The sequence below is a fragment of the Sciurus vulgaris genome, assembly GCF_902686455.1.
Source record: "Sciurus vulgaris genome assembly, chromosome: 1".
Lineage (NCBI taxonomy): Eukaryota > Metazoa > Chordata > Mammalia > Rodentia > Sciuridae > Sciurus > Sciurus vulgaris.
Genome location: NC_136461.1, coordinates 52,792,769 through 52,936,947, shown reverse-complemented (window position 1 = coordinate 52,936,947; position 144,179 = coordinate 52,792,769). Strand labels below are relative to the sequence as shown.

The following is a 144,179-nucleotide window of genomic DNA, read 5'->3' as shown; positions in this document are numbered from 1 at the left end:
TTCACCATAAAATAAGGAGGCATTTGGGAATGGGTTTGTGGCTCAGTGGTAATGTGTGAGGCATGGTAATGTGTGGGTTTGATCCTCAGCACCACATAAAAATAAATAAATAAAATAAAGGCATTGAGTCCATCTATAGCTAAAAAATATTTTTTAAAAATAAGGAGGCATCAGTTATGAGAAATATTTATTTTGCACCAGAGCAAGTGAAGGGACACCACAGAAGACCTGCCTCTTTCACACCACATGCTAAGAGGTAAAGACTAGAGCTCCCAGCAATCTCTAGGTCAAAGAGCTCTCATCTTTGGAGAAGACTACTTCTCCTAAGAATCTTCTTGTGAAGATTCAATAAGTTAATTTGTGTAAAGCACTTAGTGTATAATACATTACTCTCATACTTTGCAGGTTAAAATAAGCAAAAAGAACTATTTCACACAGTTTCTGTGGATCGGGCATTTGGGAGAAACAAATTGGTGCTTCTGACCTGGATCTTTCATGAAGTTATAGTCGAGGAAGTTGGCCAGGGCTGCAGTCATCCGAAGACTTTTCTGGGACATATGGATCCGCTTCAAGATGGTGCACTCACATGACTATTGAGCGGAGCTTCTTTAGAGCTGCTAGAGAGGAACCATGGAACTCACTTCCTCCAGAATAAGTGATCCAGGAGAGCAAGAAATGGGTTGCAGTATCTTTTATGACCTACCCTTAAAAGCCTGTTATTCCTGAAATATTCCAATTACAAAGTCAGGCCTATTCAGTGCATGAGCATATGCAGGAAAGGAATACCAGAAATTGGGGAATCTGTTTGTCATGAGTCTCTTAGGAAGAAAGTGATTCATGCCATTAAGAATCAATGACTGAGGTGTTTATCTCATTAGTACCACAAATCACAAATGTGAAGAAAATTCACCATGTAGATTTGTACAGGTTGTTTGCCATACCAGGAAGCCTAGCAGAGAGATATGATCCCTGCACCATGATGCAGGGCTGTGTCTACTCAAAGGAAGGACTGTTGTGTGTGTGTGTGTGTGTGTGTGTGTGTGTGTGTTTCCTGAGCTTCACACAAATTCACTTGAAAGCTTCAGACGTACCTTTGAAATAAAAAAAAAGTGAAGCTTAAACACCCACAATATCTTAAATAAAAATATACAAAAGAGGGTTATGAGAAACCACTGGAGAGGTATGAATGTGGAGTTCACTCTAGTATTTGTTACAAATCAGCAACTAACTGAACTTGTTCTGCAAAATTTGACCTCTTCCAGACTTAACAGCTCATCACAATGTATAAATTACCCATTCCTGCGCCCTTTTAATTCTTAGTTTGCGCTATTGGAATTTTCCAATGCTTTGAGGAGATTATTGTTCCTAGACTCCCCAGTGTTTCTGTGATAATCTATTCTAGGTGCAAAGAGAGAATAAACTCAGAGGAAAATTTATACTGTTTTGCAATCAGATATCCAAGTGGTAAAAAACTTGAAATGTGAATTCAGGGCCACCAATAGCTATGCTGTTACATCAAAAATCTGGGATTTGTCCTGGCACATAAATACCTTGGAAAAATACAGGTTAAGAAGAACTTCCCCTACTTTGTAGAACTGGGACTTCAGCATATTAGATTTTTAAGAGTAATGACTTTATTTAAATTTTGTATCATTATCTATTCCTAGGTAGGAAAAAACTCCCAAACAGAGTAATTTAAAACAAAATAATTACATCTCATAAGTTTGTGATTGACTAGAATGTTCTATGGGTTCTTCCTGGGCTCACTCATGCAGCTACAGTCACCTGACAATTCAGCTGGGAAGAGTTAGTCTCACTCAAATATCTGGGGCCTCATCTATGATGGCTGGAGTGCTGGTACTCTCTCTTCATGTGCGCATCCATCTGCACATGTGCACAGCATGGCTGTTTCAGGGTTCCAAGAGGTGAGCATGGAAGTCTCACCTGTTTCTCCTGTCGAGTTCTGTGTGTCAATAAACACAGCCAGTCCTGCTCACTTCTTGAGCAGATGATCTACAAAGAATTTCTGACCAATTTTAGCCCATCATGATCTCTTTTTGAAAATTTCAAGCAATGTAGAGTGTTACAGTTCAGATGTGAGGTGTCCCACAAAAACTCACCTGTGAGACAATGCAAGAAGGTTCATAGGAGAAATAATTGGGTTGTGAGAACCTTAACCCAATCAGTGAATTAATCTCCCTGATGGGATTAAGTGGTTGATAACTGGAAGATGTGGAGCATAGGAGGCATGGCTAAGGAGTATATATTTTGTATCTGGAGAGTGGAGTCTCTCTCTCTGCTTCCTGGTCATCATGTGAGCTGCTTCCCTCTGCCACACTCTTCTGCCATGATGTTCTGCCTCACCTTGATCCCTGAGGAATGGAGTCTGCCTTTTATGGACTAAGACCTCTAAAACCGTGAGCCCTTAAATAAACCTTTCCTCCTCTACAATTGTTCTGGTTGGGTCCTTTAGTCATAGCAGCAAAAAAGCTTACTAAAACAGAGAATTAAAAAAAGAAAGCTGGAGTTCCAAGATGGCGGAATAGAGGGAGGCTGCGTTCCTTGTCTCTCCGTAACTCCAGTTCCAAGCAGAGGATATCTGTTTCTTGATTGCTCACTATCAGGCACCTATCATTCGCCATTTGCCTGCCTCTCACCTGTCCATTGCCTGCTTTATACCTATCCATCACCCAACTCACGAGGTTCACCTCCCAATCGCCCGATGGTCCGATATCAGCAAACTGATTGCCGACCGCCAGTGGAGCACCAGCTGCCTGCTGCTGCCTGCAAGTTCACTGTTACAGTACCTGCAAGTTTGATTACAAGTGGCTGCCGCCATTTTGAGACAATAGGCAGGCCCTGTAGGACCCCTGGCCAGACTGACTGAGCCCCGTCTCCAGGATCCCTCAGCCCGACCCAACACTCCCTGCCTCTGGGGCCTTCACATCAACTGACTGCTCCCTGCCGCCAGGACCCTCAGACCAACTGACTGCGCCCTATCACCAGGACCCAAGACCGACTGATTGCACCCAGCCTCCAGGATCCCACAACCACACCAAACACACCCGACCTCCAGGACCCCTGCTTGACCAACCGCACCCTGCCTCCAGAACCTCCTGCTGACCACGGCCACACCCTGAGCTGCAGCTCCCCATTTGCCAACACATTTTGAAGCCAGAGTGGCCATCTTGGATAATCCTGGAAACTGGAGCTCCGATCCTTAGGTGGGGCAAATCCCATCCTGAGACGCCTGCTGGAGACTTGAAGCTCAATGTCAGGTACCTCTCATGCATCAGGCTACTGAACTCCGGGAGGTTTCATTACTATAGGACAGTTATACTGTAGATTTTCTTTTTTCTCCTTATTGAAAAAATTTGTTTTAATTTCTTTACTTTTCTTGCTCTCTTTTCCTTTTGTTTACCTGTTCCCTCAGAGTCTCTTTCTCCCTTTTTTGCATGCTAACATCCAAATTCTTTTGATTACATTCTCACCCTTTCTATTATCTAGAACTTCTGTATATTCTTTTCTTATCACACTAACAGCCACATTCTACATCCCTCTGCATCCTCTTTGTCCTCCATTAGAAACTGCAGACCTTATTGCAAATATGTTTGTTTTACTGAAGATAATATTTGAACACATTCTGTTTATTATGACAATTTTGTTATTGCCCTCATAGGGGATATTTGGTCTAGGATTGCATAGTGTCTGAATTGGGCACTGCTAATATGGATCTCCCCATAAAGAAAGGGTTTTGGAAACCTATAGGGCCACTATAAGCCTATAGGGGGAAATCGGCAATACCCCAGATCTGCACTGCTAGTGGGGAAGATACATGAACAACATGAAAAAACAAGGGAAGAAAATGATCCAAACGAATCTAGATTCTATATTAATAGAATCCAATGACAGTATGTTAGAAGAAATGTCAGAAAAGGACTTAAGATTATACATGATTAAGATTATTTGTGAAGCAAAGGATGAGATAAGAGAGCAAATGCAGGCAATGAATGATAATACCAATAAGCTGAAAGAGCAATTGCAGGAAGCAAAAGATCATTTCAACAAAGAGATAGAGATTCTCAAAAAAAAAAAAAAAAAACAAAAAAACAAAAAACCAGAAATCCTTGAAATGAAGGAAACAATAAACTAAATAAAAAACTCATTGGAAAGCATCACCAAAAGACTAGACCAGGAGGATTCAAGATGGCGGACTAGAGGGTGGCTGCGTTTCGTGTTGCTCCAGGACTCAGGACTCAAGAAGAGGAGAAATAGAGAGAACTGGGACCAACTCAAAGCAGCCGGGTGAGTGTCTCCCATTGGGCAGGCGTCCCGGACGGGACAGTAGCCCCAAAAGCAGGGAACTTTGTGAAGTAGAGCTGCCGGCGAGACGCCCCTCCCCCCGCTGGAGCAGTGAACGTGGACAACTGGGAGCATCGTAAAGGAGGCCGCTCGGCACAGCGCTTGGACTCGGTGCAACCCACCTGGGCTCTGGGAGGCTGCCCAAAGGAGAAGGTGCTTGGTGAGTTGTTTGGACTGAAAGCGACCACCCCTGAAACAGGGGGCTGCCCAGAGGAGAAGGAGAAATACGGGCTCGGCACGTCGCTTGGATTTAGAGCAGCTGTGCCAGGGCTCTGGGCGGCTATCCGGAGGAGCAGTGTGGACTCAGGACTCAAGAAGAGGAGATATTGAGAGACTTGGGACCAACTCAAAGCAGCCGGGTGAGTGTCTCCCATTGCGCAGACGTCCCAGATGGGGCAGTAGTCCCCGAACGCAGGGAACTTTGTGAAGTAGAGCTACCGGCAAGACGCACCTCCCCCCGCTGGAGCAGTGAACGCGGACAACTGGGAGCATCGTAAAGGAGGCCGCTCAGCACAGCGCTTGGACTCGGCGCAACCCACCGGGCTCTGGGAGGCTGCCCAAAGGAGAAGGTGCTTGGTGAGCTGTTTGGACTGAAAGCGACCACCCCTGAACACAGGGGGCTGCCCAGAGGAGAAGGAGAAATACGGGCTCGGCACGTCACTTGGAATTGGGGCAGCTGTGCCAGGGCTCTGGGCAGCTATCCGGTGGAACAGCATGGTGAGTGGTTTGGTCCCAGAGCATCCGCTCCTGAACACAGGGGAGTTGTCTGGAGAAGGAGGAGGAACGCGGTGGGGTGCTTGGGCTCGAAGTGACTGCACCAGGGCTTCGGGTGGCAGTCAGGACGAGAAGGTGCACAGTGAGTTCCTGGGACTCGTGACGCACCAGATCTCTGGGTGACTGCCTGGTGGAGAAGGAGGTGCGTGGTGGGTCACTTGGACTTAGAGGGACCGCACGGAACACCAGATGGCTGCCGGAGGAAAAGGCGTGTGGCGGGTCACTGGGACTCGGAGCGATTGTAAGGGGCTCCAGGTGCCTGCTCAAGGAGGGGCCGCCTACCCAGGCGAAAAGTGCAGAGCAGGGTCCCAGGGCCTAGGTGGCTTCTTGGTGGAAGAGCCCCACAGACAAACTGAGGGACGGAGCGAAGGCTCCAGGACTGCAGGCAGCTTCTCTGAGGAGAGGCAGCCTAAGGAGATTCATCTGCGAAGGGCGAGGCTTCCAGGCCCAGGAGGTAGGTCCAGGTCCCTGGGAACATTGCAGAAGAAGGCTGCCCAGCCCAGGCGGTAGTTGTGAATTGAACGGAACCTCTGGGAGGGAAACCGACCAGCGAGACCTCCCCACTGGGTGAGTCCTCCCTGTCGGGTGAGGTTCTCCCAAAAGGACTGTAAAATCAGAGACACAGACCCAAACTGTCCTTGCATCAGCCCACATCCTACTTCCCCTTTGGATGACCATTCATCAGCAAGTGAAGGTACCTCTGCCCACTAGCAGGGAATATACCCCACCGGAAGGCCACCTCCCCTAGGGAGTCAGCTTCCTTGTGGAGCACCGCATTATCAACTTCCTCCAAGACTTCAGGCTACTGAAGGCTAAGAGGGGATATACTAGAAAGCTTCAGGGATATTATAAGACAATAGAGGAAATCTGCAATATCACAGCGGTCAACTGATACCTGAACAATAAATATGAGAAAACAAGGAAAGAAAATGCTGCAAACAAATCTAGATGTTACATCAATGAAACCCAACGACAGCATGGCAGAAGAAATGACAGAAAGGGAGTTCAGAATGTACATAATTAATGATCAGGGAAGCAAATGACGAGATGCAAGAGCAAATGCAGGCACTGAATGATCACACCAATCGACAGTTAAAAGAGCAAATACAGGAAGCAAAAAATCATTTCAATAAAGAGTTAGAGATATTGAAAAAAAAAAACAAACAGAAATCCTTGACATGAAGGAAACAATAAACCAAATTAAGAACTCCATAGAAAGCATAACCAATAGAATAGAACACCTGGAAGACAGAACATCAGACATTGAAGATAAAATATTTAACCTTGAAAACAAAGTTGAACAAACAGAGAAGATGGTAAGAAATCATGAACAAAATCTCCAAGAACTATGGGATATCATGAAGAGGCCAAATTAAAGAATTATTGGGATTGAGGAAGGCTTAGAGAAACAGACCAAAGGAATGAACAATCTATTCAATGAAATAATATCAGAAAATTTCCCAAATCTGAAGAATGAAATGGAAGATCAAGTACAAGAGGCTTATAGGACTCCAAATATACAAAATTACAACAGACCCACACCAAGGCACATTATAATGAAAATACTGAACATACAAAATAAAGACAGAATTTTAAAGGCCGCAAGAGAGAGGAATCAAATTACATTCAGGGGGAAACCAATACGGCTATCAGCAGATTTTTCAATCCAGACCCTAAAAGCTAGAAGGGCCTGGAACAACATTTTTCAAGCCCTGAAAGAAAATGGATGCCAACCAAGAATCTTATACCCAGCAAAACTTACCTTCAAATTTGATGATGAAATAAAATCCTTCCATGATAAACAAAAGCTAAAAGAATTTACAAAAAGAAAGCCAGCATTACAGAACACTCTCAGCAAAATATTCCACGAGGAAGAGATGAAAAACAAAGAAACAAATCAGCAATGGGAGGAAATTTTCTGATATTATTTCATTGATAAATTGTTCATTCCTTTGGCTTGTTTCTCTAGGCCTTCCTCAATCCCAATAATTCTTAAATTTGGCCTTTTCATGATATCCCATAGTTCTTGTAGATTCTGTTCATGATTTCTTACCATCTTCTCTGTTTGTTCAACTTTGTTTTCAAGGTTAAATATTTTGTCTTCAATGTCTGAGGTTCTGTCTTCCAGGTGTTCTATCCTATTGGATATGCTTTCTATGGAGTTCTTAATTTGGTTTATTGTTTCCTTCATGTCAAGGATTTCTGTTTGGGTTTTTTTCAATATCTCTAACTCTTTATTGAAATGATCTTTTGCTTCCTGTATTTGCTCTTTTAACTGTCGATTGGTGCGATCAATCAATGCTTGCATTTGCTCTTTCATCTCATCATTCAGTGCGTGCATTTGCTCTTTCATCTTATCGTTTGCTTCTCTGATCATTTTAATTATGTACATTCTGAACTCCTTTTCTGTCATTTCTTCTGCCATGCTGTCATTGGGTTTTATTGATGTAACATCTAGATTTGTTTGCAGCATTTTCTTTCCTTGTTTTCTCATATTGTTCAGGTATCAGAGGACCGCTGAGATATTGCAGATTTCCTCTATTGACTTACAATGTCCCTGGAGATTTCTATATATATCCCCCCTTAGCCTTCAGTAGCCTGAAGTCTTGGAGGAAGTTGATAATGCGGTGCTCCACAAGGAAGCTGCCTCTCTAGGGGTGGTGGCCTTCAGGTGGGGTATATTCCCTGCTAGTGGGCAGAGGTGCCTCCACTTGTTAACCAATGGTCATCCAAAGGGGAACTAGTTTGCGGGCTGAGGCAAGGCCTGTTTGGGCCTGTGTCTCTGGTTTTACCGTCCTTGTGGGGAAACCTCACCTGGCATGGAAGACTCACCCGGTGGGGAGGTCTCGCTGGTCAGTTCCCCTCCTAGAGGTTCCCCTCAATTTACAGCTACCGCCTGGGCTGGGTTGCCTTCCTCTGTAAAGTTTCCAGGGGCCCGGCCCTACCTCCTGGGCCTGGGAGCCTCACCCTTCGCAGATGAGTCTCCTTAGGCTGCCTCTCCTCAGAGAATCTGCCCACAGTCCTGGAGCCTTCGCTCCGCCCCTAAGCGTGTCTCTGTGTGGCTCTTCCACTAAGAAGACTCCTTTGTCCTGGGACCCTGCTCTGCACCTAATCGCCTGGCTATGCAGCCCCTCCTCTGAGCAGCCACCTGGGGCCCCGTACAATCACTCTGAGTCCCAGAGACCCGCCGCACGCCTCTTCCTCCAGACAGCCACCTGCTGTTCCGGTGCGGTCACTAGGAGTCCAAGCAACTCACTGTGTGCCTCCTCCTCCTGCCAACCACCCGTAGCCCTGGGCAATCACTCCGAGTCCAAGTGACCCGCCCCATTCCTCCTCCTCCTCCAGGTAACCCCCCGGTGTTCAGGAGTGGTCACTCTGAGTGGCTCTGAATCCACGTGACCCGCTGCACGCGTCCTCTGGGCAGCCGCCCGGAGCTCTGGTGCGGCCACTCGAGATCAAGCGACCTACCGCGCTCCTCCTCCAGGCAGCCCCCCTGTGTTCAGGAGTGGTCGCTTTAAGTCCAAACAACTCACCAATCGCCTCCTCCTCTGAGCAGCCGCCTGGAGCTCTAATGCAGTCACTGCGAGTCCAAATGACCCGCTGCGCTCCTCCTCCTCCTCCTCCTCCTCCTCAGGGCAGGCCCTGGTGTTCAGAAGTGGTCTGAGTCCAAACAGCTCGCTGCGCCGCTCCTCCTCTGGCAACCACCTGTAGCTCTGGTATAGTCACTCCGAATCCAAGCGGCTGCGCTCCTCCTCCTCCTCCTCCTTCTCCTCCTCCTCCTCCTCCTCAGGGCAGGCCCCGGTGTTCTGAGTCCACACAGCTTTCCTCGCCACTCCTCCCCTGGGCAGCCACCGGAGCCCCAGTGGTTGTTCTGAGTCCCAGCGCTGTGCTGAGCATCCTCCTCTACGACGCTCCCAGTTGTCCGAGTTCACTGCTCCAGCGGGGGGAGCGGTGTCTCGCTGGCAGCTCTACTTCACAAAGTTCCCTGCCTTCCAGGACTACCGTCCCATCCGGGACACCTCCCCAACGGGAGAGAGTCACCCGGCTGCTTTGAGTTGGTCCCAAGTCTCTCAATATCTCCTCTTTTGAATCCTGAGTCCTGGAGCAACATGAAATGCAGCCACCCTCTAGGCCACCATCTTGAAAACCCCTCGCCAACATAATTTTTAATGGAGAAAAACTGAAACCATTCCCTTTAAAAATGGGAACAAGACAGGGATGTCTTGTTCTATTCAACATTGTCCTCGAAACTCTAGCCAGAGCAACTAGGCAGACCAAAGAAAATAAAAGGATATGAATAGGAAAAGAGGAACTTAAGCTGTCACTATTTGCAGATGACATGATTCTATATTTAGAGGATCCAAAAACCTCCTCCAGAAAACTTCTAGACTTCATCAATGAATTCAGCAAAATAGCAGGCTATAAAATCAACACGCATAAATCTAAAGCATTTTTATACGCAAGTGATGAAATAGCTGAAAGAAAAATGAGGAAAACAACTCCATTTGCAATAGCCTCAAAAAAAAAAAAAAATACTTGGGAATCAATCTAACCAAAGAGGTAGAAGATCTCTACAATGAAAACTATAAAACATTGAAGAAAGAAATTGAGGAAGACCTTAGAAGATGGAAAGATCTCCCATGTTCTTAGATAGGCAGAATTAATATTGTCAAAATGGCCATACTACCACAAGTCCTATACAGATTCAATGCAATTCCAATTAAATCCCAATGACGTACCTTACAGAAATAGAGCAAGCAATCATGAAATTCATCTGGAAGAATAAGAAACCCAGAATAGCTAAAGCAATCCTTAGCAGGAAGAATGAAACAGGGGGTATCGCAATACCAGAACTTCAACTATACTACAAAGCAATAGTAACAAAAACGGCATGGTATTGGCACCAAAATAGACAGGTAGATCAATGGTACAGAGTAGAGGACATGGACACAAACCCAAATAAATACAATGTTCTCATAGTAGACAAAGGTGCCAAAAATATGCAATAGAGAAAAGATAGCCTCTTTAACAATGGTGGTAGGAAAACTGGAAATTCATATGCAAGAAAATGAAACTAAATCCCTATCTCTCACCTTGCACAAAAATCAACTCACAATGGATCAAGGACCTTGAAATCAGACCAGAGACCCTGCATCTTATAGAAGAAAATGTAGGTCCAAATCTTCACCTTGTTGGCTTAGGATCAGACTTCCTTAACAGGACTCTCATAGCACAAGAAATAAAAGCAAGAATCAACAACTGGGATAGATTCAAACTAAATAGATTTCTCTCAGCAAAGGAAACTATCAGCAATGTGAAGAGAGAGCCTACAGAGTGGGAGAATATCTTTGCCACTCATACTTTAGATAGAGCGCTAATTTCCAGAATCTATAAAGAACTCAAAAAACTCTACACCAAGAATACAAATAACCCAATCGACAAATGGGCTAAGGAAATGAACAGACGCTTCACAGAAGAAAATCTACAAGCAATCAACAAATATATGAGAAAATGTTCACCATGTTTAGTAATAAGAGAAATGCAAATCAAAAGTATACTAAGATTCCATAATGGGGGGTGGGAGGGGGGCAAGAATGGAGGAAGGAAGGACTGTATAGAGGGAAAAGAGGAGTGGGAGGAGTGGGGGAAGGAAAAAATAACAGAATGAATCAAACATCATTACCCTATGTAAATGTATGATTACACAAATGGTATGCCTTTACTCCATGTACGAACAGAAAACAACATGTACCCCATTTGTTTACAATAAAAATAAATTTAAAAAAAGAAAGCTATAAATCACTTAAAATTTTATCATCCAGAAATAAGTAATGTTAATATTTGATGAACATCATTACTTAAAATATGTCTATATGCATATATGTAAGAGGATGAAAGGTTGAATAGCTGAATGGTTGGGTAGCCAAAGTAATAACCTCTAAGGGGTGAGAATCAGTCATATTTTTGCCTTTATGTTACGTTTTTACCCAAGATGAATTGACTACTTGCTATGAAAGATGAAGAAATGAGCTCTTCTCACCTCTTCTTCCCATCTATAGACTTATTTTGTTTTGGTCAGAGTTTACAAATATGCCTTTTTGTTTTGTAGTCATAATCCTTTTGATTATTTGAGCCATAATTCTTCATTTAAATGATCATAGGTTCCTTTTATTGTGGCCTCTTCATATTGGTGGACTGTTTGGAAGTGTGTTGTGGCCTGCACGTTCTAAAACATGGAAGTACTTGCTTTTATCCTCCCGTCATCCTTTAGCTGGGTATGACAATTTTTTTTCTTCAGAACATTAGAGACGTTGTTCCATTTTCCTCTCTCATTCGGCGTTACTAACAGTAAATCAGGATGGTATTGGCCTGATTTTTTTTTTCTCATTTGTATACTTGATTATTTAGATGGGGAAGAAGGACTCTGGATTCCCAGAGAATTCCAGAACGTTTATGATTTTTGTCAATAAATCGTTTTATATACTTTGTTCTGTATGAGTTTTTCTTGAGATATAAAGGAATGAGCTTTTTAGTCCTTTATTTCAGATGACATTGCTTGCATTATATCCCAGCATATTTTTAATATTTTGATTGGTTCTATTATTATCATCTCAATTAGTATCAAGTTGGGTTTTCATAGCTTCCCTACGTATCATTTTCTTCTAACTACATTAATCCCTTTGCCTTTTTCTTTTGCATCCATGGTGATAATTCTGAAGTGTTTTATATCACATAGATTTTCTTTTTGCTGTTTCTATCGTTGGGTCTACCAATAGTGTGATTTACATTCTCTTCATTCATCTTTTCTTATAGTACATCAAACTGTCACTGAGCTCTTCCTCATCCATCTCAGGGTCTTTCACAGGATAACACAGCTGGGGACACTTACTTGTTTGTGTTATGCTTCCTCAGGAATGCTGTGTATGTTTTCTCTTTTGTGCACTGTGGTCTTTTCTTCCTCTTTCATTCTTTTTTCTATGGTGACATTGTATGTTTACAAACCTACCTTGCCCATGCCCGTTTCTCTCCATCTGTCCTCTGTCACCCTTTCCTTCTTTAGGGTCTGTTTGCTTTCATTCCTCTCACCTGTCATTTGAGGACTGGATTTTACATTTCCTCCACTTTGCTGAGTCTAAGGACTAAGGACTATGAGGATATTTCATTTTAATGGAGACTGTGGGCTCTAAATTCCTCCTTTTCCTCATTCTGGGATCCCATTAATTAATCTATACTAATTATTAATCTATTAGTTAATCTCCTTCACCCTGCTAGATACATATCCCATTCCAGTGTCCTTTAGAAGAGTTCCTCAAAGATAGAACAACCCCCAAAAGATAAAATTCTGGCAGCCAAATCCAACCCACTAATGTCCCAGTATCATGTTAAGGTATTTAACAGTATAATACAAATCCCCTTTTGGGGAGGAAAAATATGAAATCAGAAATACATTCTCTCTTCAAGAATCAAATCAGTTTTAATTAAAGGAAAGTTCTGTAACAAATCAGAAATCAGTGGCATAAGAACACTTTGTTTTTTTAGGTAATATGCTATAAATTGCCATTTTCGTGTTAATGAGAAAAACTAAAGAATATAGAATGTTTAAGTTGCTAAATAAGACAACTTACATACTGACTAATCAGATTGACTTTTTAAGAAAATTGCAAATAACAAAGACTTCTCATTTGACTTTCTTTACATTTAATATAAAGGAGTAAGGACTTTTTGTTGACAAGGTTTTTTTCTTTCCCAAGACCTTGCATATGCTAGGCAAGTGCTCTACCACTGAACTACACTTCCAAACCACAGTTTTTCAGTAGATCTTCTCATTATTCATCTGACATATAACCCCTTAGCCTCAATGTGTGAACGGACTTCAAAATGTCTTATATAATTGCTTCAAGTCATAAAATATGGTTGGTGAAAAAGGTAATGATGATTCACAAAATACACACATTATTAACCATTTCAGATTAAATAAATTGCAATGACTGCTTTGTGGTTCTCTCTTCTTTCTCTTTTTCCCATGGCTTTCTTGGTCCTTGTTTTCAAACATTAAAAATAATCTTAGAATACTTTCTCTTGTTGAAACATTAATTTGCTCAGCCGATTCTCTTGTAGTAGTGCTTTATAACAAGCTTGTTAAAGTGTTTTTGACAGTTTCTAAAACTAACCCCAACACGAAGCCAGGATGGATCAAAACGGAGAGAATGTTTGAAGAGAGAAGAATGTCACATAAAAGAGAACTTTGATTCTTCTACAATTAAATGGTGCTATGGGTTGAATTAAACACATGCTGTCCTGCAGCCAGCAAACTGTAGGCTGAAATTGAGCTGATCTTTTTGGCTTCAAAATCAGTCAGAACCCATCCCCTGTAAAAAGAAATGCATAAATGATGTTGGTAAAATTTTTTAAAAAATTGTAATTTCTGTCATCAAATGGGTTTGCCTATGCTTGAGAAAACTGACCATGTGAGATCTTTTCTCTCAGAAAACATGTATGTGTAGTCCAGTAGAAATAAGTCTTAATTAGATTAAATTGTGGCTGAATAGGTACAGTCAGTGCGTGAATTCTTCACCCTCACCTTTTCTCATAATGAAGGTCTGATGTCAGTCGCTCTTGGCTTGTACTCCTGCAGCAGTTTTGAGTAGAGTGACCTTGGACAAGTGCTTTGAGCCTTGAGTCCTCCATCGTTAAATGGGTGGTAGCAAGAAATTAAAGTGCTGATGACATGTAACAGTAATGCCAGGGAAGCGGATATGGCTCAGTGGTACAGAGCCTGCCCACTATGTGAAAGGCCCTTGTCCGATCCCCCCACATAAATAAATACTAGAAATAGTTTATAAACTCGATTACTAATACTTTTGAGTTTTTTCTAGCATATTTTTGAAGACGTAGGCTGACAATTAGAGGTTGACAAGTCTCAGGGATCTAACACACTTAGCTAAGACTTGGACCCATAAATGATTTACATCATGATGGAAGATTGCCAGATGTGACCAAATGGTAACAGAAGAGGGTAAGTACAAAGGACAAGTTTCAAGGTCTTAAGCACTGTGGTGGGAAAAGCCCTAATATTTGACATTAACTGAATGAACCTTGACTTACTTTTTGCTGAGTCTCTTTTTGGAGACTTTATGCAAATGAAATTCTCTTTGGGTTTTGGCTTCATAAGCTTCATTGAATGGTCACAGTGTGCTGAGCACAATGATAAGGATTTTCCATACATTAAAAAAAAAAAAAAAAAAAAAAAAGTCCTCACAACTGCCCTAATTGATAAGTACTATTACTTTCTTATTTTTGCACCTACGGAAACCGAAAGGTTAAATACCTACCTAAAATCACACAGCTAGAAAATACTTCCCCTATTATTTTCACAGAGGAAATAACCCTTCTGAATCTATGTTACTAATCTGAAAAACACAAACATGATTTCTTTCCCTTTTCATGTTTCCGAATGCAGTGAAAAGCAATTAGCTCATGCATTTTAATAACAAGAATATTTGTTGACTAAATTTATGGCTCTAGGTCCAAAAAGTTCAAATCAGAGCCCCTTTCCTGGTTTCTGTCCCTTCTAAACTTGAAACTACACTATTGTCAGGAATGTGATCTCAGCATTGCCCTCAGGTAAGCAAGGTTATCTGCTAATTATGTTCATCTGGATTCTCCTAGGCTAAAGTATTCCTATAGGAAAAAATTATTTTCTTTTTTTGATTTTTCATTAGTTTCTTAGCACAAAAATTACTGAATGATACTGTGGTGATTTTCCTAGTTATATCTTGTTATTTGACCACCATTACTAGAATATTTCTTCCTAGATAGCATTTAATAATCCTGACAGGAGCCCCCTGAGTAGGTATTATTGATAATATCTCTAATTTCAACTGAGACCCAGGGAGACTGAATAAGGAGAATTACATCACCCTTCCCTAAGAAATTTACATTCCTAGAAAATATTGAAGAGTTGCTTCTGCTCTGTTTCCTCCTCTTTCTACCATTGTCCCTTACCACTGTTGGTCAATTTAAATGGTAAAGGAAGCACAGATATACCGACATTCCAACATTCTTTAAAGCTTTTCTATGAATGTGGAGGGGGCCATACGTAGGTGGAGCGAACTCTCCCATACCCTTGCTTACGCAAAACAACAACAAACAGGACATTTGTTTGAGGAGCAGGGAAGCACAGTAAGAATTTGATGAGAAAAAAAAAAAAAAAAGAAAGAAAGAAAGAAAAACAGTTCAAACTATGTGGCTCTCTCTAGGCCAAACAGACAGTGGGATAAAATACTTTCCTTTCCAGTTGGTTATTCTGGACCTTTTTATGTGTGTGTGAGCTGGGGAATTGAATATTCTAGAGTTTTTAATAGACAGCAAAAGTCTCATGAAAGCCTAAGATGAGTGTATTATACTTCTTTTTAGTCTCTATCAGACTTCCTTCAGGCCCTAGGCACGACTAGGATAAAAGTGATTTTGAATGGAGTTCCCATGAACAAATGAATCGTAGAAGCTGGAAAGTTAATGAAAGACAGCCAACTTCTGCAAAAACCACACAACAACACTCAAAGCCACCATGGTAAAAAATTGCATACATCTGAGAAGAAGGTATAAACTAGAATGCTAGGGGTTTGTGAGAGGGAACAGGGTCAGAGATTAAAAGAACTCCAAGGATGGAGGCAGAACCCTAAAAGGAACCGAAGAAAAAAAATAAAAGCAAACTCTAAACAGCTCTCCTTACAAATGACTTTCATATGCATGGTAAGAAGTGAACTGAAAGAAAACAAATACCAAGAGATATAATAGACACATTATGTAACAAGGATACCAAGGAGGGGCTAAAACCAGAAAACAGACTTAGAATAATTGGATATGGAAAGTTTATACAAGGATAGACACAACAGGCTAGGGGGAATCATGCCAGCATGGGTCAAGGCAGATATTGTGTCTGAAGGGAGAAAGAATGTCACATAATAAATAAGTTGGCTGTGGGACAAAATACATTTGGATGGAAATAAAAGATAAAAGGAACAGAGGACTAATCGTAGGAAATTATTATAGACCATCTCTGGGTTCAGATAAAAATGTAGCTCAGAATGTTTATGCAGATAAGGATGCCCAAGAAAAACAGCCTGGTCTGAGCCAGCTTCTCTAGCATTATATTACAGCAGAGGTGATGGACCGGTTGCCTTCCCGCAGGAGACAATGAAATCTGTAGGGCCCAGTTTGGGTATGATTTATGGGGGCCAAAAATCTAGAAAATGGCTGACAGAGAAGGTCCAGGGACAATTCTGAACAGGCTGTCACCAGACCCCACATCCATCCCTTCCTTCTTAATGTTCAGTGGTGTCCCTGAAGACTGGTGATCTCACTCTTCCTGTCACACCCACCGCCTGGTGACCTGTGGTAATTTGATACTGTTTGTATTGACACCACCCTTTCCAAGGCCTCCCCATGGGCTTCTTCCTGTTGCAGCCGCTCTTGCTCCTACTGCTGCTTCTCCAAGTCCAGCCCTTAAATTCATGCAGCTGGGTGCCCTCATAAAAGCAGAATTGGCCTATCCCAGCGCCTCTGGCCATTTGCCTGGTCAGAGAGCTTGACCTGGGGGTTGTCGCCAGGCCAGCATTGGAAAACGGAAAGGAAAAAGCAGAGCCAACAGCTGACACTGACCTGCTTACCTACCCCTGGGTCCTGGAAAGGCAGTAACGATGACAACGGCAGAGAGCACCTTGTGCTGTTTTTGTGTGAGGGGATAACCTGGTTGACTTCCTAAGAGCGTGGCCAGAATTTTGAAGATTTTAATAGCAGGGCTGGCTGATTTTCATGTCTCCATTTAACCTTCTCTTCCGGCCTCCCAAGCCTTTCCCCTCACAGCGCATAGCATCGCTGTATTCCAGATGAACGAGCCTGCATCCAGCCCTGGACGTGAACTCCCCAAGTACAGAACTGAGGTGCTCACCTCCCTCTTGCATCCTGCTGTCTGGGGATTATTGATGCCCAGTTATCATTTAGAATGAATAGAATGACTAAGGAGTGAATCAAAGGAATTGGCTCTTGTGTAGAAGATTTCTGGCAGTTATTCAGGCAGGACAGGAGGTAGTTTGCCAAAAAGCTGGCTGGGTGGGAGCCGATAAGAAGGTCTGGCCCCTTGATGGTCCTGCAGTTCATACCTCCATCTGCTATATTCCCTCCCCCGCACATGTGAAGACCAGCCCCGGGGAAGCCTTTCTGATCCAGAAGTTAAAGCATCATCTATGAAGATTGGAAAAGGAAATGATCCCAACAGAGATGCCCCTTGTGTATGTTTCTCATCATTTCCATAAGAGTATCAAGTTACTCATGAATCAACTCCTTTGGGTCCCCTGTAACACCTAATGGTTTTGAATAGAATCCTCCAGAATACTTACATCTTAAAAATGAGTGAATGCATTGCGATGATCTCAGCTTCATTAGCAACATGTTTTAACACAGTAGTTTCCAAATTGCTATAACAGAATCACCTAGGGAGTTAAAAAAAAAAAAAAAAAAAAAAAAAAGAAAAGAAAGAAAGAAAGAAAGAAAGAAAGAAAGAAAGAAAGAAAGAAAGAAAGAAAGAAAGAAAGAAAGAAAGAAAGAAAGAAGGGGAGGTAGATTTGGTTTCTTCCCCAGCCTTACAGAGTCAAATTCTATGTGGTATCAAGGAATTTGCATCTTTCATCCTCAGGTATTTTCAAAGTATATCCCGATTTATGAACTGCCACTTTGAGTGAATTCCTTAAACAAGTGAAGGTTCTTACTTGGTTTAAATATATCCCCAGTGAACTTCTGTACTATTTTTAGAGATGCTAAAGTCACAGATGATAGGTGGAGCTCATTTTGGTCTGAAGCAGTGTGTAATAATCCTGCCCACTGGAACCTTTGTCCCTAAAAGGAGTAATGAGTCTAATTAGCAACTACATTATTTTTTAAAAAAGCGATAATTTTGTCTCTTATGTGGTCAGTGACTGAATAAAATTCATTAGTGTTTAGACATGCCTCCATTCATCCTGTCTGATGGTGATGATCTAAGCTGGTCTTCCAGCCATGCTTTGGCGGGGAGGAGGCAGGGGCTAGTGTGCCAAGCAGATCCCACTTGACAGTGAGTGACAATTCTTTATGTTCTCTGCTTGGGTAATCATTGGATCTGACTGGACTGTGGCTCAGGAAAGAGTTAAGCAGAGGAGACACAGGAGTGTCTTCACAATTCCAGGACATTCAGCAACAAGGATACGATGACCCCTTTCACAGTTGGTTCCAGTAGAAACTGATTGCCTGCAGTTAGAAGACCTACACTATATTTTGTGAGTAAATAAGGTGGTGCAGAGAGGTAGATGTTAAGAAAAATTCAAAGGTCTCCACTTTCAAGAAGCTTTCTGTCTCTTCAGAAAGGTAAGTTAAATAGTTACAACTTAAGGGAAAACATGATTGGTGCTGTAGCAGAGGTAAAAATCAAGTGTTCTAAAAGGTGAAATTAGTTTAGAATTATACAAAAAAAGACTAATGACATAGAAGAAAACCACCAAATATTAAAACATTTTGAAATTATAGCAAATTATTATGTGTGATGCAGATGCAAAAGTCAGATGGATGGAGAAGGCCAGAATCCAGAAAAAGACCCTATAGTATATAATCATTAAACAATGAGGAGATGAATTAGTGGTGAAGGGACAGTTTATTCAATAAAGAGTTCTTAAAACATTTCAAAGCAGATTTGGATCAAAATGAATTAGATCCTTCTCTAGTTGGTCACTAGGGTCAAATTATTTGTTTGTTTTTCATGTGGTAGTGGGGATTAGACCCAGGGCTTCAGATAAGCTAAGAACAGGCTTTATCACTGAGCTACATCCCCAGCCCCTCAGATCAAATTATTAAAGTGGTAATAGACAAATGATAGCAGGGTTATAGTGAGATGAGTATTTTTTTTTTTTGGTGGTGCTGGGGATTGAACCCAGGGCCTTGTGCATACAAGGCAGGCATTCTACCCACTGAGCTATATTCCCAGCCCATGTGTATTCTTTTATGCAGCTCTTGGAAGTACAAAGATGAACCTTTCTGGAAATTTTTCTTTCTTTCTTTCTTTTTTTTTTTCTTTGTAGCAGAAATTGGACCCAGGGGTGCTTAACCATTGAGCTACATCTTCAGCCCTTTTATATTTTATTTTGAGTCAGGTTCTTGCTAAATTGCTTAGGTCTTATTAGGTTGCTGAAGCTGGCTTTGAACTCAGCCTCCAGAGCATCTGGGATTACAGGTGTGCACCACTTTGCCTGGCTAGAAAGTATTTGGTAATATGAATTAACATAATTTTTTGGGTCAGCAGATCTGTTTACACACACACATGAGTCGATGTATAAGATATACAAGATATACACATGTATGTGTGTACATACACAGAGAGACACACATATTCCTAAGAATGTGAATTTCTGTTAAAATTTATTTATAAAAGTCGCTACAGTGTGATTTATAATGGTGATAGAAAAATAGCAGTAAACTAGGAGAATTATTAAGTAAGTCATGTTGGTTTACTGTTATGAAATAGAACTTGTTAAATCTTATCTGTTGGAAGTGTTTCCATGATAACGAGAAATTGCCTCTGATAAGTCAGATTGAAAAAAGTTGGGTGCTATCGCCTCCATATTTGAAATATATAGAAAAGGACAGGAAATACATATTTCAAAATGTTAACCTCCTTATTTGGGGACTATGGGTGTGCTGCTCTCCTTTAGAATATTTCTTTTCCAAATGTTCACCCATCAGTACATTTTTTAGTAGATCCCTGACATTTATAGAGGACATATCTGAAACAGCTGCTAATTCTCAAAATGCGAATACTTTCACTTCTTTGACTTCGCTGCTTGCTTTTTATTGCCATCGCCAGCACTATCAGTTGACTTTCTTCTCGCACAGAACATTTGTCATCTCACTGGAGTTACTCCATACCTGATAATGAGAAGAGAACAAAATGGCCACAGTGTGCTCTGGATTCTGGGTGGTCTGCTAGCAGCAATAGCAGCAAGGAGCTGAGGCCCCCTTCTAAAAGTCCCTTCCAAGACACCCAGTTAATAACAATGACAATAAAGGATTTTTTGGTATGGACAATTGACATTCTTTGAGACTTATATAAAGAGTAAATAAATGAATCCTTCAAAATTGTTGCTATTTTTCTTGATCAAAGTTGTAATGTTGCCCAGGTAAGCCCTGCAAACCAGACTCTAGCCCATAGACCTCTCCAACAGAAAAATTTGGGAGCCACCACACTGTTAGGCTTACTAATAAGTTATTTTGGTTCTATATCATCTGCAAAGAGCTTATCCTCAAAATTCACATTGATGCAAAAGTACCAACCACCAGGTCATAGAATTCAGGTCTTTTTCTTGAATAACTAAATGAAGGAATGATAAACTACCAAATGCCAGTCTGTGCTACAGTTGGGATGTAGGCTAGGTGACATGGGGTAATCCCAGGAACTCAGGAGGCTGAGGTAGGAGGATTCCAAGTTTGAGGCCAGCCTCAGCAACTTAACAAGACCTTGTCTAAACAAACAAACAAATAAATAATAAATAAGGGCTGGAGATGTTGTTCATTGGTAGAATATCTCTGGGTTCAGTCCCCAGTACTGTAAAACAAACAAGTAAACAAACAGATCTCTCAAAAAATCTAAATAAGAAAATATATAAATAAAATTGTAGGGGAGAGAACTGGAAAAACAAGAGAAAGAAGAGATAAATTTGATGTGGGCTGGAGCAAGTATGATTTTTTTTTTTAAGTCCTCACAGGTAAAAAAAAAAAATGTAGTTTTCTTTATTTGTCCATGACCAAAAGTAACAATATCTTGTGCTCCCAGTCCCTATCCCCCAGATTCTTCAATCTTATGCTAAAACTCTCAATATTACCAAAATAAAATCCATTTCTTATTAATATGTGAAAAATTACCACTGTGGGTAATTCTTGTGGAAGGGTTGCAAGTTCAAGGCCAGGCTGGTCAACTTAGAGAGACCCTGTTTTGAAAACAAAAATAAAAATAAAAGGACTGGAGATGTAATAAAGATGCAACTCAGAGATGGAGCACTTGCCTAGCATGTGTGAGACCCCAGGTTCAGTTCCAAAAGAAAGAATGAAAGAGAGAGAGAGAGAGAGAGAGAGAGATTGAGAGAGAGGGGGCAGTGGATGGAGGGGGAGAGAAAGAAAGGAAGAAATTGAAAATAGAAATACTGTATGATCCACCAATCTCACTTTGGGGTATTATTCCAAAAGACTTAGTCAGGCTCTTGAAGAGATGTTCATGTTAATTGCTGCACTATTCACAGTAGCCAAGAGGTGGAGACAAGTTAAATGTCCATTGATGGCTAAATGGATAAAGAAAATGTAGTATAGCCAGGTTTGGTGACATATGCCTATAATTACTGTGACTTGGGAGGCTGAGGCAGGAGGATTGGAAGTTCAAAACCAGCCTCAGCAATTTAGCGAGACCCTAAGCCACTTAGTGAGACCCTGTCTCAAACAAAAAATAAAAGGGCCTGGGGGAGTAGCTCAATGGTTAACTGCCTCTGGGTTCGATGCCTGGTGCCAAAAAAGAAAAAAAAGAAAAAAAAAAAAAAAAAAAAAAAACGTGGGATAAGTTTCTGGGGGTGCCCTCAGTCCCTTCACTGAACTCTAGGTAAAGGAAAGTCACCCCTTCTCCTCTGCGGAGAGGACCAGTGGGAAGATAATGTGCTGCATGCTGACTATTCTCTCCAGCAAAGCCCTCACTGGCTGGCCTTTTGTACAGTAGCTCTTCCATGCTCCAAGGGTCCCCGGATGTGCCCTGTGTAAAAGGTCAGGCATTTTGCTCTGGGGAAGTGGAGTCATGTGGGGCACTTGGAATCTATCTGGTTGTTGCCAACGTGAGACAGCAAAGTCCCATTTTAACATCCTGTTGCATAATTAATCTCTTTCCTTTTCTCATTTCTCCTAGTTTTTCTCAGTTGTCTTTTGTCACTTTCAACCTTGAATTCCTGTTACTAATGTGTATGTCTGTTTTTCAGTACTGGATGATAAATTTCTGGAGAATAGGGTTCAAATCTGATTTAACTTTGCATCCCCCATGGAACTTGCTGGAGTGTTGGTACAGAGTTAGGGTTTACTATTCATCAAGCAATGAACAGATGAGTACTTGGAGCTGCTCATAGAAGGTTGGTCACTTCAGGCAGGGCTCAACTTGATGTTTTGTTAAATACCCTAAGCTTCCTGGTCCTTAGTCTGTGTCTAGAACTCATTTGTTTGTCACGCAACAACTATTTTGAGAATTTATTATGTGTCAAATACTGAGTAAGCAGTCAGAAAAAAAATAGACTCTTTTGGAGTTTAGAATAGAAACGTCATAGTATGAATATGACATTGAGAGGTGAGTAAGCTTTGGCAAGTTCAAGAGGAAGAAGAGCCAATTCATGAATGGTAATGGCTGACCACTACTACTGACTTGGAGATGAGACTGTATGAGTGTGGGGCGGGGGGTACATGGGATAGCACAGATCAGCCTAGCTGTAACCAAGCAGCGTGGAGCAAGCACATGGTCCAAACACTGAGAGGCTCGGGCAGATGCTATGGTGTGAATAGGGTTTGTTCCCTCTGAAACTCACGTCAAAATTTAATCCCTATTATCAGATATTAAGAGGTAGAATCCTTAAAAGGTGACCAGAGCTTTGCTCTCATGAATAGATTAATCTATACGTGCAGTTAATGGGTTAACAGGTTATCTAGAGTGAAGGTCTGCTAAAAAAGCCAGTTTGGCTAGGTCTCTCCCACATGCCCTGTTTTCTCGCTGTGTGCTATCCCATGCTACCTCCAGATTCTGCCAACAAGAAGGCCATCGCCAGATGCAAGCCCTTGACGTTGGTCCAGAACCAGCAGCCAAAATGAACTTCTTTTCTTTGTAACCTATCCAGTCTGTGGTATTGTGTTGTTAGGAACAGAAAATGAACTAAGACAGTGAATATGAACAGCTGTCTCTGAGGGTGTTCATGGAACTTGGTTTACTTTAGCATATTCCTTAAAAATATGATTTACAACAAGTTCTTAGTCTTTTGGAAACATCTAGGTTAATGAAATAATCATTAAAGTATACTTTTATTGCTTGTTTGTGATACCTCTCAACTGATAAATAACCTTGCCATTTTTATAAGGTATTTAGGTGCTTTTGTCTCACATGTCACTAACTGAGGGTCTTATTATCTGCCCTCCTCTCCCCACAGCGCCCCCCACACACAGGCACACAGACCCTTACCCTGGAAATTGAAGCCATTCGGCTGTACTGAAGGTGGGTACATACTTATCTTTCATTAAACTGATTGACAAGGATTTTGAAAAGTGACCTTGGGGAAAGAATATGGCTTATCCCAACTGAACCCTTAACAAAATCATGCCACGTTTGCCTCTGGGAACAAAAGACCTCTGCAAAAGAGGCTGAGTTGGACATATTTTCTCAGTATCCAAACATCGTGCACAAACATCTCAGTAGCAAAATTCAAAGCCACATGAAGAACCAAGTGTGTGTGGTCTGGAATATTAACAATACATGTTAATTTGGAGGCATTTCTGCCTGTCAGGCTTTAACAGAAAAATAACTAAAAACAAAACAAGATCAAATGTAATGAAAAACTGATCATAATCTCTGGTTTACAAGCAAAGAGCTACCATGACTCTTAGTAATGTGTGAATAAGCAAGGTCTATGGAGTATTGGGTAGCAGATACAAGATATTAAAAATACTGAACTAACAGCATCAATATAGGTGCAGAATGATTCTAGGATGCCCACTGAGTAATGTGGTATAACCTGCAAACCATTGGGAATGCAAAAGAACCTAAACACTAACATTAGGTCTTAGCACACACAGTGCTCTCCTGCTGTAGCTGGGTTGAGCTTTCATGTGGCGAGAGAATTCCTTCCAATATTTTGTGGTCCTGGCAAGCTTCAGCAGACCATGTTACTTCATAACTGTAGGCCAAGCCACAGGTGAAGGTCAAAGACAGGACTAGGGCAAACATCTGCAAGGGAAGCTGGAAACTATGTGTGGGGAGGCAGAAGTAAGCAGGTAGGTGAGGAATGGGAGTATACTAGTTGGAACAGCAAGCAAAGTTCTAACACCTAGTGCAGGAGCCAAGTTAGAGCCAGAGAGAGAATGTATTCTTGGAAATAACAACAGCTGCCAACATGCCGAAGCAGAGAACCCAATGCAGAGAGTAAACTGGGAAGGTTGAAAGCCAAGAGGGTGAGTGAAGCCAGCAGGACTGGAGAGTAGCGACTGGTTGGATTGAAGCTATCCTGGGAAGTGCAATGGGGAGACAGGCAGGGAGGCCTGTACCTGCTCAGAATGGCCAGACAAAACACTTTGTGCCAGGGGACATCTCTTTAGATGATAACCACAAAGTAACAGATAAAAAAATCAACACCAAATAGCTCCCAAAAATATACCTCTCATGGTTTACTACTTTTTTCTTACCTTTGGAGGAAGAAAGTTGAGCAATAAGGAAACCTTTACCATTTGAACAGGACATGAAGCACATCTTATGAGACGCTCAGTAACAAAAGACTCTACGGTCAAATACATGCAAAAAATACTACCATATATCATCTTCTCTGTATTTTGCATTGTGCCTTAGGTTATCATCAAAGGTTCTGAAAAGTCCTGGAGTGGAGAGACCTGCTTTACTTGGTTTACCTTGGTTAACACAGTGTTTCTCAAAATTGCTTGACTGAAGAATAATTTTCTCACACAGTATCTGTTAATTTCCTAAGGTGTCCTTGTTCTGAGTAGCACACATTGAGCAAATTTTTCCAGAATTTTTGTTACATTGATCCTGTGGACTCAATCATAAAGACAAAATTCATGTTGATCCAACAACAGGGAGATCTCAGGAAATCCTTCTTTTCATGGTAGAAGTGAATTTACATCAAGTGTGGCACAACACTTTCAGAGAAAGTCCTTGTTATTTATTATTTAAAATATCTATTCTAAAAAGGATTTGAAAGTGTGTGTGTGTGTGTGTGTGTGTGTGTGTGTGTGTGTTGTGATTTGTCATCAGAATCTGAAGAGAGATGGTTAGGATGATCATTCAGTTTCTTGAATTATGTCTTTGAAGCAGTAAAGACATTGATAGGATAAATCAGGCAGGAAGTACTTTGAAGTACTCTGAAGACAGCAATGTGAAGGCTGCATGCAAAAAGTGCATAGAATTTCTGACTGCAAATCCAGGAAATTCAGCATCCAAAAATGGAGATCATGTTTGGCCTTTCCTTTGTTGTTAATAACTGCAACACAGACCCGTGGACTGTTGGGACAAGTATGCATCAGCAGCTCTTAAAGACTTTGATGTTAGAAATCAGTCCCTGCCTTCAATGTGCTTGTATCTTTTGGAGCTGGAAAGGATACTTGGGATCCTACATCTTTAATAAACAAAATGAGTCAATATGGGATCCTGGGCAAGGCTTTAGGTAACTTGGTGTATGTTATACTCTTCTACAGATTTTTTTGGTAACATTTTCTGCTTGAATCAGATAACTCAGGTTGTTATCTGAGACCATGTGCCCCTCTACCTCCTGTTTCCACAGAGAGACACTCTGGTGGATAGATGACAAGGACCAAAATGGCATTTACTTTACCTATTCTTTTTTGAGATCAGGGTCACAGTCTTTGTGAGAGGACTAAGGAACGGAGAATGGATGCCTTTTCCAGAGAGGGCCCAGGGTGACCCTGAGGGCAAGCCAGTTAATGAGCTGCCCCAGGCTTGGCTGAGGATTAAGCCTTCTCACTGTGACAGAACAGAACCAAAGTAACATTTGGTTACTTCCAGCACCTTTCTGGAGCCTATTCTTCCAATTATATTTAGATAGAAGTGGGTTTTCTGTAATGCTGTGGAAAGTTGCAAAAGAGACACTCTTTTAGCATAAAGAGGGGCAGATACAGTAGCAAGAGGTCAACCTCAGTTTAAGAAAGCTTAAAAACACTTTTAAAAAAAGCTCTTTCAATTAAACACCAGATTCTTATGAGAAATTCTTTCCTTCCATTTCTTCCAGATTGTCCCAGGTTCTGTCCTTCATCTTTCTATATTCATCATCGGTATCTATAAGAGGAGATGACTTAGAGGTTGGACATCAGAAGTGGCAAGGTTTTGGGAGAAAGGAGCAAGAATTAAAAGTGTTGAGGGCCAGGCATGGTGATATATGCTTTTAATCCCAACTACGAGGGAGGCTGAGGCAGGAGGATCTCAAGTTCAAGGACAGTCTGTGCAATTTATCAAGATCCTATCTCAAAATAAGATTGGGAAAAGAAAAAAAGCCTGGGGATATAGCTCAGAACCTGCCTAGCATGTGTGAGATTCTGGGTTCGATCCCCAATATTACAAGAAAGGAAGGAAGGAAGGAAGGAAGGAAGGAAGGAAGGAAGGAAGGAAGGAAGGAAGGAAGGAAGGAAGGAAGAAAGGTGGGCGGAGGGAGGGAGGGAGGAAGGAAGGAAGAAGAAGGGGGAGGAAGGAAGGAAAGAAAGAAATACACTGAGGAATTATAGAAGGTCCTAGGAAGGGAGGCAGAAGGAAAGTGTGCAGGGAGAAGGCTCACTGCCTACTAAAAACATCTGGAATGATCAAGCAACAGAGACATGGGACATAAAGTCTTCTTAGAGTGGAAACTGCTTGAGAAAATGTTGCAAGGTAAATTGGGAACTATGGTAGTGAAAGGATCAAGGCAAAGAACCCTAAGCACCACGAAGAATTTAGTGCTGTAGGGAGGTTCCGTGGACTAAGGCATCTTCTCTCTTGTGTTTTCATGGAACACCTGTTGCTGTGAGAGGGCCTACTGTGTGTGCAACCCCACACTAAGCACTATTTCCCATGATCGTTGGACATTGGACATGGCCTCTGCTCTCTTGGAGCAGATTCAAGTACATAAAAGATAGAATGTAAGACAGCGAAGAAGAGAGTGATTGTGGAAAGGGAGGTGGAGGTAGATGAACGTGAAGAACGGGATGGGCATGAGTATCAAGCATGAGTTTAGTGCGGAACTGACCAGCTTCCATTTTGCAAAGCTGAGCACTAGTGTTGGCATCTTGATGGACCATTTTTTGTGTACCAACAAATTTCACACACATACACACACACACTAAAGTCATGACTCTTTGTGGGGTCATGGAACAATGATTTTTTAAAGTATTATTATTATTTTGGTGCTAGGAATTGAACCCCTTCATACATGTTATGCACTTTATCACTGAGGTATGTCCCCAGCCCCTGGGTCATGGAACTTCTTGCTTCGGTGACTATAATGCAGTAGACATTCGTTATACATTTTGGTCTCCCAGTGTCTGAACTTCCTTCCTTTGCTTGGAGTTTCTCACATTAGGAGGTATAGTGTATATCCACTATAGACTGTAAAATAGACATTTTCTTTCCCAGGCTCTGTTGCTAGGATATTGGTCACATGATCTAGGTTCTGCTGAACAGCTTTTAAATGGAAAGCTTGTGATGTGAAGGACAAGGGTCTGCCCAGAATCCATGCAAGTGGCAGCTGTGGCAGTGAATATGGTGGCCATGATGGTGGTGGAGAGTCACACATCAGTGGTAGCTTTCTAGAGGCAGCAGGAACAGTGGTTTCAACATCCAATGATACTGGCAGCGCCAGTAGTGACATTGGGCATCCAAAGGTAGCCACGGTTTTGCATTGTCATTTTGGGCATTGTACCTAGCATTGTAGCCTCCACACCTGGATCTTTGGTCCTTCTAAAGACACTGCAAGCTACCTAGTAAGCTCTTCACCTTATGTGAGTCTTAGTTTTTTTGCTTACAACTAGCAATCCTGACTGATAGACAAAGCACAAAAAAAGATTGAGTATAATTCCACCCGACACTATTCTTGTGCACCACGCCAACAATGACTCAGAGTAAATTTTTTATTCATTCAATAAATACTTATCAGATACAGAATCTAAAAATGTCTAGTGTACCATAAAAGAATAGAAGGATAGTTACCAAGGAGCCAAGGGATGCAGGGAAAGGGAAGACACTCGTCAAAGTATACAAACTTTTGGTTACAAGATGAATGAGTAGGGAGTTTCAAGATGGCGGCCTAGAGGGTGGCTGCATTTCATGTTGCTCCAGGACTCAGGATTCAAAAGAGGAGATATTGAGACGCTTGGGACCAACTCAAAGCAGCCGGGTGACTCTCACCCCTTGGGAAGGCGTCCCGGACGGGACGGTGGTCCCGGAACGCAGGAAACTTTGTGAAGTAGAGCTGCCGGCAAGACGCCCCTCCCCCCGCTGGAGCAGTGAACTCGGACAACTGGGAGCGCCGTAAAGGAGGCCGTCGGCACAGCGCTGGGACTCGGAGCAACCATGGGGCTCCGGCAGCTGTCCAGGGGAAGAGTGGCGAGGAGAGCTGTGGGACTCAGGACACTGGGGCCTGCCCTGAGGAGGAGGAGGAGGAACGTGGCCGCTTGGATTCGGAGTGACTGCACCAGAGCTACAGGCGGTTGCCAGAGGAGAAGCCGCGGGCGAGCTGTTTGGACTCAGAACGACTGCTTCTGAACCGGGGCCTGCCCTGAGGACGAGGAGGAGGAAGAGGAGCGCGGCCGCTTGGATTCGGGGTGACTACACCAGAGCTACAGGCAGTTGCCAGAGAAGGGGCTGCATGGCGAGCTGTTTGGACTCAGACCACTTCTGAACCCCGGGGCCTGCCCAGAGGAGTAGGAGGAGGAGGAGGAGGAGAGAGGAGGAAGAGGAGCGCGGCGGGTCGTTTGGACTCGCAGTGACTGCATTAGCGCTCCAGGTGGCTGCTCGAGGAGAAGGCGAGTGGTGAGTTGTTTGGACTTAAAGTGACAGCTCCTGAACACAGGGGGCTGCCTGGAGGAGAAGCGTGGTGGGACGCTTGGTCTTGAGTGGCCACACCAGAGCTCTGGGCGGTTGCCCAGAGGACCCGTGCTGCAGGTCACGTGGATTCAGAGCCACTCAGAGCGACCGCTCCTGAACACTCGGGGGGTTATCTGGAGAAGGAGGAGGAACGGGGAGGGTCACTTTGACTCGGAGTGATTGATTGCCAAGGGCTACAGGTGGTTGGGGTGAGGAGGAGGCACACAGTGAGTTTCTTGGACTCCTAGTGACCGCACCGGAATACTGGGTGGCTGTCTGGAGGAAGAGGTGTGTGCCAGGTCTCTGGGACTCAGAGCGATTGTACGGGGCCCCAGGTGGCTGCTCAGAGGAGGGGCGCATAGCCAGGCGATTAGGTGCAGAGCAGGGTCCCAGGATCTAGGAGCTTCTTGGTGGAAGAGCTGCACAGAGACAGGCTTAGGGCGGAGCGAAGGTTCGAGGCCTGCGGGCAGATTCTCTGAGGAGGGGCAGCCTAAGGAGATTCATATGCGAAGGGTGAGGCTCCCAGGCCCAGGAGGTAGGGCCGGGCCCCTGGGAACTTTGCAGAGGAAGGCAGCCCAGCCCAGGCGGTAGCTGTAAATTGAGGGGAACCTCTAGGAGGGAACTGACCAGCGAGACCTCCCCACCGGGTGAGTCTTCCCTGCTGGGTGAGGTTTCCCCACAAGGACGGTAAAACCAGAGACTCAGGCCCAAACAGGCCTTGCCTCAGCCCGCAGCCTAGGTCCCCTTTGGATGACCATTGGTCAACAAGTGGAGGCACCTCTGCCCACTAGCAGGGATTATACCCCACCTGAAGGCCACCACTCCTAGAGAGGCAGCTTCCTTGTGGAGCACCGCATTATCAACTTCCTCCAAGACTTCAGCTACTGAAGGCTAAGGGGGGATATATATAGAAATCTCCAGGGACATTGTAAGTCAATAGAGGAAATCTGCAATATCTCAGCGGTCCTCTGATACCTGAACAATATGAGAAAACAAGGAAAGAAAATGCTGCAAACAAATCTAGATGTTACATCAATAAAACCCAATGACAGCATGGCAGAAGAAATGACAGAAAAGGAGTTCAGAATGTACATAATTAAAATGATCAGAGAAGCAAACGATAAGATGAAAGAGCAAATGCACGCACTGAATGATGAGATGAAAGAGCAAATGCAAGCATGATTGATCGCACCAATCGACAGTTAAAAGAGCAAATACAGGAAGCAAAAGATCATTTCAATAAAGAGTTAGAGATATGAAAAAAAACCAAACAGAAATCCTTGACATGAAGGAAACAATAAACCAAATTAAGAACTCCATAGAAAGCATATCCAATAGGATAGAACACCTGGAAGACAGAACCTCAGACATTGAAGACAAAATATTTAACCTTGAAAACAAAGTTGAACAAACAGAGAAGATGGTAAGAAATCATGAACAGAATCTACAAGAACTATGGGATACATGAAAAGGCCAAATTTAAGAATTATTGGGATTGAGGAAGGCCTAGAGAAACAAGCCAAAGGAATGAACAACCTATTCAATGAAATAATATCAGAAAATTTCCCAAATCTGAAGAATGAAATGGAAAATCAAGTTCAAGAGGCTTATAGGACTCCAAATGCACAAAATTACAACAGACCCACACCAAGGCACATTATAATGAAAATACCTAACATACAATATAAAGACAGAATTTTAAAGGCTGTGAGAGAAAAGAACCAAATTACATTCAGGAGGAAACCAATACGGATATCAGCAGATTTTCCAATTCAGACCCAAAAGCTAGAAGGTCCTGGAACAACATTTTTCAAGCCCTGAAAGAAAATGGATGCCAACCAAGAATCTTATACCCAGCAAAACTTACCTTCAAATTTGATGATGAAATAAAATCCTTCCATGATAAACAAAGCTAAAAGAATTTACAAAAAGAAAGCCAGCATTACAGAACATCACAAAATATTCCATGAGGAAGACATGAAAAACAAAGAAGCAAATCAGCAAAGGGAGGAATTATCCTAAAGGAACTGTCAAATAAAGGAGGAAACAAGTTGTGTCAAACAAATAAATAAACAAAATTTTAAAAATGAACCAAATGACCGGGAAACCAAATCATTTCTCTATAATAACCCTGAATATAATGGCCTGAATTCATCAATCAAAAGACATAGACTGGCAGACTGGATAAAAAGAAAGATCCAACAATATGTTGCCTGCAAGAGACTCATAGAAAAAGATACCCATAGATTAAAGGTGAAAGGATGGGGAAAAACATACCATGCACATGGACTCAGCAAAAAAGCTGGAGTATCCATCCTCATTTCCGATAATGTGGACTTCAAGCCAAAGTTAGTCAGAAGGGATAAAGAAGGTCATTTCATACTGCTTAAGGGAAGCATAAAGCAGTATGAAATAACAATCATAAACATCTATGCCCCAAACAGTGGCTCATCCATGTATGTCAAACAAATCCTTCTCAATTTCAGAAACCAAATAGACCATAACACAATAATACTAGGTGATTTTAACACGCCTCTCTCACCACTGGACAGATCTTCCAGACAAAAATTGAACAAAGAAACCATCGATCTCAATAACACAATCAATAATTTAGACTTAACGGACATTTATAGAATATACCATCCAACCAAGAGCGAATACACTTTCTTCTCAGCAGCACATGGATCCTTCTCTAAAATAGACCATATATTATGCCACAAAGCTAATGTTAGCAAATACAAGAAGATAGAGACATTAGCATGTATTCTATCAGATCATAATGGATTGAAGTTAGAAATAAATGAAAGAGTAAAACACAGAAACTATTCCAACATCTGGAGATTAAACAATATGCTATTATATGATGAATGGGTAACAGAAAATATTAGGAAGGAATTAAAAAATTCTTAGAGGTAAATGAGAACAAAGAAACATCATATCAAAATCTCTGGGACACTATGAAAGCAGTACTTAGAGGGAAATTTATTTCATGGAGCGCATTTAATAAAAGAAGTAAAACTCAACAAATAAACGACCTAACACTACAGCTCAAAGCCCTAAAAAAGAAGAACAGAACAGCACCAAAAGTAGTAGAAACAGGAAATAGTTAAACTCAGAGCTGAAATCAATGAAATTGAAACAAAAGAAACAATACAAAAAATTGACAAAATAAATAGTTGGTTCTTCGAAAAAATAAACAAAATTGATAAACCTTTAGCCACACTAACAAAGAGAAGACGAGAGAAAACCCAAATCACTAAAATTCGGAATGAACAAGGAAATATCACAACAGACAGGATTGAAATACAAAACATAATTAGAAGCTATTTTGAAAATCTATACTCCAACAAAATAGAAAATTTTGAAGGCATCAACAGGTTTCTAGAGACATATGAATTGCCTAAACTGAACGAGGAGGACATACACAATTTAAATAGACCAATTTCAAGTTCTGAAATAGAAGAAGTCATCAAAAGCCTACCAACAAAGAAAAGTCCGGGACCAGATGGGTTCTAGCCGAGTTCTACAAAACCTTTAAAGAAGAGCTCATTCCAATACTTCTCAAAGTATTCCATAAAATAGAAGAGGAGGGAACCCTCCCAAACTCATTCTATGAAGCCAATATCACCCTGATACCTAAACCAGACAGAGACTCATCAAGGAAGAAATTTCAGATCAATATCCTTAATGAACATCGATGCAAAAATTCTCAACAAAATTTTAGCAAATTGCATACAAAGAATCACATGATTATTTCAATAGATGCAGAAAAAGTATTTGATAAAATACAGCACCCCTTCATGCTCAAAACACTAGAAAAAATAGGGATAGTGGGAACATTCCTTAACATTGTAAAGGCCATTTATGCTAAGCCCATGGCTATATCATTCTAAATGGTGAAAAACTGAAAGCATTCCCCCTAAAACTGGAACAAGGCAGGGATGCCCTCTTTCACCACTTGTATTCAACATTGTTCTTGAGACTCTGGCCAGAGCAATTAGACAAACCAAAGAAATTAAAGGGATACGAATTGGAAAAGAAGAACTCAAACTATCCCTGTTCGCTGATGACATGATTATATTTAGAGGAACCTGGAAATTCCACCAGAAAACTCTTAGAACTCATAAGTGAATTCAGTAAAGTAGCAGGTTACAAGATCAATGCCATAAATCCAACGCATTTTTATACATAAGTGATGAATCTTCAGAAAGAGAAATTAGGAAAACTCCCATTCACAATAGCCTCGAAAAAATAAAATACTTGGGAATCAATCTCACAAAAGAGGTGAAAGACCTCTACAATGAGAACTATACAACACTAAAGAAAGAAATTAAAGAACACCTTAGAAGATGGAAAGATCTTCCATGTTCTTGGATGGAGGAAGAATTAATAGTGTCAAAATGGCCATACTACCTAAAGTGCTATACAAATTCAATGCAATTCCAATGAAAATCCCAATGACGTACCTTACAGAAATAGAGCAAGCAATTATGAAATTCATCTGGAAGAATAAGAAACCCAGAATAGCTAAAGCAATCCTTAGCAGGAAGAGTGAAACAGGGGGTATTGCAATACCAGATCTTCAACTCTACTACAAAGCAATAGTAACAAAAATGGCATGGTATTGGTACCAAAATAGAAAGGTAGATCAATGGTACAGAATAGAGACACGGACACAAACCCAAATAAATACAATTTCTCATACTAGACAAAGGTGCCAAAAATATGCAATGGAGAAAAGATAGCCTCTTCAACAAATGGTGCTGGGAGAATGGAAATCCATATGCAACAGAATGAAACTAAACCCATATCTCTCACCATGCACGAAACTAAACTCAAAATGGATTAAGGACCTCGGAATCAGACCAGAGACCCTGCAGATTATAGAAGAAAAAGTAGGTCCAATCTTCACCTTGTTGGTCTAGGATCAGACTTCCTTAACAGGACTCCCATAGCACAAGAAATAAAAGCTAGAATCAACCATGGGATAGATTCAAACTAAAAGCTTTCTCTCAGCAAAGGAAACTATCAGCAATGCGAAGAAAGAGCCTACAGAGTGGGAGAATATCTTTGCCAATCATACTTCAGTTAAAGCACTAATCTCCAGAATCTATAAAGAACTCAGAAAACTTTACTCCAAGAATTCAAATAATCCAGTCGACAAATGGGCTAAGGAAATGAATAGACACTTCACAGAAGAACATCTACAAGCAATCAACAAACATAGGGAAAAATGTTCAACATCTCTAGCAATAAGAGAAATGCAATCAAAACCACCCTAAGATTCCATCTCACCCCAATTAGAATGGCAATTATCAAGAATACGAGCAACAACAGGTGTTGGCGAGGATGTGGGGAGAAAGGTACACTCATACATTGCTGGTGGGGCTGCAAATTAGTGCAGCCATTCTGGAAAGCAGTGTGGAGATTCCTTAGAAAACTTGGAATGGACCCTCCATTTGACCCAGCTTCCCACTCCTTGGCCTATACCCAAAGGACTTAAAATCAGCGTACTACAGAGATACAGCCACATCAATGTTCATAGCTGCTCAATTCACAATAGCCAGACTGTGGAACCAACCTAGATGCCCTTCAATTGATGAGTGGATAAAGAAACTGTGGTATATATATACAATGGAATATTACTCAGCCATAAAGAATGATAAAATTATGGCATTTGCAGGCAAATGGATGAAATTGGAGAATATCATGCTAAGTGAGATAAGCCAATCTCAAAAGCCAAAGGACGAATGATATCACTAACAAGTGGAGGATGACACATAATGGGGGGGAGGAAGGGTTATGTTAGGGTTAGAGTTAGGGTTAGGGAGGGGGGCAAGTATGGAGGAAGGAAGTACTGTATAGAGGGTAAGAGGGGGGAAGGGGTGGGGGGAAGGGAAAAAATAACAGAATGAATCAAACAACATTACTCTATGTAATTTATGATTACACAAATGGTATGCCTTTACGCCATGTACAAACAGAAGAAACAACATGTATCCCATTTGTTTACAATAAAAAAAATAGAGAAACAAACAAAAAAAACAAGATGAATGAGTATAGCATGCTCATTATAGAGTACTATACACTTGAAATTTACTAGGGTGCATCTCAAGTGTTCTTACTACATACATTACAAATGGTACCTATGGGGAGACGTATGTTAATTAGCGTGATCATGGTGGTCTATTCACAATGTGTATATATCAGAACATCATGTTCTGTTCTTTATATGACTTTGATTTGTCCATGATACCTCAATTAAAATGGGAGAAAAAAAACAAAGACAAATATCAAATACATATAGGCATCTTTTGTGTCAGACATTGCAGCAGACACTTGATAGAGCAGTCACCAACCCAGTCAATCCTTGCCTCTGTGGAGCTTATGGCCTAGTAGAAGACACAGATATGAAATAATACTGGAAGTACAATGGCAGAGTTCTATAAAATATTAGGTACAGTCAATGCTATGGGAAGTTTAACACATAGGGAAACTTAACCTAGTTTTAGATGCCAGAAAAAGCATACAGTGAGACATGAATGATTTGGAGCAGTTAAGAAAGGAAAGGGAAACGGAATGAAGAAAGGCATTTCAGATGAGGGAACAACATCTTTGAAGACACTGAAGTGAGAGCTGCAGTGGAAATTTTGAGAATCTGAAAGAAATCTTTGACTGAAAATAAAATGAAGAGAAGGAATAACTGAGAGAAGATGGAAAGGTGGTGAAGGCAGATTGTGAAGGGCCTTGTTGTCTATGGACATGATGTAGATTTCTGAGACCCTCCATCCACTGGGTCAATCTCTGCAACTTATATTTATTTGCCTCATAGAAAGAGAACAGAAAAGAACCCAAAGAAAATTAGAAGTCACCTAATTTCTAAATAGGTATTTTGTATTATGGACTAAATTGTGCCCTAACTTCTAAATTCATATATCAAATCATAACCCCCAGCACATCAAAATGTGATTGTATTTGGAGATAGAGCCTTGAAAGAGATAATAAAGGTAATGAAGTTACATGGTTGCATCTTCATCAAAATGACAGATATGTTTATAAGAACAGGTAGGACACATCCAGAACAGACTGAGGGGAGACCACGTGAGGACCTGAAGAGGAGGTGGCCATCTGCAAGGCCTCGGAATAAACCAACACTACAGGCATCTTGGTCTTGGACTTTAGTCCTCCAGAATTTTGAGGAAAAAAAAAAAAAAAAGTTATCACTGCTTAAACTACCAATGTGGCATTTTGTTATGGCAGCATAGTAACTAATATATTTGAACCTCAACAGAAACAATGGTCCTGAAAATCAAGAGTAAGACCTGAATTCTTGAAAGGGAAAAGACTTTCTCCATGCTCAAAGCCAATTTGAAAACCCGAGGCAAATTCTATAAAGTTAGTACCTAATTTATATGATAAAGAAGTTGGAAAAAAAATGCATATGAGCTCAAAAGAGATCAGCAATTATCTTTAAGATAAAATCACACACAGGGGGATTAGAGCATGCCAGAGAGCTAGAACGTCAGAAACTATCTCTAAAAAGGGGGTCCTGAGCTTCTGCTCTGTCCAGTGGAGACCCCAGGGATATTGGAGAGATAGCTCAGCAAACAAGGAATCTAATTTCATCTTCAACCAGAGTTTGTCTGATTCTTCTGGCAGGAGCAGTCTGCACAAACTGCAGGCCTCTGCAGCCCAGAAGTATGGCAGCTCTAATGCAGGCTCTGCCTCCAGGGTTTGCAGCAGACCCCAGCAGCCCACCTCAACTTCTTCTTTCTGAATTCTTGCCTTGTGAAATCCACAGGTGAGGATATGTGAGTGTAAGAGTAGGATTTATTGAAGAAGAGAAACAGAACAGAATTCTGGCAGTGCCAGGGAATCCAATAGCAGGTTTTTCCTCTGAGCATGCTAGTCTAGGGATTTACACAGCGCTTGGGTCAACGCCACTGGTCCAAACTTATGCTATCAGGGTTTGGGAAAGTACCAAGGCTATTGGCTCAAAATTATGCTAATTAGAGCTTGGAAACTAGCTATTGGTTAACCCTTGAGTCTGAACTTTCATTCAGGTCTGCCTCACTTCCATTCTCATCTGCAATCACAGCTTCCAACAGGTTGTCAGTAGATTGTGCATGATGAACATTCCAGAGCCATAGTGCTCTGATGGAACAGGCTTCTGCAGCAGGTGTCCCACCTTGCCCAGGCCTGACCACGGTGGTGACAGGTCACCTTGCCCTGGCTCACCGGCCCATTCACCCCATGCTGGATATAATTCTGCTGACCTCACAGTGCCTCTAACCAAAAGCATGTTAGAGGTAGGCCAGGGCAAGAACTAAGGAGATGACAGCCATGGATGGGAGTTTGTGAGGGTCTCAATAGGATTAGGTAGATATAATCTCAATTAATCTTCCAACTCAACCTATGGGAGAGAGGTTGTTATTATCATCTGTTTTACGAGGAGGAAACTATGTCTTAGATATTTACTAAAGATAAAAAATGAGAAGAACAAAGATTTTGCAGTATTTATCTATTAGGTGTAATACATTGCTTCATTATTTCGCAGGTTAACATAAGCAAAAAGAACTATTTCTATGCATCAGGCATTTGGGAAGAAATAAGACCCAGATCTTTCATGAAGTTGTAATCAAGAATTAGCCAGGGCTGCAGTCATCTGAAGGCTTATGGATCTGCTTCAGGATGGTGCACTCACATGGCTATTGAGGGAGCTTCCTTAGGGCTGCTAGAGAGGCACTGTAGCTGTGAAAGAGGCAAATCTGTATTAAGTATGGTACTAAACATCAGAAGAGCAATGGCCAAGTAAGTAACCTGTAGATGTGTCTAAGGACAGTTTTATAAATCTTGAATATACAACATGAAGCAGTGAGACAGAGGTGCAGATTGGTTTAGAGAGGCCACTAGGCTTAATGGAGCCCATGTTTGGGATAAGGAGTATTGGACGGTCAGTGGAAGGCCAGGGTGGATCAAAGCTGATCTTAATGGCCACTGGTGGAAATAAAGGCCAAAGACCCCCAAAAATGGTGGGCAGACACCAGCAGAAGGCAGAAGTTTACTGTGGGTCAGATGCCTTACCATGTCAGAACAAATGGCTTCCCTGATTGGTACAAAGGTGAGGAATAGAGAGAGTGAAGAGTACAACACTGAGTTTGATTATGGAAAAAGCAACAGTTTGATTCATAATCATAAGCCACATTTAGTTATGGATAATAAAGGAGGTTTGTGCCCCCATGACATATCATTTGTGCTGACAAGTCCAGATCTTTCCCATAAAATAAGGAGGCATTTGGGAATGGGTTTGTGGCTCAGTGGTAATGTGTGAGGCATGGTAATGTGTGGGTTTGATCCTCAGCACCACATAAAAATAAATAAATAAATAAAGGCATTGAGTCCATCTATAGCTAAAAATATTTTTAAAATAAGGAGGCATCAGTTATGAGAAATATTTATTTTGCACCAGAGCAAGTGAAGGGACACCACAGAAGACCTGCCTCTTTCATACCACATGCTAAGAGGTAAAGACTAGAGCTCCCAGCAATCTCTAGGTCAAAGAGCTCTCATCTTTGGAGAAGACTACTTCTCTAAGAATCTTCTTGTGAAGATTCAATAAGTTAATTTGTGTAAAGCACTTAGTGTATATAATACTACTCATACTTTGCAGGTTAAAATAAGCAAAAGAACTATTTCACACAGTTTCTGTGGATCGGGCATTGGGAGAAACAAATTGGTGCTTCTGACCTGGATCTTTCATGAAGTTATAGTCGAGGAAGTTGGCCAGGGCTGCAGTCATCCGAAGACTTTTCTGGACATATGGATCCGCTTCAAGATGGTGCACTCACATGACTATTGAGCGGAGCTTCTTTAGAGCTGCTAGAGAGGAACCATGGAACTCACTTCCTCCAGAATAAGTGATCCAGGGAGCAAGAAATGGGTTGCAGTATCTTTTATGACCTACCCTTAAAAGACTGTTATTCCTGAAATATTCCAATTACAAAGTCAGGCCTATTCAGTGCATGAGCATATGCAGGAAAGGAATACCAGAAATTGGGGAATCTGTTTGTCATGAGTCTCTTAGGAAGAAAGTGATTCATGCCATTAAGAATCAATGACTGAGGTGTTTATCTCATTAGTACAAATCACAAATGTGAAGAAAATTCACCATGTAGTTGTACAGGTTGTTTGCCATACCAGGAAGCCTAGCACAGAGATATGATCCCTGCACCATGATGCAGGGCTGTGTCTACTCAAAGGAAGGACTGTTGTGTGTGTGGTGTGTGTGTGTGTGTGTGTTTCCTGAGCTTCACACAAATTCACTTGAAAGCTTCAGACGTACCTTTGAAATAAAAAAAAAGTGAAGCTTAAACACCCACAATATCTTAAATAAAAATATACAAAAGAGGGTTATGAGAAACCACTGGAGAGGTATGAATGTGGAGTTCACTCTAGTATTTGTTACAAATCAGCAACTAACTGAACTTGTTCTGCAAAATTTGACCTCTTCCAGACTTAACAGCTCATCACAATGTATAAATTACCCATTCCTGCGCCCTTTTAATTCTTAGTTTGCGCTATTGGAATTTTCCAATGCTTGAGGAGATTATTGTTCCTAGACTCCCCAGTGTTTCTGTGATAATCTATTCTAGGTGCAAAGAGAGAATAAACTCAGAGGAAAATTTATACTGTTTTGCAATCAGATATCCAAGTGGTAAAAAACTTGAAATGTGAATTCAGGGCCACCAATAGCTATGCTGTTACATCAAAAATCTGGGATTTGTCCTGGCACATAAATACCTTGGAAAAAACAGTTAAGAAGAACTTCCCCTACTTTGTAGAACTGGGACTTCAGCATATTAGATTTTTAAGAGTAATGACTTTATTTAAATTTGTATCATTATCTATTCCTAGGTAGGAAAAAACTCCCAAACAGAGTAATTTAAAACAAAATAATTACATCTCATAAGTTTGTGATTGACTAGAATGTTCTATGGGTTTCCTGGGCTCACTCATGCAGCTACAGTCACCTGACAATTCAGCTGGGAAGAGTTAGTCCACTCAAATATCTGGGGCCTCATCTATGATGGCTGGAGTGCTGGTACCTCTCTTCATGTGCGCATCCATCTGCACATGTGCACAGCATGGCTGTTTCAGGGTTCCAAGAGGTGAGCATGGAAGTCTCACCTGTTTCTCCTGTCGAGTTCTGTGTGTCAATAAAACAGCCAGTCCTGCTCACTTCTTGAGCAGATGATCTACAAAGAATTTCTGACCAATTTTAGCCCATCATGATCTCTTTTGAAAATTTCAAGCAATGTAGAGTGTTACAGTTCAGATGTGAGGTGCCCACAAAACTCACCTGTGAGACAATGCAAGAAGGTTCATAGGAGAAATAATTGGGTTGTGAGAACCTTAACCCAATCAGTGAATTAATCTCCCTGATGGGATTAAGTGGTTGATAACTGGAAGATGTGGAGCATAGGAGGCATGGCTAAGGAGTATATATTTTGTATCTGGAGAGTGGAGTCTCTCTCTCTGCTTCCTGGTCATCATGTGAGCTGCTTCCCTCTGCCACACTCTTCTGCCATGAGTTCTGCCTCACCTTGATCCCTGAGGAATGGAGTCTGCCTTTTATGGACTAAGACCTCTAAACCGTGAGCCCTTAAATAAACCTTTCCTCCTCTACAATTGTTCTGGTTGGGTCCTTTAGTCATAGCAGCAAAAAAGCTTACTAAAACAGAGATTAAAAAAGAAAGCTGGAGTTCCAAGATGGCGGAATAGAGGAGGCTGCGTTCTTTGTCTCCGTAACTCCAGTTCCAAGCAGAGGATATCTGTTTCTTGATTGCTCACTATCAGGCACCTATCATTCGCCATTTGCCTGCCTCTCACCTGTCCATTGCCTGCTTTATACCTATCCATCACCCAACTCACGAGGTTCACCTCCCAATCGCCTGATGGTCTGATATCAGCAAACTGATTGCCGACCGCCAGTGGAGCACCAGCTGCCTGCTGCTGCCTGCAAGTTCACTGTTACAGTACCTGCAAGTTTGATTACAAGTGGCTGCCGCCATTTTGAGACAATAGGCAGGCCCTGTAGGACCCCTGGCCAGACTGACTGAGCCCCGTCTCCAGATCCCTCAGCCCGACCCAACACTCCCTGCCTCTGGGGCCTTCACATCAACTGACTGCTCCCTGCCGCCAGGACCCTCAGACCAACTGACTGCGCCCTATCACCAGGACCCAAGACCGACTGATTGCACCCAGCCTCCAGGATCCCACAACACACCAAACACACCCGACCTCCAGGACCCCTGCTTGACCAACCGCACCCTGCCTCCAGAACCTCCTGCTGACCACGGCCACACCCTGAGCTGCAGCTCCCCATTTGCCAACACATTTTGAAGCCAGAGTGGCCATCTTGGATAATCCTGGAAACTGGAGCTCCGATCCTTAGGTGGGGCAAATCCCATCCTGAGACGCCTGCTGGAGACTTGAAGCTCAATGTCAGGTACCTCTCATGCATCAGGCTACTGAACTCCGGGAGGTTTCATTACTATAGGACAGTTATACTGTAGATTTTCTTTTTTCTCCTTATTGAAAAATTTGTTTTAATTTCTTTACTTTTCTTGCTCTCTTTTCCTTTTGTTTACCTGTTCCCTCAGAGTCTCTTTCTCCCTTTTTTGCATGCTAACATCCAAATTCTTTTGATTACATTCTCACCCTTTCTATTATCTAGAACTTCTGTATATTCTTTTCTTATCACACTAACAGCCACTTCTACATCCCTCTGCATCCTCTTTGTCCTCCATTAGAAACTGCAGACCTTATTGCAAATATGTTTGTTTTACTGAAGATAATATTTGAACACATTCTGTTATTATGACAATTTTGTTATTGCCCTCATAGGGATATTTGGTCTAGGATTGCATAGTGTCTGAATTGGGCACTGCTAATATGATCTCCCCATAAAGAAAGGGTTTGGAAACCTATAGGGCCACTAGAAGCCTATAGGGGGAAATCGGCAATACCCAGATCTGCACTGCTAGTGGGAAGATACATGAACAACATGAAAAAACAAGGAAGAAAATGATCACAAACGAATCTAGATTCTATATTAATAGTAATCAATGACAGTAGTGTTAGAAGAAATGTCAGAAAGGACTTAAGATTATACATGATTAAGTTATTTGTGAAGCAAAGGAGAGATAAGAGAGCAAATGCAGGCAATGATGATAATACCAATAAGCTGAAAGAGCAATTGCAGGAAGCAAAAGATCATTTCAACAAAGAGATAGAGATTCTCAAAAAAAAAAAAAAAAAAAAAAAAAAAAAAAAACCAGAAATCCTTGAAATGAAGGAAACAATAAACTAAATAAAAAACTCATTGGAAAGCATCACCAAAAGACTAGACCAGGAGGATTCAAGATGGCGGACTAGAGGGTGGCTGCGTTTCGTGTTGCTCCAGGACTCAGGACTCAAGAAGAGGAGATAGAGAGACTGGGACCAACTCAAAGCAGCCAGGTGAGTGTCTCCCATTGGGCAGGTGTCCCGGACGGGACAGTAGCCCCGAAAGCAGGGAACTTTGTGAAGTAGAGCTGCCGGCGAGACACCCCTCCCCCCGTTGGAGCAGTGAACGCGGACAACTGGGAGCATCGTAAAGGAGGCCGCTCGGCACAGCGCTTGGACTCGGTGCAACCCACCTGGGCTCTGGGAGGCTGCCCAAAGGAGAAGGTGCTTGGTGAGTTGTTTGGACTGAAAGCGACCACCCCTGAAACAGGGGGCTGCCCAGAGGAGAAGGAGAAATACGGGCTCGGCACGTCGCTTGGATTTGAGAGCAGCTGTGCCAGGGCTCTGGGCGGCTATCCGGAGCAGCGTGGACTCAGGACTCAAGAAGAGGAGATATTGAGAGACTTGGGACCAACTCAAAGCAGCCGGGTGAGTGTCTCCCATTGCGCAGACGTCCCAGATGGGGCAGTAGTCCCCGAACGCAGGGAACTTTGTGAAGTAGAGCTACCGGCAAGACGCACCTCCCCCGCTGGAGCAGTGAACGCGGACAACTGGGAGCATCGTAAAGGAGGCCGCTCAGCACAGCGCTTGGACTCGGCGCAACTCACCGGGCTCTGGGAGGCTGCCCAAAGGAGAAGGTGCTTGGTGAGCTGTTTGGACTGAAAGTGAACCCCTGAACACAGGGGGCTGCCCAGAGGAGAAGGAGAAATACGGGCTCGGCACGTCACTTGGAATTGGGGCAGCTGCGCCGGGGCTCTGGGCAGCTATCCGGTGGAACAGCGTGGTGAGTGGTTTGGTCCCAGAGCATCCACTCCTGAACACAGGGGAGTTGTCTGGAGAAGGAGGAGGAACGCGGTGGGGTGCTTGGGCTCGAAGTGACTGCACCAGGGCTTCGGGTGGCAGTCAGGACGAGAAGGTGCACAGTGAGTTCCTGGGACTCGTGACGCACCAGATCTCTGGGTGACTGCCTGGTGGAGAAGGAGGTGCGTGGTGGGTCACTTGGACTTAGAGGACCGCACGGAACACCAGATGGGCGGAAAAGGCGTGTGGCGGGTCACTGGGACTCGGAGCGATTGTAAGGGGCTCCAGGTGCCTGCTCAAGGAGGGGCCGCCTACCCAGGCGAAAAGTGCAGAGCAGGGTCCCAGGGCCTAGGTGGCTTCTTGGTGGAAGAGCCCCACAGACAAACTGAGGGACGGAGCGAAGGCTCCAGGACTGCAGGCAGCTTCTCTGAGGAGAGGCAGCCTAAGGAGATTCATCTGCGAAGGGCGAGGCTTCCAGGCCCAGGAGGTAGGTCCAGGTCCCTGGGAACATTGCAGAAGAAGGCTGCCCAGCCCAGGCGGTAGTTGTGAATTGAACGGAACCTCTGGGAGGGAAACCGACCAGCGAGACCTCCCCACTGGGTGAGTCCTCCCTGTCGGGTGAGGTTCTCCCAAAAGGACTGTAAAATCAGAGACACAGACCCAAACTGTCCTTGCATCAGCCCACATCCTACTTCCCCTTTGGATGACCATTCATCAGCAAGTGAAGGTACCTCTGCCCACTAGCAGGGAATATACCCACCGAAGCCACCTCCCCTAGGGAGTCAGGCTTCCTTGTGGAGCACCGCATTATCAACTTCCTCCAGACTTCAGGCTACTGAAGGCTAAGAGGGATATACTAAAAGCTTCAGGGATATTATAAGACATAGAGGAAATCTGCATATCACAGCGGTCAACTGATACCTGAACATAAATATGAGAAAACAAGGAAGAAAAATGCTGCAAAGCAAATCTAGATGTTACATCAATGAAACCCAACGACAGCATGGCAGAAGAAATGACAGAAAGGGAGTTCAGAATGTCATAATTATGATCATGGAAGCAAATGACGAGATGCAAGAGCAAATGCAGGCACTGAATGATCCAACACCATCGACAGTTAAAAGAGCAAATACAGGAAGCAAAAAATCATTTCATAAGAGTTAGAGATATTGAAAAAAAAAAAAAACAAACAGAAATCCTTGACATGAAGGAAACATAACCAAATTAAGAACTCCATAGAAGCATAACCAATAGAATAGAACACCTGGAAGACAGAACATCAGACATTGAGATAAATATTTAACCTTGAAAACAAAGTTGAACAAACAGAGAAGATGTAAGAAATCATGAACAGAATCTCCAAGAACTATGGGATATCATGAAGAGGCCAAATTAAAGAATTATTGGGATTGAGGAAGGCTTAGAGAAACAGACCAAAGGAATGAACAATCTATTCAATGAAATAATATCAGAAAATTTCCCAAATCTGAAGAATGAAATGGAAGATCAAGTACAAGAGGCTTATAGGACTCCAAATATACAAAAATTACAACAGACCCACACCAAGGCACATTATAATGAAAAGACTGAACATACAAAATAAAGACAGAATTTTAAGGCCGCAAGAGATAGGAATCAAATTACATTCAGGGGGAAACCAATACGGCTATCAGCAGATTTTTCAATCCAGACCCTAAAAGCTAGAAGGGCCTGGAACAACATTTTTCAAGCCCTGAAAGAAAATGGATGCCAACCAAGAATCTTATACCCAGCAAAACTTACCTTCAAATTTGATGATGAAATAAAATCCTTCCATGATAAACAAAAGCTAAAAGAATTTACAAAAAGAAAGCCAGCATTACAGAACACTCTCAGCAAAATATTCCATCGAGGAAGAGATGAAAAACAAGAAACAATCAGCAATGGGAGGAAATTTTTCTGATATTATTTCATTGATAAATTGTTCATTCCTTGGCTTGTTTCTCTAGGCCTTCCTCAATCCCAATAATTCTTAAATTTGGCCTTTTCATGATATCCCATAGTTCTTGTAGATTCTGTTCATGATTTCTTACCATCTCTCTGTTTGTCAACTTTGTTTCAAGGTTAAATATTTTGTCTTCAATGTCTGAGGTTCTGTCTTCCAGGTGTTCTATCCTATTGGATAATGCTTTCTATGGAGTTCTTAATTTGGTTTATTGTTTCCTTCATGTCAAGGATTTCTGTTGGGTTTTTTTTCAATATCTCTAACTCTTTATTGAAATGATCTTTTGCTTCCTGTATTTGCTCTTTTAACTGTCGATTGGTGCGATCAATCAAATGCTTGCATTTGCTCTTTCATCTATCATCAGGTGCGTGCATTTGCTCTTTCATCTTATCGTTTGCTTCTCTGATCATTTTAATTATGTACATTCTGAACTCCTTTTCTGTCATTTCTTCTGCCATGCTGTCATTGGGTTTTATTGATGTAACATCTAGATTTGTTTGCAGCATTTTCTTTCCTTGTTTTCTCATATTGTTCAGGTATCAGAGGACCGCTGAGATATTGCAGATTTCCTCTATTGACTTACAATGTCCCTGGAGATTTCTATATATATCCCCCCTTAGCCTTCAGTAGCCTGAAGTCTTGGAGGAAGTTGATAATGCGGTGCTCCACAAGGAAGCTGCCTCTCTAGGGGTGGTGGCCTTCAGGTGGGGTATATTCCCTGCTAGTGGGCAGAGGTGCCTCCACTTGTTAACCAATGGTCAATCCAAAGGGGAACTAGTTTGCGGGCTGAGGCAAGGCTGTTTGGGCCTGTGTCTCTGGTTTTACCGTCCTTGTGGGGAAACCTCACCTGGCTGGAAGACTCACCCTGGTGGGGAGGTCTCGCTGGTCAGTTCCCCTCCTAGAGGTTCCCCTCAATTTACAGCTACCTGCCTGGGCTGGGTTGCCTTCCTCTGTAAGTTTCCAGGGCCCCGGCCCTACCTCCTGGGCCTGGGAGCCTCACCCTTCGCAGATGAGTCTCCTTAGGCTGCCTCTCCTCAGAGAACTGCCACAGTCCTGGAGCCTTCGCTCCGCACCCTGAAGCGTGTCTCTGTGTGGCTCTTCAACTAAGAAGACTCCTTTGTCCTGGGACCCTGCTCTGCACCTAATCGCCTGGCTATGCAGCCCCTCCTCTGAGCAGCCACCTGGGCCCCGTACAATCACTCTGGAGTCCCAGAGACCCGCCGCACGCCTCTTCCTCCAGACAGCCACTGCTGTTCGGTGCGGTCACTAGGAGTCCAAGCAACTCACTGTGTGCCTCCTCCTCCTGCCAACCACCCGTAGCCCTGGGCAATCACTCCGAGTCCAAGTGACCCGCCCCATTCCTCCTCCTCCTCCAGGTAACCCCCCGGTGTTCAGGAGTGGTCACTCTGAGTGGCTCTGAATCCACGTGACCCGCTGCACGCGTCCTCTGGGCAGCCGCCCGGAGCTCTGGTGCGGCCACTCGAGATCAAGCGACCTACCGCGCTCCTCCTCCAGGCAGCCCCCCCTGTGTTCAGGAGTGGTCGCTTTAAGTCCAAACAACTCACCAATCGCCTCCTCCTCTGAGCAGCCGCCTGGAGCTCTAATGCAGTCACTGCGAGTCCAAATGACCCGCTGCGCTCCTCCTCCTCCTCCTCCTCCTCCTCCTCAGGGCAGGCCCTGGTGTTCAGAAGTGGTCTGAGTCCAAACAGCTCGCTGCGCCGCTCCTCCTCTGGCAACCACCTGTAGCTCTGGTATAGTCACTCCGAATCCAAGCGGCTGCGCTCCTCCTCCTCCTCCTCCTTCTCCTCCTCCTCCTCCTCCTCAGGGCAGGCCCCGGTGTTCTGAGTCCACACAGCTTTCCTCGCCACTCCTCCCCTGGGCAGCCACCGGAGCCCCAGTGGTTGTTCTGAGTCCCAGTGCTGTGCTGAGCGGCCTCCTCTCCGATGCTCCCAGTTGTCCGAGTTCACTGTTCCAGTTGGGGGAGGGGTGTCTCGCTGGCAGCTCTACTTCACAAAGTTCCCTGTGTTCCAGGACTACCGTCCCATCCGGGACACCTCCCCAACGGGAGAGACTCACCCAGCTGCTTTGAGTTGGCCCCAAGTCTCTCAATATCTCCTCTTTTGAATCCTGAGTCCTGGAGCAACATGAAATGCAGCCACCCTCTAGGCCACCATCTTGAAAAACCCCTCGCCAACATAATTTTTAATGGAGAAAAAACTGAAACCATTCCCTTTAAAAATGGGAACAAGACAGGGATGTCTTGTTCTATTCAACATTGTCCTCGAAACTCTAGCCAGAGCAACTAGGCAGACCAAAGAAAATAAAAGGATATGAATAGGAAAAGAGGAACTTAAGCTGTCACTATTTGCAGATGACATGATTCTATATTTAGAGGATCCAAAAACCTCCTCCAGAAAACTTCTAGACTTCATCAATGAATTCAGCAAAAATAGCAGGCTATAAAATCAACACGCATAAATCTAAAGCATTTTTATACGCAAGTGATGAATAGCTGAAAGAAAAATGAGGAAAACAACTCCATTTGCAATAGCCTCAAAAAAAAAAAAAAATACTTGGGAATCAATCTAACCAAAGAGGTAGAAGATCTCTACAATGAAAACTATAAAACATTGAAGAAAGAAATTGAGGAAGACCTTAGAAGATGGAAAGATCTCCCATGTTCTTAGATAGGCAGAATTAATATTGTCAAAATGGCCATACTACCACAAGTCCTATACAGATTCAATGCAATTCCAATTAAATCCCAATGACGTACCTTACAGAAATAGAGCAAGCAATCATGAAATTCATCTGGAAGAATAAGAAACCCAGAATAGCTAAAGCAATCCTTAGCAGGAAGAATGAAACAGGGGGTATCGCAATACCAGAACTTCAACTATACTACAAAGCAATAGTAACAAAAACGGCATGGTATTGGCACCAAAATAGACAGGTAGATCAATGGTACAGAGTAGAGGACACGGACACAAACCCAAATAAATACAATGTTCTCATAGTAGACAAAGGTGCCAAAAATATGCAATAGAGAAAAGATAGCCTCTTTAACAATGGTGGTAGGAAAACTGGAAATTCATATGCAAGAAAATGAAACTAAATCCCTATCTCTCACCCTTGCACAAAAATCAACTCACAATGGATCAAGGACCTTGAAATCAGACCAGAGACCCTGCATCTTATAGAAGAAAATGTAGGTCCAAATCTTCACCTTGTTGGCTTAGGATCAGACTTCCTTAACAGGACTCTCATAGCACAAGAAATAAAAGCAAGAATCAACAACTGGGATAGATTCAAACAAAATAGTTTTCTCTCAGCAAAGGAAACTATCAGTAATGTGAAGAGAGAGCCTACAGAGTGGGAGAATATCTTTGCCACTCATACTTCAGATAGAGCACTAATTTCCAGAATATATAAAGAACTCAAAAAACTCTACACCAAGAATACAAATAACCCAATCGACAAATGGGCTAAGGAAATGAACAGACGCTTCACAGAAGAAAATCTACAAGCAATCAACAAATATATGAGAAAATGTTCACCATGTTTAGTAATAAGAGAAATGCAAATCAAAAGTATACTAAGATTCCATAATGGGGGGTGGGAGGGGGGCAAGAATGGAGGAAGGAAGGACTGTATAGAGGGAAAAGAGGAGTGGGAGGAGTGGGGGAAGGAAAAAATAACAGAATGAATCAAACATCATTACCCTATGTAAATGTATGATTACACAAATGGTATGCCTTTACTCCATGTACGAACAGAAACAACATGTACCCCATTTGTTTACAATAAAAATAAATTTAAAAAAAGAAAGCTATAAATCACTTAAAATTTTATCATCCAGAAATAAGTAATGTTAATATTTGATGAACATCATTACTTAAAATATGTCTATATGCATATATGTAAGAGGATGAAAGGTTGAATAGCTGAATGGTTGGGTAGCCAAAGTAATAACCTCTAAGGGGTGAGAATCAGTCATATTTTTGCCTTTATGTTACGTTTTACCCAAGATGAATTGACTACTTGCTATGAAAGATGAAGAAATGAGCTCTTCTCACCTCTTCTTCCCATCTATAGACTTATTTTGTTTTGGTCAGAGTTTACAAATATGCCTTTTTGTTTTGTAGTCATAATCCTTTTGATTATTTGAGCCATAATTCTTCATTTAAATGATCATAGGTTCCTTTTATTGTGGCCTCTTCATATTGGTGGACTGTTTGGAAGTGTGTTGTGGCCTGCACGTTCTAAAACATGGAAGTACTTGCTTTTATCCTCCCGTCATCCTTTAGCTGGGTATGACAATTTTTTTTTCTTCAGAACATTAGAGACGTTGTTCCATTTTCCTCTCTCATTCGGCGTTACTAACAGTAAATCAGGATGTATTGGCCTGATTTTTTTTTTTCTCATTTGTATACTTGATTATTTAGATGGGGAAGAAGGACTCTGGATTCCCAGAGAATTCCAGAACGTTTATGATTTTTGTCAATAAATCGTTTTATATACTTTGTTCTGTATGAGTTTTTCTTGAGATATAAAGGAATGAGCTTTTTAGTCCTTTATTTCAGATGACATTGCTTGCATTATATCCCAGCATATTTTTAATATTTTGATTGGTTCTATTATTATCATCTCAATTAGTATCAAGTTGGGTTTTCATAGCTTCCCTACGTATCATTTTCTTCTAACTACATTAATCCCTTTGCCTTTTCTTTTGCATCCATGGTGATAATTCTGAAGTGTTTTATATCACATAGATTTTCTTTTTGCTGTTTCTATCGTTGGGTCTACCAATAGTGTGATTTACATTCTCTTCATTCATCTTTTCTTATAGTACATCAAACTGTCACTGAGCTCTTCCTCATCCATCTCAGGGTCTTTCACAGGATAACACAGCTGGGGACACTTACTTGTTTGTGTTATGCTTCCTCAGGAATGCTGTGTATGTTTTCTCTTTTGTGCACTGTGGTCTTTTCTTCCTCTTTCATTCTTTTTTCTATGGTGACATTGTATGTTTACAAACCTACCTTGCCCATGCCCGTTTCTCCATCTGTCCTCTGTCACCCTTTCCTTCTTTAGGGTCTGTTTGCTTTCATTCCTCTCACCTGTCATTTGAGGACTGGATTTTACATTTCCTCCACTTTGCTGAGTCTAAGGACTAAGGACTATGAGGATATTTCATTTTAATGGAGACTGTGGGCTCTAAATTCCTCCTTTTCTCATTCTGGGATCCCATTAATTAATCTATACTAATTATTAATCTATTAGTTAATCTCCTTCACCCTGCTAGATACATATCCCATTCCAGTGTCCTTTAGAAGAGTTCCTCAAAGATAGAACAACCCCCAAAAGATAAAATTCTGGCAGCCAAATCCAACCCACTAATGTCCCAGTATCATGTTAAGGTATTTAACAGTATAATACAAATCCCCTTTTGGGGAGGAAAAATATGAAATCAGAAATACATTCTCTCTTCAAGAATCAAATCAGTTTTAATTAAAGGAAAGTTCTGTAACAAATCAGAAATCAGTGGCATAAGAACACTTTGTTTTTTTAGGTAATATGCTATAAATTGCCATTTTCGTGTTAATGAGAAAAACTAAAGAATATAGAATGTTTAAGTTGCTAAATAAGACAACCTTACATACTGACTAATCAGATTGACTTTTTAAGAAAATTGCAAATAACAAAGACTTCTCATTTGACTTTCTTTACATTTAATATAAAGGAGTAAGGACTTTTTGTTGACAAGGTTTTTTTCTTTCCCAAGACCTTGCATATGCTAGGCAAGTGCTCTACCACTGAACTACACTTCCAAACCACAGTTTTTCAGTAGATCTTCTCATTATTCATCTGACATATAACCCCTTAGCCTCAATGTGTGAACGGACTTCAAAATGTCTTATATAATTGCTTCAAGTCATAAAATATGGTTGGTGAAAAAGGTAATGATGATTCACAAAATACACACATTATTAACCATTTCAGATTAAATAAATTTGCAATGACTGCTTTGTGGTTCTCTCTTCTTTCTCTTTTTCCCATGGCTTTCTTGGTCCTTGTTTTCAAACATTAAAAATAATCTTAGAATACTTTCTCTTGTTGAAACATTAATTTGCTCAGCCGATTCTCTTGTAGTAGTGCTTTATAACAAGCTTGTTAAAGTGTTTTTGACAGTTTCTAAAACTAACCCCAACACGAAGCCAGGATGGATCAAAACGGAGAGAATGTTTGAAGAGAGAAAGAATGTCACATAAAAGAGAACTTTGATTCTTCTACAATTAAATGGTGCTATGGGTTGAATTAAACACATGCTGTCCTGCAGCCAGCCAAACTGTAGGCTGAAATTGAGCTGATCTTTTTGGCTTCAAAATCAGTCAGAACCCATCCCCTGGTAAAAAGAAATGCATAAATGATGTTGGTAAAATTTTTTAAAAAATTGTTAATTTTCTGTCATCAAATGGGTTTGCCTATGCTTGAGAAAACTGAACCATGTGAGATCTTTTCTCTCAGAAAACATGTATGTGTAGTCCAGTAGAAATAAAGTCTTAATTAGATTAAATTGTGGCTGAATAGGTACAGTCAGTGCGTGAATTCTTCACCCCTCACCTTTTCTCATAATGAAGGTCTGATGTCAGTCGCTCTTGGCTTGTACTCCTGCAGCAGTTTTGAGTAGAGTGACCTTGGACAAGTGCTTTGAGCCTTGAGTCCTCCATCGTTAAATGGGTGGTAGCAAGAAATTAAAGTGCTGATGACATGTAACAGTAATGCCAGGGAAGCGGATATGGCTCAGTGGTACAGAGCCTGCCCACTATGTGAAAGGCCCTTGTCCGATCCCCCCACATAAATAAATACTAGAAATAGTTTATAAAACTCGATTACTAATACTTTTGAGTTTTTTTCTAGCATATTTTTGAAGACGTAGGCTGACAATTAGAGGTTGACAAGTCTCAGGGATCTACACACTTAGCTAAGACTTGGACCCATAAATGATTTACATCATGATGGAAGATTGCCAGATGTGACCAAATGGTAACAGAAGAGGGTAAGTACAAAGGACAAGTTTCAAGGTCTTAAGCACTGTGGTGGGAAAAGCCCTAATATTTGACATTAACTGAATGAACCTTGACTTACTTTTTGCTGAGTCTCTTTTTGGAGACTTTATGCAAATGAAATTCTCTTTGGGTTTTGGCTTCATAAGCTTTCATTGAATGGTCACAGTGTGCTGAGCACAATGATAAGGATTTTCCATACATTAAAAAAAAAAAAAAAAAAAAAAGTCCTCACAACTGCCCTAATTGATAAGTACTATTACTTTCTTTATTTTGCACCTACGGAAACCGAAAGGTTAAATAACCTACCTAAAATCACACAGCTAGAAAATACTTCCCCTATTATTTTCACAGAGGAAATAACCCTTCTGAATCTATGTTACTAATCTGAAAAACACAAACATGATTTCTTTCCCTTTTCATGTTTCCGAATGCAGTGAAAAGCAATTAGCTCATGCATTTTAATAACAAGAATATTTGTTGACTAAATTTATGGCTCTAGGTCCAAAAAGTTCAAATCAGAGCCCCTTTCCTGGTTTCTGTCCCTTCTAAACTTGAAACTACACTATTGTCAGGATGTGATCTCAGCATTGCCCTCAGGTAAGCAAGGTTATCTGCTAATTATGTTCATCTGGATTCTCCTAGGCTAAAGTATTCCTATAGGAAAAAATTATTTTCTTTTTTTGATTTTTCATTAGTTTCTTAGCACAAAAATTACTGAATGATACTGTGGTGATTTTCCTAGTTATATCTTGTTATTTGACCACCATTACTAGAATATTTCTTCCTAGATAGCATTTTAATAATCCTGACAGGAGCCCCCTGAGTAGGTATTATTGATAATATCTCTAATTTCAACTGAGACCCAGGGAGACTGAATAAGGAGAATTACATCACCCTTCCCTAAGAAATTTACATTCCTAGAAAATATTGAAGAGTTGCTTCTGCTCTGTTTCCTCTTTCTACCATTGTCCCTTACCACTGTTGGTCAATTTAAATGGTAAAGGAAGCACAGATATACCTGACATTCCAACATTCTTTAAAGCTTTTCTATGAATGTGGAGGGGGCCATACGTAGGTGGAGCGAACTCTCCCATACCCTTGCTTACGCAAAACAACAACAAACAGGACATTTGTTTGAGGAGCAGGGAAGCACAGTAAAGAATTTGATGAGAAAAAAAAAAAAAAGAAAGAAAGAAAGAAAAACAGTTCAAACTATGTGGCTCTCTCTAGGCCAAACAGACAGTGGGATAAAATACTTTTCCTTTCCAGTTGGTTATTCTGGACCTTTTTATGTGTGTGTGGAGCTGGGGAATTGAATATTCTAGAGTTTTTAATAGACAGCAAAAGTCTCATGAAAGCCTAAGATGAGTGTATTATACTTCTTTTTAGTCTCTATCAGACTTCCTTCAGGCCCTAGGCACGAACTAGGATAAAAGTGATTTTGAATGGAGTTCCCATTGAACAAATGAATCGTAGAAGCTGGAAAGTTAATGAAAGACAGCCAACTTCTGCAAAACCACACAACAACACTCAAAGCCACCATGGTAAAAATTGCATACATCTGAGAAGAAGGTATAAACTAGAATGCTAGGGGTTTGGGAGAGGGAACAGGGTCAGAGATTAAAAGAACTCCAAGGATGGAGGCAGAACCCTAAAAGGAACCGAAGAAAAAAAATAAAAGCAAACTCTAAACAGCTCTCCTTACAAATGACTTTCATATGCATGGTAAGAAGTGAACTGAAAGAAAACAAATACCAAGAGATATAATAGACACATTATGTAACAAGGATTACCAAGGAGGGGCTAAAACCAGAAACAGACTTAGAATAATTTGGATATGGAAAGTTTATACAAGGATAGACACAACAGGCTAGGGGGAATCATGCCAGCATGGGTCAAGGCAGATATTGTGTCTGAAGGGAGAAAGAATGTCACATAATAAATAAGTTGGCTGTGGGACAAAATACATTTGGATGGAAATAAAAGATAAAAGGAACAGAGGACTAATCGTAGGAAATTATTATAGACCATCTGGGTCAGATAAAAATGTAGCTCAGAATGTTTATGCAGATAAGGATGCCCAAGAAAAACAGCCTGGTCTGAGCCAGCTTCTCTAGCATTATATTACAGCAGAGTGATGGACCGGTTGCCTTCCCGCAGGAGACAATGAAATCTGTTAGGGCCCAGTTTGGGTATGATTTATGGGGGCCAAAAATCTAGAAAATGGCTGACAGAGAAGGTCCAGGACAATTCTGAACAGGCTGTCACCAGACCCACATCCATCCCTTCCTTCTTAATGTTCAGTGGTGTCCCTGAAGACTTGGTGATCTCACTCTTCCTGTCACACCACCCGCCTGGTGACCTGTGGTAATTTGATACTGTTTGTATTGACACCCCTTCCAAGGCTCCCCATGGGCTTCTTCCTGTTGCAGCCGCTCTTGCTCCTACTGCTGCTTCTCCAAGTCCAGCCCTTAAATTCATGCAGCTGGGTGCCCTCATAAAAGCAGAATTGGCCTATCCCAGCAGCCTCTGGCCATTTGCCTGGTCAGAGAGCTTTGACCTGGGGGTTGTCGCCAGGCAGCATTGGAAAACGGAAAGGAAAAAGCAGAGCCAACAGCTGACACTGACCTGCTTACTACCCCTGGGTCCTGGAAAGGCAGTAACGATGACAACGGCAGAGAGCACCTTGTGCTGTTTTTGTGTGAGGGGATAACCTGGTTGACTTCCTAAGAGCGTGGCCAGAATTTTGAAGATTTTAATAGCAGGGCTGGCTGATTTTCATGTCTCCATTTAACCTTCTCTTCCGGCCTCCCAAGCCTTTCCCCTCACAGCGCATAGCATCGCTGTATTCCAGATGAACGAGCCTGCATCCAGCCCTGGACGTGAACTCCCCAAGTACAGAACTGAGGTGCTCACCTCCCTCTTGCATCCTGCTGTCTGGGGATTATTGATGCCCAGTTATCATTTAGAATGAATAGAATGACTAAGGAGTGAATCAAAGGAATTGGCTCTTGTGTAGAAGATTTCTGGCAGTTATTCAGGCAGGACAGGAGGTAGTTTGCCAAAAAGCTGGCTGGGTGGGAGCCGATAAGAAGGTCTGGCCCCTTGATGGTCCTGCAGTTCATACCTCCATCTGCTATATTCCCTCCCCCGCACATGTGAAGACCAGCCCCGGGGAAGCCTTTCTGATCCAGAAGTTAAAGCATCATCTATGAAGATTGGAAAAGGAAATGATCCCAACAGAGATGCCCCTTGTGTATGTTTCTCATCATTTCCATAAGAGTATCAAGTTACTCATGAATCAACTCCTTTGGGTCCCCTGTAACACCTAATGGTTTTGAATAGAATCCTCCAGAATACTTATGTCTTAAAAATGAGTGAATGCATTGCGATGATCTCAGCTTCATTAGCAACATGTTTTAACACAGTAGTTTCCAAATTGCTATAACAGAATCACCTAGGGAGTTAAAAAAAAAAAAAAAAAAAAAAAAAGAAAAGAAAGAAAGAAAGAAAGAAAGAAAGAAAGAAAGAAAGAAAGAAAGAAAGAAAGAAAGAAAGAAAGAAAGAAAGAAGGGGAGGTAGATTTGGTTTCTTCCCCAGCCTTACAGAGTCAAATTCTATGTGGTATCAAGGAATTTGCATCTTTCATCCTCAGGTATTTTCAAAGTATATCCCGATTTATGAACTGCCACTTTGAGTGAATTCCTTAAACAAGTGAAGGTTCTTACTTGGTTTAAATATATCCCCAGTGAACTTCTGTACTATTTTTAGAGATGCTAAAGTCACAGATGATAGGTGGAGCTCATTTTGGTCTGAAGCAGTGTGTAATAATCCTGCCCACTGGAACCTTTGTCCCTAAAAGGAGTAATGAGTCTAATTAGCAACTACATTATTTTTTAAAAAGCGATAATTTTGTCTCTTATGTGGTCAGTGACTGAATAAAATTCATTAGTGTTTAGACATGCCTCCATTCATCCTGTCTGATGGTGATGATCTAAGCTGGTCTTCCAGCCATGCTTTGGCGGGGAGGAGGCAGGGGCTAGTGTGCCAAGCAGATCCCACTTGACAGTGAGTGACAATTCTTTATGTTCTCTGCTTGGGTAATCATTGGATCTGACTGGACTGTGGCTCAGGAAAGAGTTAAGCAGAGGAGACACAGGAGTGTCTTCACAATTCCAGGACATTCAGCAACAAGGATACGATGACCCCTTTCACAGTTGGTTCCAGTAGAAACTGATTGCCTGCAGTTAGAAGACCTACACTATATTTTGTGAGTAAATAAGGTGGTGCAGAGAGGTAGATGTTAAGAAAAATTCAAAGGTCTCCACTTTCAAGAAGCTTTCTGTCTCTTCAGAAAGGTAAGTTAAATAGTTACAACTTAAGGGAAAACATGATTGGTGCTGTAGCAGAGGTAAAAATCAAGTGTTCTAAAAGGTGAAATTAGTTTAGAATTATACAAAAAAAGACTAATGACATAGAAGAAAACCACCAAATATTAAAACATTTTGAAATTATAGCAAATTATTATGTGTGATGCAGATGCAAAAGTCAGATGGATGGAGAAGGCCAGAATCCAGAAAAAGACCCTATAGTATATAATCATTAAACAATGAGGAGATGAATTAGTGGTGAAGGGACAGTTTATTCAATAAAGAGTTCTTAAAACATTTCAAAGCAGATTTGGATCAAAATGAATTAGATCCTTCTCTAGTTGGTCACTAGGGTCAAATTATTTGTTTGTTTTTCATGTGGTAGTGGGGATTAGACCCAGGGCTTCAGATAAGCTAAGAACAGGCTTTATCACTGAGCTACATCCCCAGCCCCTCAGATCAAATTATTAAAGTGGTAATAGACAAATGATAGCAGGGTTATAGTGAGATGAGTATTTTTTTTTTTTGGTGGTGCTGGGGATTGAACCCAGGGCCTTGTGCATACAAGGCAGGCATTCTACCCACTGAGCTATATTCCCAGCCCATGTGTATTCTTTTATGCAGCTCTTGGAAGTACAAAGATGAACCTTTCTGGAAATTTTTCTTTCTTTCTTTCTTTTTTTTTTCTTTGTAGCAGAAATTGGACCCAGGGGTGCTTAACCATTGAGCTACATCTTCAGCCCTTTTTATATTTTATTTTGAGTCAGGTTCTTGCTAAATTGCTTAGGTCTTATTAGGTTGCTGAAGCTGGCTTTGAACTCAGCCTCCAGAGCATCTGGGATTACAGGTGTGCACCACTTTGCCTGGCTAGAAAGTATTTGGTAATATGAATTAACATAATTTTTTGGGTCAGCAGATCTGTTTACACACACACATGAGTCGATGTATAAGATATACAAGATATACACATGTATGTGTGTACATACACAGAGAGACACACATATTCCTAAGAATGTGAATTTCTGTTAAAATTTATTTATAAAAGTCGCTACAGTGTGATTTATAATGGTGATAGAAAAATAGCAGTAAACTAGGAGAATTATTAAGTAAGTCATGTTGGTTTACTGTTATGAAATAGAACTTGTTAAATCTTATCTGTTGGAAGTGTTTTCCATGATAACGAGAAATTGCCTCTGATAAGTCAGATTGAAAAAAGTTGGGTGCTATCGCCTCCATATTTGAAATATATAGAAAAGGACAGGAAATACATATTTCAAAATGTTAACCTCCTTATTTGGGGACTATGGGTGTGCTGCTCTCCTTTAGAATATTTCTTTTCCAAATGTTCACCCATCAGTACATTTTTTAGTAGATCCCTGACATTTATAGAGGACATATCTGAAACAGCTGCTAATTCTCAAAATGCGAATACTTTCACTTCTTTGACTTCGCTGCTTGCTTTTTATTGCCATCGCCAGCACTATCAGTTGACTTTCTTCTCGCACAGAACATTTTGTCATCTCACTGGAGTTACTCCATACCTGATAATGAGAAGAGAACAAAATGGCCACAGTGTGCTCTGGATTCTGGGTGGTCTGCTAGCAGCAATAGCAGCAAGGAGCTGAGGCCCCCTTCTAAAAGTCCCTTCCAAGACACCCAGTTAATAACAATGACAATAAAGGATTTTTTGGTATGGACAATTGACATTCTTTGAGACTTATATAAAGAGTAAATAAATGAATCCTTCAAAATTGTTGCTATTTTTCTTGATCAAAGTTGTAATGTTGCCCAGGTAAGCCCTGCAAACCAGACTCTAGCCCATAGACCTCTCCAACAGAAAAATTTGGGAGCCACCACACTGTTAGGCTTACTAATAAGTTATTTTGGTTCTATATCATCTGCAAAGAGCTTATCCTCAAAATTCACATTGATGCAAAAGTACCAACCACCAGGTCATAGAATTCAGGTCTTTTTCTTGAATAACTAAATGAAGGAATGATAAACTACCAAATGCCAGTCTGTGCTACAGTTGGGATGTAGGCTAGGTGACATGGGGCAATCCCAGGAACTCAGGAGGCTGAGGTAGGAGGATTCCAAGTTTGAGGCCAGCCTCAGCAACTTAACAAGACCTTGTCTAAACAAACAAACAAATAAATAAATAAATAAGGGCTGGAGATGTTGTTCATTGGTAGAATATCTCTGGGTTCAGTCCCCAGTACTGTAAAACAAACAAGTAAACAAACAGATCTCTCAAAAAATCTAAATAAGAAAATATATAAATAAAATTGTAGGGGAGAGAACTGGAAAAACAAGAGAAAGAAGAGATAAATTTGATGTGGGCTGGAGCAAGTATGATTTTTTTTTTTTAAGTCCTCACAGGTTAAAAAAAAAAAATGTAGTTTTCTTTATTTGTCCATGACCAAAAGTAACAATATCTTGTGCTCCCAGTCCCTATCCCCCAGATTCTTCAATCTTATGCTAAAACTCTCAATATTACCAAATAAAATCCCATTTCTTATTAATATGTGAAAAATTACCACTGTGGGTAATTCTTGTGGAAGGGTTGCAAGTTCAAGGCCAGGCTGGTCAACTTAGAGAGACCCTGTTTTGAAAACAAAAATAAAAATAAAAGGACTGGAGATGTAATAAAGATGCAACTCAGAGATGGAGCACTTGCCTAGCATGTGTGAGACCCCAGGTTCAGTTCCAAAAGAAAGAATGAAAGAGAGAGAGAGAGAGAGAGAGAGAGAGATTGAGAGAGAGAGAGGGGCAGTGGATGGAGGGGGAGAGAAAGAAAGGAAGAAATTGAAAATAGAAATACTGTATGATCCACCAATCTCACTTTGGGGTATTATTCCAAAAGACTTAGTCAGGCTCTTGAAGAGATGTTCATGTTAATTGCTGCACTATTCACAGTAGCCAAGAGGTGGAGACAAGTTAAATGTCCATTGATGGCTAAATGGATAAAGAAAATGTAGTATAGCCAGGTTTGGTGACATATGCCTATAATTACTGTGACTTGGGAGGCTGAGGCAGGAGGATTGGAAGTTCAAAACCAGCCTCAGCAATTTAGCGAGACCCTAAGCCACTTAGTGAGACCCTGTCTCAAACAAAAAAATAAAAGGGCCTGGGGGAGTAGCTCAATGGTTAACTGCCTCTGGGTTCGATGCCTGGTGCCAAAAAAGAAAAAAAGAAAAGAAAAAAAAAAAAAAAAAAAAAAAAGTGGGATATGCATAGAATGGAATGTTTTTTAACCTTTAAGAAGAAGGAAGTCCTGCAATATATGACAACAAGGATGAGCCTTGAGGACATAATGCTAAGTGAAATAAGCCAGTCATAGGACAGATTCTGCATGATTCCTCTTACATGAAGTGTATAAAATAGCCAAACTCAGAGGTAGAGAGTACAATGGTGGTTGCTAGGAGCTCAGAAGAGGGGGAAACTGAAATTTGTGGATCAACAGATTTGTACTCTGACTTATACAGGATGCATAGGTTCTAGAGATCTTCAGTACAATATCACGTCTGTAATTAACAATGGTGTATTGTGTTGAGATCTGTTAAGAGGATAGATCTCATAAGTGTTCTTACAACAATAACATTTCTATAAATGTTTCAAGTTACCACAAAGGTAATAGCTTGGATCACCACACATTTGGGCCTCAGCCTCTGTGGTAAAGAATGTGGGCTTGGCTTAGCTGGGTTCTCAGCAAGCCTGATCAAGGTGTTGTCGAGGGCTGGGTTCTTTTCTGGAGGCTCAGTTGACAATGGATCCACTTTCGAGCTTACTCAGGTTATTGGTAGAATTCGTCTTCATGTGGTTGTGAAACTGAGAGAGCTAGTTTTTTGCTGGCTATCACCCTCAGCTACTGGAGGTCGCCTGAAGTTCCTTGCCATGTGGTCTTTCCCATCAGCTGTCTTACAACATGGTGTCTAAACTTCCTCAAAGCCAGGGAGAAAGACTGAGTCTGTGGAAGATGGAGTCCTATATAAGTAACACAACCTATCACCTTTGCCATGTTCTTTGGTTAGAAGCAAGCCACAGGTCTCACCCTAACCCCAAATGAGAAGATTATACCAAGGCATGAATATCAGGTAGTGGGGATCACGGGACATGTGGAGTCTGTTCAGCATGCAAGGTAGTTTTAACTCAGTCAAGTCTCTTGGTTAACTCTTCAGTCAAATTCAGATTTCTTTTCCTTCCATTCTTCCTAGTGTTTTACATACATGATGTTATGGATTGAATTGTGTCTTTCTCCAAATCGTATGTTGAAGTCCTAGCATCCAGTAGAATGTAACCTTTTAGGGAGATAGATTGTTTATAGATGATCGGGTTTAAATTAAGTCATTGGGAGGAACAACTGGTGTTCTTAAAAAAGGGGAAATTTGGAGACAGATATGCACACGGGAAGAACACCATGTTTTTGATGAAAGCAGAAATCAGAAATGATGCTTCTATAATATGATTGCAGCAAACCACTAGAAGCTTGGGGAGTGGCATGGAGCTCCCCAAATGGTTCTCAGAAGGATCCAACTCCACAGATGCAGCAATCTCAGATTTTTATCCTCTAGAATCACAAGGCAATACATGTCTCTCTCTCTCTTTTTTTTTTTTTTAGTATATTTTCCTAAGTTGTAGATGGTACCTTCATTTTATTTATTTTATGTGGTTCTGAGGATCGAACCCAGTGCCTCCCTGGTGAGGCAAGCACTCTGTCACTGAGCCACGACCCCAGACCCAATACATGTCTCTTTTAAGGCACTCAGTTTGGGGGCCTTTGTAACAGCAGCTCTAGCCACTTAATATACATGGCATAAAGATGGATGTCCGGTCATGTGACATCTCAGAATTCCCCTGAAATCTAGATTTCTAGTCTGGTCCTCCAGTCTGTTGTCCTTTTTAATGCTTCTGTTGCTGATGATTGATGATGTCCCAGTGTGTTTCTTGAAATTGCATGATATACATGTGATCTATTGATTTAATTCTATGTGATGAAGATTCTTCATCCTCTAATCCTCTCTGCCTCTTAGAGTATGGAACATTTGGCTTCTAGCCTGTATCATTCAGGATATCCATGAATCTCTAAGAATGCCCAAGTCCATTTCTTGGCTTTTTTTTTGGGGGGAGGGGGGTACTGGGGATTGAACCCAGGTTTCTCAACAACTAAGCTCCATTCCTAGTCCTTTTTATTTTTTATTTTGAGAAAGGGTCTCACTAAGTTGCTTATGGCCTCCCTAAGTTTTTGAGGCTGGCCTCCAACTTGCAATCCTCTTGTCTCAGCCTCCTGAGTTGCTGAAATTACAGGCCATCACACCCACCTATTCTTTAGCTTTTGTTGCTCTACTGCTATGGTGCATTTGCTGTTTAGAGACTTCTCTAAGAGGCTTGAAGTCTTTTGGGAGGTGGGGCATAAGCCTGTTGCTCTGAGACACCATCTGAAACTTACCTGTGGTTGGTGACATGGTCCTTCCAGGTCTGAAACCAAAGAGAATAGGAGACCAGAACCCTACTCTCACCTTCCAAGCTCACTTTCTCTCCCATTGTTTTCTGTCCCCGGTCCTTCCCCACATCTGAAGGCCAGAGAGTATTCTTATGCACTAACTGTAATCTTATGTCTCCATGAAATCCTCCCATCTGTTGGTTTATGGTATGAACTACATCATGTGAATCCTCCGTGTTTTACTTTTGATCTTTGGAATTCAAAGCTAAGATTTCAACTTTTACTCTTTGCACTAGGACAATAAGCTTAGGTTAAAGGTAGAATTTTAATAGCTGAAATTCTTGAAGATAAAAATGAATTGCTAAGAAAAAAGGGTCAATATTTCAAAACATCATCTCAATATATGTAGTAATTGGCAAATGACTTACTGAAGAGGTGCAAATTGAGTTGGGTATTATAAGGATTTTTCACACATCTGAAATACTGCCAGTACCCCTTCCCAATCAGGAAGTACCCCTTCCCTCTCCCCTCTTATTCAGACTTATTTTTCTTCATAAAATGTCTTTGACATTATATAATTTCAACTAATGGAGCATAAGTTCCACGAAGGCAAGAACTTTGTCTTGTTTGATCTTGTGTTCCTAGTCCCTAAATAGTGCCCGACATACAGTAAGTGCTCAATAAATAGATATTGGATGAGTGAATAAACATGTAGTGAAAGATAAAATATACTTTTTGTGTGTGTATGTGTGTGGGAGTGTGTGTGTGTGTGTGTGTGTGTGTGTGTGTGTAGTGCTGGGGTTTGCACATGCTAGGCAAGCACTCAACCACTGAGCTACATCTCCTGCCCAAGATAAAAGGTATTCTAAGGTCAAGGAACATTGTAAACAAAGTTATAGAGGCAGAAAAATGGTTTAGTTGGGACTGAAATCAACATAATTTTTCTCTCTGTGTCTTAAAACATGAACCCTACCTACTTTCCTGTTCCAATGTTAAAAAATAATAAGACCAAGCAAATACTTAGCTACTTTCTCTAGGAAATACTTGCATTTGGAGCACAACACTGTGAACCAAGTAACATAGTGACTTTGAGACCCTTACCTCACTATGGTCACCAATCTAAGCTATTATGTTATTAATTCTGCTCACCCTCCAAAATCCCCTGCCTTTCCAGAGCATTCTCAAAATCACAAGTCCTAAAAGCCAGGGTTGCTCCCCCCCCTGAGGTCTTCTCTGAATTGTTATGAAGACTCTATCCAGGTGGTATTTCTTCTTACCACAATATGTCTAGAAAACTGTTTCACTAAACAAATTTTTTTCTGATGGACTTTTTGGAAAAGTGGCATGCAACTTAGATGAATTGGGAAGAAAGCTGCAGGACTGGAACACCAGACCTGTGAGTGAGGTTGTGAGGTGGCGTGTTTGATTTTAGTGATAAGCAGGAGATAAGACTGGAAAGGTAGGTTGGAGTCTGCATTAATCAGGATCTAAACCAAGAAACAGAACTGCCTTTAGATATTTCAGTCAGAAGGAATATAATACAGGGAATTGGTTATATGGGTAACGAAAATGGGGTGGTGGAGGTATTAAGAATAAAAAGGGAGTGGTTAGTAACCCGTAGGTTAGTATCTGCATGAAGCAACTCTGCTGATAAGGCTGAGACACAAAGGATGAAGGCAGAGCTGCCAGACAGCAGATATGCAGAGGAGGCTATGCGGGAACTATCAGTGAGAGGCCTTGTGACTGATACCGCTATTATGGGAAAGGTGGAGATGTCAGCATATAGCCTCGGCAGGGAAGGTGCTAGAAGCAGAAAGGAAAGAAGAATGGCTTTAGTTTATCTTTTTATTTTCCATTTTCTGCCAGTGACCTACACTGAAAGAAATAAACAATCAGGTGCCAAGGAACCCTGGGAAAGTCCTGTGTGGACCTTCAGGGTCAGAATTGTAGAACAAAAGAGAGAGAAGCTGGAAGATGACAGATCCAAATTGGGAAATGTAGGTCGGGAACTTGTACTTTTATGGATATGTGATGAGAGGGATTAAATGAACAAAGCCCTGGGCTAGCTTTCTCAGTGCCACATCATTACCCGACCGCTCTTCCCACCCAACCCAACAAGTTACTATGGGATGTCCTTTCTCTCTACATACCTGTATGAGAGTGAATTTAGTTGTCTGCTTCCCACCCCTCCTACCACAGTATGGTACTGCATTAAAGACAAATAAATCAATGAAATAAAACAGAACCTGGAAATACTCCCATGTATGGTTAAATGATAAGGTGCCAAGGCCACTCAATGGAGTAAGGGCAACCTCTTCAAAAACCAGTGCTGAGAAAACTATATATCCATGTTCTAAAGGACAAAGTTACACCCTAAGCAAAATTAACTCAAAATTAGATCAAAGACCTAATAGTGAGACCCCAAATTATGTAACTCCTGTAAGAAAACAGAGAAAAAGCTTAATGGAAATGAATTTGCCAACTCCAATGATCTCTTAAATATGACCCCTAACGTATAGGAGAGAAAAGAAAAAAAAAATAGACAAATGAGACTCCAACAGACTTAAAATCATTTGTGTATCAAAGAAAGAAGTCAAGTGAAAAGGCAACTTATTTGCTAATTAAAGATCTGATGAGGGTTTAATTTCCAAAATATGTAAAGAGATTCTACAAATCAACAACTGCAATAAATATAACTGGATTTAAAAATGGGCAAAGGTCTAATAGACATTTCTCCAAAGATGATATACAAATGACCAATTACCCCACAAAAAGATGCTCAACATCATTGATTACCAGAGATCTATTCTACTTTCAGCCTTAAATTGAAAAGTGTGGATGCTTCCATTATTTTCCACAAACTCAAGATCACCCTCCACCATTGGTTCCAAGTGGGTACACTGGTGAATTATTGAGGATAGTCTTTCCAGTCGGCAGTTTTTTGGACCAAACCTATCTGCCTAGTTTAATGGTATATTAATCCAAAAGTCATGAAACTTTCCTAAATATTCATTTGTTATTTTGCTGAGACCATTTCTGTTCTTTCAATTTTTATTATTTTATCAATAACCTTAGATTTTTAAGCCAAATGGAACCTTTGAGCAATACTGGACCAGAGATAAGAAAAATTATGGGTCTGTGAATCCCTATTTGATTAGCTGTCAATATTTAATTAGTCATCAATATTTGATTATCTGCCTGTATCTCTCACTTAAATTAGTTACCAACATTGGGAAAGCAAAAGATTTTTATGATGCACAAAAATTTCAAAATTTGTATTTCCGGCTTTTCTTGGAAAATTGTGTCTTTCAGCATAAAAATTGATCTGAAGTCTTGTAGTGATAAATCTTTTGGACAATTTATGCATTTTCCAGTTAGTGATGTTCCCACCCTGACCACTCTGCTGATGAATGAGACCAGCAAATCTTTTGGAGGAGGAGTGCACATTTCTGGAAGATGTCAACACTGTGGAGAATATTTACAAAGAGGTTTGCTTGTGATTCCAGTCAGGGTGGATTTGACACCAGAATTCTGGTGGGGTGGACATGGAACAAACATAATCTTATTTTTCTTTCTTTAAAAAATATTTTTTGTTGTAGTTGGACACAACACCTTTATTTTTATTTTTGTTTATTTTTTTGTGGTGTTGAGGATTGAACCCAGTGCCTCACATGTGCAAAGTAAGTGTCCTACCACTGAGCTACAACCCCCGCCCCATAACCTTATTTTTCTATGCTAAGACTTGAATTGAAAAGCAATAGAACACGAAGCCAATGGGAAAGGGACCATGAAAACTAAAACTAGTTATAACTTTGGGCCAAATAATTAGATCAGTTCGTCTCTGAAATGTGTTGTTCAAAAACAAACAAATGTCCAAAAAAAGAAAAAGAAAAAACCCAGCCTGAAAGGTTAACAGGGACAAAGAAACAAACTCAGCAATCTCAAAGGTTATTTTCAAGATAAATAAGAAAACACTATAACCTGTATGAGTAGTGATCATGTGCCAGGCAATGTTCTAACAGACTTACGTAATTTTTTGTATTATACACTGAACCAACTGAGGTAGATACAATTATTGTTCGTGCTTTACAAATGAGGAAGCTCAGACTCAGAGAAGCGAAGTACCTCGCCCAAGGTTTCACAGCTGATAAATGGCAGAGCTGAAGTTTGAATATTGACTAGTTGGACTGCCCAGGCCACGACTGCCCTCTGGGTATTCTCTGTGGACTCAACCTATTTTGTAGCTCTACAGCCTGGCATGGTTTCTGAAATTATCTGGTGCTCTTAAATTCTCCAAGACATGGATAACATTAATTTTCAAATGAAGACAACTACGACATGTATAATTTGTGATTAATGTTCAATTCAGGGCTCAGTGAATAAGAAGAATGCAGAGATCAGAACCAACCCCTGAGACAAAACACATTAGCATGGCCATCATGGAATGGAAGAACTTGGGAATTGTAAGCAATCCCAGCTCTGAATTAATATCTCCATGTCCTTAGGCAAGTCAAGCCTAGGGCCTACCTCTGAGAAAAAGGGATCATAATATCCATACTATCTGCCTTGCAAAATCTTTGTGAGGAATAAGTGGGTTGTCATATGTACTTATCTGGGCAATGGGCAGTCCAAAAATGCTAATTGCTGGCTCTCACAGTGCCCCACGATACCTAAAAATTATAATTTTGTTACTAAAAAGACATTTGTACTTTTGTGTTTTTCTCTGCCCCCTGGGGCTCTGGAAGCAGTTGTCACCAAGTGTCAACCTGTTCTCCATGAATGTTGAAGGATGCTGTTATGGTTTGAATATGAGATGTCCCCCAAAAGCTCATGTGTAAGACAATGCAAGAAGGTTCAGAGGAGAAACGATTGGATTTTGAGAATCTTAACCTAATCAGTGAATTAATCCCTGATGGGACTAACTAAGAGGTAAATGGAGACAGATGGGGGTGTGTCTGAAGGAAGTGATTCATTGGGCGTGTGGCTGTGGGGTATATATTTGTATCTGGTGAGTGGAGTCTCTTTCTGCTTCCTGATGATGACAGCTGCTTCCCTCTGCCATACTTTTCCGCCATGATGTTCTGCCTCACTTTGAGCCCGAGGAATGGAGCTGGCCTTCTATGGACTGAGACCTCTGAAACCGTGAGCCCTCAAATAAACGTTTCCTCCTCTACAGTTGTGCTGGTTGGGTCATTTAGTCACAGCAGTGAAAAAGTTGACTAAAACAGATGCCTTTTTGGGGTTCAATTTTCTCAGGTAGATTTCCAAGGGGTGATATAGACAGGGAACAATAATCCTAAATCCTTTTACTTAAGGAGCAACACCAAGTCAAACTGAATTGGAGTCCACAAGTGGGATCATGAAGAGAAGTAACCATGATCAATTGTCTATAAAACCCTAATATCACTTTCTTCCCTAAGGACTAGACTCTTGTCTGATTTGGGTTTAAATTTTGTTGTGTTTATCCGCAGTGGAGAAATTCAGTGATGCTCATCCCTCAGTCATTTTAGGACCCAAGCTACCTGAAGAGTAAAATGGGGTTTTCCCTAAGGATATCAATGTGCCTGTAGCTGTTTTTTGAATTTTTGTGAGGACACAGTTTTGCAATTTCTGATCTTTTTCCTTCTTTCACAACCTATGATCAAACTTAAAGTGAACAGTAATCCAACTGTTTACTTCTTCTAAATCTACCTTACACTCATTTTAGAATTAGATAGGACCTTGTCCAAACACTTTATTTTCCTGAGGGAAACACAGTGATTCAGAAGTTGGTGGATTTGCCTTTTATCCCTCAGCTCACCTGAAGAAGTCCAGACCAACATCTGGTCTCCTGGCCTCTGGTCTAGAGCTCTTTCCATGCTACCTACTATGCACAGAAAGTTTATTGATTAAACTCTGCTAACAAAGAGCCTGTGGCAAGCATTTTGCTTCTGAGAGTGAAAGTCAGAGATTGACTTCTTAATACTCTACCCATAACCACCACCACCTTCAATGAAGCCACCAATATCTCCTCACTGGCTTTCCTGCATCCAGCCTTCTTCACCTCATCTTTCCTCTGTACAGTAGTCAGAGGATCACGTGAAAATATCAGTGACATCAGGGCATTGCTTAGTTCAAAACTCTGCCATGATTCCCTATTTCATTGAAAGTAGAAACAAAAATTCTTGTTATGGTTTAGAAATGAAGTGTCCCCCAAAAGCTCATGTGTGAAACAATGCAAAAAAGTTCAGAGGTGAAATGCTTGGGTTATGAGAGTGTTAACTTAATCAGTGAATTAATCCACTTGAATGGATTAACTGGGTGGTAACTGTAGGCAGGTAGGCCGTGGCTGGGGGAGGTGGTCACTTGACACATGCCTTTGGGATTTATATTTTGTTTCTGTTGAGGGCAGCAGTCTCTCTGCTTTCTGATTGTCATGTTCTGAACTGTTTTTTTCTGCCACACATTTCTGTCATGGTGTGCCGCTTCCCTTCAGGCACAGGGTAATGGAGTTGGCCATCTGTGAACTGAGACCTCTGAAACCATGAGTACCAAATAAAGTTTTCCTTCTCTAAAATTGTTCTTCTCAGGTCTTTTGGTTACAGTGGCAGAAAAGCTGATTAAAACAGCTTCCAATGACCGAGAGTACCTCACCTGTTCTCCTTCCTGTCCCCATGTACACTTTGTTCCAAACATGATGGTGTTCGTGCCAGTCCTTGAACAACCTTTCCCGCTGGACCTCTCTCCCTTGTTTGCATGACTCGCTGCCTCACCTGCTATACATTTTGCTCTGATGGCGCTTCTCTGGGAATGCACTAACTTCTCGATTTAAAATGGCAGGCCCTCCACAGCACCACCTGCTTTGTTTTTATCCATGGTGCACTCCACCATCTCTATTAGTGTATTTGGACTGCCACAACAAAATACTACAGACTGAGTGGTTTAAACAATAGACATTCATTTTCCCACAGTTCTGGAGACTGGAAGTTCATGAGTAAGAGGTCAACAAATGCCATCTGTGGTGAGGGCCCTCTTCCTGGATTGAAGACGGCTGCCTTCTCACTATGTCCTCAGATGGGGCCTTTCTGTACATGATAAGCAAGAGTGATTGAACTCTGATATTGGTACCTTACAAAGACACTAATCCTATTGGATCAGGGCCACACTCTTATGACCTCGTTTAATCTGAATTACTTTCTTAATGGCTCCATGTCTAAATATAGCCACACTGGGGGTTAGGACTTCATAGGGGGGATTTGGGGGAGAATCACATTCTATCATAACACCACATTACATTCAGTATTAATTCCTTTTTTATTGTCTGTCTTTTCCCATGATAGGAGTTTGTTTTTTCTGTTTTGTTCACTGCCTATTGTAGCGCCTGGAACATTAATAGGTGTTTAATAAATATTTGTGAAAGAAATGAATGAAATTCCCAGTCCTTAGGCTATAAATACTCTCTAAAATGGCTCCCAATGATTCCTGATTCCTGGTATTTGCACTCTTGTGTAATCTCCTCCCCTGGAGCAGGGGTTGGACTAAGTGACTTATTCAAGTGCTTATGATATATAAATGGATGTTACTTCTAAGATCAGGGTTTCACAAAGGACTCTGGCTTCCATCTTGCTTGCTCTCTCACTTGTTCATTTTGATGGAATCTAGCTGCCATGTTGCAAGCTGCCCCATGCAGAGACTCACATGGCAAGTAACTGTGGGAAGACTTCAAAGGAATTACTCCTTCCAACAACTTGTGAGTTAGGCATTCAGATGAGACAAAAGCTGTATCTAGTACCTTGATTCAGCTCTGTGAAATGTTGAGACAGAGCAGGGGCTAAGTTATACCCGATTCCTGACCCACAAAAACTATGGCGTATTAAATATTTGCTGCTTCTTTTGTGTATGTGTGTGTGTGGTGCTGGGGATTGAACTCAGGGCATCATACATGCTAAACATGTGCACTACCCTCAGTGCCAATATTTGCTATTTTTTAAGCTACAAAGTTTTAGGGTAAACATTTTACACAGCAGTGCATGACTTAATAGACCTAATAATATAGCAGCAGATATTTGAATATTTTGTTTTAGGTCTTTGAAAATTGGGGCTGTCCTCATAATTTGAGGGCCTTCAATTGTTAGAGGTTGACACTATGACAATTCAAGCATTTTCTCTAACCAAGGCTATTGAGTAGGGGAAAGCAAACTACAGCCCACAGGCCAGCTGTGTGTTTTGTAAATAAGGTTTCAAAGGCGCACAGACACACCCATTCATTTACACAGTCTGTGGCTCAGCTTTGCAAAATTGAGTGGTAGCTACAGAGACCATCTGGCTAGCAAGCCTAAAGTTTTACTACTTGGCCCTTTAAGAAAAAGCTCGTTGACCCCCACTCAAGAGGGAAAAACTTCAGAGTTCTTCATATCTCTACCCTTTGTGTTTTTAAGAAGTCCATGCTTTGCTTTTGCACCACATACCTTTAAAAGCACAGCATATGTGTTTGATAACTCCTTTTTCCTATGGAAGCAAAATAGCTAAGTGGTTTACAGCAGTGGCCTTTAGATTGTTTTGATCATTACCCATAGTAAGAAATCAACTGTATATAGGATACAATCAGAAAAATGAAAAGTTGTACTCCATTTGTGTACAGTGAATTGAAATGCATTCTGCTGTCAGTATAACTGAACAGGACCACACCCCCCCCCCAAAAAAAAAAAAAAAAAGAAAAAGAAATTAACTGTATATCCCTACCAAGGACAGAATAATATGTTTATATATTTGAAACAAATGTGCCACAAACTATCACCCATTATTCAGTGTCTCCTCTGTTGTTTTCTATTTCATGCTATTGAAAAATGCTGGTGTTCATGCCTGTAATCCCACCTACTCTGGAGACTGAGGTAGAAGGATGGTAAATCCAAGGTCAGCCTGAGCAACTTAGTGGGACTCTGACTCAAAGTAAAACAGGAAGAACTGGGGATACAGTTCAGTGGAAGAGTGCTTGCCTAGAATTCAGAAGGCTCTGAGTTTGATGCTCAGTACTGGAAACAAAAAATGCTGGTGTGTCTCACTAAACTCATCTCCTGTTGGGATTGCTGAATGGTCACAACCACTGGGTGAACAACCCCAATCACAGCTGGGTGTGGCATCTGGCAGCCCTGCTTTTAAATCTCTGCTTTCATTCTTGCCCCTTGTGGGATCTTGGGCTGGGGTTCTAACTTCTCTGAGCCTCAGCTGTCTACTGGAAAACAAGAGTATTATGTATATCCATGGCAAGATGGTGTTGCAGGAAGAGATGTGAGAAAGTATATGTAAAGTGTTTATGTGTTCACACACGGTGGTAATACTTCATAGAAATAACAATGAAAGCAACAATGCTCTTGCCACTGTTGCATATTAAAGTACTTTCTGGTCCTTCCCACCTGGGTGGAAAGACATTCCCCAAAGAACCACAGAGGACTGACAAAGTCTATGGAATCATTGTTCCTTTCTGAGATTCAGATATTCATATGTTGGCAAACCAATAGGCTGTGTACCAACGGCATGGATGCCCGCAGGCCTGCAAACAGCTGCCCTTTGCCAAATCAGTTTAAGGACACTCCCTTCCTTTTATTCCAACCCACAACCATTACCTCTGCCAATCATTGAATTCCAAGTGAAGGTGAGGGTAGAACTTTTGAAAAGGCTAACTATACTTAGACTGGCCCCGAAGCACACCCACCCTCTTTGGGGAAGGAAAACTTGCTCTTATTGTCTGGGGTCTTCCACACTTTTCTCCCTGGTTGCTCCCAGTTCTCTCAGTGCCTTGGACTGCTGATGTTGTTTGCATCTTAAAGTCCCTTTCTGTTTAGGAGAAAAGTTTAGGGGCATTTTATAGGGGGCAAGTAAACCTGACTGAAAATGAATTATGTTCAAAATCTACCTTTGCCCAATTATTGCCCCTCCCCTTAGTCTTCAAAAGCACCCACAACCTTGATTTCAAGTCCTTGGGGGCACTCTGGGAGAACTCAGTTGCCCACCAATTCTAATTCTGAATTACTGAGACCATAAACCCCATTCTGAGGTCAAAGGGCAAGACAGGAGAAACTCCATCGGCTTTGTCTCCTTTGCTGTCAAACCCTCTTTATACCCTCCCCTCCGGTCAAACATCCTACTTGGGACTCCCAGCTGGTGCAGTAATAACTATGGGATTTTTTTTTTTTCTCCCTAATAGCAACCAGATGGAACCTTCTTCTGAGTGACTTCTTATTCCCAGGTCTGAAATCTCACCCACAGCCCATCATTTTGTTCCCTCAGCCCCAGTACAGAGAGTGAAAATTTTCATAGAGAGTGAATTGTTTCTGAAGAACTTCCAGGCCCTGACTGGGAACCTGAACAAGTAGCCAGGGAGTCGGATGATCCCTCTTATAGATGGGGACATCTTCCTTTCTCCCCTAATACTTGGAGAGACAGTTTTTTAAAAATCCCACAGTCATAAAGCTATGGGAGGATCTTCATTTTTTCTTCTATCCTCTGCCCTCTTCCTGGTAAAATAGGAGGATCAATATGTTCTGCTGTCTGTCTGTAGCTTTTCCTGTGGGTTTCTTCATGCCCCAGAAACCTGTCTTTCCTTATAGAAATAACCCATCCTGGGCTGGGGAGATAGCTCAGTTGGTAGAATGCCTGTCTTGCAAGCACAAGGCCCTGGGTTCAATCCCCAGCACCACAAAAAAAAAAAAAAAAAAAAGAAATAACCCATCCTTGGAGAAATTTCTTTCCTTGTACAAATGTTTCTTGTGTGCCCTATCTGAATTCTGGGCTATTGTAAATAATAACTTGAAGCTCATGAGAGAAGAATTTTTACACTAAACAGGACAGGAATTCTAGTCCCAACTCTTCTAGTCACTAGTGACCTTGGGCAAGTAACTTCATCTTCATGGGTCTCAATGTTCCCATAAAGCAAAATGATTAGATTAGGTTCTCATTGGCAACTCCAATTACTTGGTAGTGGTTTCTAGGGATTTTGTGTAGAAAAGGTCTCTTGGGACACATTTAGACTCAAGAATTGATTAGTGATGTCTTCCATGGTTGAGGGTGAGGAGCTATATAAACCATTGCTTATTTGTCATTCCTAAGAGAATTGTTTTACTAATTATCCCTAGTTCTATATTTCTTTGGTTCTATAATCTTATACAACTGCTATTGAGAGCTACCTCAATTTAATCTCACTATTTTAAGTACTTGCTTTTGTGCCAATAGAAACGAAGAGAAGGAACAGAAATGGTTGATCTTCCAGATTGATACTGCCCTTCGGGTAATGAAGACCCAGAACTCTGGTCCACTGCTTCTCTTTGAACCAAAGCATTTTAATTAGCTGCAGAAACTGGAGAAGATGAATTCTTTTGTGAAAGCAGAGACCTTGTTTTTCTTGTCCTAAAATGGAGAAAAATAAATGCTTATCTTCTTTTTATGCCACTGGGCTATTATGGACAGAATTCTGACTTAAAGAATGACTTTCAAATGTCATTTGGTAAAAATTAAAAGACAATTTAAAGACTCTCATTCTGAAATTGAAGACAGTGGGGAAACTAAAACAAAAACAACTAATAAAATATACACCTGTACCTTTTTGAAAGGATAAAAAAATATAGTAACTCTGGAGATTTAGCACAAGACTATAAAACAAATCTGTTTTGTATACTTGAACTTTGCTAAGAGAGTGGATTTTAAGTGCTATAGCCACACGCAAGCACAAAAAGGTAACTGGGGAGAGGTGACAGATGAGTTAATAAAGCTGGAAAGAAATCATAGAAAGAGGAACATGAAAACTTCAATGACGTGTGTTTGAGAAGAATGTTTGAGAAGACTGAATACATTAATGCACATAAACTAACACACATCTACCAAAAATGCTGTGAAAAAGGGTGACTGTTCAATTTAAATGATTGATAGTTAATAAAGCATGTATATACCACATTTTATTTATCTACTCATCCACGGATGGGCATTTGGATTGTTTCCACACTATATTGCGTATAGTACTGCTGAGCATGGGCATATAAATACTTGTTCAAATCTCTGCTTTCAACCATTTGGGAATATACCAGAAGAGGAATTGCTGGATCATGTGCTAATCCTACATTTAGTTTTCTGAGGAACTGCCATGCTCTTTTCCCGGACTGCTGTACACCTTCCCAGCAGCAAGGCACAAGGGTTCCATTTTCTCCATATCCTCAGACATGCTTATTTTCTTGACAATAACCATTGTGATGGATGTGAAGTCACTGTCTCCTTGTGGTTTAATTTGTATTCCCTAATGATTAGTGGTATTGATCATCTTTCCATTGGCCATTTGTGTATCATCTGTGATACCCAGATGTCTGTTAAAGACCTTTGCCCACTTTTAAGTCGTTTACTTGGTATTTTTATTGTTGAGTAACAGGATCTCTTTATACAGTCTGTATATTAACCCCTTATCAGATATGATTGGAAAATACTTTCATCCTGTAAATTGCCTTTTTACTCATGTTCTTTATGCTCTTTGAGGCATAAAACTTTTTAAGTTTGCTGTAGTTTCCTTTATTTTTTCTTTTGTTACCTATGCCTTTGATGTCATATCCAAGAAACCGTGGCTAAGTTCAATGTCATTTAGCTTTTCCTGTATGTTTTCTTCTAGGAATTTTATAGTTCTGGGCTTCATGGTTAGGTCTTCAACCTAATTTTGAGCTAATTTTGAATGTGTTATAACCTCATTCTTTTGAATGTGGGTATCTAATTTACCCAGCACCGTTTGTTGAGGACATTGCACTTACCCTTTACCTTGGCACTCTTATCAAAGATCCATTTGATCATATATGGAGGGTTCTCTATTTCATTGGTCTTTGTGTCTGTTTCTATGCTGGCATCATACAGTTTTAATTCCTATAGCTTTGTAATTAGTTTTTAAATAAAAAAATAACCTTCAGCTTATTCTTTCTCATGATTGTTTTGTCAATTTGGATATCATTGGAATTTTGATGGGAATTATATTGAATCTGTATATTGCTTTGGGTAGTAGTGACATCATAACAATAATAAGTCTTCCAATCCATGAACATAGGCTTTTTCTTTTCTCTCTCTCTCTCTCTTTTTTCCAGTACTGGGAAATGAACCCTGAGGTCCTCCATCACTGAGCTACTACCCCAGCCCTTTTCATTTTTCATTCTGAGTCAGGTTGAGTCAAGTCGCCCAGGCTGGCCTCAAAGTTGTGATCCTTCTTCCTCAGCCTCCAGAGGAGCTGTGATTACAGGCAGGCACCACTGTGCCCAATTTGTTTTTCCTTTCATTAGTGTCTTCTAGAATTTCTTTAAACAACATTTTGTAGTTTTCAAGGTGTAAAGTCTCTTTTTCTTTAAGTTTATTTCTAACTATTTTATTCTTTTTGATGTTATTGCAAATGGAATTGTTTCCTTAATTTCTTTTTCAGGTTGCTATTTTTTTTTTTTTCCCCATACCTTTCTTTCTTTTTTTAATGTGATGCTGAGTAAAGAACCCAGGGCCTCACGTGAGCTCGGCAAGCACTCTACCACTGAACCATGACCCCAGCCCGCCATTTTTTGTGTATAGAAACAGTCGAATTTGTGTTAAATTTGTATCATGCACCTTTGTTAAATTTGTTTATTGATTTGAACAGTTTAGATTTTTATGTGCAAATGAGAAAGGCAATGGACATCTTTTTTCTTTTCTTTCAACTGAGGACATACCTACAGAGCAGAAATAATTCTTTTTTTTTTTTTTTTTTTTTTTTCTGTTTACACCCGATTAGCTGTGAAAGTGTTATCCTTTATTGAGTCCCTGCCATGAGGCATGCAAACCTAAGAATTTTCACCATGACGCTGCTAGGAGCAAATTGTTATCTGCTCACCTAGTAATGAGGAAGCTGAATGCTCAGAGAAGGTGAAAGTCCTCTGAAAAGACCTTTGAAGCCCAGGTTCTCTGGAAGCAGTCCCAGATTTAGAACAGAAAAGACGGCTACCAGGGTGCAAACCAGGGGAAATGAAGGAGAAATACTGCAGGCACCATAGTGGGGACAGTTCTTGTATCAAATGTGAACTGCTTGTTTCCAGAAAAGTCACTGGCTTGAGACTAGAATATTCTTGATACGAAACATGAGAGCAGCTGTCATAAGATATTAATATTTGGTGATGAAGAGCAAGGTAGATTCCTGATCTTGGCCAGGTTTAGGGTGGCTCTGACTGTAAGTTTTTATTTAATGTTCATTACACTCGGTGTCCAAGACTGTTGCATGGGGCCTATTCAGGAAGGCAGACTTGATCCCTGCTGGAGAAGAATGAGATCGCACAACTTTTTCTGTCTGGACACCCTAGTGGCTAAGTATATTTTTTTCCAGTTATTTTGTATTAAGATGCCAAGTCTTTTAGGAATGCCTGATTCGTTTTGCAAGTGGGGAATCCACTGTTATTACCTTTTCATGGCTTGTATTTAGCATGCCCCTGTGGAGAACAAGTTCTCCTGGCACATATCACGGATCACAATGTGAGTTATGAGTCCCCAGCTGAAAATCAGAGTGTGTAACTGTGTCACGGTCCATTTCCAACCTGTAGGCCCAATCTCCAAGGAGGCAAGTGAAAAATGTCCCTTATGGGTTTTAACATAATACCATGCTGAATTTTTTTTTTTTTTTTTTTTTAATTTTAGAGCTGACAGCAGCTAAAGATTACATTGAAACCTCAAAGGAATAGAGTAGTAAGAAGCAGACAGACAGTTTCCTAGCAGGCTTCTGACAGGACTTGAATTTCTGATTTATTTTCTTGATGAAGGTGATGGAGTGGGAGGAGGAGAGGGAGAAAAATCATTAAATACAGATTCAAAAGGGTTCTTGAGCATGGTAGATTTAAGCTTGACTTACTTCATTCTTCGGCAACATTGTTACTTACATTGTAAATAATACTAAAAAAATGCTATTAAATACTGCATTGCCTGCTCACCTAGCAAAGGTGTCAGTTTAGTTTGGTCTCATCAGTATAATGAAAACTGCAAAGTGATCAACTCACATGACACCTTTTCTGTCCCTATTGATAAAACTTGGTTTTATTATAGGCCTGACTCTATTTTAAGGAGTAAGTGCTGATGGCTGGATTGATTAATACAGCATAATGAATTCCATAACATGGTGTCTACTGTTACCAAATGACAACTACTTGTGTATGTACATGTGTCTCCCCTGGAAGGTTCTAAGTTTCTTGAGTTTGGAATGCTTTTTTCCTTCATCATTATATAGTAGGGCCTTGCAGATGATAAGCATTAAATAAATTAATGTTTTTCAACAGGCTTTTTTGAGTCCCTCCCTATACCAGATACTAGTATAGAGATGAAAAAAAGCCAAATCTTTATCCTGGAGAAGCTCTCAGTTAGCTGGGGACACAAGCATCTGTTACAACCCAATAGTCAAAATAGAGTTCCTCTCATAAATCTTAGAATAAGAAGCTGATGCTGACGAATGTGAGCAGACTACAAGATGGCCAGCAGGGCCTAGTTCACAATTCTGTATGTTTGGAGGTGACATGGCAGGAGAAGCTTAGCTCTGTGTCTTCCTATGGGCAAACCAAGTCAGTGTGTCTTTACTCTTTCAGAAATAATCCCAGGAAGAAAGGCGAAAGGAACAGTTCAGCTTTGCAGACTGTTGGCCACTAACAGACCTTGAGAAACGGCCAGGGAAAGCGTGTCCTGAGCCCTCAGATCTTCCCACACCTGGCTGGGAGCTTGTTCCACCATCCCTGGCTCTAAGGTAAGGGTTTGCTTTGAAAAGTTGTGCTCTCAGCTTTCCTGTCAGCTTCCCCGGGTGCAGACATCTCCTGCTAAAAAGAGAAGCAGGAGAACAAAGTTAAAAAGCAGAGAACGAAAAACGGCAGAAAGAAAGAAGGGACGAGGGGAGGGGAGGAGGAAGGAAAGCAGCTGAACCTGTTTCCCATGGGAAGAGGAATAACAACACCTAAGGGGTATTGTATATATTTATTGTAATTGCCTCCTGAGCAGTCTTTCTTTTGTTCACTGTTCTCTAAAATTTAAATTAGGTCATTATGTTTATGCTTCCAATCTTCTAACATCTTCCCATTGCACTTGAGATAAATAAATGTTAAAAAGTTGAACAAAGGGCTGGGGCTGTAGCTCAGTGGTAGAGTGCTTGCCTAGCCTGTATGGGCCCAAGGTTCAAAGAGAAGTAAAACAAGCCCCTGATTTTTCCAATTTATATAGAGCTCATCTATTTTCAATATTTCCCCTACCATATCCTGTGTCCTGTTCTTTGTCTTCATAAAATGATCATTACTTACCAGTAGATTGGTATTTTTTCCTCTCATTTATTAATTGTTTGCCTTCCTTATAAAAGTGTAGTCTGTATGACAGCAGGGGCTGCTCCTAATTTGTTCTTTAATCCACCATACACTCACACAGAGTGTGAAATTAGGTGGTCAATAAGTAGTCAGCAGCTCTTGTTCCTCTCATGAGGAGTAATGAGAAATTTTTATAAATTCTGAAGCGCTTGATTCCCTCCCTAAACAAGAAACAACTGAAGTGCTGGGTAGCTTTTCAGTTGAAAAAGTGCCTCTCCACGTGGTATCTTATGGTTACTCTCAGAGCAGTCTTCAGAGGTCACCAGGCCTCTTAGGTGTCATAACCCACATTTCACCAAGAAAATCAAATGTGCAGCAAGGAAAATGACCAGTTTCAATGTCCTGCAGTCCACTAAATAGATTCAAGTGCAGATGGATGCCCCTGGGCTCCTGTCTGCATAGTGGGGAAAGGGAGAGCGCCAGAGGCAAACAGCTGGGAGGCCTGCAGTTCCTTCTGAACTCCAGGGTAAAGGGCAGGCATGGAGTTTAAGGTGGCAGGGGGTACTCACGACCTGAGGAGTCTCTCATTAATCCCTCAGCTCTGGCAAAATGTTAAAAAATGTAAAAAGGAGGAGGAGGAGGAGGAGGAGGAGGAGGAGGAGAAGAAGAGGAAGAAGAAAAAAGAAATCTGAAAAACTGAAATAGGAACTGCCAAATGATGTTCCCATTGTTCAAGTTACAGAGTTCGCAGGTGGCAGAAACAGGTGAAAGAGACATCGTGAGATGTGACTTGAGTTGTGCCAAAGCCCCTGCCCTGTGTCCCTCAGGTCCTGTCTCATTCACCAATTTCTGACCCTTCCAGAGCTCTTGCCTCCCTCTGGAAAGCAGCATCATTTGGTGGTTGAATTAGTTTCCTAAGGCTGCTGTCACCGATTACCACAGACTTGCTGACTTGAATCGTGGGTTTGTTCTCTAATAGTTTAGGAGGTCAGATGGCAGCAGTTGATTTCACAGGGCCAAAAGTAAAGTGTCAGCTGGCCAGAGATTCATCTGAAGGCTCCAGTGGAAAATATCTTTTTGTGGCTTCCGGTTTCTTGTGGCTGCCAGCATTCCTTGGCTCGTGGCTACATCAATTTAATCCTTTTTTCCCTTGCCTTCTCCTCTTCTGTAGTCAAATCTCTCTTTGCTTCACCCGCATTTAGGCCCACCTGTATAATATTGAACAATCTTCCAATCTCAAGAGCATTGATTTAATTACACCGCCAAATCCCTTTTACCATATAAGACAACATTTATAGGTTCTAGGAATTAGGGCTTTTTAGATCTTTGAGAGCCACTAACCACAGTGCTTAAGTTTCTGAAGACAGATGATTTGAGTCAAATTCTGATTTTATTCTTATGAGCTACTTAGCCAGGGACAGGTCACTTGCTATTATGGTTTAGATATGAGGTGTCTCCCAAAAGTTCATGTGTGATACAATGCAAGAAAGTTTTGAGGCGAAATGATTGGGATATGAGAGCCTTAACCTAATCAGTGCATTGATTCTCTGACAGGTACTGGGTGGTACCTACAGGCAGGTAGGGTGTGGTTGAAGGAAGTGGGTCATTGTGGGTATGCCTTTGGGGTTTCTATTTTTGTCTATAAGCGGAGCTCTCTCTCTGCTTTCTGGTTGTCCTGTCCTGAGCAGGTTTCCCCAGTCACACTCACCTGCCCTGATGTTCTGCCTTACCTCAGGCACAGAGCAATGGAATCAGCTGTCTATGGACTGAGACCTGACACATGAGTACTAAATAAACTTTTCCCCCCTAAAATTGTTCTTGTCAGGTCTTTTGGTCACAGCAGTGAAAAAGTTGACTAAAACACTTGCTTATGACTCAGTTTCCTCATCTAAAAACAGATATGGGAGATAACAGTATCTGTCAGAGGATTCTTGAGCAGGTTAAAAATTAATGAATATGAAGCCAATGTACATCTTACTACTCAATGAATGTTAGCTATTTTGGTTTGGATGGAATACATTTATAATTCTTCTTATTTTTTCTTCCCTTAGCAGTAGAGGTTGTTCTTCAACAAAATTGAACACGCAGGCCCATACATAGAGCAGATCATAGCTGAGCCTCCCTGGTAGAGGGGATGTGAAGAGCAGGCTGACCTTGTGACCCCTAGGTCCTCAGCCACTGCCAACCACTTCTGAGCTCCTTAGGGCTGGCTCTTTTCATAGGACACAGAGTGAGAGAAGTGAAGTTGGAAAATCTGTCTTAATCAATGAAATCTTCAGGCTGTTTGGTGTCAGGCCTGGGTGTAGAAGCTAAGAGCAGGAGTTTCATCAGATTACCTGACAGCAGTCCTGCCTCTTCTCCTGATAGTGGCTTTGAACCAGTTAATTTGTCTGTGCTTTGGATTTCTTCATCTGCAAAACAGTAAGAATAAAATATGCCACACATGGAATCATTACAAGGACTAAATGCTTCCGAAGTGCTTAGGATGAGGTCTCACACATGGCAAATGTTTTTGTTATGTGCTGGGACTCTAAAGGGGACTAGATACCATCTCTCTCCCAGGAGACCTAACAGGGTACTGGGGAAGGCAGAGGAGGGACCAAGATCCAAGGCAGTTCTTAGGTGTGAATTCGGGGTGAGGGACAGTGGTCCAGGGAAGGGAAGTCTGAGTCAAAGTTTTGCAAGAGGTGTGAAGCTACAGAAGTCAGGCGGCTTTGCTGGGGTGGATGGGTCTGGATGAGGAAAGTCTTCTGGGTAGATGGAGTCAGGGAAAGGCTATAGACAAGAAGGGTCAGTGGCCAGCTGTGGCTGAGTGTAGGAGGTAGGGAATTCTGTGGTGAGAGAAGATGACAGAGGAGGCAGGGACCAGCCCCTAATGCCCTTGGGTGCTTCAGAGAGGTTCCACCTCACCTGGGGAGAGGAGGAGGATGTAGAGAACCACTAAGGAGGAGTTGTGAGCTGAAGAAAGATCACTTCCTTTCCCTGCCTCCCTTTTTCTTAAAGGCCAAAAGGTTCCTGCATTTCCCTGGAGGGTTAAGAGTGATGTGTACCCTTCCTGCTTTGGGGTAATTTACAGCAGAAAACAGGCCCACAGTGGCCCTTGAGTCCTGTGCTCTTTAGGTCACCTTGTAGTTCTGAGCAGGGATCCTGGGGCTGATCTCCTAGTGCTGGGCTGCATGTGCTGACCAAGCTCTCCTTGATAGGCTAAAGGGCCGTGGGCACACAGACAGCAGAGCTCTGCCTCAGGAGAGCCAGTCCCTGCAACGTAACCAGTGATGAAAATTGTCACCCTATCACAGAGAAATATCCCTTTCTCTGGTTAGTCAAATATAACAGTTTCTGTGAGCTCTTAGGCCCAGAACTGGAAGGACCTGAGTCGGGTGGTTTTCCAGAATTTTGGAATTCTACAGAGATATCTCTGGGATTATTTTGGGAAAAGTGAGACATGAGATGGTCACCCCCATGATAACCAATGCTTTATTTACCTAAATCCTGTATGTGGTCATGTTGGAAAATTTTGAGTTTTAGGTCAAAATGACAAACTGGAAATTACTTTCTTAGCCAACCTCTTTATCTGACAATTGAAAAAACTGAGGCCCAGAGAGCAGAAAGTCCAAAATCATCTGACAGGTGCAAACAATGCTGAATTTAAGAAGCGAGGTTTTTTTCTGCCTGGTATAATTATGATTCTAGAAAAGCCATTTTAAAGGAAAGGCTGTGGGTATCCTGTTTTTTAAAACCACATTGTCCACTCAGTTTGGAATTCTGCTTTATCTCTGAAGAAAGGTGGGACAATCAACTATTTCTCCAGAATGTTCTCTGTGAATTCCAATGATAGGAAGATGTGTTAATCTATTTTTTGTTTTGTTTTGTTTTGTTTTGTTTTTTTCATGGTCAGTAACTATTCTGGGCTCTGGAAATCCTGTACAGAGACCTACTTTGGAGAAGAAGCTGAAAGCAGTTCTACCTAGCACTTATCCTGACACACATTGACACACACAGTACCACTGTGCCTACACACTACACATGCAGTGTACCACACATATACAAGCATGCACACAAATTCATACACATACCATATACACACATACACACACATAAAACACACCCCCACGCCACTTATACATGCATGCATGTGCATACCACACATGCTTACACATACCACACAGACTTGAAAGCTTGCATACGTATACCACCCAGGCATGGGTATGTGCGCGCGCGCGCGCACACACACACACACACATACACACACACACACACCCTGTGTGGCTAGAGGGGTGTCCTTTGTTTCCTACAGGTTCCCTTCCGTGGAGAATTTTCCATGACAAGCCTCAGATGAGACCTTCTCTGGGAAGTAGGTCACCTGTGAGCAGGAAGATGAGTGCTTTGCTCACCCATGGCCTGCGGGCAGCTGCAGAGCAGAAAGGAGGCCTGGCCACGGACCATTTTCACTCTCTTTCATCTTAGAAGCAAAAATGCTTTGGTTCAGAGCCAGGGGCAGAAAACTTCACATTTCATCTTTCTTTCCCTGTCGCTGTCACCCACACAACCCCCGTTCCTTTTTTATTTATTAAAGGTTTTCCTGACAGGTAGATGGAGCACCAGTCTTCAAAGTTCCTATTCCCTCCCCAGAGCCTCATTTTCTCCAGATGAAATGGCTGAGTCCCACAGAAAGTCACTCACTGCTATGCGTGCAGAGAGGAAGTGAAGGGGACCACACACTTGCCACAGCCCACCCTGGCCTACACACCTGCACACCATACCATGTATATGCCCACGCACACCCCAGCATGCAGGACTAGTGGGAAATTCCAGTTCCAGAATCTGGTGGAACAAAATGCAATGTATTTTCTGTGTTGCCTCTAGTATCATCCATATTAACTACCTAGATATCTGCCCAAGACTTGGTGTGGACAGCTGGAGAGCAGGGCAGGGGAGTGGCCCCTGTCTCAGGCATTCTGTCCAGGGTCAGTTTTCTGTTGACTTACTGAATCCACCTTTCTCCTGCCTTTGTATTTGGCCTTTGATCTGGAATCTGGTCCTTCCTTGGCTGGTGTTTAGGTTTGACTTTCCCCAGAAGCAAAACCTGAGCCAGTAGATAATTTGGGGGGTTCAGGGGACCTGGTCAGGAGATTCATCCAGGGACAGAAGGCAGGTCACACAGCGTGCCTTTGAAAGCCAGTTAGTCCCAAGGGTCCTTGGAATCCTTTCTGTGGATGCTTCAGGAAACACTATAAACCACAGGCCTCAGAATTATCCTGCCCTAGGCTCAGGGGAGTTTGGATACTTACCTGCCAATCCTAGATAATATTGGTTGAGGGCTAAGAATACCCAGTACTTCTGGCTTGCCATTCAACTGGGACAGAGCTGCCTTCCATGGCTCTTGAAATACAGTCCCTCTGCCCAGGGACGAAGATGCTGACAGGTGAAAGTGAAGGGCTCGCACGATCTGGGCAGGTGCTGACAATGTCTGTCATGGATTGCCAAGCTTGGTCCCTTGCTCAGTTTTCCACACTTCATCCAAGGTGAGCCAATCGCATACCTTCCCTGGGAGTTTGGAACTATGGGAAGAGGTATAGTGAATTTTAGTTCTTCTCTGCTCCATTCTGGGATTGGTATGTAAATATTCCAACTCCCTAGCTCCTCCAGGAGGATAATAGCTCCTGCTATTGAGGGTCACTTCCAAACTCTCTCCCACTGTTTGAATAAATCAGGCTACTACAGTTGAAAATGAAGCAGACATGCACACCAAGAGATGAGTGGAGGGAGGAATTCTATGGGGTTCTAACCCCATGTCTTCAGTTACCTTGAGATCCAAGTTAAGCCTACATTCTGAGCCTTTAATGAATTTTTCCTATCTGTTCCCTTTTTGCTTTCTCTGTTTCTCTAATGGCCTTTATTGGGCCCCAACATTCCATGTGGGCCATGCATTTCATACATCCATTTACCATCCAGGGGTCTTAATCAAGTATTATCTTCTAGAGACAAAGTTCTTTCAGCCAGTGTGAGACAAAAGAAAGATATCTTGTTACCCACCTTAGTGTGTGTATCTTCATTAAAAAACAAAAACAACAACAAAAAACTCTGCTGTCCTTCTAAAATTCTTTAAAAAACAAAACAAAACAAAAAAATAGAATAAACCTCCATTCAAAAGTTAATTTTTCTCTTATGTATGTTAGTCAGGAGTCTTTTGGTTACAAAAAGGAAATCTATTGGCTTACACAAGAACATTTTCTTTTCTTTTTTTCTCTTTCTTCTCTCTCTCCACCCCACCCCGGGATTAAAAAAACCTTCAAGGAGATCATCTTTAGGTGTAGTTGGAAACAAGAGCACAAATAGTGCCATTGTAGCTCAGTGTTGGTATATACCTCAGATTTGTTTCCTTGGTGCTAGCTTCATTTTCCAGTGAGCTCGAACCAGATGATAATTTCTCTCATTGTTCCTGGCAACTTAGAATGACATCCTACCAGCAAAAGTCCTAAGGCTTTACAAAGGTCTCATTGGCCAGCTTGAGTCTTGTGCCAGCTTCTTGGCTTATCACTATGACTATCGGCATGTGATATCCTACTGGTCATGTCTGGATGCCTCTGAGCTCTGGAGGAGAGTTAGGCGTACGTGATCCACGTGGCCTGGGTTGAAAAGGAAAATAGGAATGATCTTCCCAGAGAAGAGGAATTGGACGAAGGGTCCACAGAAACACTAAGACTTTGTACCTGGTGCTCAGCATCTGGTTGAGAGAACATGTTAGTGGGCTAGAGTTTCAGGCAAAGTTGTCTTTGGCCAATTTGCAATGTACTATTAAATAAAAAAAAATCTTTCTCTGTTATTCTGGAAGAAGAGAAAGAAGAGAACAAAACAATAGAGGGATCCTGAAGTGTAAGTGTGGGTTTCCTGGGATCGGGGAGGAAGAGGAAGCCACAAGAGCAGGACATGCTAGAGATCTGAATGATTGCTGAAGATGGTCATATTTTCCTTCAACAGATGAGGTGGTCAGCGGTGTCTTCGTCTCAACTTCTATGCTATGACTCATTTAGCATGATTTTCTCAAGGTAGTGTATGAGTGTGTACTAGTGGATATGCCTATGTATGCATGCATGTGTCTGTGTAACTGGTGGGATTATGTAAAAGGAGCTCTTCCCCTTGGGGCTTTAAAATTCTGAGATTGCTCTGCAAACACATTTGACAAGTTCAGGAGATATGTGTAGGGTGGGTGGAGGTGGAACAGGTTACTATTCTGCCCACCAGGAGACTTGAAGGCATTAGACCCCTATCATCCAGCATTCTCCAGGGTTTAAAACTCTCAGTGTTAACTCTAGTTACTAGCCCAGAAACACTGGTGCCATTGTGTTAACGTTCTCTTTAATAATCCAATCTAATCTACGTGTGGATTGTCTGGGGGAAGGGAGACTAGCTGAGATCTTAAGCAGGTCACTGTGCAGATGTTGCAAGGCACTATCTGCCCGAGAGTACAAGATGAGACAAGCCTCTGTCCACAAAATAATGACTAGTGCTTCTTGAAGATTTACTAAGAGTTTATTAATGTAATCTGTACGATAATTCCGCATGTCAGATTCTGTTAGTGTTGCTATTTTATAAATAAGGAATCTAAGGTACAAAGAAGTTAATAACTTCGCCAGTAGCACACAGCTAGTAAAGTGGCAGAGCTGGAATTTGAACCTAGCCTGTCTGCCTCCAAAGCACTGCTCTATTGTTAATCCGTCCCCCAGACCCAACTCTTTACCTTTGCAAGGCATGCAAAGCCTATCTGGTCCCATCTTTCATCCAAGTGCAAGATTTCTCACTTCTTGAATCCCTCCAGTGATGGGGCTGGGGAGCTTACTGCCTCCCAGGAGAAACATTTAGACTGTAGTGAGCTATCATGATTGAATAGTGTTTTTTCCCTTTACTGAGCTCAGATCACCCTCAATATAGTTTTCATCCTTGAAAATTGTGAGAGTGGCCCTGTATTGAGCAAGGGTTTTGTGTCTGGATGGGTGCTAAGCATTATCTTATTATCTGCTTTAATCTTCACAATGAATTTATCTTATCAACAAATCTTATCTATAAATACAGAGAAGAGACTCAGAGAAGTGAAGTAATTCATCCAATATCATACAGAAGAGATAAGAATTGAATCCTAGTTGAAATCCAAAATCATCTCCATAAGCAGTGATGTCTCCCAGGGGCAGAATCTTGGTCCTTGTAGCACTCATTTTATTTCAATTAAGTACTTCTGCCTGCTTCCTATAAGGTCTGCCCGCTCCCACCCCTGTGGTCAGAATGCTACCTTCTTGGGAGAAGGTACTCTCCACCCAGCCCTGCTTCTGGCCTCAGTGCTGAACCTGAGAAAGGAAGCACAAGCTGAAGCAAGCTGCCTGCAGCTCTGGGGGAAAGCTGCCAGGAGCTTACACTGAAGATAGCTATCTTCCACTTTTCTATAATACAATACTGTGTTCTCCCAACAAAAAGCCCGGGAATCTTCCCTGATGCCCTCCAGCAGGTTTAGTCACTTAGCATTCTGCACACACCCTGCTGACTCACTTAGGCAGCATTGTATTATAATTGTGTTTACAGACCTTTCTCCTTCAGTAGAATGCCAGCCCTAGGACCACTGTGCCTTTCATTATGAACCTCTGCACATCTGGAAGGACACCTGGGAAGGGGTTTGCTAGAGCACTATCACACGCAAGCGCTCTATCATTTCACTTTTTAAAAAATCTTTCCTCAACTATAATGCAAGCTCCTTTGTACAGAGATTTTATCTATTCTATATGCAAATGATACTTAGCACCTAGGACAGGGCCCAAGGCAGTGTAGGTGCATGGAGAATATTGTTAGAGGCATGACCATCCCTGAGACTGAAGGGGGCAGGTGGCTGGAGAGCCAACCTTGGGAAAAGGGCCGACTCACCAAGTGTGGAGGAGGGTGTAAACACCGGCTAAGGAACAGCAAGCGTCCCTCATGATGGTGGATCAGCATGTGAACACCCTCATTCTCATTGTAACTGTTTAACAGTGTCTTTCCTTTAAACAACAGCCCACTATTCTGATGAGCTAATAAATGAGCAAGTGTGCCATAAAAGTGATGTTGAAAAACTGAAAATCCACTTATTTTCACAAAACTTCATTTCCAACGTTGAGAGGATGTTAAAAGACACTCTTCCTGCTTTCTTGGAGTTTTATTATGGGACCAGAGGTTACGAATACTGTCACATCCTAAAGAGGTGCTAGCACCCCTGTGTCTGACCTGCTAAGAGGTGCTTCTGGCTCTAGAGCACCTTCCCACACCACCCAGATTTGGAAGAGCAAGTGGAAGAAGTCACCAGGAAGGACTGTTTTGGAGAGAGGTATAGGTGTGTAGACTTACTTTTCCTATCTCCTCGCCTTTAGCCAGGTGAAATCAGGTCTTCAGAGAATCATTCAGAGAGCTTGATATGTGTTTCCTGGAATTCAGAGGACCCAGCAACTCTCAAGGGAAAAATATTGTTCTGAATGTGGGAGAACAAAATTCAGATAGGGCTGCATTGGCAGCTGTACTTGTAGCTATGGAAGGCCAAGGAATATACTTCTTGTAGACTAGATAAATGGTCCATGGAAGGGCCAGGCTGGGGTCCTAGCAAAAGGAATCCATTCCAAAGGGGACTGTCTAAAGAGATAATGTGACTTAACAGAGGGGGCGGACCACCCTATGGTCAGTTGGAGAACACAATGCTCATCTCAGGGAAACTAGAAAAGATGTCTTCAGCAAGGGCTCTCCAAGGGACCCATCAAAGTATCTCACAAAGAAAGAGCCAGCAGTTATGCATTTACCACAATAGGAAAGCCCAAAGCCAGAGTACAACCAGATCAATCACTTGTGATAGACTCATTCCTATACCTTACTTCTCATTTTTTCCTTCTTTTTAATCTGTGAGGCAGCAACCAACTAGAAGAGTAGGAAGTAGAGCAGCAAGGAAAGAAGGAAGAGGTAGCCATGGTGCCTTCTTCTATCCTATTTGTTTAGATCTAGGGCAGGGAGGAAGATTCACAGTGGACAAGTTTGGAGTTTTGATTCTACACTAGATGAGAATGGGCTGGACTTTGTGTTATCTCAAAAAGATTCAGAAAACCCAAGTGGCCACATATGTCTATAATCCCAGCATCTCAGGAGGCTGAGGCAGGAGGATCACAAGTTTGAGGCCATCCTCAGCAACTTAGTTCAACCCTAAGCAACTTAGCAGGACCCAGTCTCAAAATAAAAAATAAAAAGCGTTGGGGATATGGCTCAGTGGCAAAGCAGCCCTGGAGGTTCAATCCCCTAAACAGGGGGGAAAGAAAAAAGAAAGAAAGAAAGAAAACAAAAGATTGGGAAAATTATGAGATATGACTTCAATTTCATCTATTACTTGAATAAAGGCCCCACTGACTGGCTGTCCCTACCACTTGGGAACACTCTGCCACCTTTTTAAAAGTGACTGAGCCCTACTTATTCTTCAAGACACACAACTCAAGAGACATTTCTTCCATGACAGCTTCCTTGTCTCCCATACACTGAGGAAGGTACCTTTCATCTGTGTTCCAATTATATCCTCACTTAGCTGGTAGAGAGGGTTGGTTGCCCATATCACCTCTTTTCTCCTCCTATAGCAATACAGTGGTAACTCATGTGTCACCTGATGTACAACCACAAGTGGCATTGCCCGTTGCCCAGACTAATTGCACCATTTAGGTATGTTCATGTGGCTAAGTTCATTTAAATATCACATCAATGATATGCTCACTTTCCCTCTGGGGTCTTAAAATGTTTCACGCATGCTCTTTGACCATCTCTTCCCTTCCTGCTGTAGGAGCATAGACATGTTGCTCACCCAGCAGGTGAGGATAGTTGATAAGGGTTTAATAGAGTAACTGGGTCCCTGAATGACAGCGTGGGAAAGAAATATACTTTGTTCCTTAAATCACTGTTTTGGGCTCTCTTTGTTTGAGATGCTTAAAGTTTTACCATAACTAATGCAACATATGTTTGTAAGCTGTACCATAACTATTTACCTGTCTGTCATCCCCAGTCTAGACTGAGAGGTCCTTGCTGGGGTGGTATCTATTAAATTTTGTTTCTCTGGTATTTATACCTAGTAAGTATTCAACATGTGCATATAAAATAAAAAGAAGGTGGATGAATTTTTAAAAATCCAATACCCTAGGAAACATGCAAAGGCTTGGAAGAGCTTTCAGATCTTATCAAGTTCTCCAACTGGTCATTGTCAAACATACACCCAGGTTGGCTGCCACAGCATTGGATGAATAAAGTACCCCTCATTTCCACTTTCCAGATCTGCCAAGAATTCCTTTCTTGCCAATGGGAAAGGGAGTCCCAGGACACAGACATGAACTCCTATTCTTAGACCGGCATGGCTGTGCAGAGTGGATGACAGACAACTCAACTCAGCAAATGACAAAGAGAATGTTCTAGGCAAACAAAATAGTGTAAGCCAAGATGAGGAAGGAAGAAAGGGCAAGGTATGAGGGAGAAAGTGAAAGACAACTAAGAAAGTCCCAGGATGAGCCAGGAGTTCAAATTACAGAGAGCCTTGGGAGCTTTATTATGGATTTTGAAACATTATTTTCTAAGAAAAAGAGGATGCCATTAAAGGATTTCAAGCAGGGGAGGATGAGATACCCAGTTGAAGGGGTCACTTTAGCTACAATATGGAGAGTGAACTGGAGGGGGCAGGGGTGATGACAGATGGATACTTAGGCTTTTACAGCAGCTCCCTCTCCCTCCCAGGCAAGAGGTGGCATTGATTTGGATGAGAGTGATGGTAATAGTGAAGGAGAGAATGATAGGAAAGATATTCTGTAAGTAGAGCAAAGTTCTTTAGCCATGGTTTTTAAAAGCAACCACTTCTTGCTAATTGGTTGAACCACATGAAATTGCCATTTTATAGGACAAAAATGGCCAAATATTGGCAATGTCATACGATTCAAGTTAAAAATTTCTCTAAACCTCTATGACAATTATGTTCCTGCAAAGAAGGAGCCATTAGGAGTGCAACTGTGCCTTTCCTTAATGGCCATAATTGGGAGCCAGAGGAGCTTCCCAGCTACATAAGTGCCTGTGAATAAATACCCCACCTGGGAGGCCTTTTGTCATAGAAGAGGAAATCTAATGTGACCAATTTAACTTCAAGTGGTATTTGTAGAAACATGAATGAACGTCCTGAAGCAGGGACGATCTAGGTATGATTTGCTCAGGGGTTTGGTTTCATTTCTTTGCTATTCTGTCAACTCCGGTCCCCTCTGTGAAGGGGTTCCATCCTCAGCTGGCTACCCTCAAGGTGTGGACATGTTGCCAACATTTCTTGGGGCAGCATGTGTCCTTGTTCACAATCAGGGGAGTGAAATACTCTGACAAATGCACAGAGAAAAGTCCCAAGCCTCTCTCTGTTTGGACTAAGTTGGATCACCTGTCTACTCCTGAACCACAGTAGTGAGGGCCACGTGTTAATCCTGATGACTTGGACCTCTGGAACTGAATGAGGTCAAGTCCATCTGAAGAGCACGTCTGTGCCACCATTGGTGAGTGTGTGTGTGTGTGTGTGTAGCATGTGGAATGGATGTTGTAAAGGTAACCACCTGTCCAGCACAGGAGGGGACTAATTCAAAGCTTCACAGATGTAGGTTCCTTCCAGTCTATTAACACCAAGGAGGAATTCCCAAGGTCAGCTTTTGAAATCACTGGTCAAACTGGAGGTGCCCATTAGGAAAGAGCAAATACAGGCCCCCTGGGTGGGCTTCCAAGGACAATCTCACAGGTTCATAAAACGGACTTGTTCTTCTCAAACAAAAGTCTCTTTGCTCCTGAAAGCTTACAGGGTTAAAAACGAAGGGTCTCATTTGAGGCCTAAAGAATTTCTTATGGTCCTCACAAGTGACCACCTCTAGCATGGTCTTTTGGCCCATGGCATGTGCTCTTTGGTCCTGGGAAGCTGTCACACTGATGCTGAGGTAGCAGCAGGGGAGATTGCAGCCTGAACTCAATTTCTGAAATTTCCTTTGGCACAGAATGAAGAAAAAGAGAGTCATCTTTTCAACTTGGGATAATAATCCGTCTCATATAATTACATTAAGATGGTTCTTCAAATGCTCTCTTCCCACCATCTCTTTGAAATGCATCATAGATATGGGATTAGGGAAAGCTGAGTCCTCTCTGCAAAAAACTCGTAAAAAGTTTCCGTTGTTACAAATGCAGAAGGGAAATATGTTAGAAATTAGGCTTATGTCGCTGTCTAGCTCTTCTAAAATGGTCTCCTTGTAAAGAACTCCCATTCATCATGGACTGCAATGGGGTACTTCTGGATCCCCAGGTAACTTATGACTGAGCACAATCAGCGGATCTTAGGTTGATGAGCCTCTCTGGAAAATGATGCTTTCCAGGATCAGTTCTTGATATTACTAAAGTTATCATACTCCCAGGTTTCCTTGTGGCAGATTGTCTCTGTATTCCAATTTAGCATTTATTCCAGACAAACGAGTTCTGATTTAGATGATAAATTACATGGTCACCCAAGCTGTTATCCATTTGACTTGTGTTGCAAAGCATACTGGGAGACGAAGAGAGAGAGCCAACCTTAATATATCACTGCAGTTTCTAATATTAACTGTATCGGGTCCTGCATTAAATGCTTCATGTGCTTTATCTCTTTTAATCCTCACAATAATCCTTCAAGTGTAACATTTCTATTATATCTATTTTACAGATGAGAAAATGGAAATAAAGTTGAGCAAATTGCTCAAGCAAATTTTTCCAACTTTTTAGTGGAAGAGATGGGATTTAAATTTAGACTCCAGAGCTAGAGATTTCAATTACTGTATTACATTGAAACTGAGGGCATCAACCAGAAAGCATGGCTGTCCTTCTGCTAGGTAGGACTCGGGGCAAATGACAATGCATAGCAATGCTGGTATCAATTTTCTGCATCAAGGAAGAAGTTCTGTCTTTAGGCCACGGAAAATCCAACGCAGTGTTGTTTAGGCAGTATGAGCTTATCAAGGAGGAGCTCTGAGGAAGGGGGCCTTTGAGTGGAGAGATCAAGAGGTTCAGTGACTTCAGCAAGGACCAGGGCCTTTTTGTGTTTGTACTGTGAGGTGCACAGCATTGACTTCATTCTGAAGTTGGTTTCCTTCATCCTTGTAGGTGTCTGTCATTAGCATTAAAGAGTACATGCTTCCTTGTTCTCACCAAGTAGGAAAGAGAGAGGCTGGTTTCTTTTCATTTTCCCCTAAGGCCAAACGTTTCCCCCCAAACTCCTAGTAAATTTCTCCTTTGTCTCATTGGCTCAAAATTGTTCAGGTCTGCCACATCCCTGAACTCGTCATTGGCAAGGGAGATTAGTTTTACACACTTAGACTGGGATAGAATGGCCTTTGGAGGTTCAATCATGGTGACTACTCAAAAAACTAAGACAGAATTTGGAGACCAATGACAGGAACTTCTGGGCAGTAATAATATTTGGAGCCTTGGTTCCGGAATTAGAGTGACCTAAGTATAATATTTCAATTTGGCACTTATTAGCAAGGAAGTTGGTGAAAGTTTCTTACCTTTTCTAAGCCTTGTTTTCCTCCACAGTAAAAAGGGAATTAATAATAGTATCTGCTACACTGGATTGCTCACGGGTTATTTTAAACATTTTAAACTATGTGAGAACACACAGCTCAATACCTGATTCATAGAAGGCTCCTAAAAAATGTTAATTCCATTCTGTGGTGAAATGACCATCTCAACTCCCACCCTAATCCAAGCTCAATATTATGTATGTATAGTACAGCTTTTGTCTAATGCTGATATTTTTGCATTTTATTTAGATATAGCTTCTTTGCTGAGAACCTAGGACAAGATCATTCCCTCCCATGAGTGTCCATGCCCTGTGTAATTTTGGGTAGAGAGAAAGCATGAGACTGGAAATCAGAACTTAGGAGTTGGAGTTTTGGACAGTCGGGAAGATGAGGAAGAGAATAACTGATTCTCTTTCATTCTTGTTCTCCAGTATCTGGTTGTCAAAGAATTTAAAAATGGTGAGAGAGGGATGGTTTCTGTTCCAGGGAGGCTATGAGCCAGGCAGATGTGTACTGTATGGGTTCTCAACTGTCTGAGTGTGCTGTATGTTGTAAGCCAGGTTACATGGTTATATGCAATTCTGTTTTGAATCTTCTTTTATTATTATCAGTCTTAAGGGAAATGGTGCTTGAATGTGCCAATCTGGTACTGGTGAAACTCATGGGACGACTCCTGCCTGGATTCATGTTTGGGTTGTAGCACCTCAAGTTGTCAGTGCGGTAAAGTAACGGTGTTTAGTAGAAGAATCTCAAAGGGAAGGCGATTAGCCTGTAGTGACCAGCCTCCTCTTCCTCTTGGACATTCTTCTTCCATTACCCATCTTGGAGGTCCCATTTTCCTTCCTCTCTCCTAACACTCTAAGAAGCACTGCTCAAGGGTCAATAGTTTTAAAACTGTGAGCCATAGAGCCCCAGGTCAACAACAGATGGGGATAAAGGTGAGAAGACAATTTGGGCAGGCTTCAGACTCAGTACCTTGATCCCAAGAAGTATTGTTTTCTTCCGTTTTAGTTAGTACCAAGAAGACAGTCAAACAAAATGGGCATTCAATAAAGAGATTAATGCTTTAGGTATTGCAGTTCTTCCTACAGTTTCGTTTGAATAAAGAATTCCTGTGCTGGGATACATGTAGTTTAGTGGTAGAGTGCTTGCTTTATGTGCACCACACACAAAGCCCTGGGTTTGATCTCCAGCACCTCAAAAAACCAAATCCGACAAAAAGGAATTCCACCACTAAACATGTAAATATGAAAGTTACTGCTTTAGAACATTCTTAAAAGAACACATTTATCCCATGCATGAACAGCTAATGCAGGGTGGCTCTCCACTTGGGCTCAAAAGTGATCTTGGTTTCTTGGCTATTGAAAAGACATCAGAAGATTTCATATATTTTAACTCCCCTCCCATGTCTGCACCAGACTGTGATGACAAAAAGTGAAGTGTATGTTATCAGAGTGACAGCTGGCATTTTTTAATGTAGTGTTTTTCTTTTTTGAAGAAACACACTCCTCTGGTCCCCTATGATAAGTGTTCTCTATTTCCACAAAAGCCAAGAACAAAAATAACAACCTTCATGACTACATTCGAAGTGGCTGCTTGTAGCCAGATGCTTCCACACAATATGTCATATAGTCTTCACTAGAATTTTCATAGCTGGGCTTTATTCTTTTCATTTTTAAATGAGTCCAAGTTACAGAAAGTTAAACTGCCTGAAGTCACACACAGAGAAGTAAGCTGGGCACTTGTACTCATGTCTCTGGCGCTAGTAGGTATGATCTTCACATTCTGACTTTTAGTGCAGAAAGAGTGTTTAGAGATAGAAGTGAGAGTTAACTCATTTCTAAAGGCTCCAGAGAACTGAATTCCCTTACCAAAGCTGATTACATAATCCCTTCCTCTAACAACCTTTCATTAAATAGGCTGGACACTTAAATGCTTCAAGTGCTTAAAGGTGAAGCAGGCCTGAAGTGGAAATTGCTCACTCTTGCCACCCCCCACCATTGGTAATTTTGTGGCAGAGAACCTAGCCAGCACCCCTTGAAAAACATCAGGAGTGGGGGGCAGGAAGTCTCGTGGGACAGAAAGGTAAGAGCAAAGAGAAGTGCGGGCATTGCCTCTCTTCCTTTGTCAGTCAGGACCAGCCAGTAGAGGGAAATGCTGGCCTTGAGAGAGGCAGGGAGAGGGTCTCTGGGCTCAGAACTCTTGGCTACTCTTGTTGGTTTAACTCCTGGGGGTGGGCAGAGTGGAGAGAATAAGGGATTTGGAGCCAGCTAGATATCGGTTGAACCCCAGCCCCACCTCCATTATTGAATCAACTGGGCAGGTTACTTAATCTATCCAAATCTCAATTTTATCTTCTATAAAATGAGGATAATAATGCTTCCTCGTATAGTTGTCATGAAGATTACATAACATAACACATGAACATGTATGACATGAAATAAACACCCTACAGTTTCCTTTCTCTCTCATATTCTGTTCCTGGGGACACACCTCCTTCAACATCCCCAACTCAAATATTGACTAGAAGCCTGCTTCCAGCTCTATAATTTCAGGGTTTCCATTTCCAGAAAGCAGCCTGAGAGGCACCTGTCTGGTTGCCCTCAGGAGTGTTCAACCTGATTCACGGGAAGGGAATGTGATGGAAATTTGAGTCAGCAGAAATCCAGTAAGAGTGGTGGAAAATCAGCCTGCGAACTCCTTTGGACCAATAAAGGAATTGTGAAGGGGGTGGGGTTGGGGGAGACAAATCAAAATGGGTGGAGGAAGAATTGAACACATGAGAGCAAGAACAGATTTATCTGAGTCGCAGCCACATGCTGTGGGGACTTTTGCCCTCCATAGTCTCTCCCTATTTTTCTGCATATTGTGTTCATTAACTTTCCCTACAGATCAGCTTTCTTTGCTTGGTAGAGATTCCAGCTACCAATAATTTCCAAATTTCACAGCTGCAATTTTTTTACCACCAGAGAAAGACGGAACCACCTTTTTTCATTGGTGTCAAGGGACAAAAAATGGGAGGAGGTATTCAGCTTGAGTGATTTGCCTCCTTATCCAGTCAATTGTGACCTGAAAAGGGTTTTGCAAGAACATGGTGATAGCCACTCTAAATGGATGGATGGATTTGGGGTAGGAGGATTTACCAGAATAAAGGGAATTCTGTTTCTAGAAAAAAAGGAGTGCTACAACCTTAAAGAAGAATGAAATTATGGCATTTGCAGGTAAATGGACAGAACTAAAGAATATCATGCTAAGTGAAATAAGTCAATCCCCAAAATTCAAAGGCTGAATATTTTCTCTGATAAGCGGGTGCTGATTCATAGTGGTGGAGGGAGTAGGAAAGAATGAAGGAACTTTGGATTGTGCAGAGGGGTGTGAGGGGAGGGATGGGGCCGTGGGGGATGGGAAGAATGTAGAATGAGACAGACATTATTACCCTATATACATGTATGATCACACAACTTGTGTGACTCAGCACCATGTACAGCCAGAGGAATGAGAAGTTATGCTCCCTTTGTATACAACATGTCGAAATGCATTCTACTGTTCTGTATAACCAATTAGAACAAATTAAAAAATTGCTATTAAAAAAGAAATCCCATCTATCAAATTAATAAATCTATTTCAAACTCAAAACAAGAGTGCTAGGCAGATAATGCAATAGAAAGTGTTAACTTTACCTACAGCATGCTAGACTGATCACTCAAGCAAGATTTGCTCAAATCAGGGACTCTTTTTTAAAAATTATTTCTTTATTTTTAAAAAATTTTTACAGACTGCATTTTGATTCATTGTACATGAATGGGGTACATCATTTTGTTTCTATGGTTGTGCTCAATGAAGATTCATACCATTCGCATAATCATACATGTACATAGGGTAATGATGGAATAAAATCAGGGACTCTTTATGGTTCAGATTTCCTATTTGAATATTCTTGTGTCATTTTATGGGCACATTGCTTTAATCAGCTTTTTCACTGCTACAACTGAAAGATCTGACAAGAATAATTAGAGGAGGAAAAGTTTGTTTGGGGTCTCACAGTTTCAGAAGTCTCAGTCCATAGAAGGACAACTTCATTCCTTGGAGCTGCAGGTGTGCCAGAAAATCATGGCGGAAGAGTGTGACAGAGGAGAGCAACTGGGGACACTGCCACCAAGAAGCAGTGAGAGAGAGCTCTTCTCGACAAGGACAAAATACATACCCCTAAAAGCATGCCCCCAGGGACCCACCTTCTCCAGCCACACTCTGCCTGCCTATAGTCATCATTCAATCACTATAAGTGGATCAATGTACTGATTAGGTTAAAATGTACAACCTAATCATTTCACCTTTAAACTTTCTTGCAGTGTCTCACACATGAGCTTGGAGGGGGACAACTAAAATCTAAACCCTATCACATATCTCAATTCCTGGGGTGCAAGGTTTCAGGGATGCCTGTTATTTCCACAGAGAGCAATACCTAATCTGAGTGATGACTGAACTAGATATATTCATAACACTCTACCCTGTGAGCCACATGATCTTCTCTTACTATAGCCAAATAGGCCAGGAATGGTAAGCTCACCCAAGCCTGGGCAACTGCCACCTGGTCAGTGTTCTGTGCATTCAATCATTCATCTATCCATTAATTCCACTAATATTTATTGAGTGACCGATCCTGTTCTAGGCACTAGGCAAACAGTATTCCTGCCCTCATGGACTTTACATTCAAATGGGAAAACAGGTCAAAAATAAATCATTGTTGTTTCACACAGAATGTAAAGTAGAGTGAGAGAAGAGGGACTCGTGTAGCCAGAATCTGAAAGAAAAGATGGGTGATTAAATTTCTGAAATTGGTCATTGAAGGCTGAGTCAGTAAGCTATGTAACCTGGGGTCATCTTGAGATATGAAGCCCCCAGATCGGGTCCAGTATGGCATAAATAAGCAGAGGAGATTTCTCTAGAGAAAGGATGCAGAGAAAAATAGATGTGAGAGTGGGAAAGCAGCTTCTGAAAGGCAGAAGACTTGGTTCCCGACTTCTCATTTCTCAGATCCAGACTCAGGATGCCCAGCTTGGATATCCACCAGAAGTAGCTATACCAGCTTGCGCTGCCTCGCCACAGCTGATCGTGTACAATTCTGCCTTCAGTGACATGATGTTGGTAGCTTGGCATCAGCCAGGGTGGGAGTATTTGCACCATGGAAACTGGCAAATGTTACAGAAGTGACATTCATAGCTGTACAACCGCCACCTAGCACAGTCTGCCATACAGTTGGTTTGCCATACAGACAATAATTCAATCATTCAACAACTAAATATTTACATTCCATATATATCCATAGCATTCCATTCATATGTAGGATGTATATAATTAGTTATTGAATGATTGAATTCTAATCTGCACTGGGAGCTAACGCCACACACTCCATACTGTGGCCAGGCCTTGTGTTAACCACTTCACATACACCTTCTCTTGTTGAATCCTCCCACAACCCTGTGAGGTACAACTATTATTTCCATTTTATAGATAACAAAACAAAGGCAAAGGTCAAATAAGTTCCAAAGGGTCACACAACTAGAAAGTGGCAGGACAGAAATAAATGTGCAGAGTGAACGCTAGCTTGCCTGCAGTCAACTTGAGGTGACAGGGAAGCAAATGTCTCCACACTGCTGGTCCCTTCTCTATATTCACACTCAGCAGATTGTAGGGTTGGTGATAAAAGATGAGTCAACTGGCTGGATTCTTGGCTTAGGTGACAACTGGTAAGGAAAGGGGCCTCGGGGTATTATGGGGCTCTAGTTCTGTGCTCCTGTGTGGTTCTAGCTGGGTCTGTTCCCTTAAATCGACAGCCCCAGTGTGAGCCCATCTGGTGACATACCTCACTGATGATCTGGACCTTGGGGTGGCCAGGTTTCTAGGGATCCCAGCCATGTAGAGCAGGCCCCTGCTGGTCATCAAGAAGTTGTTTTTATTTGGATGCAGCCACAGATGCCAGAGGCATTTCCTGGGGCTGGCCCAAGACCTAGCAACTGCTCAAATGTGGCCAGACTTGAAAACTGAGCAAACCTCAGAAATACTGTAAGTGGCTCCCCCACTAGGATTGGCATCTGCCAAGGACCTGGCAGCAAGGAGGCCATCTGGGGATTTATATCAGCAGAAATCAGCAATGGGAAGCTCTCACCTCCATAACACAGTGAGCTCTTTCTCAGCAACCCTCGGTGCCCTAGCCTGGATAGGTGACCATACACCTGTCTTGTTTTCCTAGCCCAGTGAGAAGCCAGACTGAGCCTAATGAAACTAGCAATGTCTGCTTGGGGTCAGTCTGCTGCATGTGAACACCAGCCCAGACAGGGCCACGTCAGGATGGGTGGACAGAATGGAATTGTTCTAAGCCAGAGTGCTGGGTTATGGCACCTGGGAGATCTGAGTTCAAACCTTGGCTCTGTGTGGTTACAGGGCTAGATGTTAGTCCTCTAAGCCTCAGTTCCCTTCCTTGGAAAATGGGGAGATTATATTTATCTCTAGAGTGATTGGGAGAATACAAGTGGTAATATGGTAATCCACTGTAATCACATGAGTGTTCTTCTCATCGCAGATCAATTTCTCTCACAGGCCACGCTACAGACCCTAATTTAGGGAATCATGGACCCCAGAATGATATCTCAGAGGTTACCCAACTTAATTTTTTCATTTTACAGAGGAGAAAACTGAAGACCAGAAAGATGATATGACTTATCAGGTCAGGTCTGGAGACTGATCTTGAGTCCCTGGGCTTTCTCATTCTTCTAGGCTGTCATTCTCAATTGGTGGCAGAGCCTTGGCTGGCACAGAGCATTGGCAGACCTTGGAAAAGGTTCTGGTTCCATCGTGGGATGTCTGGTAAGTAGGACATCCCTAAAAATGGAGCTCCTAATCCCTTCACATTCCTGGTGCAGAGCAGGAGCTGAACAAATGCTTGTTGCATTGAATCAGTAACTCTGCGTGTCCCTCAGAAGGTGCCGAAGTTTCAGCACTCAGTACAGCAGGGCCTTGAGCCCAGGCTTCCTTCTTTGTTTTTCTTGGGCATGGCCTCTGAGGGAAGGCAGCTGCTGAGTATATGAGCTCAGAATGCAAAAAGCACAGCAGCTGGGGGAATAGCTCAGTTGGTAGAGTGCTTGACTAGCATGAAATGAGGGCTGGGGTTCAATCCCCAGCACCACCACCAGCGGAGCACCATCAACAGCACATCTGCATGGAATAAGGAGGGCAGATGTCTCAAGCGAAGGCAGCATGGAAAAGTAGAAATGGCTCTGGCTTGAGCCCAATATTCAGGCCCAGAGAATGGCTCTGCTACAGTCTAGTTGGTTGATGTTAACTTATTTTCTCTATCAACTTTTTAACTTGCAACGGGGATAATAAGCCCTGGCTTTATCTATTTTACAGGAACATTCTCAGGATCGGTCAACTGTTTAACTTGCAAAGAAGATAATAAGCCCTGGCTTTACCTATTTTACAGGAACGTTCTCAGGATCAAATGAGATTTTCTTATTCTCTCCAACAGAACCAGCATGAATGAGAATGAGTGTGCATTGAAGAAAAGCCCAGACTCTGAAGCCAGTGCCTGGGTTCAAATTCAGATCTAATGCTTATCACTAGCCACATGACCTTGGACAAGTTACTCTCTCTTACTTCACTTTCCTCATCTGTCAGATGGGAATATTATTTACCTTGGAGGATTACTACTGAAGACTTTAAGAATTAATTCATATGTTTAGGACAGGGCCTACTCTGTGGCAAGAGCTCCTCAGTAAATAGTTCTGAGGACTAGAAGCTTAGGGGGAAAGTTTTCCAACTTAAATTCACACATGCCCTCATTTACAAGTCTGTTATCTGCCTACCCCATGCTCTCCACTTGATGACTGATGATCTCAGAACTTCTTCAGGCCTCTGCTTCCTACTGCTTGGCAGAGAGAGCTAATGAGGGAACGTTAGTTGCTCTTGTTCCTCATGCTGTCCTGGTGGTGCCTGTCACACTGTCACTCAGATGCTCATCCACACTGGTGATGCTCTTGCCTCTAGGACCCTCACTGACACCCCACAAGACCCTTCACTTGCCTCCAAAGCCACACTGTCTCAGTTTACATCACAGAGATTTTTGCTCAGAACCCCATGCTGGGAAGTTGGGAACACGGTATTCCAGCCTCAACCCAGGCTGTGCAGGGCCCAGTCCAGCCCCAAGAAAACCAAAGCTCTGGTGTGGAAACCAGACATGCCCCACCTTCCTGGGGAGAGCCCTGCTATGTTTTTCCATCTGCCATCCTTGGTTGGGATCCTGAACACCATCACCCATGCCCTAGCTTTGAATCTCAGGGACATGGGTTTGGGTTCAGAGATACTTTCTCTTCCCAAACTCATCAGTCAAAATCTGCCAGGAAAAGGTGACCTTCCCACACATTCCTCCTGGCAAGGAGTGTCTACTCCCTTTACTTCAGTTTATTCCGTGGCACTTGCTTTTCTCTTGCGGCCTTCAAAATCCTATCTTTATTTTGAATGTTAGGCATTTTCATTATAATGTGCCTTGGTGTGGATCTGTTGTGATTCTGTGCATTTGGTGTTCTGTAAGCCTCTTGTATTTGATTTTCCATTTCATTCTTCAGGTTTGGGAAATTTTCAGATATTATTTCATTGAATAGGTTGTTCATTCCTTTGGTTTGTATCTCTGTGACTTCCTCAATCCCAATAATTCTTAAATTTGGTCTTTTCATGATGTCCCATAGTTCTTGGAGATTCTGTTCATGATTTCTTACCATCTTCTCTGTTTGGGCGACTTTATTTTCAAGATTAAATATTTAGTCTTCACTGTCTGAGGTTCTGTCTTCCAAGTGGTCTAGTCTGTTGGATGCTTTCCATTGAGTTTTTTATTTGGTTTATTGTCTCCTTCATTTCAAGGATTTCCGTTTGGTTTTTTTTTTTGAGAATCTCTGTCTCTTTTTTGAAATGATCTTTTGCTTCCTGCAGGTGCTCTTTCAGCTTATTGGTATTATCATTCATTGCCTGCATTTGCTCTCTTATCTCATCCTTTGCTTTGTGAATCATCTTAATCATGTATAATCTGAAGTCCTTTTCTGACATTTCTTCTAACATACTGTCATTGGATTCTATTACTAAAGAATTTAGATTTGTTTGGATCATTTTCTTCCCTTGTTTTTTCATGTTGTTCATGTATCTTCCCCTCTAGCTGTGCAGATCTGGGGTATTGCAGATTTCCCCCTATAGGCTCATAGTGGCCCTATAGGTGTCCAAAACCCTTTCTTTAAGGGGAGATCAATATTAGCAGTACCCAAATCAGACACTATGCAATCCTAGACCAAATAGCCCCTATGGGGACAATAACATCATGTAAATAAGGGAGAAAGTGACTCTGAGGGAACAGGTAAACAGAAGGAAAAGAAAGCAAGAAACGTAAAGAAATAAAAACTTAAATTTTTTTTTAAAAAGGAGAAAAAAGAAAATCTACTGTATAACAGTCATATACTAATGAAATCTCCTGATGTATGAGAGGTACCTGACAATGGGCTTCAAGCCTCCAGCAGGCGTCCCAAGATGGGATTTGCCCCACCCGAACATCGGAGCTACGGCTTCCAGGATTATCCAAGATGGCTGCTCTGGCTTCCAAATGTGTTGGCAAATGGGGAGCTGCAGCTCAGGGGTGGACGTGGTCAGCTGGAGGTCCTGGAGACAGGATGCAGTTGTCCGGCAGTGGTCCTGGAGGTTGGGTGTGTTTGGTGTGGTTGTGGGATCCAGGAGGCTGGGTGCAATCAGTTGGTCTGGGTTCCCGGTGATAGGGCACAGTCAGTTGGTCTGAAGGTCCTGGCGGCAGGGAACAGTCAGTTGATGTGAGGGCCCCAGAGGCAGGGAGTGATCAGTTGGGCTGAGAGATCCTGGAGACGGGACTCAGTCAGTCTGGCCAGGGGTCCTATGGGGCCTGGCTGTTGTCTCAAAATGGCGGCAGCCACGTGTAATCAAACCTGCAGGTACTGTAACAGTGAACTTCCAGGCAGCAGCAGGCAGCTGGTTCTCCACTGGCAGTCTGCGGTCAATCTGCTGGCAGCTGTCAGACAATCGGGAGGTGAACCTCGAGCATTGGGTGATGGATAGGGGCAAGGCAGGCAATGGACAGGCGAGAGGCTGGCAAATGGCAGATGACAAACGCCTGACAGTGAGCAATCTGCTCTCAAAAAAGGCGTCGAAATGTTGGCAGATTGCAGGAGATCACAGCAGACAAATGGGGTAAAGAGCAGGGGATTGATAAGCAGCAAAAACTGCTTCACCGAGAAACAGATATCCTCTGCTTGAATCCGGCATTACGGAGCGACAAGGAACGCAGGCTCCCTCTAGACCGCCATCTTGGATCTCCCCGTGGCACTTGCTTAAGCAGGGGTGGTTTATTCAAGGTGACCTACATGGTGTAGTGGGTGAAATGATGACTCCCCCAAAAGATAAGTCCTCCTGAAATCTTTGAATGTGAATTTATTTGGAAAAAGGGTCTTTGTTGATGTAACAAATCATCAAAAGATCTGATTGATTGATTGACACTGAGCCTCACTTGCTGAGGTTGGGCTCAAACTTGCAGTTCTCCTGCTTCAGCCTCCCACGTCACTGGGGTTATAGACCTGCACTACAGAACCTGGCTCAAATAGAAGATTTTGAAATAAAATTATCTTGGATGACCCAGGAAGCCAAAGACAAGTGTTCTTATAAGAGGCAGAAGAGGAGGAGGCATGGACACACAGAAGAGAAGGAGGCGTGAAAACAAATGATGTTGCCACAAGTCAAGAAACATCTGGAGCCATGAGCAGCTGGAAGAGGCAAGGAATGAATCCAGTCCCAGAGGGACCAGCCCTGTGGACAGCTTGATTTTTGAATTCTGGCCTCCAAAACTGTGAGAAAATAATTTCAGTTGTTTTAAGTCACCCAATTTGATTTGTTACTGTTACCCTAGAAAAACAATACCTGGTATTCACCTGTATTCACCTGGCGTCAGAGGCTGACAGCTTCCTAAATCCTGCTGTACAAACATTTATTAAAAGACTGCTTCTTACTCATGGTGCTGGGCTGGGGATGCTAAAAAGGTTTCAACATAGAGCACTTGATTCAGAAATGCCTACCATCAGCTGTTTTTTTTTTTTTTTTTTTATGGTGCTGGGGATTGAACCCAGGGCCCTGTGCTTGCAAGGCAAGTGCTCTACCAACTGAGCTATCTCCCCAGCTCCCATTAGCTGTTCTGAGGACTGATTTTGGAGAATCTAACTCTTAAAGTTGGGCTGGAATTTTAAAAGTTGTCACAATTTTACCTTTAATTTCCCAAATCCAATTAGTGATGATACCTAGCTTTTACTTAAGTCCTTTGGGTTGGATCCTCCTCACTCTCCTTGCGTGTGCAATTTCACATGACCTTGTAACAACCAGAGGCACATGCAACTAAGATCTCTGATGTGGGGATGAGGAATTCTAAGTACAGAGAAGTCAGATAACTTACCCAAGTTCCACAGTGAGGAAGTGCAGGAACCAGGCTTCATACCTGGGCCCCTCACTTAACCACTTGACTATTCAACCATACTGCCTGGACAATCTTTTACCAAGAGCTGAGTTAGGGACTGGAACAACAGAAATGACTACAGTACAGTACCTGTCCTTGGGACAGTTACAGAAGTAAGAATTTAAACAAAATATAATAATATGATTATCCAATCTGACATAGTTTTCCCATGTACACATATAGAAATAACACAGTGAAATCCACCACCATGTACGTTCATAAGAATGGGACTCTAGAAGAATGAGAAGTTATACTCCATTTATGTATGATATGTCAAAATGCATTCTACTGTCATGTAGAACTCAGTAGAACAAATTTTAAAAAGTAAAAAAAAAAAAAAAGATTGGGATTCTAACTAGCATAAGGTATATTCTGTGCTTGGATAATTATATCAAAATGGATTCTGCTCTCATGTATAACTAAAAAGAATCAATAAGTGAAAAATATGATTATCCAAGTTCTACATGGAAAAAAGTCATTATCTACATGGAAAAAAAATAAGTCATTGATGAGTCAAGCATCAATGCCAGGTGATGTTTGTCCTGTAGGGGGGCCACAGGATGCAGGCAGAGCTCTGCAGAGAGAGAGAGCACCCTGGCAGCAGGTGCCAGATGGACAGAACTTCAGGGAAGGGTGGGAGGAGCCAGTGCAGACTGACTCTTCTCTATCTCCACTTGCCTGTTTATCAGCATGGCTGGGGGCTGACAGCCTGGCTGTCCCTCCCTAGCCTGGTCAGTTCCCTCTTCCTTATTCATATCCAGAAGGAAGAGAAAACTACCACAGGAAGCTCTCATAAAAGGAGGCTGGTCTTTCCCTGCAGACTAAGAAAAAGTTTCCAGTTGGGTTACACACTCATCTCTGAGCCAATCTGTAGTAAGGAAGCTGGAATATTGTGATTTTTTTTGTGTGTGTGCAATTAAACCTCTCACTGGGTGGCATCCATCATGCCCAGTCACCAGGGTTGAGCAAGGGAAGTCAGGATGAGAGGAGGGGAAATGAATGCTGGGGAGCAGCAATCAATGTTCTCTTCCTCCTTCCTTTCTTTCTCTTCCCCTATTTCTTTATCACTTCTTTCCCTCTCTCTTCCATGGTAAGTTCTGTGCTAGGAGCAGAAGCTACAAATATGAGAACACATTCCTTGCCCTTGAGGTCTTCCTAAGCTGGCCGGGGAGTGACCTATTAGAGACTAATTATAGCAATGGATGAATGCCAATCATAGATGGGAACACAGAGGAAGAAATGGACAGTGTTCTTGGCCTGGAGAGGACAAAGAAGGCTTTCCAGAATTGTTAAAACTGGAGCTGATTTTGTAGATTAAGAGGTCACTCAACAGTCATTGTGGCATTCCTATTAGAGAAAACAGAAAATGCTGATGTAAGTAGATGGGAAGGATTGAGATGAAGTGAAGTCCAAGTTGTTTTGTATGACTGGAAGACAGGCAATGTGAGGGCTGGAAGAGAAAGGAGGGAACTAAGATATGCTTTTGTCAGCAATGGTGTTGGACATTATATATGCATAACCTTATTTAATTCTTATCATAACCCGATATGTCATGTGATGAGATGAACTTAATGATAGCCACCCCTTCTTTTTTTCCCATGTAACACATTTTTTCACCCCCATCATTTTTGAGGACAGAAAAGATAAAAATAAGCTGGGTGCAATGGTGCACACCTGTAATCCCAGTGGCTTGGGAGGCTGAGGCAGGAGGATTGCAAGTTCAAAGCCAGCCTCATCAATTTAGCAAGACCCTAAGCAACTTAGCAATACTATGTCTCAAAATAAAAAATAAAAAGGGCTGGAGATGTGGCTCTGGGTTCAATACATGGTACCAAGGCGGGGAGGGGGAAGGAAAGGAAAGATAAAAATGCAAAGACAAAATTTCAGGAGAAAAGCAATGAAAACAGAAGATGTATAATCCCTGAATGGTTGTTCTCTGTGAGAAGACACAACACGTCAGGCACACACCAAATGGGGATGACTGTGGTACAACCTGATGGAATGGGGGAAGTTGGCAAAAAATGTCTGTTAAGATAGGAAGGTAAGAAATTCCCAGGAACGAAATGCTAGAGGGGAAGGGAGGGCAAGAGATTTAATGCATTTCTGTGAATTGAATTCTTGGACCCTGTTTTCATCGTCTACTGATAGGTAATTGATTACTCCAGAACTGATTGGTCTAAAACAATAGCAAAACTTTACTTCACATAATTTGGGTGCGTCAGGATTTGGTGCTAGTTTAGCTAGGAAGTTCTGGCTCAAGGTCCATTATAAGGTGGCTATCAAGATGTTGGCCAGGCTGAGTTACCTGAAGACTTGACTAGATCCAGAAGAGCCACTTCCCTGGTGGCCCACCGTGGGCAGTAGACCTTGGCACATGGTATACTTATGACATGGTAACTGGTTCCCTCTAGGTGAGTAATCCAAAATACAGCAAGGTGAACAACTGCAAGGCATACACTCTGTGAGAGAGACCTTTACAAGGGTATTACTACCAGGAAGTGAGAATCACTGGAGACTATTTTGGAGGTCAACTACTAAAGACATTCTTAGATGTTTGGGGAAGACATGAAAAAGATTTTTGGAAAAATCCACCCTAGGCCATGGTCATTAAATGTTCTGCTGCTCATAAATTGAATAATTTGGGGCTTGCTTTTATGTGCTAATTCTGGTACATTAAAAATCCATTTTACAGAAGGAAATTGTTGTCCTACATCAACAACCATTAGGAATTGGTTGATCTCCGTCCACCCAAATCCAAAACTGATTTTGTTTCCACAGGATGAAACTAAAGTTAGGAAAACATGTTACAAGCTTCTGCAGTGACAGTCCTTGGTTAGGTAGTAATTGAATTGCAGAACCAGGATGTGAATCTTGCTCTCTAGTCCAAACTTAACCTATTGTTTTATCTGTACCAGTGTCTCTAAATTTCTCTCTCATTGAGAAAAGAATATCCAATGAATATTTTAGAATCATAATAGCATGAATTCCTCAAGAGAAAGGATTCATTCTTACTTTTGTTGCTATGCCATATTTGGATTTTTGTTTGTTTTGTTTTGCTGTTGGAGATCAAACCCAGGGCCTTGCACATGCTAGACAAGCATTCTACCACTGAACTCCAGCTCCTGTCCCTGATTCAGTTTTTTGATCACTTTAAGTCTACTATTGATGGAGCATTATCTTGGGTATGTGTCAGTCAGGAAAACAGGGCCATTATAAGTACTTCAGGCTGGAAGTAAATTTAATATAAGGAGATAGTGGGTTACAAACCAGTTGAAGGGTCAAGATCAATAATAGAGATGACTGCTACTCACTATCAAGGAATGTGTTCATCTAGGAATCCCAGTAGTCTGTTAGCAGGCTCTCAGCTGCCAGCAGTACCAAGTAGCAGTACCGATGAGTCCCAGGAGGGCACCTAGGAACCTAGCACATGCATCCAAGACACTGTCCTCTTCTTGTTCATCATCCAAATTGCACACAAATATTACTCTCTGATAGATAACCAAATCCCTGCTGGCAAGAGCTTCTGGGAAACGTAATTTCTAGGTTTCAGCTTCTGTGTACAAATGGGAGTTTAGAACAGGGGAGAGTATTCTAGTCATCAAAGGATGCTATCTGGTGTAGGTAGTCACTGCTTCCAAATCATCTTGGCCAACCTTCAGGGGAACTTGGATTTGTTGATTATGACGCAATACTCTTTGGAAGGCAAATAACTCCAGTGATAGTTGAGGTCTTAAGAAGAACCATTTATCTTTTCTCCAATAACATTAACTATTAGCAATGATTATTTATAAAGATATAACAGCAGAATCAACCATTATGGTTTATGGGTTTCAGAATTTTAAAAATCTAGATGTGAGTATCTGGTCTCTGACTTCAGGGAAGCTATTAAACCTCCCTACTTCTCATTTCTCTTCGGTAGGATGGAGATAGGAGAACTCCTCTATCTACCTGTTGTGAGGATAAAACTAAGTAAAGGACACAAAATAGCACAGGGAACCCAGGAAATAAAAAAAAATCGGGGGCTCTTTGTAGCTATATATGGTACATTACTGATTACTGAACATCTCAACATACATGACTGCACAGGACGAGCTCAGCTGGGAAGAGAAACACAATGAGAAAGAGAGGGAAGCAAGACTGGGAGAGAAGACTTCAGGAAAGGGCCTTGAAGGTGGATGGGAAAGGCCCGGAGTCAGGTAGCCAGGGTGGAGGGCTGGAGTGGCCGGGTGGGCTGGCAGGCTAAAGGGCTGGCGGGCTGGCGGGCTCCAGGGCCCACACTGGGCTTGGAGTCTCCCTTTTGATGGCTCTGTTTAAATTGGGGGACAGGAAATACAAACAAGTGCTAAGAGTCTATAAAGGCTCTGATGGCTCACATCTGATGATGACCCTGGATTTAGATACTTTTTTCGCCAAATATTAAAACAGAAAATGTAAACACTGAGGGTTTCCCTCAGCCTCAGCTCCAGCCCCGGAGGCTCCTGTGGCTCCATTTATAACTAACAGATGAAGAACAGAGACTGTGGCTTTGCCGGGCCCATTAACTTGGTCTAATTATTTTGGGAAATATTTTTTTCTCGGTGATTAATCACAGATGAAGTATTTCAACCGACTTTATGATTTTTCCCTTTTCTGATTCTGCAGGAAGCACACTCGGATCTTCAGCTACGTTTCTGTTCCTGCCCTTTTCTCTGGAAATAGCAGCTCGGTCACGCACAGCTCTGCAGTCAGGCAGAGCCAGTGTGCCGCCCAGGGGGAGCAGGAATTCAGGGCTGTACTTGTGAGAAGGCTACATCTTGCTCGCCATCAGCCTCAGAGCTGCCCTGTTAGGGTGTTCTCAACTTTTGATATGGGCGCTTGACATTTTCTCAACTTTCTTTAAAAGAGAGTGGGGAGGGGGGATAGGAAGGGTAGTAGAATAAAACAGACATTATTATCTTGTATACATATATGACTGCATGGCCCATGTAATTCTACAAGTATAATCAGAAAAATGAGAAATATACCCCCTTTATGTATGATTTATCAAAATGCATAAAAGCATTCTACTGTCATGTATAACTAATTAGAGCAAATTTTAAAAAATTTTTAAAAATAAAACAAAGCATTTATAAATTCATTTTTTGCTACTTTTATTACTATGAAACATATCCTAACTTAAAGTCATGGGCTGTTATGCAAACTTGGATTTAAATTAATTTCCTGAGTACTCCTTCACTACCATACTGCAGCCCCTAATCCCAAATAGAAATGTCCTGTTGGTACTGTTCATCGCAGCTCTGCCTCTTGTTAACTGTGTATCTAAATTACTTCTGTAAACGTCAGTTTATTCTTTTGTAAACATGGAATAACTACCCCTATTTCCTGGAGTTTTTGTAAGTATTAAATAGATAACATACAGGGCTGGGGTTGCAGCTCAGTGGTAGAGCACTTGCCTAGCACATGTGAGGCACTGGGTTCCATCCTCAGCGCCACATACATAGAAATAAATAAAATAAAGGTCTCGTGTCCATCTACAATTTCAAAAAAATAAATAGATAACATACGAAGCAAAAGACACAGTATCTGGTAAACAGCAGTTCTTAGTAATAATTAGCCTCATATCTAACCAGCATTAGTCTCAACATCACACAGTTAGTTAAAGGCAGAAACAGGATTTGACTCTACACATCAAACCAAAGAGTTTCTGCACAACAACAACAACAACAACAAAAAAACAACAACAAGAAAAATATACAAAAAGGCAACCTATAGGACAAGAGGAAACATTTGCAGACCATATATCTTCTAAAAGGGTTAGTACCCAAAATATATAAGGAACCCAAACAACTCAATTAGAAAAACAAACCCGATAAGAAAAATGGACAAAGAACCTTAATAGAAATATTTTTCTAAAAAGGTTACAAATGGACAACAGGTATATAAAAAGGTATTCAACATCACCAATCCCCGGGGAAATGCAAATCAAAACCACAGTGAGAGACCATTTCACATGTGTCAGGATGCTATCACCAAAGAGTCAAACAGCAGCGTGTTGGCAGAAATATAGAGAAAGGGACACTTACACCCTGTTGGTGGGAATGTGTACTGTGATAACCATTACAGAGAACAGTGCAGAGGTTCCTCAAAAAATTAAATATCAAGTCACATATGATCCAGCAATCCCACTACCGTGTATATATCCAAGAAAAATAAAAATCACTCTCCCGAAGAGACATCTGCTTCCCTATATACATTGCTGCATTATTCGTAGTAGCCAAGATATAGAAACAGCCTAAGTATCCATTTACAGATGCATGGATAAAGAAAACATGATCTCTCTCTCTCTCTCTCTCTCTCTCTCACACACACACACACACACACACACACGCACACACACACACACACATATACACACACGGGGTGGGGGTGAGGAGGAAAATGACAACATGAAGGGTATTATGCTAAATGAAATAAACCAGATATTGAAAGACCAATACTGCATGATCTCACTTATATGAGGTATCATCTAAAATGTTGGATTCAGAAGCAGAGAGTAGAAAGGTTATTATTAGGGGTCAGGCAGGGGAAATGGGGGAATATTGATTAAAGGGTACAAACTTGCAATTATCAGATGAATAAATTCTGGAGATCTAATATACAGCATGGTGACGACAGTTAATGATAATGTACTGTACACTTGAAGTTTACTAAGGAGTAGATCTTAAGAATTCTCACCACACACACACACACACACACACACACACACACATGCACACACACAAACGGTTAACTATGTGAGGTGAAGGACATGTTCATTAGCTTTATTGAGGCGATCACTTCATAATATATACATATATCAAAACACTGCATTGCATTTCTTAAACATAATTTTTGTCAATTACACCTCAGTAAAGCTGGAAAATGCAAATTATATATGCATATCTGTATGTGTAATATAAAACTGGAGAAAAAGATCCTTATGTGGAAATAGATAAATTGGGTTAATGTGTTATTGCTTGACAGTGGGTGAATGAGAACTTTTGTTTGATGTAGTTTCATATTTCCTATGAGGTAAATAAGTTAGCTACAGATTAGAAAGAGCGGAAGAAAGAAAGAAAGAAAGAAAGAAAGAAAGAAAGAAAGAAAGAAAGAAAGAAAGAAAGAAAGAAAGAAAGAAAGAAAGAAAGAAAGAGAGAGAAGGAAGGAAAGAAGGGAGGAAGGAAGGGAGGGAGGAAGGAAGGAAGGAAGGAAGGAAGGAAGGAAGGAAGGAAGGGAGGGAGGGAGGGAGGGAGGGAGGGAGGGAGGGAGGGAGGGAGAAAAGAAGAGAAGAGAAAGGACAAAGGTTCAATCCCATGTAAAACTGAAGAAGAATCCCATGAAGACTGTCCCCTCCCCTGGAGAGTTCTGACTCCCAGCAGAGTGAAAGATACAAAACTTGACTATTCTCTATCAGGTGAGTTGGACAGATAAAGGAAGCAGAAAGGAGCAATTAAAGGAATGATGAAATAAAAGAATAAGAGAAAAGGAAGTACTCATAGATAAGAAGAGGCTTAAATTAGTCTTAAGTGGATATTTAATGAGTACGTGAGAGGGAGAAGGATCTTTTTTGTTTGTTTGTTTTTTGATACCAGAAATTGAACCCAGGAGCACTTAACCACTGAGCCACATCCCTAGTCCTTTTTATTTAAAGACAGGGTCTCACTAAGTTGCTTAGAGCCTTACTAGCTTGCTGAGGTTGGCTTCGAACTTGTGATCTTCCTTCCTCAGCCTCCCAAGGCCGTGGGATTACAGGCATTTGCCACCATGCCTGGCAGAGGGGATTTCTTCTTTGCATCTATTCTCTTGGTTGATGGATGCCCAGAGCCAGATCCTTCTCTCTAGCTATGAGTGCCAACTGAGGTTAAAGTCCTGGCTTGTACTAACCAGCTGTGTGAACTTGGGGCATCCCTCCCCCTCAGTATCATCTTGGTATCCATTTCAATAAAGCAAAGGGGTTAGACTCTGTGGGGCTCCTCTCAGCTTCAGCTTGCCCTGGGAGAATGCAGCACTCTGTTCTCACAGTCACACCCTGTTTTGTATCATCATCTTTTCTGTTTTGGGTTTGGTAATATTAAGTAAGAGAAACCTAATTAAAATCAGGTTAGAGAGGTGACGAAGGGATATATTACAGGACTCTAGGAACACCTCACTTTTGCCCAAGAGTAGGAAGGCATTGTAGCCTCAAAATTGGAAAAAACCAAGGAGAACTCCTCTCTCTCTCTCTCTCTCTCTCTCTCTCTCTCGTCTTTTTCTTGCTATGTGTCTGCTCCCCTCTCTTCTTTCTCTTTACCAATAAGATCTGTTTGCTTTTCAACATATAAAACTTCAAAGTGGGGAGCTCCCACCAAATGCCTGGTATGACTCGCAAATGCAGTTCCTACAGCTCAGTAACCCAACCTGTGCCCAGTTCCAGCTCTTGAGAGGGAAATGGGATTGGGATTGACCGAGCTATGGTCAGGGAAGGCTCCTTGGTCAATCATCTGTAGTGATCTTGTGGCGGAGGCCAGTCCCCGTCCTTTGGCAGGGTACAGTCAGGACAGGGTGGAAAAAAATCACTCCATATTCATAATTTCCTTGACATTCTATCAATTTTATTCACATCAATCCCACACCAGACTCTGACTTCCTCATTCATGCCTGCCTTCCCAGAGCCCCAGAGAGAGTCTCTGAGGGTGACATCATGTGTGGAACTGAGAGAATGCAGAGTAAATATCCCCACAGAGCTTTACCACTTACATTGTCATTTTTACACATGATTCATTTAACCCTCACACAACTGTGAGCAGCAGGTATTATTATTACCCATATTTTATAGTTCAGGAAAATAACATTAGCCCCAAGTCATAATTGCTATTAAGTGGTGAAATTAGGACTTAAATATAAATATAGCATTTTTGCCTGTATTCACATTTTCTCTTTCCATAGTTTCAGTTACCTGTGGTCAACTGTGGCCTGAAAATATTAAATGGAAAATTCCAGAAAATAACAATTCATAAGTTTTAAATTATGTGCCATTCTGAGTAGTTGATAAAATCTCTCACCAACCTGGCCTATCCCACCCAGGATGTGGATCATCACTCTGTCCAGCATATCCACGCTGTATGCAGGACCTTCCCACTTGTCCCTTAGTATCCCTCTTGGTTAGCAGGTTGACCGCCATGGTGTCGTAGTGCTTGTGTTCAAGTAACACTTATTTTATTTATAATGACCCCCAAACATAAGAATTTTGCTGCTGGCAATTCAGATATGCCAAAGATAATCCAAAAGTGCTTCCCTTAAGTATCATCTCACATCATTACAAGAAGAAAAGCGAGTAGGATACAAGAAAGAGAGAAAGTGCTCATTCATATAACTTTTATTGCAGTATACTATTAAAACGGTTTTATTTTTATTGTTGCTCATTCTTACAGTGCCTAATATTAAGGCACGTATATATAAGGAAACACATAGTATATGTAGGGTTTGATATTGTCTGCAGTTTAAGCACACCACTGGCAGTCTTTGAAGTTAGTCCTCATGGATAAAGGGGAATTACTGTATCATGACTTGAAATTCCAGCATCCAACTAATGATTACTAAGTGTCCTCTAGTCCTAATATTCACCAATGCAGGGATATTGATATCATCAAGTTTAATAAACAAAACAAAACAAAACCCACATCCCAATGTTTTTAGCTGTTTATTTCCTTCTTTTCCCCAATTTTAGTTTTGTATTATTATATGGCCAATAAGATGTGCATTTTTGAAGCTCACCACATTGGGTCTCTTTGTATCTGTTGAAAATATATTTCATTGGAAAACAAGGAGAGCAGAGAGGAACTAGGAATTCTATAATAAAAAGAGAAAGGCTCGTTAAGTGCCATCTGGCTACGTCTTTAATGAGGAGCTTCAGACTTGCTCCCGAGGCCATATGGGATGGTCTGAGAATCCGAAAGAGGTTTCCAGCATAATCCTGGTTAAGGGCAGCCCCAGCACCTGCAGGAACAACCCTCTGTTGTTGAAATGTCAGGAATGCTTCTTATTTCTTTTACTGGCATGGGCCATATCTGTGGTCAACTTGGTAGTGTTTGTGTAAATTTAACCTAGGTTATTGGTTTTTACCCCCAGGGAATCGGGAAATTAGTCTTTTAGAGATTCTTCCTTTTAAGAACAATAATAAACATACTATCATTTATTGATTACTCTGCAATGGGTCAGCCATGTGGTAAACAATTTATATAATAATATTCATTTAATTTATTTTAAACACTCTAATATAGGTAATATGATCCCCATTTTTAGGGTCACTGAGACCCAGAAAAATAAAGCAAGACCCCACAGCTGATAAATAGTGGAACTATCACTTAACCAGTTAACTTGGGTGTGTTGGGCCCCAAAGTGCACACATTGGATTCCAAGTCTCCTGAACTTGAGGTGGACACCGAGGAGCAAAAGGTAGATAGGAACTTAATTTTGCCTTATTCCAAATCCTGCTTCAGAGAGAGCACCATTTTTATATGCTTCATAGATTGGCATTCTAAATAAACTTGGGTGTTTTTTTTTTTTTGTTTTGTTTTGTTTTGTTAGTTTCAAAGCTAAAACTACAATACTCATAATAACTCTGAAACATACTCTACTCTGTGGTCATTTAGGACTTCCTCCAATACCTGTCCTCCCACCCATTTCCCTTTCCTTATTGGCATCTAGCTAGATGGAGAGACCTGGCCCAGTCTTCCTGGCAGTTAAGAGTGGCATGTGAGCTCTGGCCAATGCAAGGCAGGGAGAAGTGGTGTGTGCCCCATCTGGGCCTGACCCTTCACTTTCTCTTTCGTCAGTCTGCTGGTTGAATACCAGCCCTTGGGTTGACCTTGGAAGCCACATTGAAGATGACAGAGCCTCTCTTAACCTGAAAGACTGTGTGAAGCTGAGCACCCATGCCCTTTGCTAGAACTGGGGAGAAACTTCTATTTTGCTAAGTCACTGGAATTTCTTAGTTCATACACAGTATACTCTCTTCTGCTGGAATTTATGTAAATGAAAGGGTCCTGCCTGAACCAGGCCTTGCTTCACATCATAATGTTTGAATGCTTGGTCCACCACCTCCCTTACTTGTATATTGTGATTTGGGGCCTGTTGACTGCCAAGATCCAAGCTCTGTTATTAGCCAAAGCCTAGTTGGTAACTACAAGTTCAGCTCTCTAGTCAACACGTGCTTTGAAGAGAACATATGGTCATTTAGACGCCTGGGTTTTGGTCAAGTGCTTTCTCCCTCCTGGTTTATCTGACTTTCCACAATCAGAACTCTTGAGTCAAAGGGTGGTAGAGAGGATGCCAATATTTTAGAAGTTTCTTAGAGAATTTTAAGACAAGTGCCTCATTTTACTGATGACAAAACAGAGAACCAGGAGGACAGTCACCTGCCTGACAATATGCAGCAATTACTGGCGGAGGAGATGTTAGAGACCAGGGCTGGGACCAGGGTGAGGAGAGCAAGAAGCCAGGGCTTCCAGTTGAAGAACACCCCAGACTGTGCTTCAGAGGGAGAGAATCCTCAAATGTTCTTTCTTTCCTGTGAGAAATGGCCATGTCTACACTGAGTAGCTTTCTCAGACTCCTTCCCACACCTAGGACTCAGGAACAAAGAGACTTATTTTCACTTTGAACTCTCTTATTCTAAGCTCAGGCTGAAATAATTCTCTTAAAACCTTTGTATTGGATTTTCCTTCACTCCTTAGAGTCCGTTAGATGAAAACTACATTCAATATTTTTTGCAAGACAGACTCTCAGGTATTTTGCAATTAGGTTTCTGTTAGGAGTGCACCCTTAAGATTCTTAAGAATCCTTTTGTCTAGCTGGGAAGGTCTATTAAGTATCACCTTAAATTAACTATTTCAGAGGTTTTAACCTATAGATCTTATAGCCTTGTCCTCGATTTGCTCTTACTTTGACACTCTGGCCTTCTGAAGAGACAAAAAATGTGAAATAGTTTTATTTTCCAACCAGTAAGTCCAAGCTCCTTTAAGTTCTCTTTAAATTCTATGTGTAGATAAAATGGTTTGTTCTTCAGCTTATTATCTCTGTTGCAGCTGGAAGCACCCAACTTACACTTTCAACATATGTCTAGAGATATTCTTAGCTAGATCCACAGTTTATTAGCTATTTCTTATTTTTCAAGTTACTGGAAGCAATTCTTTTCAATTATTTTTGCTGCTACGTAATATAGGTCACCATTTTCCCAGCCTGCTGTTGTAGTTATCTCATGGATTTCCAATCTCATCATTTTTCCAGTCTTTGCTAACATTTCCTGACAACATTTCCAGTGTCTTGTTGCTAGCCAGTTCCAAGGCCAATGTCTACATTGTCCACATTGTTTTAAGTTTCTATTATTACCATTCCCCACTTCTGATACCAATTTATGCATTAGTTATTTGTTGTTGCATGCTAATTTATCCAAAAACCTTACTGGCTTAAAAATAACACATTTAAAATTTTTCTTAATGTTCTCTGATGGCTTGGTGTTTTTCTGATCTAGATTGCTGAATGATCACAGATAGCCCAATTACACATCTGGTAAAAAGCTGGAACATCTGGGTACCTGGGCCATGCATCCCTAGCATCTGGCATGCTGGCCCAGGCTGCTTCACAGAGACTGGGATCCAAAATCAGCAACAGTGAGTGAGCACTTTTCCATAATCTGTTTGAATCTCATCTGTAAATTCCCAAATGGCCAAAGCTAGTCATATGACCAAATGTAGATTCAAGCAGTAGAGACATAGACTTAATGGTGGAAGTTGCAAAATATGTGGCCATTCAGAAAAATATATAAAATAAGCCAAGTATTTTTATAGTTTAAATAGACATCTTGATTCCCTATGCCATCATGATTTTTCATATTTTTTTCCCTGTGTGGTGGCTGATTTTATGGGTCATCTTGACTGGGACATGGTGTGCCCAAATATTTTGTCAAACATTTTTCTGGATGTGTCTGTGAACATATGTCTGCTTGAAAGTAACATTTGAGTCAGCAGACAGAGTAAACCATTTTGTCACTGTTAGTGTGAGTGAGTCTTATTCAATTAATTGAAGTTCTGACTAGAACAAAATAACTTTGAGGGAACTTCGCCTGCCTGTGTTTGAGCTAGAACTCTGGTTTTCTGTTGCCCTGGATTGGGACTGAAACCTCCCAATCCAGTTTTTCTGGTTCTGAGGAGTTCAGATTTGGACTGGAACTTACAAGATTGGCTCTCTTGGTTCTCAGGTCGTTGGACAAACTGGAGCTACACCAGCAACTCCCCTGAGTCTTCAACTGCCAACTGCAGATATTGAGACTCTTCAGCCTCCATAATCATATGAGCTAATTTCTTGTAATAAATCTTTTCATATATATAATGACATATACATATGTTAGTCTTCAACTTACAGCGGAGTCATATCCAAATAAACACATGGTAAGTTGAAACTATTGTGTCAAAAATGTATTTAATACACCTAAAGTACTGAATCTCATAGCTTAGTAATGCAATACACTGAGGAGTACTAATTATTTACTCTCATGTTATTGCTAGCCCAGGAAAAGTTTTAAAATTTTGAAAGTGATTTTTACTGTGCATTGCTTTTACACCATCATGAAGCCAAAAAATTGTAAGTTGAATCATTATAAGTTAGGAACATCTGTATATAGGCATATATGTAGTCAGGGTTCTCCAGAGAAATAAGATCAAGTAAATTGTGTGTGTGTGTGTGTGTGTGTGTGTGTGTGTGTGTGCGCGCGCGCGCGCGCACTTGTCCAGTATTGCTTAAGTAGTGGGATATGTAAAGGGGATCATCATAAGGCCTAACAATTATTAAATAATTATTATACCCCTGGCACTGTCCTAAGTGCTTTACTTCTATTAACTCAATTATTATAAAGTCCTAAGAAGTAGGTATTTTTATTTTACTCATTTACAGAAGATGAATTGGAGATACAGAGAAGGTGAATAGTAAGACACGCAGCCACTGATGGTAGGACTAGATTTGTACTCACTCAGGTGGTCTGATTGTAGCACTTGTGATCTACCTACTACACTTTACTTTCTAAGAAGAAAAGGAAGCAGTGGGGGAAGGAGCAAGAGGGAGGGAAGGAACAACAAGAGGAAAGGCAGAAATGCATGACATCAGAGAGGTCTACAGTGCCCAGGTCATAATGAATCTTGTGAGCTGAAGTGAGCTTTTTGGGGGTGCCTGCAAAGTTCACAGAACTCTTTCAAGTGCTTCTTTCAGAGGCCCTCAGGAGCTATGTGCACATTTTATCCTTCTGCCCTGGCCCCAGTTGGATGAACTGGTTCCAACCTGGGCAAATACTAATCTTTCAGGAGTTTGTAATTGAGTGGGAGAGATTCCAGATAGGTCTGGATTGAACTGTTGTCACTAAAAAAAAAAAAAAAAAAGTACTCTGAAGAGCTCCAGGTGATCAAGTCCTGCTACTGCGTGGCCTTGAGAGGCCAGGAAAGGATATAGAAGTACAGAGAGCCAAGAAGACTGCTGGTGAGACTCCAGGCCTCTTTCTGATCTTCCCACGTTTCCTACCTCTGTTAGAGTCCACTGGTGTGCAGTATTTACAGCTCGAAAGGCCTGGGGATTCTATACACCCAGGAAAAGAGTTTTAACTTTATTTTAAAACAGGGAAGAGAAAGGGGTAGAATTGTTTTGTCTGGATTGTAGTGTGGAGGTAGCAGGGAGGCAGATTTGGGTTCCGAAGAGTGAAGAACTTTCTAAATCTGTATTGTCTAAACACAAAACAATTTGAAACCCAAATTTTGGGGATCCCCTGGCACTTGGGTGGCACAAACCCAGAATTATCAAGCATAGGACAGAAATGCAAGCTTTAGGTGGAGCAGCAGTGGACTAGGTCATGACTTCTAGGTTGGCTTCCACCCTGTGATTTTGTGATTCTGTGACCCTGGACTAGGGCCTCAGACAGTGTGCGTGGCTCTTTGTTTCTGGGAAGGAAGGCATTCCAGGTTGAAGGTGCACAGCTGTACCAGTTGCTATAATCTAGAATGTCTGAGTCCTAATTCCAAACTCCTGAAATATTAGGATCCAGAATGTATCCAGTTCAGTCAGCTGGGGCCAGAGGAGGATATCTCCATACAGAGCTCCTGAGGGCTTCTGAATGAAGACTGGCTTCCTAGAACCTGCACAGGAAGCCTTCCTAGGCAGGAGCCACACATTTCTTGTCTAGAAGAAAACAATGCTCCTTCCTCATACCTACCATGATGGGCCTGTCAGCACCTTGGACCTAAAATGAGCTTCTTTCTGGCGAAGGCTTCAGACACAGCACAGGACACCCCAGGAGAACCGCAGTTAAGCTCCCTGTGTCTGAAAGCCTGGTGGTTGCCTTCCATTATTCCACACACCCTGGCCACATCTTCTCCCTTTCTCCCCATCCCCACACATAGATCTTATGCTTCTAGTTCTAAAAGAAATAATTATTTATTAGCAAAGAAACTCAGAAAAGCTTAAAGAAATAGGAAAAACTCAAAATACTACCATACAGAAATAGCTATTACTCAGTGGACAAGGAAAAAGTGCCAACTCCCTTTCACACACATGCCAGCATTTCATGATCTCATCTTAGCTGAATGTAACCTACTTTTTCACTCAATCATCCCTCCTGGACATGTTTTCATGTCGATAAACGCAGACAGATCTTGCAAGGCCCCTCTTCTTGTTTTCCCATGTTTTTATGCCTCATTTGGATTGCTGCAGCCACCCTCGCCCAGCCGGCTCCCTTCCTAGAGACATCAGTAATGAAACAAAAGAGCCACAGCTCCAGGCTGGGCACTGTGGTGGCCACCCGCTGGAGAAGTTGCTCAGCTCTTCCCTGCCATGACCTTCCTGCTGGGAGATCACGTTGAAAAAGATATGACAACAGAAATTTCTTTTGGCCCCATGGCCAGTTTGTCTCAGTCTTTCTTTACAGAATTCTTGTTTTTTCTCTAATTATGTAGCAACCACAGCTTCAGAGCCAAGCCATGCTTCAAATAATTTGTCAGGGGAAGTTTGGGATCATTGGCATGAAAGACATTATAGAAAGGAATGAATGTGGCTTCGGACCCATGGACCCCTGTGGAAGGAGACCTGTGACTTCTCTGGCAGGAGGAAGGGTACCTGAGTGTGGCTGTCTCAGCATTCCCACTGGAAAGTTCATTCTGCTGGGGGCCACACTCCTCCCCAGTGGTTTGTCCTAGAACAAAAATCAGCATTTCAAAAATATGCTTCTCCTCTGATTTCTGGTTTTTTATTTATTTATTTTTTTTATTTTTACAGACAGCATTTTGATTCATTGTACACAAATGGGGTACATCTTTTCGTTTCTATGGTTGTGCACAATGTAGATTCATGTAATTATACATGACATTTGTCTCATTTATTCAACCATAAAGAAGAACATTATGGCATTTGCAGATAAATGGTTGAAACTGGAGAATATCATGCTAAGTGAAATAAGTCAATCCCCAAAAACAAAGGCCGAATGTTTTCCCTGATAAGTGGGTGATGATATATAATGGGGTTGGGGGAGGGCTGGGAGGTGAGAGAAGAATGGAGGAACTTTAGATTACGTGGAGGGAAATGGGGAGAGTATGAAAAAGGGTGGAATGAGACAGACATCATTACCCTTTGTACACGTATGATTACACGAATGGTAAGAATCTACATCATGCACAACCATAGATATAATCAATAATGTGAAGAGAGAGCCTAGAGAGTGGGTGAAAATCTTTTCCACATGCACTTCAGATACAGCACTAAAATCTCCAAAATGTATAAAGAACTTACAAAACTTTACACCAAAAATAAGAAAAACCCAATCAATAAATGGGCCAAGGAACTGGACAGACACTTTATAGAAGAAGATATACAGGCGATTAATAAATAGATGAAAAAGTATTCAACATGTCTAGTGATTAGAGAAATGCAAATCAAAACAACTCTAAGATTTCATCTTACTCCAATTAGAATGGCAATTATCAAGAACACGAACACTAATAGATGTTGGCGTGGATGTGGGGAAAAAGGCACACACTTCCATTGCTGGTGGAGTTGCAAATTGGTGCAGCCACTCTGGAAAGCAGTGTGTAGAATCCTCAGAAAACTTGGAATGGACCCACCTTTTGATTTCTGTTTTTTTCCTCTAGTTGGAGGGAATAAATATAGAACAAGGTTTCTCAACCTCAGCAAAAATAATATTTGAACTGGATAATTTTTGTTATGGAGGGCCTGTCAAGCACATTGTACAGTATTTAGAAATCTCCCTCATCTCTACCCACGAGGTGCTGAGAGTGGTCCCCTCAGTTGTGGTGGCCCAAAATATCTCCAGACATTGCCAATTGTCCCTGGGGAGAAGCATTGCCCCCTGATTGACAGCTGCTAGTACTAAGGTTACAGCCAAACCAACCTGAACTTAAGGTCCAGCACTGACCCTCACTTAGCTCTGTGACTTTCGGAATGCTATCTGAACATTTTTAGTCTTCAATTTTCTCATCTTTACAATGCAGACAATCATGGAATTTATAAGGATTTGGTGAGAAGATTAGATATCATGAAGGAAGTACATTGGTTAACAAAAGTTCAGTGAATTATCCAATTTTGTTTTCACAGTTGTTTTAGTCAGTCTTTGAGTTGTTGTGACCAAAATATGACAAGAACAGCTTAGAGGAGGAAAATAATTCAGGGCTCACCATTTCAGAGATCTCAATCCATAGACAGCCACCTCCATTGCTTTGGGCCCAAGATGAGGCAACAAATCATGGGTGAAGGGCCCAATAGAAGAAACTGCTTGGCTCTTGGCAGGGTCAGGTAGCAGAGAGAGAGATAGAGGAGAAGGCAGGAAGGGGCTTCAAGGAAGAGTAACCCTTCTAGAGCCCACCCTCAGTGACCCACCACCTCCAGTCACACCCGCCTACCTACAGTTACCACACTGTAATTAAATTCATTCAAACTAGGATGGACTAATTAGGTTATAGTTCTCAAGATCCAATCATGTCACCTATGAATATTCCTAAATTACAAGGAGATTTTGGGGGACAATTTATATCCAAACGGTAATATTCTGCCCCAGGGAAACCAGAGTTTTGAGATGAAATGAGATGCCCTGCTTCTGCTGGCAGAGGGGATTTGTACAAGCTGAAGTCCTCACCAATTTCCTTCTGGGTTCCTGTCACACAGATTTGAAGAATAAAATCCATGACAAATAATGAAAGGGAAGAGTGAACAGAGTAGGATTTATTTAAGAGAGAAGAGACGGAACTCCTGTGAGGTGGGAAGGGACATGATGGTATTACAGGGCTGGTGCCTTCCAGGACACTGAGGCAGTGTGAGGACCCCACTACCCCTTTGAACCCCAATTCTTGCAATCAAGTCAGAAAGACTTCAGACACATTACTTAGAGTAATAGGCATGAGTTCATTGAAGGGACAGGAGAAGGGAAGAGGGAGAAAAAAATCTCAAGGGAGAGGGTGGGTTCTCTAAGAGAGGAGAGGACAATGTGCCTCTCCTGTACTCCAGTTTTATTGGGAATCCTACACAAGTTTACAGAGAGTCTCACCTAGGTCCACCTCTTGACTTTTTTTTTTTTTTGCCAGGGGTACCAGGGATTGAACTCAGGGGCATTCAATCACTGAGCCACATCCCTAGCCCTATGTTTTGTATTTTATTTAGAGACAGGGTCTTGCTGAGTTGCTTAGCACCTTGTTTTTGCTGAGGCTGGCTTTGAACTTGTGATCCTCCTGTCTTGGCCTCCAAAGCTGTTGGGATTACTGGCATGCACCACCATGCCCAGCCACCTCTTGACTTTTGACTGATAGCAGAATGACAACAGACCTTCAAGTCCTTACTGCCATGATGACTCAAGGCCTCCTTTGCCCATGCTGACCAGTTCTAATTGGATTCTTAACCATACATCCTTACAGGTTTTATGGTTAGAAATAATTATTCTTATCTCCCTGAGTTCCAGGAACTAGTCTGTGAAAAGAGTCACAGAGTTCTCCCCTTTCAGGGTAACTGGGTTCCTCTTATTCATATTATTTTGGGCCTGCATTTCTCCTGTAGATAACAGGTAGTTTGCTGAAGAATGTGACATATCCTGTCCACTTAAGCCAGGTAGGGTTGCAGGTAAATTGCTTCTTGGAAAGAATGCATGTGATGAACAGCACAGTGGGCCCATTTACAGAATTATTCCCTTAATCTTATGTTTCCACTACTTGCTTCTATCTGCCCCCACTCCATTGCTGGTTTCCAAAAGCTTATTTCCATCTCACAATGCAAAATACATAATTCATTTCCAAGAGTCCCAGTCTTAACAGTTCCAGCATTGTCCAAATGTTTGAGTTCAAAGTCTTTTCTGAGACTCAAGGCAAACACTAGGTTGTGAGCCCCTGTAAAATTCAAAAGCAATGTACAGATATCTAACATACAGTAGCACGGAGTAAACATTCCCACTCCAATAGGGAAGAACAGGGGTAATGAAAGAAGGGATGGGACCAAAATGAGACTGACACCCAAATGGGTGAACAGATTTCCTAATTCTGTGTATAGTGGCTGCAAGACATCATTTCCAAAGGGCTTGGACAGCCTTGCCCATTTGTCCTTGTCAGTTCTTATGGGCTCTCTTTTAGCCTGACTCTCTGTAGTCAGCAGGTTTTCTCAGCAGATAGTCTATATTACTGGCATCTCTTAATTCCTGGGGCCTCCATTCTAGCTTCAGTTTCACCATCAAAGCTTCATGCATCACCCTCTTAAGGATGATCCACAAGGACTTCAATCCTGCTACACTTTGCTTGGTCTCCCAGACCTTCCTTTAATATTTTGGTGGAAGCCTCCAAGACTTCAGCATTCTGCATTCCTGCAGAACTGGTACCACCTGGATGATGCCAAGTTCTGCTGCTAGCTCCTGTAATACCTGGGTCCCTCAGCATGGTGAACCAACTTCCTATTCACCCTGTGCAAGTAGGATCTCCTTCCAAAGTAATTGTCTCTTCTGTACCCTGGAGCCTACAATAGGTGTGGTCTTGCAAATTCCTGCAATGCCCTGGAGGCATCTTTCCTATTGTCTCTGTGTAAAGTACTTAGCATCTCTTTAGGAGATATAATCTCTTCAACAAACACAACTTCCTTGGCCCCAGCTTTACATATTTTCTGAAAAAACTCCAAGTTTTTAAAGTCCTTTAGCTCTACTTTCTCTTCCCCATTCTCACAACAAATCTTGCTAAAAGTTGCCAGCAATATCCATGCCACTGACTGAATTCTGTGCTGCCTTTAAATGTCCTCCATCAGATTAATTAGTCCATCACCTTTAAATTCAGCCTCACTCAAAGTCTCAGAACGTGGGCAATATATAGCCAAGTTCCTTGCAGGAATATAATATGAGTAATCTCTAGTCCAATTCCTAAGAAAATCCTCAATTCCCTCTAAAACCTCATGAGTACAGTTCACATTCCTATCAGCATTCTGGTCTTCTAAGCTCCCACCAGAAATACCTATTACGCTCTGATTTCAAGCTTCTAAAGCTTTTCCAGCTTGCATCTCTAGATTTTTAAAAATTCCTCTTTCCCACCAACTGCAAAGGCTTCTGAAACACATGATTCAGTTAGAGCAATGACCCCACTTTTTGGTGCCAATTTCTGTTTTAGTCAGCTGTCACGTTGCTGTGGTCAAAATACTGAACAAGAACATTGTAAAGAAGGAAAAGTTTATTTGGGGCTCATAGTTTCAGAGGTCTCAGTCCATAGCCATAGTCCATTGATCTGAAGCTAGGGTGACACAGCACATCATAGGTGAAGGGTCCTGCAGAGGAAAAACTGCTCATCTCATGCAGGGTTCAGGAAACAGAAGATCAGAAGGAAAAGGAGCCACAGGGAAGATATATTCTTCCAGGGCATGCCTCCAGTGACCCACCTCCTTCATCCATGCCCCATCTACCTACGGTTACCATCCAGTCAGTCACTCAAACTAGGATGGATTGGTTAGGTTACAGCCTCATACCAGTCTAATAATTTTACCTCTGAGTATTCCTGCATTAACAGGAGCTTTTGGGGGACACCTCATATCCAAACCATAACCACAATAATCCTTTGAGGTTGCTAGTATCAATATCCCCATTTTTTTTGCAAGACAAGATTGAGACTTGGGGACATTGGATGACTTTCTTAATTAGTAAGTGACCACTGCTGCTAATTCCTTGAGTAAGAGAACTTCCTGGCCATACCTGGAATGGGTTACTAGTAGACTGAGATACCAATTCCCTCAAACACAGGTATAGTGGGCAGAGCCTGGGGAACCCAAGCCCCTGGGACTCATCTCAGGCTACCCATTGTATAACATAGAAATTAGCATTTTCTCTACATGCCAAGTTATGCATGACAGCCCTTTGTAATCCCAAGTCATTATACAAATGAAAGCTGTTAATATGACATAGCTATGCTCTGATGAGGCTGTGTAAACCCAAGGGAGAGGCTTATTTACTTTACAGGAGCTGGACCTTATTGATCTTTCACTGATTATGATTTTATGAATCCAACATCTTATGAATGAAGATGCTAAAATCTAGTGCTGAGAGCAAAGCAAGAATGAAGAGCTGCTGAGAGTAACTGGAGTTGGAGAGCTGGGAAGGGTATAAGACTCCAGAATAAACAAAGAGTCAGATTAGATTGCATTGCAAGATGATGTCCCAACCAGAGACTTTTCATCTCTGAAGACAGTCCTCTCCTCTGCAGAACCCCCGAACTTCCAGAATCAAGATTTAATTGTGAATAAATCAAGAGATGAATAGAGAAGTGATAAGCAAATGTAGCAAAATGTTAATGATAGCATCTAGGTGGGTGTTTACTATAAAATTATTTCCCTTCCCTGTGTGTTTGACATTTTCCATAATAAAAATATTTAATTTCTGGAAGACTAGACCACAGGGTCTAGGGCTTTTTCTAATTCACAGAAGGTACCTTCTGATTTGTATAGTGATTTTTTGTTTTAGCACAAGACTAGATGGTTGATTTATAATTTAAAAGAACAAATTCGTTTTCCTACAGCAATCATGCTAGAGGAAAACTGAATGATAAAATGTTTATAAGCTTTTGTGACCAATCTATGCTTTACAGTTAGAGGTTACTTTTCTGTAAGATTAAACAGGAAGGGTGAATTGAAGAACTACAGGAGAATTTTTTTAGAACCTTGAATGTCATAAAAAGCTGCTGTTTGATACTTCTCAATAACATATGGTTTTAAAATTCTGTACTTCTTTCAGTGTATCATTTTTTTTAAAGTTTTTAAATTTGTTCTAATCTGTTGTACATGATAGTAGAATACATTTATACATTTTGATAGATCATACATAAATGGAGTGTAATTTCTCATTTTTCTGATTATACATATTGTAGGATCACAACAGTCATGCAGTCATACATGTACATGAGGTAATAAGGTCTGTTTCACTCAACTATCCTTCCTACCCTCACACCCCTTCCCCTCACCTCTATTTAATATAAAGTAACTGTTCTTTACCATCCCACTCCTCTTATTGTGAATTAGCATCCTCATATCAAAGAAAACATTCTGCCTTTGGTTTTTGGGGTTTGACTTATTTCCATTAGTATGATATTCTCTAACTCCGTCCATTTACCAGCAAATGCCATAATTTCATTCTTCTTTAAAGCTGAGTAATATTCCATTGTGTATATACACCACATTTTCTTTATCCATTTATCTGTTGAAGGGCATCTTTTAGCTATGGGGAATCATCTTTTATCTTTCTGTCATTTACTACGTGGGCAGCATTGGTGCACGATTAAAATTAAAAAGTGTGGGCTGGGGATATAGCTCAGTTGGTAGAGTGCCTGCCTCACAAGCACAAGGCCCTGGGTTCAATCCCTAGCACTGAAAAAAAAAAAAAAAAAAAAAAGTGTGAATGGAACAAAAGCAAGGTCTCCTTTCCACGAAGTCATCCACTTCTCCCTCTGAGGAAAAACCACCTTGTTAGGTTCTCATCCATTTTTTTTTTCAAAGGTGTTTTATGAATACATGAGAAAAGAGGTTATCTTACAGTTAAATATATCCTTTTGCCCACTTGTCTGGACTCTTGGGTTCTTGTGCTTCTGAGGACCCAGCAAGGTGAATGTTTTCCTCATCTCACTGAGGAGGGTAACGGCTAGCCCAGCACTCTGATTTCAAAGTACTTGGGTCAACAAGATCACTTCCTCTCAACCCTTCCTATTAAATACTGCATGCTTTAGGGTCTATATTTTCACTTAATGTAATCAAGACCAAAATGCAATTTGTAAACTTACAATTTGTCTTTCCACACACTGATATCAGATACAACAACATGATGCTTTGATCTAAAAGTCAGCAAAGAAAGGAATCAAGTCTCCGTTGTGCTGGTCCCTAAGACAGAAGGGACACTGAAGGTAGGTTGATTTTACAGTCTAATTCTTAGAGGGGAATCTTACCTACTATTTTTTAAGGATTTGGCCTAGAAAATTCCAAGCATATCCTATAATACTATTTTCTTTTTTTTTTTTTTTGCCGTGCTGGGGATCGAGCCCAGGGACTTGTGCTCGCAATGCAAGCACCCTACCAATTGAGCTATCTCCCCAGCCCTATAATGCTATTTTTTTTCCTGAATTTATTATGGCATTTTATTTAAACATTTGTTATAAGGAAGTAATATAAACCTGTTTTATAGGGGAGCAATCTGAGATAAGATGGAAGTGGCCAGTTAAATTTTCCAGATGGCCACAACTACGTCTCCCATCCCCATGCTGTTTTACAATGTAACCTTGTCAGGTGCCCCTACCAAGAGGTAGAGCCTCTCACTTTGAATCTGAGGTGACCAAATGAGACACTCGTAACTATCAGAATACAGCAGAAATAACTCTATGTGATTTCTGAGGCTGAGTCAGAAAATATTCTAGACCTTCCATCAGCCTTTCTTGGATCTCTCCTGGAGGAAGCTAGCTGCCTGGCCAAGAGTCTGGCCCCCTGGGGACCTCACTGCTGGAGAGGATGCGTGTGACTGTCACCGATGAGCCTAGTCTTCCAGCCATCCCCATGAAGGCACCAGACATGTTTAGGGACAGCCTTAGATTCTCCAGACAAGTCCACCTGCAGCCGAGAACCACACTCAACAGAAAAATCACTGGCCAACCCCTTCTGAAATTCTTTGCCCATAGAATCCTTGTTTAATCCTTTGAGTTTTCAGATAGTTTGTTCCACAGTAATAGTAACAGAAACGAGGAGCTTTGAGGAAAATGACAATTTAAGAAAATAATTAATATAGTGTCTTCTAGATAGTGTCTTAAGCACTGTACATGATTCTGGGGATTACATCAGAGAGTAAGAAGAGATCCCAGTTCACAAGGAGCTTATAGACCATTCTTTATATGTCAACTTGCAAAGAAACACAAGTACAATGAAGTGTTGGAACTGCTGTGCTAGAAATATGGATGAAGTAATGTTGGAGGCATAATGTAGAAATGGAAATGACCAAATCTCTCCTGCTTCTAGAGAGTTTGCTACCTATTCTTTCCCCTACTCCTTAGCTTCAGAGAAGGTAATGTTGACGGGAAATAAGAATAACAGAATATCCTTGTTTCCTTCCTAACCTCAGGTAAAAGCTCTAAATAGCATAGAAGTTGTTTTTCTTTGATAAATGCCATATCAGATTAAGGAGATTCCCTTCTATCTGTTAATATATATTTAATCTTGATGGACATTGAATTTTGTCAAATACTCATTCTGTATTTATGGACATAGTATGATTTTTCTCCTTTATTCTGCTGATGTAATAAATTACACTGATTGGTTTTCCATATTAAACCACCTTTGCAATCCTGGAATAAATTTGATTTGGTAATAATATATTACCCTTTGAATATATTGCTGGATTTTTTTTTTCCTTTGACTGTGCTGAGGATTGACCCCAGGGTCTTATGCATGCCAAGTAAGTGCTCTACCCCTAGCTGTTACTGTTGGATTTGATTTGCTAGTAATTTAAGATTTTTTAATATTATGTTCATGAGAAAGATAGGTCTATCTTATTTTCCTATTTTTATATAATATCCTTGTAATTTTTCATCTCAAAGCAATCTTGGCATTAAAAAACAAGTTGAAAAGAATTTCCTTTTTTCTTTTTTTTTTTTGTTATATAGGTGAGTTTCTGCAAAATGGTGTAATTTCTTCTTTAGATGATTGAGAAAATCACCAGCAAAGCCACCTGAGCCTGAAGATTTCCTTGTGGAAGTTTTCCAATTAAAATATTTTTAGGAAAAAGATCATTCATATTTTTAATTTCCTCTATTTTCAGTTTACTAGGTTGAGATTTTCAAAGACTAATCATTTTATTTAAAACTTCAAATTCATTGGCATCAGTTCACTTGTAATAATCCTATTATTATCTCTTGTGGTGTCTGGTGGACATATAATGATCCCCTTTTCATTTCAGATTTGCTAATTTATTCTTTTCATTTCTTGATTATATTGCTAAAAGTTTCAGAGAACATTTTTTTTTTATTTTTCTGCTTTGCATTTTTTATTTGCTTACTCTTTTGATTATTGTCATCTACTTTCTTTAGGTTTATTTTGTTATTCTTTTTCACAAAATTGACATTAGAACATTTAAGACTATAGTAATCTCTCCATTATAGCTATTGTCAACAAATTTTGATGTATCACATTTTCATAATTCAAAATATTTTCTGATATAATTGAAATATTAACTCAGGGATTATTTAGAGATATTTTCTTAATTTCTCAACATGTTGATAATTTCTGTTTAAAATGTTTTCTAATTTAATTATGCTGTGATCTGAAGACATTACATTAAGTAATGTTAATTCAAATTCATTACATTAAGTAATTAATCCAAATTCTTTGACATTCATTGACATTTGTTTTATGTACCTGCATACTGCCAATTTTGGTAACTACTTCATGTGTATTTCAAAATAATGTGCATATTATCCTTGTCACAGTGTTTTTTATATGTCGGTTGGTAAAGTTGGTTTACTGGGTTGTTCAGGTATTCTAGGTCCTTATTAATTTTTTTTTTCTTGTGGTACTGGGGATTGATCCCAGTAGTGCCTACCTCTGAGCTACGTTTCCAGCCTTTTAAATTTTTTATTTTGAGATAGGTTCACACTAAATTGAGCAGGTTGGCCTTGGACTTGTGATCCTCCTGCTTCAGCCTTGACTGGGATTACAGATGTGTGCCACCATGCCCTATTATGTCCTTATTAATTTTTGTTTTTATCTGCCTGCTCTAATCAGTTTTGAGAGTGGTATTTTATAGCCACATCTTCCCATTCTATGATTACAGATTTGCATATTTGTCCTTTTAGATCTGTCAATTTTTGCTTTATAAGTTTAGAAACTATGCTAATAGTGCCTGGAAATTTAGAATCCTTATATCTTCTTGAAAGACTAACTTTATTCTTACTTATGAAATGTCCTTTTCTATGGTAAGGTTACTTTTTTTTCTGATATTAGGATGGTTAAAGCAGATTTATATCGCTTTGTATCTACATGGCTTTTTTTCCCCTTGCTTTTTATTTTATTTTATTTCATTTTATTTCTTAGTATAGTTTGTGCTATGGTTTCAATGTTGAAAGTCCCTCAAAGGCCCACACGTCAAAGGCTTGGTCCCAGGATGGTGGTATTGGGAGGTGCTGTGGATCTTTTACAGGTAGGGCCTGTTGAGAGGTTCTTAGATCAGTGGGGACAGAGTCCTGAAAGGGATTGCGGGACCCTGGTCTGTCCTCTCTCTTGGCTTCCTCGACTGGGATGTTGAGTACTTGCTCTGACATATGCTTCCGCCATTACCATCTGTTGTCTTCACCAGAGGCCCCAAAGAAATGGAACTGCCCCATCTTGTGCTTGAACCTTTGAAACTATGGGCTGAATAAACTTCTTTTCTTCATAAGTGCACTTTTTCAGGTATTTCATTATATTATTGCAAAGCTGAATGATAGAGTTGCCACCCTACACATTGTACTATTAAACATGCTCTTAATAGCACCTAATCTACCCTTTTCTCATGCCAGTCAGCATCTTGGGGTACATCTCTTTTTCAAGACCCTGTCTCAAAATGAAAAACAAATATATGGTTTGGGGATGTGGCTCAGTGGTGAAGCACCTCCATGTTCAATGTCTAGTAACAACAACAACAAAAAACAAATAAAACTCTTATTACCAGTAATGTTCTTGGACAACTGCTCTAAAGTACAGTACGCCTCACCCATATAGTTGTGCCCTAACAAATACATAGTAGTAGTAATTTTGTGAAAATAGATCAGAGCACCTATTCAAATCACAATAAAATTTCAACTTTGAATTCATACAAAGTCTATTCCCTTTATATAGTAGATATTGCCCCAGATTATGGTTTTGAAATCACAGAAGTGAGAATGTCTGATTTCATTGGCGATGCTACATTTTTCTGTCTTATCTTTTCTTTCTTTCCTCCTTTCTTCTTTCTTCCTTTCCTTTGTATTTATCCTCATTTCCATTTTATTTCCCCTTTTTTTATCTTTTTTTTTTTTTTTTCCTTTTCGTATCTTGAATTAAGGTATGTCTTTTGAAAGCGGCAGATGGTTGGGTTTTCCCATGGACAGTATTGAAGTTAAATTAAAGTAGTATTTGTCTATTTAATATTAATACTGACATATTTGTGTTTATATTACCATCTTATTCCAACATAGATGAGTACTTTTACCACTTCCCAAACAACACTAGAATGTTAGTAGAGTTTTATTTAGTTCACTTCAGGGTTTTTTTGTTTGTTTGTTTGAATTTTGTTTTGTTTTGCAATTTGGTCATGTGTTTCAAATATAATTATACTTAAAGCTTCATAAAGCAACTATTGTTTTAAAACAGGCAACATTTGTTCTTATGTACATATTTACCTTTTAAGTTATTTTTATTTCTCTTTTCATTTCCATGTTTACATAGAGGATTATTTTCTTCGGTCTGATGAATTTTTTTGTTGTTGTTAAACAAAGCTTTATTTAATACATGGCCAATTTTTAAGAATTATTTATTTTTTAATCTTTTTATAGATTGCATTTTGATTCATTGTATACAAATGGGGTACATCATTTCATTTCTATGGTTGTGCACGATGTAGATTCAAACCATTCATGTAAATCATACATATACATATGGTAATGATGTCTGTCTCATTCTACCATTTTTCATACTCCCCTCCCTCTCATTTCCTTCTGTATAATCTAAATTTCCTCCAGTCTCTCACTCCCCATCCTGCCACCCCCATTATATATCATCCACTTATCAGGGATTGTTTTTTTGGGATTGGCTTATTTCACTTAGCATGATATTCTCCAATTCCATCTATTTATTTGCAAATGCCATAATATTATTCTTCTTTATGACTGAATAATATTCCATTGTGTATATATACCACAGTTTCTTTATCCATTCATCTGTTGAAGGGCATCTAGGTTGGTTCCACAATCTAGCTATTGTGAATTGAGTCACTATAAACCATTAATTTTTGATAAAGTGTGTCTCCTGGTAATGAATTATCTGTTTTTTTTTTTTTTGTTGTTTTATGAAAAAAAAAATTTTGCCACCATTTTTACCTTTTGTTGAGATATAATATACATAAAGTAAATTATATAACTTCAAATTATACAACTTAATGAAATTTACTCTCAGGCTTCTGTACCCATCAGTCAGATAAAAATATAGATCCCATTTTTACTTTTGTAGGTATTTTTCACTGGGTATAAAATTCTGGGTTGGTAGCTACTCCTCTTCCTCCTAGGACACCAACCTAATCTGTATTGTCTCTGTTGAGATATAAGCTGTTGGGTTTAATATTGCTCTTTGAGAATGTGTTTTTTTCTCATTTACTCCTCTTTAGGTTTCCTTAGTGCCTAGGTGTGGTTTTATTTGAATTTATTCTTTGTTAAAAATTTATTCTTCCTAGATTTTGTAGAGTTTCTTGAATTTGTGACTTTAAATCTTGTTAATTTTAGAGAATTCTCAGTTGTTATCTGTTTAAGTGTTCTTAATTTCTTCTCTGAGGATTCTAATTTCATGTATGGTAAAATTTTTACCATTTGTCATTTCTCCAAAGATCTTTTTGTTTCTTCTACCCCCTTGTTCTCCATACTTCAGTCTGAATATTCTATTGACCTATATGTAACCTTCTTTCCTTCTGTCTAATCTATTGATAAACCCGTTATTAGTTTTAATTTTTGTTTATTGTATTTTTCTGAATTAGAAAAACCATTTGACTTTTTAAAAATGGAATCCACTTCTTTCATTCCTTTCTCTTTTAGAAGTTTCTTTCTTCTTCCTTTCTTTTTTTTTTTTTTTTTTTTTTTTCATGCTGGAGATTGAACCTGAGGCTTTGTACATGCCAAATGCACAGTTCCAGGCCTTCAGTCCCTGGAACTCATTTCTTAAATGAAATTGTCTATTCTGTGAACAATTTATTGGAACATACTTATTAGTGTCTTAACACCCGTGCCTGATACCTCTAGCATCTGTATTTGCCAATGGCTGTTTCTATTGTCTGTTTCCCCCTCTCTGTTCTATTTCTTGGTATGCCTATTGATTTCGACATTGAATGCTTAACTTTCTAAGAAAAACTGTGATGCTGTAGATGATGTTATTTTTCTGTGGAGAAGATTCACCCTTTTCTCTGGCAAGCAGTTAAACTTGAGACAGACTGTCTCAATCCAATTATGAATTGAGCTGTCTTGAGTTTGGGAAACCTCCTTTATAAGACTCTGTTGCAGAATTTGTATGTACCTTTGGTTCATCCAGGGGTCCATAGAAGGGTCTAAACTGAGATGCCAAGGTATTTGCCCAGGCACATCCCCCATGGAAGATCATAAAAATCAATTCCTTCTCTTCAGCATCACAAAATTGTCCAAAGTTATTCTTGGACTTCCAGATATATTCTCTTCACATTCTTAGTCTCTCATTGGATCTAGCTTAAGTAACAAGAAGTTCACTGAGGCAAAACTGGAGCAGAGTATTGGTGTCTGTTCTTTGTATCTCCTTTCTCTTTGGATTTGGGTTTCTTAAGTCATGGCAGCCACAGAAGTCAGAACCAATGTTTACCTCTCAGGAGATTGCTGAACGCACTGTTGTATTTTTCTCTTATCAGTTGTCTTCCACTCATCATCTCAACCTCTCATCTCACTCTTTAATATTCAGCAAATGTTCTAGGGAAAAAGTGCAGATCCAGTTGTCAGATTCCAATCAGTTCCTTCCCTCTAGGGTCTTGATCCTTCACATTCTGGCTGTCTCTGAATCGTTTATGGCTTCATGCAATTTTTTTTAATATAGCTTTTTGAGGTATCTTGTTGTGCTTCTGCAATTTACTCCATCATAGTCACAGTTATTTCACTTTTAAATATAGAAAGTTCCTACAAATAGAGCTCATATATTCCCTCATAAAGTTATATATTAGTTCTGTTTTACAATAGATGGGGGGGTGAAGCTCTGGATATCCAGAATATCAGGTTACCAGAATGAATATAACCAAAGAGGTTCAAATAACTAGGCCCCATAAATGGAACTAAAATGGAAAGTCTTGATGCCATAGTTCCAAAATGGTTGTAATGGTTTTAGGGCAAATCTTTTTAAAAATCCATAAAGGCTACAAGTTTAACTGTGAAAATTAAGATTCTCACTTTACAGAGCAATAAAAGAGAAATAAAAATTAGCTCAATGCCTCAAGCCTGTGTGCTTGAAAATATTGATAAAATAGATTTTTAAAAAATGTTGTAAAGGGGATTCTGATAGTGAAAAAAATATAATGCTTGAGTTCTGCCAAAAAAAAAAAAAAAGGAACTGATAAACACCAGGAAGATCATAATTTCTTTGAGTAGAAGAATGACCTACTTTGATCTTTCAATGAATAATTATATAGAAAGGTGGTCACATGACTCTGCTCAGGAAATCATGCAACCAAATTTTTTTCTGTCTAATTTTTTGATAAAGGAAAGAAATGGCAAGAAATGGTAAGAAAATCAGGTTTAACAAGTTTCAGATTAGTATTTAAGTAACTTAGAATATAAGTTTGACAAACTTAAAATAATGTGCTTATAATTATATAGATTAGGCATCAGCAAACTATCACCTTAGGACTGAATTCAACCAACCACCTGTTTTTATGAATTATTTGATTGAAACGTAGCCACACCTATTATATTATAGATTGTCTATATATGTTTTTGTGTTACAACAGCAGAGTTGGCACTCATGAGAGAGATCATATGTCCTGCAAACTCCAAGGTATTCACTATCTGTTTTGCCAGCCCAGGGGGTAGCTATTTCTTTTGGATGATCACAAACAGTTATAGTGCTCTGCTGTGTGAAGTCTTTAGGACTTGGATCTTTCTATTTTGTCACTTGACCTTCCATAGAATGTTGTTCTTGTCTTCCTGTCCAGGCCTATCACGAGGTCTGCTTCGTAGCCACTGAGAAGGGGTCATGTGAGTCATAGTTGACCCACATCTATAACATGATGTCTTCTACTCCACCATATAAGGGCTACACTATGTTTGTCATATCTTATTTACTAAGGTAGAAAAGCAACATACTTTAGAAATAAATCCATTTTTAAAACTTTATACCCAAGGGAAAATTTTCTCTCTTATACCTCTTCTTACAGGTTTGATGAATTAAGAAAGCACTGCATACAACAGCTGTATAAAGAAGTAGGAACAGTCAGAGAGAGTTGGAGTAAAGTTGGAGTCAGAGGGAGAATGGATTGAATCTCAACTCTGTCCCCAGCTAACTTGAACAAATTCTTTAACTCCTCTGAGCTTCCGTTTCTTCATGTCTAAAAGTAGCTTGTGGAACAGGTCATTTCGAAGGATAATTTAGATGTAAATGCTGTGGATAGGTGCTCCACAGATGTTGGCTTCTTTTTCTTTCCATGGGTTTCCACTTGTGTCAAAAGGCACTTGTTTTTTGGAAATGTTAAGCAGAATGGAACTTCACTGGTTCCCTACCATAGAAATGTACCAGGCCCCACACACATTGTTTATCTCTGATAACAACTCTGTGTAGCTAAGTCTCCTTTCTGTGTAAATAATTTGTGAAGAGTCTACTTAGAAAGCACATCTTTCTGCAGACACTGACATTCAGAGAGATTATGGCCATTTTTAGGTAGCAGAATTGAAGAACATCTTTGTAGACTCTGCTTCTGAAGCCTGTAATTGATGCCTTAAACTACAGTATATAATTTAGCTTGACAGGCTTCTTTTGTGTTAATAAGAAGTTATTCAATAATTCATTTCCTATTCCTCTCACTGTAAATCATGATAAAGAAATGCGGTTTTAATGAGGCTGTAATATGCTTTTCCAAGGGAATTCTGTAGTGCTGTAACAATTAATGTACCATGCTTTTAAGGCACAATTGCCTCAAGAATGTGTGCTGCTTGATCCAAAAGGAGATGACACTTTCAGGACCAGGGGTGGCAAGTTCCCCAAACACTGTCTACATAGAATATGGAGATTAAATTGATGAACACTTAGAACAAATACAAGTCTGACATGCTGACATGAGAGAGGAAACAATGATTTCCCTTCCCCGAAAACTACTATTCATGAAGGAAGAAATAAAGAAAAATATTGATGCTTTCAGTACTAATTGCTTTAAATGCAGTAACTAACACATTCCAGGTGCTTAATGCTATTCCTGTGCTCTTTGGTTTCCTTTGTTCATTTTAATGCAACTAATTTTGTTTTGATGTTAATTATCCTTTAACATCTTGTTTAATCATGCAAGATGTCCATATGTTTTTTGAAAGGAAGAAGAGAATTCTAAGCAGGAAGCCAAACAAACTAATGCATGACTTGCTTTTCCTGAAAATATGTGGGTGCTATTCCATACACTACCATTTAGACTTATCCTCCTGTGAGTTAGGTATATTTTCAACATACACATTATAAAATTTAGCAGCAGGAAGGATAAATGACCACCAGCATCAGTTCAATTCAATAAACATTCAGGGACCTATACAGTCATTTCAAAACAATGCATCACATTATGAGGATATAATCATGAATAAATGTTTCTAAGATATTATACTGTAATACAGAAGACAAAGGTGTATACAAATGGTATTGATATATTGTGCCCTATGACAGCTGTTCTTATACAGATATTATGTATTCAGGAAATATAATAACTTTAATTTGAATTATATTTTCATAGTTTGCAAAGGAATTTTATGTACATTATTCTTCATTTGGATCCCTCAAAAATTCCAATAAGTGTATAAAGTGTATTATCCTAACTTTACAGGTGAGACACTATGGTTCAGAGTTGTTGACTAACCCAAGCCTGAATGACAAATAAGAGGAATCACGTTCCAAGTCCTTTGCCTGATTAGCAGTATTATTTGGCTTTTGATATATTATACAAAAGGACAGGGCATTAGTGAGTTCTCTTTGAACAATATTGTTAAAGACTGAATGTTTGTGTCACTACCCAAGTCATTCATAGCATGTTGAATCCTTAATTTTAAATGTGATGGCATTTGTAAGTGGGACCTTTTAAGAAATGAGTAAAGCTAGATGAGGTCATGAAGATGGAGCCCTGTGACAGGATTAGTGCCCTTATAAAAGAAGAGACCAGAGGTCCTCTATCATGGTGGTGCTTGCTGTAGCTTGCAACCATTTCTGATCTTGAACCCCAATACAGTGGCCCCTGAAGTTCCCCATGTGCTAACCATAGTTTTTCATTTTTTACCAAGTCGTCTTCTCTGCCTGGAATATACTTTCTTCCCTTTTTAACCTAATAACCTCCTATTATCCTTAAGACCCAGTTTTTCTATTTCCCACTGGGAGCTTTCCAAACTCTGAAAATCCGTTAGATTTTCATCTTCCATGTTCCCATACTATTTTAATTGCATTTTCCTCATTTTTATTATCATTACGATTTTGAGTCTCTCCTTTATTGAATTGTGAGTCCAATGAAGACAGGAACTAGGTCATATTTTTCCTCTGGTAACTGTCACATAGAAGGTGCTGAGTGCTGTACCAGTGACTGAATTCATTAGAAATATAATTGGCCCCTGAAGTGAGGCCCAGGACAATACACAGTAGATCATTGTAGGCTCCTTTCCTTGTATTTTAGGGTTTCAATAGGAGGGTGAGTAGAGAAGCCAATCTCTGGTCTGCATCAGCCTGTTCACTGTGCTCCTCAGTTGAGACTACAGGATATAGTAAAATCTTACTCGTAAGGAGTAGGCAACTAAGTAGACACAGTCTGAAAGGTTGAAATGGTAAATTTTACTCATATTACAAGAGAATAATAATATTATAAAAAAGTTCAGCTCACAGCTGCTTTATTCCTGGAAGCAGATAAATTAAGGTAGATGGAGCTCAGAGATGGTCCAGGTCAGTCCGGGGGCATGATCATCATACACACCCACAAAACTGAATTTCACTACAAATGGGAAAATGCAAAAAAGGGTAAGATGAAATCCTCTCTCTACACACCTCTACTTCAGCATTCTTCCAGAGAGGCCCCAATCTACCTTTTTCTGCTTCATTGAGGATAAGGTATGTGCAATCATTACTTGGAACCCTGATCCCATTAGGGGATAGGGAGTCAATTGTCCCACCTGGGTCATCACCAGGTAATTCACAAAGAACCTCTGGGGGAAATGGGGAGACTCTCTTCTTTGCCTTCCCAAACTTACCATGACCAAAACTAAACTCAATTCCTTCCAACCCTAAACCTGTTTCTCCCACAGTCACGCCTATCTTTGTAACAACAACTCTATTTTTTGAGTTGTTCAGGTCAAAAGTTTTGGGGCCATCCTTGACTTCCCTACTTTTCCCACAATGGACATCCAAACCTTCAGTCAAATCTGTAACCCGCACATTAAATAATCTGACCACTCTCCTCACCTGCCCTGCTACTTCCCTGGGCTACACCATACCCCGATTCCCTGAGAGTTTTCACTAGAGTCTCCTGACTTATCTATCTCACAGCTTCCACTTTGCAGTCTACCCACCACCTGGCAGCAGGGGGGATCCTTTAAATCCTGTCAGATCACGTCCTGCCTCTGCTCAAAACATCAAGAGGTTTTTAAGTCACTTGAAATTTAGTTAAAACCAAAGACTTTACAGAGGTTTTTCATGCCCTGGTGCTGCCTCCCTGGCCCTGCATTCCCCCATTCAGCCCTTCTTTTTGTTCTGGAAACATCAGGTAGGTTCCCACCCTGGGACTTGGTAGCACATGCTCTTCTCTGAGCAAAGAAGGCTCTTCCCTTCCCTGGCTTGGCCCATTCCCTCCCTTCATTTAGGTTTCTGCCCAAGTGTCTCTGGTAAGAGACTTCCCTGTGCATTTGACTGAATCCCAGCTCTCTCCCTGCATTCCCTACCATGCTGTTGTATAGCTAAAATTAGCCGATAATCAAAAGTCACATGGTCTATTGCCAAAGAAAGAGTTTTTTTTTTTTTCCTTTTGTTCTCAATGCTTAAAGAGGGGGAGAATAACAAGAACAAATCTCGTAGGGGAAGCACTTGATAGATGAGTGAGTGAGTTCTGATTTTGTTAGAATCTGATTATTGCGGTGTGGTTGCTCAGGATGAAAGAAGGGGTCTCTGTGGAAAAGGAAAGTCTTGCTGAAGTTTGAGGTATATTTTTATATGACAGGTTCCCTCGAGAGGTGACTTGAATAACACCAGAGAGTTACAGTGGCACTTAAGATCACTTGACATGCTGGTGTTGGTGGTCGAGGCTTCGACACTGGGGGGGGGGCGGGGAGGAGGGGATTACAGGGTGTGGCCCCGCTGCAGTTGAACCACATCTCAGAAAAGTTGACAGAGTGTAGCTGCCACTGCCTAAGTTCCCTCTATCTGTCAAGTTCTTAGGATTACATGTACAGTATTTTGAAGTCCTGGGGTGGAGGTTAGTAACTCCTAAGTGGGTCTGGTAAGGTGTGAGGTAATATTTTACAGAAAGAGGGAGAATACTTGAAATTCTCATCACATGTTATACACAGAGCAAGCTTTGTACGTGTTTAGAATCATTTCAAAGATACATAACAGGGTTGGGGATGCAGGTCAATGGTAGAGTGTGTGCTTAGCGTACAGCAGGCACTGGGCTCAAACCCTAGCACCAAAAATTGAAAAACTTCATAGCACATGTTTACCCAGTTGTATTAGTCAGGGATCTCTAGAGGAACAGAATCAACAAGTAGTATGATTATAAAAAGGCGATTTTTTAGATTGACTTACACGACCAGAAGCTGGATAGTCCACAATGGCCGTCTGCAGGCTGGACAGCTGGAAGAACCAGCAGCTGAGCACCCTAAGAGGCAAAGCTCCAGTACAAGAAGAATCTACCCTAGTCTGAGATCAAGGCTTCCAGAAACTACCTGGAGAATCACTGGCAGAGTCTGCTTTGGAAGAGTGAAGAAGCAAGAGTCCAATATCCTCAGCTGATTGAAGCAGCAATCAAGAACCCGTTCAAGAAGAGTTGAGCTTGCATCTGCATCTGCTTCCTTGTTCTTCCAACTTTTATTTTATCCAAGCCACCATACTATTGGGCGGTGCTGCCCACACTTAGGGAGGGTCTCCACCTCTGTTCACTATCCCACATTCCAATCATTCCTAGACACGCCCTCATGGACATACCCAGAAGCCTCTTAATCATTGACATATCTTAATCCAATCAAGTTGACCATTCAAATTAACCATTACACCAGCAGTATTTTTTATTTACAATACCTGACATGATATATTGCAATATGTTACATACACAATATGTATTTGTAATTATCTCTATTACCTCTAAAACAAAATGACTGTTTGTATAAACAAAGACTTTATGCTTTACACTGAAGTATCTCCAGGATCTAGAGTGGCACCTGGCACATGGTAGGAACTCAGTGAGGACGTGTGGAGTGAATGCATGAATGAGCACTGTACTTAACCCACAGGAAAATGAAAATATTAGTACTTAGTGATGGTCAAGATATGGAGAAATAGCATCATACTCCTTTGGAGGATACTTTTTTATTAAGAGGGCTCTTTGACACTTGGAAACATCATCAAAGTACAAAATTAACAGCAACTCAATTTCTAGTTTCTCTGTAACACTACTGGTTCACAAAGACATATGGCCAATTATAGTTAGAGAAGCATTTTTTTAAAAAAAATAAGATAAATCAAAACAACTTTAATGCCCATCATTAGGGAATTAGTTAAATAGATTTTGGTGCCTTGGAATAGAGCCTTAAAAGCAAATGAAACAAATGGCTAAGTCATTGCTGCCTGGGATATGTTGATGAAGAAAAAAGAAAACCAGGTTACAGAATTGTCGAACTGGAAGGGTCCTTCTTGCTTTTTCAAAGAAAACATTATAAAGAAAGAATTACATGTACACATGCTTGTACACTTTCGGGGGTACCTGGTTGGACATCATTGGACTGTAGTGGTGATTATTTCTGATGGGGTGTGGGAAGGGGACTGCACTTATTGATTTAAGCACTTCTGGGCTGTTTGAGTTTTTATACTATAAACTATTTAAGTTTTATCTTTAAAAGCCATATTTTTTCAGTAAGCCTAAAAACTAATAGATATGAGGACTTGGTTTGAATATTGGCTTTTACCACTTGCTAGCTGTGTGACCATTAGTAATTTACTCTCTAAAGATCAAATCCATTGCTTGACAAGGAGGTAGGCAGTATCAGATGCCCACCTGGCTGAATAGTGGGGAACTGTCTTGGACACTAAACCACAATAAAAAGCAGCAGATAACCAAATAGATGGGATCCTGGAGAGGAGGCTTGCATAATGCTGTTTCAGGTCACTTAATATTGATGCTAATAGACTCCATAAAGCCTTTTCCCCTTTACATCCAGGATGTAAGCCAGACCTCTTTAAGATCACAGTGGTTTATTTCATCCATCCTGGCTTCCCAATCAATACTTTTACTTGAGAGATATTTATGTTTAGGATGCTGAAAAGCTTTTCCCACAGTCAGGTCCCTAGAGCATTCTGATCCCACTTTCTAGAGTTAAGTGCTGGGACCTTGGACCCTTGATGTGAGAGACAATAAATAATCACAACTGCAGCATTTGGCAAATATGAAACTCAATGCAAAGCTGTGGAGAGAAGGTCCATGCATGCAGAGTGGAGGCAGCCAAGAAGTGTGATGCTTCCAGCTTTTGATCCCAGCAACTAGAAGTGAAAACAGCAACTATAATTTTGTACCCTTTGGGGCATTTTGTGTATCAGTTGTCATTTGTTATTAGGCTACCTCTCCTTTTCTCCCTGTTTTCCCCTTATTCACCAACCTTACTGTGCTAACACCCTCTTTTACTTACCTGCCTCTTTTACTTAACTGAACTCTTCCTCTCAAGGCCTTCACTGGGGTCCAATTTCCATCTAATCCAGGAGATTCAACTTCCCACAGCACTGGTTTCAACATGTCCATTTCTGCTAAATGTTTCCTCACAGAGGCAGAATTAGGTCTAACTCTGTTAATTTGGTACTCAAAGCTGCTTCTTATAATCTGATTTTCTCATTTCGCCATAAGAGAAAGAGCAGATTACATGGTATTAAGAGACCTGGGTTCCAGTTTAAACCATGATCAGCTTGTTTGGATTTCTTAACCTCTTTTAGTTTCAATTTTCTCCTTTGTAAAATGGGATTAGTAATAATGCCTGTCTCTCAAAGTTATTGTGAGGATCAAATGAATCAGTGCTGTGAAAGCATTCTAAGTAGTAGGCACCGTAAAATACAATAGTAAAACTAACATTTATTGAGACTTGTGTGGATGCAAACCTATAGCAACCCAGGGGGCTACTACTTTTTCCATTTTACAATAAGATAACTGAGATACACCTGGACTAACTAGTGCATCTTATGTATAGAGCCAAATAGTGGCAGAACTGAGAACCCAATGAAGGCCCAGAGCCTGTGTCGGACCAACTTGTAGCACAAAAGTTGGGCATGATTACGGCCAGAAACCTAACCAAAAGGCAGGAGTTCCTGCTTCCATACCCATTCTCTGATTTCAGTATTTCAAAACTTGACCTCTTCTTCCTTCTTTTCCACAGAGTCAAGTTCTTCACAGATTAGTTCAGCTCCCACCCCTCTCCAAAATTGTCACTTGACCACAGTCACTACAAAAACCAACTTTTGTCTCTCGTCAGGAGCTCTTACCTCACCCTTGAGTGTGCCTACCGTGTGTCAAATTTCCTGTGGACTACAGGCCAGGTGAGTCTGATTCCTCTCTTTCTCCAGCGTCCAGCATGGAGCTCAGTGAGATTTCCTGGATGAATGAGTACTACCCAATCTAGTATTCTTCCAATTTACTTATTTAAAAAAAATTGCTTGGAGATCCAAGATGGCGGACTAGAGGGAGGCTGCGTTCCTTGTCGCTCCAAAACTCCAATTTCAAGCAGAGGATATCTGTTTCTTGGTGAGGTGATTTTTGCTGCTTATCAATCCCCTGCTGTTTACCCCATTTGTCTGCTGTGATCACCTGCAGTCTGCCAGCATATCGACGCCTT

General features: G+C 41.1%; 1 long non-coding RNA gene across 1 annotated transcript; it reads right to left on the bottom strand.

The window, feature by feature from the left end:
• Positions 1–80,517: 80,517 nt before the first annotated feature.
• On the bottom strand, positions 80,518–143,356 carry LOC306659390. Its single transcript, XR_013763285.1, has 3 exons — positions 140,896–143,356; positions 81,546–81,729; positions 80,518–80,882 (listed from the first exon to the last, which is right to left on the bottom strand). It is a non-coding gene; the product is annotated as an uncharacterized lncRNA (long non-coding RNA).
• Positions 143,357–144,179: the final 823 nt, after the last annotated feature.